The sequence below is a fragment of the Lemur catta genome, chromosome 3, assembly GCF_020740605.2.
Source record: "Lemur catta isolate mLemCat1 chromosome 3, mLemCat1.pri, whole genome shotgun sequence".
In the NCBI taxonomy this organism is placed as follows: Eukaryota; Metazoa; Chordata; class Mammalia; order Primates; family Lemuridae; genus Lemur; species Lemur catta.
The window spans coordinates 124,026,764-124,167,131 of record NC_059130.1 but is presented as its reverse complement, the minus strand read 5'-3'; the positions used below and the strand labels follow the sequence as shown (position 1 = coordinate 124,167,131).

The following is a 140,368-nucleotide window of genomic DNA, read 5'->3' as shown; positions in this document are numbered from 1 at the left end:
GTGAAAGAACTGTCCTGGGAACAAGCAGTTTTCCTGCCCTTCGGAGGACACCTGAGCCGAGGCCCCGCCTGCGCCCAGGCCCCAATGGGAGCCAGGTGTGGCACCGAGGGCAGGGCTGGCAGGTGCAGCGACTCCGCCGGCCGCCCCGAGCCGTCCTTGGTGGACACTTCATCCTGCCTGGAGCCGTCTCTCCACTGTGTTTGTTCCCACACCTATCAGCCTGCCAGGGTTCCAGTTGTTTTCAAAATCTTCTCTTTGAAAGAAAAGGAACTGCGCCCGACAGTGTCACAAAAACCAGTATCAGCTGGCAAAACACAGTTCCTTCCACAGCCGGGGGATGATTTTCCACGTGGCTCCCAGCAGGACCCACCAGACGACACAGGCGCAGACCGCGGGGACCCGTGCCGTGCCGTGAGCAAGGTGCAGGAGTTGCAGCTGCCCGTCTGGTGGCCTTGGCGGGGGGACCGGTGCTAACACACGGGGGAAGGAAACACCTCCCCGTCGAGACCTTTAAAGGGAACACTTTGGTTTCGGTGGCATCTGTGTTCTGACAAACGGCTGGGCTCTGAAGGGGCCAGACCAGTTTGTTTTGCAAATTTTATTTTAAGTAATTGAGTCATCTGAGGACGATTTAGCGAGGGCGTCTCTGTACGTGGCACCCCGCGAGCTGGGCCCTGCCCTCGGGCAGCGCCGGGTGGGGCGCACACACCAGCTGATTCTTCTGCGTGAGATCTTCCAGCTGCAGTGGCCTCGGCAGCACCCTGGGCGCGGGTCAAGCTTTCTCAGACCAGAAGCCGGGCGCGGCCACCCTGGCGCAGCCTCCAGCTCTACACACCCGCGTGGCTCCAGCCGGGCCCGGAGAGGAGAACCTGGCGGCGTCTCTCCCGCCCGGCGGGCTGGGCTCCCTCTTCCCCGCAGCTTCCTTTCAAGGGGCCATTCACTGGGTGTCTGCCTGAGAGCTTAGCATGGCCACACCCCAGTCCCTTACATCCTCAGCTGGTCCCCACGGGCTCCTTCCCTCTCTCGGCCTGACCGGTCACTCCTGCCTCCCAGGACCCCCGTCCTGCCCCGTCCCACCCTCCCGGCTCATCACACCGCCTTGCCCGGGTCTGTAAGTGAAGAATCTTTGGGCTTGTCCCCTGCTGTGTGGTGACGTGACCTTGCACCTCCCATCTGAAGAACACGGGCTGCCCCAGGCTGGGTTTCCTGGGATGCGGGCAGGACACAAGGTCGAGGTCCCAGCGCCAGAGTGACGGTCAGCCAGGCACAAACCGCACAGCGGTCAGGTGAGAGCCGCGGGCGTCTGCCGTGTAAACAATTTCCCACTGAAGGGCCCCAGGCTGGAGTCCGACCAGCCAGGTGTCAGGTTGTCCCCAGGGACAGCAAGTGACCCGAGACAGACGCGCTGTGAGCACGCAGTGCAGCTCCCCTGTGTCCCCCACTCGGGCAGGGCTGCCGGCCGCTCTGGTCCCGGAGCCCCAGCTGAGCTGGGGGCTCTGACGACACCTTCCGCCAGGACGAGGGGAAAGGAAAGCCAGCACCAGCTCTGGGCCTCGAGCCAGACGGGAGTCAGACCCCAGAGGGCGGTTTTGGCAAGGACGTCTCGCCGCCGTGTCCTGCTGTTCTCTGTGCTGCCAAGGAGGGCTGGGAGGGCCGCGCGGGGCCCAGGGAGGACTCGCAACCCGAGGGTCTCGTGTGAGACGTCCAGCCCATGACTTCAGACTTACTGTGCCAGCCAAGGCAGGGGACAGCCTGTGCTCTGTTGGCAGGGTCATAGGGATCTACTTTCCCGATAAGAAGTCCGGGGTGTGGACGTCAGTCTTACAGGTGCAACGAGGGCTCTCATCTGGGGAACGATCCCGTCTTGATGTCATCAGAGGCCCCTGTGAGACCTGGGACATTCCCAGGGGAGCTGCAGCTGGGCACAGACAGGGGCCACCCAGGGCCAGGGACATCTCCCCACATTCCAAGGACCTGTTCAGGGTCAAGTGGGCACCGTCCCCAGAGGGATTTGCTTTCATATTTTCAAAGGTTTAATCAGCTGCTGTAGACAGAAAAATGTCAAAATTTATTGCCCACGTCCGGCTGTGTTTGGGGGGGTGTCCCCTTGACAGCTGTTTGCAAAGATGTTCAGGTTTAGAAGATTCACACAGGAGCACACAAGGCAGCTTTGGGTTGAGGTTAAATATTACACAAGGACATAATTTGGGATCTCTGGCTTTATATGTGGATAATTATAGTGACATAAACGAATATATATGATATTTAGTAATTATATTGATGCAAAGGGTGGAGGAGACTTTGGGCCAAAGCTGGTCTCCTCCTAACCTTCCTGTGATCCCCCCGGAATGTCTCCCCAGGGAGCTTCGGGACTCCGGGCTTTGAGCCTGCGGCGAGCAGACGTGACCTCGTAACACCGCGGATGGGGGGTAACTCCCACCATTGCCACACGTCTGGGGCACCTTCAGGACAGGATGAAACTCTGGAGTGGAAAGCAGGGACTCGCTGGTTATCACAGTTTGTAACGAGCCTCCGCCCCGGCTCCAGAGGCGACTGGCCAAGGGGCAGAAGGAAAGTTCGTTCAGAAGCTCCCGTTGCCCAGAGATGTGTGAGCACCCACGGCCGCTCGGTAAGACGGACGGCGCGAGCCCTTGGAGGAAGCGCTTCTGCGCATTGCGTGTGCCGGTGCTTGCCACAGCCTCCCGGCCATAGGGTCACAAGCGTGACCTAACCACGACTCTGACTAGGCGTGGGGCTGGCACAGCCGACGCTCTGCCAGGCATGGGGACAAGCGGGTCCCAGCAGTTCCTTCCCATTCTCAGCAGCAGAGACCTGCCTGGCACATGGTCAACTCCATCCTCATCGCTAAGACGAAACTTCCCAAGGTCGCCAAGGACTTGCCCGTGGCTGGACCTAAGGGACGCGTCTGTCCTCATCATACTCGACCTTCCACAGACCCTGGCGCAGTGGCTCTGCCTCCCGAGTTGCCACCCTCCCCGGGTCACTTCCCACCTCACCAGCACCCTGCTGGTCCCCTCTGCTTCTCCTCGGCCCTGTCCCGCTCCTGGCCACCTCCCGCCTCTCTCTCCACGTCCAGCGTCCAGCCCACAGCTTCAAATAGGGCCAGTGACTCACTCACCCACCTCCTCCCTGGCTCAAGTCGTAGGCACCCAGCTCCTCTCCAGCTCCCCCACTTGCAGATGCCCCACACGGCTCAGGCTCGACGAGTCCAGACGGTGGCACTGTCTCCTGACGCCCCCGTACCAGCCCTCACTGGTCTGTCACCCTCCTGGGATCATCGCCCAGCTCTGTCCTGCCCTCTTGCTCAGTTACCCCAAAGCCCATGACTTCCTGGCACCTACCCCCACCCCCACCTCAGCTGAGTGAGGTCAGTGCCCTGGGTTCCCACAGCTGCCCCCCCGGGGCCACTTCCCGCGGCTCTTCCTGCCTCAGAGCCTCCTCTCCTGGAGCAGCCAGAGTGGCTTTTGCTTGGCTTGTTTATTTTAATGTAAACCAAATCCATCACTTGCCTCCTTAAAATCTTTCAATGGTTTCCCGAGTCCTTGGAGTAAAATCTTAGCCTGTTAGCAGGGACCAGAAGATCCCTCGGGGACCAGTCCCTGCTCCTCCCCAGCACCCCGGCCCCAGCCTCAGGGGAGGGCCTTGGGCCACACTGAGCCCAGATGCCCGGTTTTCTCTCCTAGTCTCTCAGTAACGGGCTCTTTGCACAGTGGTCGATGGGGTGGAGGCTTACAGCCCCTTGCGGTTTCGATGACATTCTCAGGGCCAGGCCAGTGACGCTCATGCTGGGCACGAGCGTCCTCTGTCACACAGCACTGCAGACGGGGCCTGACACAGCAGGAATGTGTCCCTGCACAGCTCTGGAGGCCAGAAGTCCAAAATCAAGGTGTCAGTGGGGCCACACTCCCACCAGAGCTTCTGGGGCTCCTGGTCTTCTGGGCTTGTGGCCGTGTCACCCTGTCTCTGCCGCCGTCTTCACAGGGCCTCACGCTCTGCGTGTGTCTTGGTCCACTGGAGCTGCTGTAAAGGGACATCCGAGTCTGCATAATTTATAAGCAGAGAGGTCTGCTGGCTCCTGGGGGACCTCAGGGGGCTTCCACGCAGGGCGGAAGGGCAAGGGGAGCTGGGGTGTGCAGAGACAGCTGGAGAGACCAGCTTGGTGTCCCACCCCTCAGGGCCCAGAGGCCCCTCCCTTCCCTCCCAGGCCATCTGGGTCCTGCATGGATTGTCCGCAGCGGAGAAGCCCGGATTAGAGACGTTGAAGATGAGACTCAGCATACCCCGCCCAAGAGCAGAAGGACCAGACCCTTCCCAGCCCAAACCCGTTTCCTTCCTGGGGCTTTGCTCCTCCCAAGGGCCGACAAGGAGAAGCTTGCTTCATTTTTCTTGCTGGAAAAACAAAATGCAAATGAATCTTCCTAGGATTGCAACGAATATTACGATTTTTGTGTAACGTTTTGAACATGCTGGGAACAGCAAGGGGGCGCAGACGATGAGTTGGGAGTTAGTCAGACACGTTCTCGATGTTGTCTTCAGTCTGGCCGCAGACCTTCCTCGTGCTCTTAGGCTGGGCTGTGACACTCTGAGCATCTTTTTCTTTGAAACATGTAGAGCCAAAGTGTGGTGTGGCAGGGAAAAAGCACAAGTTCTAGAACCAAACAGAACCACACTCAAACACTGCCTGGCTGTGTGATCTTGGGAAACATATCTGAGCTCAGGAACTCGAAATAAAGTTAGAGTTAGGGTTAGGGTTCAGGTTCGGGTTAGTTCCTGAGCTCAAATGGGCAGACACATATTTTCCTCATCAGGTTGTTAGGAAAATCCAGAAAGTACCCCTGAAAACGCATAGTCTGAACTCTGGTACGTAAGAACGAAAGTCTGTGTCCTCCTTTCTTGAGAGGAACCAAGGATTACAGGACAGAAGTGAACAGGGAGATCAGCCCCACCCTGCGCTCTTAGCAGGAGGAGCTAAAGACTTTCTTATCTGTCAACAGGAAGTCAGTTTTCATGAATGTTAGTAATTTAAGTGGAATGATATATAGTACCTTAAAATGCTGCTCAGAAATAATATATTTTCCCCCATCAGTCAGGAAGAGTCAATGAAATGTCTTATTTTAAATGTTATCCTCTAAATACAGCCTTCAATGATCAAACCAGCCAGAAAGGGTCAAGCCATCCGTGAATTCCTGCAGTGGCTTCTCTGCAGTGAGCTGCAGTGTGGTTCCGTAGCTGGTGTCTCGCTCTTTCTCCTGCAGCACAGTGAGCTGTCTGAATTCGGGACCTTATTTGGTCATTTGGGCCATGAGGGAGCCCGGGAAGGATCCTGGGACATGCTCACAGAGAGGTCACAGCACACGTTTCTCTGCACAGACATGCACATGCCTTGCTTCTGCCGAGCCAGAAGACTGAGTCAGTTGGGGGTCTACCGGTCACAAATCACCAAGACCCACTTCAACTGGCTGGGGCAAGGCAGGGCATTCAGGAGCCCACCTAGCCCCACAGCCTGGTCCAGGGTGGCAGAGACTCAGCACCCGACAGCTTTGCTAGGCTCTTTGATCAGTTCCCTAAGTGCAGTGACAAAGAACATGAAATTAGGTGGCTTAAAACAACAGATAGTTATTGTCTCACGGTTCTGGAAGCCAGAAGTCTGATATCAAGCTCAGAGGGCCACGCTTCCTCTGGAGGCTTGGGGGGGGGGCAGGGGGATCCTCCAGGCCTCTCTCTCACTTTGTGTGGCTCTTGGCCATCCTTTGTGTCCCGTGGCTCGTGGCTCCATCCCTTCTATCTGCCTCCAGCATCATGTTGCCTTCTCCTCATGTCTGTGTCTATGTCTCTTGTCCTCTTCTTGTGAGGACACCAGTCACCTTGGACGAAGGGCTCACCCTACTCCAGTCTGACCTCATCTCAACTAAGTACATCTGCAGAGTCCCCACATTCTAGGTTCCAGGTGGGCACGAACTTTTGTCCACACAATTTAACCCATGACCACCTCTGAGCCCCGATTCCATGTCATTTCACTGTTTTCCGGTTGCATTCTGGGGCCCATTCTCCTTTCATCATTGCTAACGACTGGGGACCCCGGGCCAGGGCTCCCGGCCCCTCCTGTCGGGGAGGCCGAGATGTGTTTCCATCTTGCACCCCTCCCGGAAGAAGGCGGAAGGTCACTCGATGCGGCCGGCTGAGGCCACACACCCCAGGGAACGGGTCCCTGTGGCTGGGATCCCCCGAGTGACAGAGGTAAACACAGGCGCCCTTCTCTAAAGGAGGAGGGTGGATGGTGCCCACTCCAGAGAGGCAGAGGGACACCCTTAGAAACACCGATGACAGAAGGATGCATTTCACCCGGCTGCCTGCTGCGAGGAGGGGGCCACCCTTGGCTTAATTGCTGCAACATGACAATCCCCCAATCGGATGGTGCTCAGACGCACTGAACTATCTAAATGGCAGTGCTGGGAGCCCTGCCAGTGGAGACAATGGAATGACACTCCAATGCCACCCACTGCCCCTCTCTCGGCCCCACCCACAGTGGCTAATCAGGGACCCGGCTCTGTCTCTCTGCAGGCCGAGGTGGCTCTCTCATTACCTCCTCCGCCCTGCCCCTCATCACAGTCTGAAGTGCTTGGTTTTCAAATAAATAAAACTCGAGGCGGCCCCCTGCCATCTCCCCAGCCTTCGGTTAGAAGGGAAAGTGTGTGTCAGGGGGAAGAGGGGAGGGCAGCCCACTTAGATGCATCCAGGACCCTGGGACCAGCCGAGGTCATTCTCCAGTGAGGACACAGGGAGTGACACACTGTAGAGGTCCCCAGGCCAGCCACCCGTTGGGGCAGTGAGAAGACAGACGTGGCACCCGGGTGGCCGTGGCCGGGGCTGGATGTTCCCCCCACCCCACGTGCAGGTGGGGCTGCCCCTCCCGGCTTCTCCTGCCCCTGTCCTTCCCCTCCTTACTGCCCGCCTGCCTCTCCCCTCGCCGCTAATCTGTCTGTAGCATCGGCACACCATGACAGCTGCCTTGACAACCAAGGTCACAGTCTCCTCTTGTCACAGCCGGGTGTCCCTGGATGTCCCTGGGCCACCGGGGTAGGTGTGCTTTGCAGAAGGACAGCAGAGAGCAGACCCCTGTCCACAGCCCCCCGGAGCTGTCCCTGAGGACGGGAGGGGTCCTGAGCTGGGGTCTGTCCCTTTGCTGAGGATTCAGAACGTCTGTGCAATGAGCCCAACCCGGTGGAGGGGTCGGGGGGCAGACCCCTCGGGCTCCACGGCAGTGACGTGGCCACGCATGATGCCCAGGATGCCAGAGAGCAGCTTTCATTCCTCCCTCGTGGTGCCTTTGTCCTCCAGAAGGCCTGTCGTATCAGCTGAGAGAGCCGATGCGAAGCTCGGCGCCGCGAGGGGGGAGGAACGGCTAAATGGAAACCCACGGTCGCCAGGTGCCCAGGCGGAGGCAGCGCGTTCACAGCTTTGCTGTAAACCAGGTCCACGCTTTGCACTTTACATGTAATTGTGAAATTTCTCTAAAAATAAGTAACCGATAAAATGAATAACGGCCCCTTTGCCTCTCCCACGACTCGGCTTGGCCCAGAGCTGACACACACACTGTCACTCCACACGTGCCATTTGGCAGCGGCAGAGAAAAGGCTTTTATTTCACTACGTGTGGGATCCACTTAAACTGAAGGGTAGTTAGAGTCCAAAGTCAGCCTGGGACTCTCAGAATTCAGGCCCATCTCTAGGCACTGGGGCCGTCGGGTCTTCTTCTGGGCAGTGTCCGTGGTCTCAGGAGACCTCTCTGCCCTTAGAGGCTCTGTCGTTCGGCCGAGGCCTGGCTTGTCCAGTCCCTGCTGTGATGAGCTGTGCTTTGTGTTAAACCTTCCTTGTGCGTGTACCACGTGTTCTTCACCCTGATTGGACCCTGAAGGAGGCACCAAAGTTATCAGGACCCAGAAGAAAAGCCCCCGACCTAAAATCTTACTGGCAGGCTTTGCAAGGCCAAGGCCTCCAGCTTTCCAGAGGGGCCGGTCTCTAGCCCCATCCGTCACAGTCTCGTTCCCTGGCGGTTCTACCCTGGTGTCCTCACGGGGGGGTTGGGGCGCAGCAGAGGCAGGGGTGCTGGCCTTGGGTCTTGGAGTTCCAGTGGCTGTGTAGACGTGGCCTTGTTTCAATCCACTCTCCTTGCGGCCCTGTGGGCTGCCCTGCGGTATCTGGGCTTCCCCTGCGTGGCGGAGCCGGTGGAGGGGGTGAGGACGTACCCTCTGCCTCCAGACATGAGCCGTCCCCCCACCGGCCCCAGGGTCAGGTGCCAAGAACGGGCCACTCCCCCGCCAGCGAGAGCCCTCCCCACCCGCCACACCTGGCTGTGAGGGGCCATTAGGAGGCTGTTTTGATTGGCTCGTTTCAGCGGGGCTCATTAGTTTTACAGGGAACAATTTCCAACAATTTTCCCTGTCACTCAGGGCAGTTGCTACTCGCTGAGGTGCTCAGCTCATTATAAATACGTTATCAGGCACGTTCCACAGCACTTGCAGGTAAAAATAACCCCTCACATTCGCACTGTGGCGCAGACGCAAGGGGGGGCTGACTCGGTGAGAGACGCGGGGGCACCTGTCCCTGTCGTGGGGGGGGGAGTGTGAGCACAGGTTCCCGCCCGCCCCATGGCTGGTACTGCTGAGGTGGGGCCCTGGGGTGCCCAGGGCTGTCAGGGACGCTGGCCTGCCAGGCTGGTGGCCCTGCACCTGCCGTGTCTCAGTCTCCTAGGAACTTTCTAGCAGGCCATACCTGCTGAAACAGGCCCTCCAGAAATGGGGCCGTAGCTTTAGGCCCAGCCGGGGTGGGCCCCAGGCAGGATGTGCAAACCCCCTCCCGTGGGTGGGGCAGGAGGCCAGAGGCCAGAGCCAGCCTCAAAGTCTGGTTCCAGCACCTTCCAGCTGGTGGGGCAGGCTGCTTAACTTTTCTGAGCCTCAGTTTTATCATCTAGACAGTGGGCATAACAAGAATTACCAGGGACGGTTGTCTAACGCTGAGTCTGGGAGACGGCCCTGGCAAGCACCTTGCATCTTCCCTCGTCTGCTAAGTCTTGCTGAGTGTCCACGGCAGAATCCACACGTGAGGTAGAGTAAGTCACACTGAGTCTTTGGGAAGGACAGCAGCTAGGAGACAGCGTGGCAGGAGCGGGTCTACGAGACGGGAAGTCAGGGCATAGAGACCCCGGGGGGCACCCGCACCTGGAGACCAGCTCTGAGTCCTCCCTGCTGTGCACCTCCCCCTCTGAAGCGGCAGAGCGCCGGCTGCATCACCTGGGGGTGGCTGCCCAGGTCTGGGGTCCCTGCTGCACCTGCAGTACATAGAGCCGAACAAAGGGTCGTCCGGGACCGTGTGCGCCTCCTTCCCTGGTCCTGTGCAGACAAGAGACTCAGGTTCCCCCAGTGCAGATCTCAACTGGCAAACGTGGTCTGCGGTGACACCAGCCAGAAGGGCGTTTCCCCAGGGAGCCAGATCGACCGCACAGGGCACAGAAACACTTTCTAGAGAGGCGGAGACGTCCCCTTACGGATCGGCGGTGGTCGCCCGCTGTGCAGGTCAGTCAGAACTCCTCTGGGTTGTGCACCGGGGCCTTTGCACTTCGCTGTGGTCCCAATTATTCCTCAATTAAAAAAAAAAAAGTAGGTCTCAGACCATTTGCATCAGAATAAAATAAACTGCCCTGGAAATTCCAAACTTTGAAAATCTGGACGATGGGTAGGATACTCGTTCACTCTGTCGTCCAAGTGAGGACACTATTTAGAGTGAGGGGCACTGGAAATGAATACGTACATATACACGTGAAAGGATTTTTGACTGATAAGTTGGTTTTAATATATTGGTGAATCTAGTGAAATATTTCTGAAAAGAGGCTTTCGTTTTTTAATAGGGTTTTAACATTTTGAAAATGTTCATAAAATTTCTGTGCCCTTCTTCAAAGTTGCATTTTTTTTTTTTTTTTTTTGGTCAATAAATTGGAAGTCGTTGACACCTTAAACCGACTCTCTCGACTCTCTGTTAGACCGTAACAGTTTTAATTGAGACAATTTTCTCTCTGCAGGTGCAGAGGTACCTGGTAAGCTCAAATCGAATTCTGCTAACGGTTTTTTTTTTTTTTCACAGTGAAATGTGAAAATATTTCACCCAAATGCATTTACAGACGACTCTGGCTTTTCACCTCATTCGGACACCTCGTCAAGAGCAAACCCATCAAATAAGCTGTCTGTGTCGGGCAGTCCCTCTCTCTGTTTCCTTCGAATGTTTCCTGAATTGCAGATCCAGCAAACGTGTAGATCTTTTAATTTTGCTCCATCCTGGTACGGTATATAAATTTGTCTAATTAAAGATATGACTCCATTAAAAGATGGTTTCCACAAGTTAAGATGTTCTGAAGCAAAATTATATAATTTCAAAATTAAATCTTATAAGCTGCTGGAACTCCCCTTTTTAAATTTATTCCACCCTCCTCCGCTTGCGAGGGGTGAATTTACCGTCTTCTGTTTGCAAGCTCTGTCTTCATTAATTACAATTTTCTAGAAGCTTTAAAAGCTGAAGTTTTTGTTGCTGTTTCTCTATGCTGGATTATATGATGCAAGCAAGATGCAGAGGACGTGTTTACGACAGGATGAGATGCCACCGTAGGGCACTCAGGTTCCTCTACCAAGCGGCTCTTTCTAGGTTCAAACATCCCAGGACCTTACTCGTGACGAGCTGCAAAGAGACGGAGCATTCGCTGCCATGTCAAGGTTTTCTTAAATTTCAAAATCAGCTTTGTCACAAACTATTGTAATTCTGTTACTCTAACTGTATGCATACAAATATCTGTAAATGTTGACGACTAAGCCTATATTATTTGATTGCTAGATTATCCCAACTTGTGGGACCCAGTTTTCAATCACGGGGGCCTTGCACCCCATTCCTGGTGCATATTTGCCTGGTAGGTTTCTTCATAGAATAAAAACATCACTTGGACTCTGAAACTTTCACCAAATATGAACACAAATGACGCAACAATGAAACAAGGAATTTTATCCTCAGTGTGGGACCTTTTAAATGGATTTGCACTGGCCTTCGCCAGCGTCTCAGGTGGGTTGAAATTCTGAAAGTTGTGTCTGTAGTTCACAAATGGGATTGAAAAACATGGAACTGTTCCCAGAATTTGATGACTTCCTACATGACGTATCTGACGTCATCGTTTGAAACCGGCTTCCTTGACCAGTTTGCTGAGGCTGCCTTCTCTTAGTGGTGCTGGCATTTTACCAGCTACCTGCTCTGCTTTCCTACATGCATCTGTGGTGAGTGAGCCCGGTTATAAGAACAACATTTGATCTAAATGAAAAATCACGCTCCGACCTTCCCGCACCACACGCGGCAAACCCTCATCTTTGGCAAAGCCTTCTGACAATTGGACTCAACCGTGTTTCTTGCTCATGTCTAGTCTGTCCAGGAGCTGCTGTTCTGGGGTCTCCAGGATACTGTTCCATGGACCAGACCCCTCCAGTGTGTGGTTTCTCCATCCTTAACACGTGTCCCCAAGGCTACTCAGAGGCCTGTCCCCAAACCAGTCACCAGAACAGGAAAGCATGGAGGGACTGGCCATGCCTGGGGAGGAGTCCATCTCTCCGTCACTGTCCTCGGCTGGCAGACCCACGGCCACGTCTAAGGAAGGGGAGGCCGGATGCAGGAGGAACGGACAGGGGTGGTGGGGAGTCCACCGCAGCAACTCTGTCGCTCACATTCTCCCGGTCTGTGATTCCAGTGGGAGAGACCCCAGTTTCCCGCTTTGGTTACCCCTCCCCCCTGCTGCCCAGAGGCCAGCCCAGTGGGCACTGGGGACCAACTTGTCTGAGTCCAGTAAGACCAAATGCCCCCGAACGCAGCAAGTGACACAGGCAGACCTGTTACTCGCAGAGGCAGCAAGGACAGCATAAGGCTGGGGGCCACTGTGAGCCACTCCCCCAAGGCTCAGGGAAGCTGCTCAGGGCAGGGGGAGTCTTGTCTGCCGGACCCCACCTGCACCGCAGCCGAGGGTCTGAAAAGTGGCCCTTCCTGCGTTTATACTCCTGGGAACGTGGCCCACTGGGCTCAGGCACGGATGGACGTCCTGCCTCTGGTGGGGGGGACCAGGACAGAGCCCAGGGTGTTGGCCAGTTTCTCCCTGTCTCAGGAGGCCGCTTTCTGGTATATTCTACGAGGGAGAACTGCAAGTGAGGAGGGCAGAGAACTGGGCTGGCTCAAGGCCACGCAGGGAACTCTCCTGGGCTGGAAGGTGCAGGGGGGCAGCTAAGTGACACTCTCGTGGGGACTGATGGGGGGGAGGCCGTGGCTCCCCAGGGAGGGCTGCTGTACAAAGACTGTACCTGGCTGGCAGGTAACATCCCCCCACACCCACACTGGCTTTTGCAAATTGAAACCCAGGGCCCTCACTAACTTAGCCAAAGTCACACAGCCACTAAGTGCAGGGTGCACGTTGGAACTGGGGTGTGTCTGACTGCAGAGGCCACGTCCAGGTGACTTGCTGACCCCTTGTCCTCCTTTGTGCACTCCCAGGCTGCTCCAGGCCTGGGCTGGGCAGCAGAGCCTCGGGGCTGGGGTCCCTCTGAGCCTTTGCGTCCAGCCCTGGGCCCGCCACAGGGACTGACACGGCCACTCCTCTGTCTCCTGCCTCCCCAGGGATGTCACGAATGTGAGACAAGCCTGGGTGAGGCTCCCTCCGGGCCCTTCCCGCACACAGACGGGGGTGGGGGAGCACTCGCGGAGCACCCAGGGCCACCTGGGGAAGAAGCCACTGCATTTGCAATGTCTCTGCTGCCTCCAGGAGAAGGCCACATCCTCACACCTTCAGAGAGCAGCCACCAACATGGCGTCACTGTCACTTATAACCAAAAGTACATCGATGCTTCCCAAGGCACTTCCCACACAGACGCACACGGAGAGAGGACGCAGGGCAATTTGTCCAAATTATGAACAGGAAGGCTTTCCAGATGGATCCATCGCAACTAATGATGGTGTTTTAATTCCATGAGGTTCTCTGACGGCGGAAAGTGCAAATGGCAACTCCCTGCCCTCGGTGGCTGTGAGTCTATAAACGAACGAATAAACTGAACTGCCTTCAGGAGCCACCCTCGCTCATTCCTGACTGTGCTTTCACCGAGCCCCTGCCACGGCGGGAGGCACTGACACACGCTCACTGTCTCTTGGGCAGCCCAAGTGTGTCTGGGAAGGGGACGGAGGACAGGCCCAAGCCCAGGGAGCCGGGAGCAAACAGCTTCAGGGGTTTTCCTCCAGTGGACTCCTGCTACCCCAAAGCCATCTCGTGGGCTGGGGAGGTCACCGTCCCTTCGCTCAGCAAAGGTTCACGCAGCGCTGCTTCCCGGGGGTCGTCCACTGGGTGCCTGTTCAGAGACACGACTGAGACCTAAGGCTTGGCCACACGTGCAGAGGACAGACAGTGGGTGATTCTAACACACGATGCCAGACTCGCTGAGCCTGGGCAGGACGCAGGATCCTTCTGCGGGCTGGTCAGGGAGGGCTTCCTGAAGAAAGAGAGGGCACACCTGTGCCCAGGGGCCGAGCGGAAACAGCTGTGCTGTGCTGAGGGGGTGGAGAGGACACACCTGTGCTGAGTGAGACAGAGAGGAAACACCTCAGCTGAGGGGACAGAGGGGACGCACCTGTGCTGAGGTGTTTGAGGGTGGGGCAGAATGGGGAGATGGGTGGCAGGTGGCAGTAGAAGATTCTGTGTTGCTGGAGCAGGGAGGAGGAAGAGGAGGAGGAGGGAGGTGGGCGAGGCCGGGGCAGGGGTCTGGGATGGGGGCCCAGCCTGTGTTGCCAAGGTGGGTGCTATTTGCTGAAAGTGCAGAATGTGCCCCGTGGATGCAGAGGAAGGTGGTGAAAACGTGGGCCCTGCCCTCCGGAAGGAAGAATCCAGAAGGGGCCGGACAAACACACACAGCAATTTGGCTCCTAGGTGTGGGCGGCCGGCCGGACGTGCCGTGGTGTGTGGGAGCGGGCGCCGGCAGGCTCACGGGAGCCCATGGCTGGTGTTGGGGAGTTTTTGAGCAGGTTGCTGGGGCCAGGGCTGGTGGCCTAAATCTGCCCTGGTGGGAATGTTCACACCATGGGAATTGAGGGCAAATGTTTCATATCAGAACTTTTTCTTTTTTCCTTCTTTTTTTTTTTTTCCTGCAAGCAGGTTTGCGGCATGCCGAGACAGGGCAGGGCAGGCCAGGTGCGCCGTGCACAGCGGAGGGAGTTGGCTCAGGACATCTGGAGGAGGACAGGGGAGGGGTGAGGGTTGGGCAAGGAGAGGCCGACCTCAACAGCTCCTGCAGGAGAAGCAGCAGCCTCTGCCTCACCTCTGCCGGCAGCCGCAGGTGCAGGGCTGGCGGGGACCCAGGTGCAGCCGAGCTGCAGGCTGCTGCCAGTTCGCAGGGGCTGCTCACTCTGCCGCGATGCGGCTGGGAGCAGCTCCCTCTGGGGCCTCCTCCGTGGGAACAGAAGGTGAGTAACTCCACGGCGGGGTGCATGGCTTCACAGCTGTGCTTGAAGGACAGGTGAGCTCCAAAGTGTGGACACGCTCCAAATGCAAAGACCAGACCTCCTACCACCCACGAGCACGCCGAAAACACTCCGAAACAAACAAACAGAAGCAAACAGAGCAGCTCTGCGTCTCCAGCTGCTAAGCGTGGAACTGGCCGATCGTCCCAAGTCAGGGCTGTTGGCACCCGCACTGCACAAACAGGTGTCGGTGGCTGGGCTTGGTCCACACCCCACGCCAGGGCGGAGGCTGCCTTCCTCGCTGAGCGTGGAGCCCGGGGCTGCCTTCAAGCCTCCTCCACTGAGTCTCGGAACAACGGGGAAGGGTGTTTCTATTGAGTCGCTTTGAATTAAAATCTGTCCGTTTTGTGGAATTGTCAGCTGCTGGAGGGAATGAAACCGTTCATGGGCTTAATCATTTAACTGTGATACTTCAAGATGGGCGGTGACCTGAGAGGAGGAAACGTTGCCCCACTTTCGTGCAGACAGACCCCGGGGTGATCACTCTGCGTAACTCCCTGCCCGATGGTGCAGGGGGCAGGCCTGCCCGCTGAGCAATAGCAGAGGCAGAGAACCAAGGCCACAGGCGTGGGGGCGACTGGAGGTGACGTCTCCGGGAATGGAGCCGTCCCTCTGCAGGCAGCCGAGCCCACCGTGCTGAGTGCGTGCAGTGTGGACGACGTTTGCGGGGACGTCATCCGGTTACCCCCGAGAGCAAGGACCTGTCGTCTCGTCTGACTCATCTGCAGGGGTCGGGTTGGTGCGTGACTCCAGGCTGTCCGGGGCTGCTGCGAGGCCCTATCACTGGTGGGAAAAGCAGAAGGAGAGATGGCCCTGTCCCCAGACAGACAGCAGACCAGAGGACGGGAGCCTGATGTCTGGAATCAGATCTGGACTAATTCTTATTCCTTTGTTTGCTGCCAGCCATGTGGCCCAGGCAGAGCAGCCAAATTTGGCAAATAAATACACGGGGTGCCCAGTTATAGTTGAATTGCAATAAACACAAATACCTTTTAGTATAAGTACAGCCCATGCTATATTGAGATATACTTATGCTATTTTTTTATTCCTTGTTTACCTGAAATTCCAGTGGAACTAGGCATCTTGCAGCCCTAGACCCAGGCAAGTCCCAGCCTCTCTGAGCCTCAGTTTCCTCACCCCTAAAGTGGGAAACAGCGTCCACCCTAGGAGGAGGATGAGCCCAGGTAATGAGCTCTCACCCTCAGGGTAAGTGTGTCTCGTCCTTCCCCAGGTGCACAGGAAACAACCAGAAGCCAGGTCAGGCGACCACCAGGGCTGGGCGCAAGAGGGTGAGGAAGGTGACCACATGCTAACGTGGTGGGGCCAGGCTGGCCAGGAACCTCATTCCCGGGGAGGGGAAGGGCCACATGGAAGCAACATGGCAAAATCGCAAGCTCTGGAAGAAAGTCCAGGGTCGGTCGAGGGAAACTCTGAAGTCCGGGCCTGGACAAGAGAAGCTGATGCCGCCCAGGGTGGCAGTGAGGGAGGCAGGAGGCACCTGGGCTGGCTGTGCTTCGGGACGTGGCGTGGACAGGGAGGGGGAGACCAGGCCCTGGGGGGTGCAGGCAGCGGGAGGGGAGGGCAGCCCAGAGCGGTGCTGGGGGGCCGGGGTGGGCTGCCAGGGCCAAGGGCAGAGACTGTGCCTAAGCAGTCATGGGGCAGTTGCCGGGGCAGCCATGCAGGTTTGAAGGAGGAGCCAGGCCAGAACCCCCAGGTTGCTGAGGAGGGTGTGGGGGCCGCAACGTGGGAAGGAAAACTCCGGGTCACGGAAGGCGGGAACGGGCTGCCTTGCAGGTGCTGTGGCAGGTGGAATTCTCAGGGGCCCCATGGTCATGTCTACCCTTAAACATGGCTGGAGTCTGACTTCCTACAAGTCCACAGACTACGGCAAAGGGGCAGAACGTTTGTAGGGGAAGTCCCTGATCCGTCGATTTTGAGTTCCTCTAAAGAGCTCTAGCCCGGAGGGCCTGGGCCTCCGTGAGTCTAGACTGTTCTGTGGCCTTGAAGGGGGAAGCCACTGCAAGTTCTGCGGTGACAGGGAGCTCGGTTCCACCTGCAGCCTTGGGGGCCTGGAAGAGGACCCAGACTCAGCTGAGCCCCAGCCCCCGCTGATGCCTTGACGCAGCCTGGTGGGACCCCACAGAGGACCCCACAACGGTGAGACGACAGCTGGGCGAGGCCCAAGCTTCTGAACGTGTAGTGGTTTGTTATGCACTGTAGTTGCCCAACACGGATGGGTTCCTTCCCCTGCAGGAGCGCAGGGTGGTCGTCCTACAGGTGCGTGGAGCCGGGACTTCCCGTCTGGGTGGGAGGATGGACTAGACCTGGGAATCTAGAACCCATCCCCCCGAGTCTCTGTCCGGATTAGAAGACGGGGACCCCTCCCTGCCACACACGCGTGCGAGGCGCACAAGCAGAGCACAAGCAGGGCCGGTGCCTGCCTGGAGGAGCCGAGACGCAGGTGAATGTCAGACGTGTCGCACCTGTCACCTCTGTGATGCTGCAGGACTGAGGACTCTGGTTCAGAGGGAGCGGCTGGGAGGGTGTGGCCAAGCCAGGGAGGCGAAGGGCAACTTTCCAGAAAGTCCAGTGTGCTGGGAAACCAGGTCACCTCCTGACACTCTCAAGCATTGTCCCTCGCGGGGATCAAAACTGAGGACCTGGGTCTGGTGTCTGGTGCTTTGGCACAGACAGGGCAGACGTCCACCCGCCCTCCACGCCACCCAGGGTGGGCTGGGGAGAAGCTGGGCTTCTGAGTTCTCCCTCACCTGGGCCAGGTGCGCCTTCACGGTGTGGCCCCCAGGGCCTTCACACTGGCCTCCTCTCATTTCTGCCCCCCGAAGCGGGCGTAGACCCTGCCAAGCACGAGGAGCCTCACTTCAGGCTTGGATGAGGAGAAGGAAGGGAGCAAAGACAGACCTGGGCATGGGGAGGGGTTTGCTCTGCCCTCTAATTCAAGGGGACCTCCTGGTGCTCGGAGGACACGGCCACCCCAGCCGGGCTCCTTTCACGGCTCTCTCGTGCACCTGCTGCTCCCTGTTCCATCTAGTTTGTGCTTTCGTACGACCAACAGTTTTTATTAAATGAATTAATTAGTATGTCAGCTAGTAACCTGCTCATACGAAGAACAAAGACACCCTCTGTGTTTCTGATCTCTGAAGCAGACCCCGGCACACAGCCCTCACCCCACACCTCTGCTTGTTCTCGGCCAGCCAATCCCGCACGCTCGAGGGCCCGGTGTTCAGGAACATTCCTGGGTGTGATGTATTTCCAGGAGGGACCTGCCACTGGCGGCATTACCAGCAATGAAAGGAGCCATCTACTCCCCAGGAGTCTCCTAGAAATTACTCTGTTTCCCATTAATTTGTCAGAGGGTTTCAGGATGACGTAGGCGAGTGAGTCCGCCAGGTGCCCGGGGGCCCCACCTGTAGGACAGAGAGCCTCCAGCCTCAGCCGGGACTCACTGTGCCACCCCTGTGCCCATGACCAGCCGTCACCTTTGCACACACCTGCCCCGCCATCCAGCAAACAGCCACTCAGAGCCTTCAGGGCGCCGGGCGGTGCGGCTCTCATGCTGTCTCTGCTCTGACCCTGGGACGTCCAGTGACAGGGCAGAGCTTCCCGAGAAACGTGGACACTGCCTCTGCCCGCAGACACCGAACTCCGTGCCGTGGCTTGAGCGCCCTTCACGGAGCCGGGGAAGCTCCCCAAGGCAGGACCTGGGCATGTGTGGGGACAGTTACTGAGATGGCCCAGTGCGAGTCCTGCGCTGGAGGAAATGAAGGGCCCATGGGAGAAGCAGCAGGAGAAGGAGACAGAGAAACACACAGAGGAAGAGGAGGAGGAAGGAGAGACACAGAAACAGATGGAGGAGGAGGAGGAGGAGACCCTGCCACAGACTGTGGCCATGGAGGGGCTACATCTAATCCAAACAGGAAGTTGGGGACATTTCCCAGAGGAGGTGACACTGATGTGAGTCTTTATGATTAGGGCAGGTTGGCCGAGGGCCAGGAGAGCACAGAGGAAGAACTTTCCTGGAGGGGCCGCACGGGATGCCCCACGGACGGGCGTGCAGGACAAGGGCGGTGTGGGGAGGGCTGGCCCGTGTGGCGAGACCCCAGGGACAGACGGGCCCAGCCCTGGCCGCCCAGACGCTGTGCTGGGGTCTGTGTCCTACAGAGCAGCAGGGAGCCACTGTCTCATGCCCGGCCAGGAGGGCCTGTGTCACTCACCACGGCCAGCACCTGCACCCCGAGGGCTCACCGCGTGCCAAACACTGCTCCGAGGGCTGAATCCGTGATGACTCCTAGCAGAACCCCCAAGAGGTAGAAACGACGAAACCCATTTTATCAAAGGGGAAACTGAAACACAGAAAGGTTGAGAAACTTTCCCAAGGACACACAGCTGGCATTTCCGACACAAAGCCAGGGTTGGAACCCATGCTGTCTGCAGAGCCGGTGCTTAGCCCTGTCTCTCTGTGGCAACACGGATCTGGTTTGCCCATGACCTTTGACTGATCCGTCAGCTCCTGCAGGAAGAGTGGACGTGAGAGGGGGTGCGGAGAGTGTCAGACGCTTGGACACCCGAGGATCCCGCTTCCTGCAGGGTTTGGAGACCTCTGACCTCAGTGTCTGGACCCCACTCCGCAGACACATGTGTCCTCAGGGAAGTCCTGCCCCGTTCATCACGCCGGGTAGAATCAGAGTTTTTCCCATCAAGGGTCTGAAAGCTCCATTTTCAAAGGATCTTCGCGTCCTACGGATGAGCAGCCGTCTCCTTACAGAGCATCCTGCTTTGAAATTCTGGGATGAAAGGGCCGGGGCGCGGTGATTGGAGTGGCCGTGATAATGGTAACAATAACCAGGCCCTCGTGCTGTTCTGTGCCTCTGTGTTCGAAGTTGGGGGAGGGCTAACTCGGGTTCTCCGACTTCAGGCTCAAACCCCGGGCCCTGCCCTGCCCAGAACGCGCTCGGGCCGGGGAGGCTCTCCCGCAGGAAGGGGCCTCGCGGACGCCCTGCTGTCACCCCGGCTCCCCTCTCCCCTCCCTGGGCCTCGTGAAAACCTGGCAAAAACGTTTTAGTGCCCGGCAGCAGCCCTTGGGACCACCGGGGACCTGAATGTGTTAAAATCCAGGACAGACACTCTGCAGCGTCTCGGGGCCAGGCCACGTGTCTGCCCCGCACTGCAGCCGGGGTGGGGGAGGAGGTGGTGTCTGTTCCGCCCCGAATGCGGGGAATCCCTCACCTTGGACGGTCAGGGAAAGGCTCGGCCTGTCTTGTGCGCATGAGGACTCGGGCAGGTGCCCAGGCTGGCTGCGAGGGAAGGAGGGAAACGGTTTCCACCCCCGCCCCAGGATCCCGCCAGCCGCCGTGCAATGACCTTCGCGTCCGCAGCCGCCCTCCCCCTCTTGCAGAAGGTCATCTTCTACTCCTCGCCGGGAGCGCAGGAAGCTGCCAGGAGGCTGTGCGGGCAGAGAGGTCACAAGATGCTCACATCAGCGGCCGCCCTCGCTGTGCTGCAGAAACACCAGAGTGACCCGCATGGGATAAAGGGAGCAGGGTCCTCTCCCCGCGAACTCCTGCTCGCACGCTCGCCGTGGGGTTCCCTTGACAAGCAGGGCGGGCTGTGTTTCCTTTCTGCATTCCAAAGTTAAGCTGCCCAGACGAAAAGGATGAAAAGACAGTTCTTCAAGAAACCTGGGCAAATCCTGTAATGGGGGCGCGGTCAGGGCCACGCGGGGGGCCGGGGGCGGGGCGTTCACGACTGTCTTGACCCTGGTGGGAGCAGAGAGCTAACAGACTCTGCCTTACTTTCCAGCGACACTGGGCCTCAGCTGAGCCCGGCAACCAGAGGCGGAGGGTGGGCGGGGGAGGCTTAGGGAACTTTCTGATAAATGGAAAATGCTGCAAAGTGTCCATCCGCATTCCTGACCTCACAGAAAACCCCTAAAAATCACCTCATCTATGGCACTGGGAACCTCCGTGTAGGACGAGAAGATGGCAGGTCCCTGGGGTCAGCGCTGCTGGGGGCCAGGAACAGACAGACACAGAGCTGGACCACCCCGGGGGGCTCACTTTTTCCTGCTCTTGTTTGTTTCCTGGTGCTGGCCTCAGGTGCATGGAGTCTGACTGACCCTGTACCTGGAGTTATGACCCACCATCCCTGCAGGGCCCTCACTTATTTTTATTATCATTACCATTATTGTTGTTATTGTTTTCGCTACTTCTTTATTCTTAACAACATTAGGCACTCCCAAGAGTGCACCATCCAAGCCAAGAACCGGAGCAACAACTTACGTGTGGCCGAATGCCTCTCCAGGGCTCTGCGTGCCCCTCCGTCCGTACCAGTGGTGGTTGTAGCTACGTGGAAGCCCAGGAACATGTTATTTATATTACCTAATTTTACTGCCTTTACTTTCGTAAGGAGTATCATGCCGCTATAACCTTCCAGTACTCGCTTTTTTCTAAACTCAGCCTATTCTAATTACTGATGGGGTCGGGCTTTTCTTCAAATGTTTATTGGCCATGTGCATTCTCTCTTCTGTGAAATGTCTATTCCTATATTTTTGCTCATTTGCCCATTGGGATGTTATCTTTGCATTAATGGTGCATGATTTTAAATATATATATATATGTATCATGAATACTAATGTTTTTAAATTATATGTGTTGGAAATACTTTCACCCAGTTTGTAGCTTGTCTTCGTTTTCTTGAAGGAATTTTTAATAAGCAGAATTTCTTAATTTTAGTATAACCAAGGTATCAGTCTTTTCTTTTATGTAAGCGCTTTGTGTGTTTTGTATACGATATCCTGTCCTGCCCTAAGACAGGACTGCAGTTTCTTTACAGCGTTGCACAGTTTGCGTGTGGTTTTCAAGTCTTCAGGCAGCTGGAGAGGACTTGTCATGCAGTGTCAGCAGGGATCCGATTCCCGTGTTCCCTCATGGATCGTAATGTCTCCAGCTTCGACTACGGAGCGGCCCTCCTTTCCTCAGTGCCCAGCAGATGGGACCCTGATCCTTCCGGATGTCTCCAGCCTCTCCGTGGGCATCAGTGTGTGCAGAGCAGTTGCCTAAGGGTCTGTTCGCGAGGCCCTGCTCGGTCGGGGCCCACTTCCCTAGGCCAGAGCCGCCCTGGAGCAGTGCTGGCCCCTTGGTGCCCCTGGCCTCTGTCCCTGTGGCTGTAGAAGGTTCCCAGGTGACCAGCCAGAATCAACATGCAATAGCGATTTTCATTCAGTTGTGCCTTTACATTTCTCAAGGCATATTCACAGCTGCTGCCAAATTTGTAACTTCCTGCTTTATTTGCCCCGTGAAACAGGAGGGTTCCGCGCAGCCAGGGTACGGGAGGGTGGGTGGAACCCCAGAGACACACCCAGACAGACGGGGTTGAGCCCTGACCCTTCCTCTCTGATGAAGTCACACTGACCAGCCCCACAGAAATTGTGTGGGGACAAGTGGCACCTGGACTTAGCTGCTTACTAAGCACACGTGCCCTAGAATCACCCGGGGGGGACTGAGTCGGCCCAGGGGAAACACACGAAGGAAGCCCCTGCCCCGCAGACACGGTCCTGTCCCCTGGCTCCTGTCCCCAGGACTGAGGCCATCGTCACAGTCAGAGGCCACCCAGATCCCCATCAGGGCTCTGCACCTGGGCCTGGGGATGGCGGGGGGGGGGGGGGGGGTCTCTGGGGCAAAGGCTGCGTCCATGGTGTCCCCTCACCTACGTTCAGGCAGCTCATTCCGGGGCTTCCCTCCCGTGCCAGCGCGGGAATGAATGAATGGGAAGGTGGAGACTGAATGGCCGAGTGGCCAGCACTCAGCCACGCTGGGGACGTTATGACCACGGACGCACCCACCCCCCAAGCTCCGGGAGGGGATCTGTGCATTAGCCGTAGCTGTGGGGGGACAGGCCTCTCGCGCAGGTCACCGGCCCGTCTGAAGGCCCGACCCAGGCTCCGGCACCAGACCACACGCTGCAGACCCACCCCGGCTGCCCCCCCGGGCTAATAATATTCTTACTTTACGGGGCTGCTATGAGGGTTAAGTGGCTCAAATTTACAAACCACTTGGCACGCGGTAGCTGGTTCATAAAACTGGCTCGTGTTGACACAGTCATGCCATCCTCACCCAGGCACAGAGCGGTGAGCAGTGACGGTCTGAACCAATGATGCGCAGCCGCGTCCGCTCAGGAACGTTTTGTCACTGAGGCTAGTAACCGCTACCGAGTCTCCCTCTCAAGACTCATTCTTTTTTAAAATTGTTGTTATTGATGTGAACAACATTTTATTAAAAATAACACTTCCAAATTAAAAAGCTGGACTTTCCTATCTGCTTCCTCAATCTGTTGCAACATGTTGTTTTGGTCGAAGACCAGGAAGAAATCCTGGCCTCGCACATACAGGTAGTTGGGAAAGAGATGCATTTTAACAGCCTTTTCATATAATTATGGTTATCTTGTTTGAAAATTTAACAAACGATGGTTTCTTAACCGTGAGTTGCAAGTGGAAATCCATATCCAGGCTTTCTGTGTCCTGTTAGATTAAAGCCCAGCGGCTTATCTTAGTTCGAATGGATCTTTTACCCACCCACGATTTCTTCAATAGCTCTAGCGGGATCCAGTAACATCTCAACGTCACATGCCGTACAACTCAATAGCAGAGACTGCATGCTTCCATCCACTTCAGTGGATTTGAGTTTATCCACAGATACATGCAACCCTCACCAAAGTCAGTTTTAGAACATTTCGTTACCTCAAAAATCAACTGTGTCCTTTAGCCGTGACTCCGTTTCCTCCTCTCACCACCCCTCCCTAAGCAACCGGGTACCTATTCGCCGCCTCTGGATTTTCCTGTTCTGGGCATGTCGTGTCAGCAAACAATGCGACTTCTCACCCTCAGGTAATGTCTCCAAGGTGCATCCGGAGAGCAGCACAAGTCGGTACTCCACTGCGTCACGTGGACAGGTGATGTGCCACTGCGTGGATGGAGTCCAGACTGGGGTCCTTTGAGAGCAAGAGAGGCACGATTCCTCCAGGACAGTGGTTCCAGGCAGACAGAAACATGTGAGTCACCTGCTCGCTGAGACCCTCCCTCTGGGAAGCTCCCTTCCCCTGGACTGTCAGTCATCTTCTCTAATGCCACGCAAATGAGGCCACCTGTCCCTCTCTGCTGTCTCAAGCAAGGGATGATAAGCCTGATGCCCCAGGCACAGAAAGCTTAACAACTTTCCCACCCAGTGTCTGGGGGTTGGATTTGATCAGAGGACTCTGGGTGTGGGGAGAACCCAAGCTCAGCAGTTCCTATCCCAAGTCCAGGTTCCAAAGGGATATTTTTCTGCTCTAGGTTTTCTGGAACTCACTAGAACGAAACAGAAAACAACGTGAGGGCAGAGGCTTCATTTGTCTGATCCAGTCGTCACAGGAGTAAGTTTTGGCTAAATGAATGAATGAATGAATGAATTGAAGAATGACTGAATCTAAACTACTGATTGCTTTATTCAAAGAGAAGTTAACTCAAACGTGTGTGCATCATTGCTTTTCTACTAAGTTTCTTAGAAGACAGCCATCTCTGTGTCCTGCACAGCACTTAGTAGATACTTTGTGTGGTCAGTCTTCATGAAATTCTTGTTGGATAAATTCTCACTCTCATGAACATGTGTGGATGTAGCATAGTAATTGTAATTCTGCTAACTCCCTTCTGGGATCCAGGTGCTATCGTTCCACAGCAATACATAGAACTATTTTGCTCCTACAGGCGAGGAAGGTGAGGAAGGCTGGGAAATGTAGTTTTCAGGTTTCTAGCCCCTGAGCACAGGAGAGAACTTGGCAGGGAAGTGATGGCTGAGTACCATGGATGCTAATCACCCAATGACCTTCAGAGAAGGTTTCCAACTGACAATCATGCATTTATAGGCTACGCATCTGTTTGTCTGAATTCCACTCAGAACTATAAGCCCCATGAGGGTGCTTAACTTACCAAAGTATACTCGGATCACGCACAATAAATGCCTGTTGCATGAAGAATAAGCTAATAGACACTTGATGGCCATCCTTAGGTGCTGATCAATTTCACTGACAGTGGGCCTGTTATTAACAATGGCAACTGTTTAAGGTGCCCAGCATGACAGATTTCACATAACTTGATCCCAGTGGAGTCCCCAGTGTATGCCTCTTCCCCTCCCACGTTCAAGGTGTGCGAGTCGTGGTGAGGGAGGCGAGATAATTGGTCTAGGATCGTGCAGCTGTGACGTGGGAGAGGCCAGAAGAAATGATCTGATTCCTAATAAGAACAAAAACAAAACCAAAAAAACTGTGTTCTTCTGACGACTGTCAGCTTCCTTTTACTTGATACAAAGGTCTGTGCTGATTCTGCGGAAGTGTCCCAGCAGTGTCCCTCCCCCGAACACATCCAGGTTGCTGTCACTGCTTTATCTAGCTTGGGAAAAAGAGATTCCTCACGCTCATTTGGGAACCCTGGGCCTGATTCGGCTTAGAAACCCCCGCCTGGACACCGCAGCTCTGAGCTGCCTTCTCACTGCCTTCTGTTGGTGTCTACACCAGGGGAGACCTCCTGGGTCTCACACACCAAGCCCAGAGCCAGGAGTCAGCCTCTTGCAGACTCTGTGCTGAGCTCTTTGCTCAGTGGCATTTCCAGAAACACACCATTGGAACAAAGGGCTGAGGAAGACCTTAGCTTCCCCACCCCCATCCCAATGCCAAACTCAGCCAGAAGTGTGACTTTGAACTTCAGTGAAATAGGCATAGACCAAAATGTATGGAGGATAGTGTGAAGAATTAACTGGAAACCCACGTGTTATGTTTCTACTTAGCCCTTTGAGTCCACATTTTTCTCAGTCTTCCTCTCTGATGGCAATGTTTAGCAGGAGAGGGTAAAATTCCTCCCTGCAAAAGTTGGAACCTTGAGGAAATGAAGGCCTGTGTCTGAGTTTTTTAACAGCCTCGCAGGTAAGCACCTGCTGCTCTATCAAATCACAATTACATTTGGCAGAAAGTTACAGAAAGTGGAATAAACTGTAGCTTGAACTAGGGAAAGATTCATTTTTCTTGCTTCATGGAAAGTCTGAGGGTAGGTAACTTGAGGTTCATATGGATGTCCGTGAGGCCTCAGGGGCCCAGGCTACTGGACCCTTTCGCTCTGGCATTTCTTGGCATGTAGCTTCCTCCCTCAGACCTGTCACCTCACAGGGACAATATGGCTGCTCTATGTCCTGCATGCCAGCTGCATTCCTGGCAGGACTAAGGACAAGGAAAGGCAAAACGTGTGTGCTAAAGGGTCAGCACTCCTCAAGAGCTTTGCCAGAAGTCCCATCGAGCCATTTCTGCTTTCGTCTTGTTGGCCAGAACTGTGTCACAGGCCACCGTAGGTATGAGGGAGGCTTGAAAATATAAACTTCTGGCCAGGCACATTTATCACACCTACTCCCACCCCTCACCATCACCGCCGGAGTTTGCTAGGAAGGGAGAAGGGGAGAACGGACACTGGGTGGTCGGCCAGCAGCACGTCCCACGCTTAGTAACCAGCCATGTTCCGCACAGGAGGACACGGCAGCGGACACTTCACAAAAGTGTACTGTCAGAGGTGACATTTAGGGCTGGTGCTGCTTACGCAGAGACCAGCACTATTGTGTTGGCTGAGGCAGCAACTGGTTGAGATTGGATTTTGCTGCCTTGAACGCGTGCTGCCTGCCAGGGGTTCTGCTTTTCAACATACCCAGACAAGGGGACGTGCGTGGGCTGACATGTGGCTTTGTGGGGAGTGTCCTCCACGGGGTGCACTAAGGAAGGCCTTGGCACTGGACAGGCCGGGGTCGGGCCACTGAGTCAGCCCTTCCCAGCAGAAGGCTCCTCTTACACACAGGCCTGTGATTGGATGGCCACCGTGATGTCACGACACTGCAATACCTTAATCCCAGTTGGGATGTGGCCTCCGGCCCCGCCCCGAGCTTCCCAGCACCACCCTGGGTTGCTCCGGTTCCTTGGACGGAAGCCCTGGGACCGTCTCTCAGCCCAAGGACCAGCGGGCTGGCCTGGCTCCGTGGCTGTAGACTCCATGGCAGTGTCCACGGGTGTCATGCTTGTTACAGACCACCGACTGACCACCAGGGGCCTGGCGCTTATTATAGACTGGGGTGACTGTTTGGCCACACTGGGGTGAACCAGCTGGGCATCTGTCCTGCATCAGGACATTCAATAAGTGACATGTCTTCCGCCCCCCTCAGCATGTTTCCGAAGCCTCTTCAAGCCCAAGGCTAGCAGCTGAGCCCGGGCACTGCTAGAGGAAGTGGCTTTTCCACTCCATTACTCTGTGCTGCAGATTGGCAGAGAGCAGGGGCTCCTGGAAGGTGGGTGGGTGATTACTGGCCAAGAAGGGGCCGCAGAGGGGGTCAGCTGCTTTCTGGTGTGTAAGGAAAGGCTCCCACGGCAGATCCTGAACTCGAACAGAGCTTTAAAAAATGGTGATGGTGGTGATGGTTTTTTATTGATGCATAATAGTTGTACATAGTTTGGGGAGCGTGTGATATTTTGATACATGCACACAATGTGTAGTGATCAAATTAGGACAATTAAGATATCCATCACCTCACACATTTATCTTCCCTTTGTGTTAGAAACATTCCAGTCCTTTTCTTCTAGCTCTTTTGAAACATACAGTAAACTATTTAGTCACCCTACTGTGTTATTGAACGCTAGAACTTAGTCCTTCTGACTGTATTTTTGTACGCTTTAACCAATTTCTTGGTGACCTTTACTGAGTGATGACACCTCTGCTCTCTAGATAGAAGCACAACTCCCAGCGCCCCCCTCTCCGGCCGTCTTAGGGTCAGAAGGGAACTAGTTTCCCCCAAGGCCACTTGTCATTGACAAGCATCAGGCAGGTGCCACTCCGAGGGTGGGTGCTGAGGTCGACTTCAGAATCCTCCCAGCTTTGAGACTCGAGGAGCTGTGTGTGGAGGTAGAAGGCGGCCTGCAGACTCAACATGCTTGCCAGAAAACACACTTTCTTCCTTCTCACAAATTCTGGCACTACCGAGTTTAGGGGCCCAGAGAAAACGAGATATATTAATACATTATGTTCTTACGTTGTCAGTACTGGTGAGTAGAGGCAGTTGAATGACCATCCAAAGTGTCCCCAGGAGTGGTTTCCTCCCCCCCCACTGGCATTGGCGTGGCCACAGGACTTGCTTTGCCAAGGAAAGGTGACATGTGCTCCTTCCCACGGAAGCCGAGAGGGCCCTGGTGTGGTTCCGCCAGGACTCCTTGTCCTGTGCTGTGTGACGAAGGATGTTGCAGGTAAGAGTGGCCCCTTCATGCTGGGTGGCAGACAGAAGACAGCATGGAGCAGGGGTGATGCCAGCTATCGACGTTCCTGAGCGGGAACAAGAGATTGACCTGTGACCAGTTAAGCCCCTGAGCTCTGGGGGTTGTTTGTGGATGCAGCATAACCCCGTCCGAGCTGACCGACGTGGTTTAGGGCCGGATGTGGAGGAGACATCCGTAGTCTGGGCCCCGAGCTGGTGTCCAGTGCTGCCTTCTCTGCTTGGAGTTGACAGTCTCCTACTGCGTGTGCCACATACCCCACTTTGGGGAGCTTCCCATCGAGCCCCGCTCTCTGTGCCTTGTCCACACCCTCAGGGCTCAGTCAACAAGACGAGCAGATAATCTCACCTCCCCGCAGCCAAATCAGACCTCCGGGTGCCAGTGACAGACTTGTCCACCGGCTCTGTTATTCACCCATGTGACCGCGGGTCTGACCACGTCCTGTCTCCAATTCCCCCTTTTCTTAACACCCAGATAATTTGTCTCGAGCCCCATCCTGAGAACCGTGTGAAGTGGGCATCCTCTTCTGCCCTGATCCAAGGCCCAGAGTCTTCTAGAACATGAGGAAGGAGAGGATTTTCCCTAAGTCTCCTCCCGAGCTGGTCACCACGTCCCGATTCTTCCTCCCCAGCTCCTCTATCCACTGTCATCCTCCCCCAGCCTGCCCCACAGCAGAGACAGCCTTCTGTCACCGCCCCCAGCACACAGGGGGCAGGGCGCCCTGGAGGGCTGTTGGAAGTGGAACAGAACTGCAGACAAGACAGAAGCCCGAGATGTCGGTCCGGCTCACAGTTGCGAGAGAGCAAACGGACTCAACTGGGCAGCATGGGCCCCTCCCTGCATGCTCTGCCCACCCTGTGCCCCTCCCCTCTTCTGACATTATGCCCCCAAACCTCCCAACCCTGCAATGCCAAGAAACTGCTTTTGAATTGAGTCCCTTGATTTTACAATGCAAATTATCCTCTTTCTCTTCCTCCTTTCCCATCTAAACAGAAGAGGCAAAACTATCAACACAGAGAGTCTACCAAAGCCGAGAGATGAGTTTTTCTCCGTCCTGTGTCATGTCAAGATGTCTGGTGGTGACCCTCCTTCTGTCTGCGCTGGCATCTATCACCGACTCAGGGGACTCGGGGCAAGCTGAGGGCTCCCCACTCCTCCCTGGGATGCACAGTATATTTTGACGGGTGGCCGAGACCCGGCGTTGTCTCTGCTGGCCCCAGGCTGTGGTATGATTGTCCTGTGAGTCATGTTGTGCCCTGCACTCCACTGGGGTGTGCAGCTGTGAGCAGCCTCGCCTAGGGAGCAACTCTGATGCCAGGGGGAGCAATACCAGAGTCTGCAGTGTGTCACCTCCCCTGAGAAGGAAAAGTGACATTGAGTCAGCCCCCCACCCCCACGCTGAGCCACACACAAGTTTTACTGGGTGGGGAGAGACGGCAGGGCAGGGGAGGGGGAGAAGCTGTGGAGTGTGAATGCTTTCAAGAAACTTATCATAATTTTAATCAGCATTTTCCCTTCCATTTAAAATCACAAACTTAGCTACTTAATCAAATGTCATGGTTAAGACACATTTACCTCCTTGGGAGAGAAATGAACAATGGCAGCTCAATTTGGCTTTGGATGGGTTTTAAAAATAGTCAAGTCTGTGAAGGCCATTAGATAAATGGCCTAGGAGAGCTTCAAAGAGGCCCCCCTGCGGGGGCTGCCCAGCCTCTGCTGGGAAAGTAGAGAAAGCGACCAGGTGAGGACAGGGCAAGGCCAGGGCTGGTGCCTCTGGTGGTTCCAGGGCCCGGGTTCTCCCAGCAGGGACAATGGGCCAGCATTGGCAAGGGGACCAGAAGAACTTTCCACAGCAGGTGAATCGGAAAAGGTCCCATCTGTACACGCTGAACCTGGCGGGTGTGTGGGGGGTGTGTGTTGGGGGTGACCCACACCTGCCCTCCCAATTCCCAAGGGGAGAAGAATGAGCAGGTCAGAAATGTGAGAGGCACTAAAGTGCAGGAAACCGGTTACATAAATGGCAAAAGATAAGTCGTGGTTTTATTGTTTTACAGTATGCAAAACATGACAATGATTTCTTTCGTCAAGGGATAAAATGAAAACAAACATAAGAAGTGGATGCTCTCCTTGGAGAGAGCTGGACTTGAGCTACCCTAGGCAGAGAAGAAATCAGTGTGCCTGGGCCCAGATCACAATTTCCAGCCTGGGTGGGGTGGAGGTCGGCCTCCCCCGCAGAGACTGAAGCGGCATTGGCTGTGGTCTCTGTGCTCTGACTTCCCCCAGAGATTTCTCCCTCTTGTCTCCACCTCAGCTCTCAGAAAACACTTCCTTTTTCTATCTTGTTAGCCCATGGACCCCCAAGGGACGTGGATAAAATTCAAGGGGTCTTTAAACTTGGGCGAAAAATTGGCATCTTTGTTTTTGCTAGCCCTAACTGAAATTCAGCATCTCCCTTCGTTATAAACGCAGGTAACAGAGCACAGCCGTAGGACGGCACCTGGGACGGTCACACACCACACAGGCACCTTCATCTCGCATTACCATGGCTGCAGGTAGCGCAGAGTATCGCTGCATATCACGACATCAAAAGTGTGGCAATTTGGGGTCTGCAGATTGCTTGCTCAATGCATTATTAAAGAGGAGCATACATTGCTATTTTAGACATTTGTTTTATTACTCTTTTGATAATGCATTTCAACATAATTGGTTTCCTAATAATCCTGTGCTTTGTAGTCTATGCACTTGAAAGTGTTCTGAGAGAGGTCAGCCGGAGTCCAGGAGGCTGCCGAAGTGGTTCCTGGAACAGAAGGGGTGGGGACGCCCCCAGCCCACCTGCCCCCTCCCGCGGGGCTGCTCCAGCGCAGGAAGGCCCTCTCCCGCCGCACTCCCGCTTCTCCTCGCTAGGTGGCAGCAGTGCGGGGCCCTTCCCTGCTGCTACCTGGGCCGCACGTGATTCCAGGACCTCCCTGTCTCACCTCTAGATGGGATGGGCCCTCACTGCAGCCCCCCCCCGCTCCAGGGGAGGATGACCCACCAGTGGCCAGGCGGGCAACATGTTGACCCACCCTGCTGGACCCCCGACCAGCTCACAGACTCTAACAGTTACCTGGGAGCAAGGCCTCATTCCTCACAAAGCCCCTGTGTGGCAGGGACCATGGATGGAACCATCCCATAGACGGGGAAACTGAGGGTCAGAGAGGTTAGTGCGGCCAGGGCCCCACGGGAGTAAGCAGTGGCCCGTTGCCTACCCATGTTGCGCTGGTACTCTTGCAACCATGCTTCACTGCCCCTGCCCCCGCACCTGGGGAAGCAGGTGTCTCCACGCTCCTGCCTGGGCGCAGTGGACCTGCCGCACATGTCCAGGGACGAAAGGCCAGCCATAGTCCCCCGGCTCTGACACCCACCAGCTGCCCCTCACCGGGAGGCCTCACTGTGCTCACCTGCGCTGCTGTGACTCCAGAGCTTACCTGGGTGAAGCACCTGTGCAGGGGGTCATACCCTGTCCCCACCCTCCCTGGACCTGGCTCCCCTGTTCACCCACGAGGCTGCACCAGCGCGACTTCCACGGCCCGGTGCGCCCTGTCCTCAGCTCAGGAGCAGGGCTTTGTCTGGGTTTCTCAGGGAGTCGGCGGCAGAGGATCCTAACCTATGTCACTCTCTCAGTGGAAGGGTCCCCAGCCAGCGCTTTTGCTCCGTTACTCCTGTCTCGGGAATACAGCCTAACCGGGTAGGCAAGGAGTTGTCCTGGTTCGGGGTGGGGGCGGGGACACGCCGGCGGAGAGTCTGGGAGGCCGAGGTGCCTGGAACTTTCCAGTGATTCCGGAGCAAGGGCCAGGCCAGGCAGCAGCTGCGGGCGACCAGGGAGGCTGCTAGCCGCCCAACCACGTACGTACTGTGGTGGACAACCGGGACACAGGACAGCGCTGGGCTCGGGGCAGAAGAGCTGAAGCTCAGGCTGGGGACGCAGCGACTTCACCGGCCAGGGCCGGGGGCAGCGGCCCACGCGGCGGGCAGAGCAGAATCCCCCCGCAGACGACCTCGGACAGACGCTCCGGCGTCGCGCAGCTCCTCTGGGAGGAAACTTTTCGCGCAGACCCCGCTCCATGCGTCCCGGCCCAGTCCTTCCTCGGGAACGTCCCCTCCCCAGACCCGCTCTCCGGGTCCACGGGACGCACCCATAACCGGGTCTGAACCCCGACCTGCTTCGCATGCCAGCTGGTTACCCTGGCAACACCATCCGGCGGTGCCCTGCGGTCCAATCGGAGCCTGCGGCCTCCCTCTAGCCTTTCCCAAGGTGGGGACGGGGACGCGGCCAGGGATGGGGAAGGGGCGGACGGAGCCCCGCCTGCGGTGTCGCCCAGGCCAGGCACAGTCCCTCGCGGCGAGGCGGGGCGGTGAGCGGGAGCCAGGGCCGGGCCAGGGGCTCGGGCTCCGGTTCGAGGGGCGGGGAAGGCGGGTGACGTGAGCCGGGCCGGGCGGGCGGAGTTGGGACCGACTCGGAGAGGCGGGGGCGAGCGCGCGGAGCGGCAGACGCGAGGAGGGAGGCGGCCGAGCAGCGCAGGCGGCTCTGCGGCGGGCGCGGTGGGCGCGGGCGGCGGGGCCCCGGGATCCCCGCGCGCCTCCTCGGCGCGGCGCCGCCGCCGCGCGTCCCCACGCCCCGCGCTCCACGGCGCCCTCGCCCCGCGCGCCTCCCGTGCCCGCCTCCCGCCAGCCTCCGGGCCGCAGCCGTCTGCGGAGCGAGCGCTCAGACGGAGCCCCCGGGCAACTTGAGCTGCGCCGATCGGCGGCAGAGCCCCCGATCCAGCGGCGCGCCGAGGGGACCCGCGTCCGCCCGCGTCGCCGTTGCCCAAAGCCCCAGGCAGCGCCGCCCCCTCGGCGCGGAGCTCCGGCTGGGGGCAAGAGCCGCGCGCCGCGAGACACGCACCGTGCGCGGCGGCGCCGCCGGCCTCCCTCCTCGCCGCCCCGGAGGGCGAAGCCGCGGCTCCTCAGACCCTAGCCGCGCGGCGACAGCGCCGGAATACGCCCCACCTCGCGCCGCCTTCGCTGTGTCGCCCCCGGAGGGGGCCGCGAGCCCCGCGCCCCGGCCGGAGGATGTGCGCCCCCGCGGGCCGCCCCGCCTGAGCCATGCGCCCCAACGGCGGCGGCGCGCCGGCCGGCATGGAGCCCCGCGCGGCCGCGCTCTGACTCGCTGTGCGCCCCGCGGCCGGCGGGCGGCGGGCGGCGGCGGACCGAGAGCCGGAGACCGGCGCCGCGGGACGGAAGCGAGCGGGCGCGGGCGCCGCGCAGATGGCCCGGGCGAGCCAGGTCTGAGGCCCCGCTCCCCGAAACGTGACCATGTGGATTCAACAGCTTTTAGGACTCAGGTGAGCAACCCGGCCAGCGCCGGGGCGTGGGGGTGCGTGGGTGCCGGCTGCGCCGAAGCGGCGCTTTCCTCAGCGTGGCAAATACAGGGCCCCCTCCTCGCTTCCCGGGAGCGGCCAGCGGGGTGCTCCGGGAGCCGGGTCGGGGCGCCCGCCGGGAGCCCGGGGCGCAGAGCGCGGCGGCCTCGCAGGGAGCGGCCGGTTCTCCGGGCTCTGCGCGCCCGGGTCCGGGTAGCGGCGCCCGCCCCAGCAACCCGGGCAGTGGGGCCGGCCGGGCGCGCCCGTAGCTCCAGGCGCCAGCAACGCAGTGTCCTGGCCGGTCGCCCCGGCGCACCTCCTCCCCGGGCCCGGAGCGAGACACGGGCCGCTGGGCGCGGCGGGAGCGGGGGCCGGGGCTGCCGGGGGTAAGCGAGAGCTCTGGGCTCCCAGCGCGAGCTTTGCAGGCGGAGTTAGAGGAAATCAGAACCAAACAGCTACTGGAGCTGCCCGTCCCCTTTCTCGGGCCGGGGCTGGACAGGGGCCTCACAAGCTCCCAGCTGCCAATCCAGCTGTTTGCGGGTGACCTCCTGGCCGGCAGGCGCGCACAGCTGGCGGGCAGCTGGAGCGGGAGGGCCAGGGCTCTAGGGGAGCACGGGCAGGCACCCCCTTCCAAACACACGCACACACACCCGCGGGCGCTCCCCTAGCTTGTTTGTGTCCCGAACTCTAGGGCCAGCTGGAATGGGGGTTTGAGCCCAGAACCCGTGGTGGGGGGTGTCCAGAAAGACCCTTCTCGGCAAACTTTGCCCAGTCGCCGGGGCACTTGGGCTTCTCCAGCCCCTGCCTTGGGTGGGTTGGGCCCACGTGAGCACAGTTGTTCTTTTGAGGGGCAGGCTGCCTTAGAGCCGTCGCCCTCCTGACAGGGGTCTCCCTGGAGCTGGTGCGTTTGGGTCCCGGCTTGGACCCAGAGCCGAGAGGACATAGGTGGAGGCAGAGGAAGCGGCGTGCGGTTCTCGAGTTTGTCCACTGGGATGCACTGCGCTCCCGCGTTGGGGAGCCGGAGGCGCTGGTAGTTGCTAGAGCAAGCTGCCTTGGCCGCCCCCACCCCGAGATAAAGCTGGGGGAGCGAGGCGAAGGGAGGATGAAGGGAGGATGAAGTGCGTGTGTCCTGATTTTGAGAAATCGGAAGGGGACAGAGGATGCCAAGTGTTTGAATTATGAGCTGATGCCGCACCCGGGGTGAATGCCGTTCAGCACATCTAGGGAAAATTGTCAGAGGTTATTACTGGCGTTCCTTCTCCCACCGGCCAGTCTCCTTTGCCGCTGTGGGCTGCAAGAGGTTAACCATGGAGCCCATTGTGTTGGGTGTTGGGTGTTGACTGGGCTGACTGGCTGTGCTTGCCTGGGCTGGGTAAGGTTTGGGCTTGGGGCGTTCTGGGATGTAGGCAAAATGGAGCGAGGACAGCCTTGCCAGGATGACCCGGATCCAGGTCCCTGCGGTTGCTGTCCACCGTTCTGCCTGGACAGCTCTCAGCAAGACCTCCCAGGCCTTGCGTATGAGCAAACGGGCCCCACCCCAGGCAGCGTCTCGCCTTCCGCTCCTAGATGCCTCCTGAGCTGCCATCTGCCACTTGATCCCTGATGGCAACTTTATTTGAACAGACATTATTTTTTTCATCGGTAAGTTGCTAGCTTAGAAGATGAGGACATTTTGATAAAGGAAGAGGAGAGCAAAGATCATGGAAAGCAACCTCTCTTTGGGTTCAAAATTCACTGAAATAGTTCCTCTAAAAGCATCCCTGAGTAAAACCTTGGGATTTTGCTCTAGGGAATAGTTCTGTTGGTGATTTTGAAGGCTGACCTTTGTTTTCTCCCCTCGATATTAGCACAGGGTGTTTTTCTGTAAGTGTGCCTTTAAGGACCAGCTGTCACCTATTTGGGAAGAGCTAGGTATGTCAGTGCTGTCTCCTGGCCAGAAGAAAGAGGACTGTGCCCAGAGGGTCTGGGTGGTTTTGCATCACAATGGGCACTTGGGGACTGAGAGCCCAGGGCTTGCTTGCTCAAGATCTAGAAAACGCACTTTTCCCTTCAAGACAGCTCTTCACCCACCTTTGCTTGCAAGCCACTCCGGAGTTCCCCGATTAGCACTGTCCTTCTTACTGCCAGGCTCAGAGACTGGTCAGGACAGGTGACACTGAGCTTCCAGCCCAGGTGGCAGAAGGCCGCACTTGCTCTGCCAGGGCAGAGGCTCAGTGTAACTCAGTGTAGCTCTGCTCTGGAGACAAAGTCCCACTCGGTTGTTTGCTTCTGCGTTGGAACTGAGTCTTCATTTTAGGAGGGAGAAACAGATTGAGTTTTATTAGCTGCTTTTATGTCTTTTTGGGTGGTTGTACCCAAGCTCCAAAGATAGTCTCCATGAGCCCGGAGAAAGGCAGCCCTTGAAGGAGACCCAGTGGCTGGCCGGCCCTGTCAGAGCTCGCCGTGGAGGGGAGTGCTTACTCAGCCAGCTGCCACGGAGCTCAGGCTTTGGCTGCCTGGTGCGAGTGGCCTCCGAGGTGGCAGACTGCTGAGGCTGTGGCTTGCTCCCGGGCTGGGAGCAGCCACCCAAGGCGTTTTCTAGGCAGTGCGATCCGGATCCCTAGCCCTGGCCCTCAGGGTCATTCCATCTGTTCTCCCACTCTATGGCTCCGCTGTCCCTCTGTCTGGGAGGCCCCGGCTGTGTGTGATGACATGATTCACAGTCCCCCAGCCCTCTGGTGCACGCTGTGCCATGTCTGGGCCTCGCAGCAGGGATGTGTTGGGTTGGCTGCCACCGTCCCACTGTGAAGTCCCCCGGCAGCTGGGGCTGTGAAGCTGAGCTGAGTGGCCGAAGTCAAACGCTCTGTCCACAAACATTGCACTTCCCGTGCATCGGGGCTCGTGCTGATTTCCAGCTGCTGCCACCAACTTGATTGCAATTGGAAGGCATCTAGTGTCAGCGGCGGTGGGACTCACTGGGGAAACAATGTTGGGGTACAGTGCAGATTTAGGAGGCAGCCCAAAGCCTTGGGCAGCACTGGTCCGTCCCCCTCCCATCTGCTCACCCGCCCCCTTGGGGATCCGCTGTCTGAGCAGAGGGTGGGCAGGGGGCAGGCTCCTCCCAGTCTGGCCCTGTTTGTTTATTTTAATCACCTGCTGCCTTTTCTTCTGTGCACTGGAGAGAGGAGCAGGGCAAGGCACCCGAGGGACTGAGATCGCTCTGCACCTCCCTGCGCTCTCTGGTCCCTGGAGACAGAACAGCTCGCTTCCCCCAGCGCAAGCACCTGCATCTTCCTAGCACGGGTCGCTGGAGGGACCGCTGTGCCCCATCCCAGCCTCCTCTGCCCCAGCCCCTCTGACCCGGACACAAACGGCGTTTGGCAGATGTGGCTCCGTGTGCTCCCGGGCACAGCATTTCATGGGCTTTTTGTGGGAAAACCACAGGGTACCGGGAACGTGACCCTGGGTCATGACAAAGTGGGTAAACACAAAACCACGACCCGACCCACAAAGAGCTGAGCCTTCCAGAGCCCAGGGGCTCCTCTCTGGGGTTATGTAAGAGTCATCTGTTTTAAATACGTAGTTGCCAAGTTTGCTTCAAAGGGTTACAAGTCAGTAGAGACCAAACTGATGTAAAGATTAGCTGGGAAAGCCAAATATATCCTTGATCTAGATTTCATGTTTGAAGTCTGGCTTGAGAGGGTTCCTCCTGCCTGAAGCCATCCAGGCCCGGGGAGGAGGCCGGGCCAGAGGCTCTCTCGGGCTGAGCAGACGGTGCAGGTGTGGGGTCGCTGCTCTCCCTTCCTCTGCGACCCCTTCCAGGAATTCACAGGGGCTGGTTAGTCACGAGGCCGTGAGTGGGGAGTGGTGGTTACATAACTCAGATTAACTCTCAGTTAATCTGCCTTGAAGAGAGAGTTAGGCAGGAGTGTGCCCATGCCAGAGCTCCGGGGACCCTTGGGGACGTCCCTGGGTCCCCCAGCCCATCTGCCTCAGGGCTGGGATGGGATGTGGAGCCAGGAGGAAGACTGGCTGCTCCAGGCCCTCACTGGGGCTGCGCTCTGTACCCCGGCAGTTACCCACCAGGAGTGGTGGCATGCTTCCTCCGTGCCGGGTCCCCGAAGCTCTTTCTGGAGGACTGTGGTGAAGACTCCCCTGCTGCTGTTGGGGGCAGCACGGCAGCTTCTCAGCTGTCTCCCAGCAGCCCCCAGACCAGGCCTGAGTTAACTGGGATGCCCAGGAGCAGGGAGGTGGCGTGGCTGTGCTGAGCTCCTGCCTTGAGTCTCTTTGCAAAGGACCCTGGGGATGGCGAGAGGCCAGGACCCCACTGTTTGTCTGTGGGACCTTCGGAGTCGGTAAATATCTCCACGTGACCAAAAGAGACGGGGGGGGGGGGGGGCAGTGTGTCTGAAGTCATGTGTTCGCAAGGAACAGTTTCCTGGGGCTGCACCAGTGGGGACCAGGTGGGTGGGACTTGAGCCTGTATCTGCATTTGCGTCCAGCGTGTGCACTCTGCAAAGTGGTGTTACTTGTTCCCTGAACCAGCCCCTTCCCCCCAAACAAAGGTGGTCGCAGCAACGCTGGGTCACCTGGGCTTCAGGTCACATCCCCTCAGCCTTCCCAGGTCTGCCTGAACTGCACGAGTTCCGCCTGCTCCTTGCCTCCTGCTGATGTGGCCCTTTCTCCCGGGTGCCCACCGCTCTGCCTTCCCGCCTCTGCCAGCCCCTGTGGGCAGTTGCCTGGGCAGTGCCCACCGCTCTGCCTTCCCGCCTCTGCCGGCCCCTGTGGGCAGTTGCCTGGGCAGTGCCCACCGCTCTGCCTTCCCGCCTCTGCCAGCCCCTGTGGGCAGTTGCCTGGGCAGTGCCCACTGCTCTGCCTTCCCGCCTCTGCCAGCCCCTGTGGGCAGTTGCCTGGGCAGTGCCCACCGCTCTGCCTTCCCGCCTCTGCCAGCCCCTGTGGGCAGTTGCCTGGGCAGTGCGGCTCTGGAGGCTTTGCTCCCCGCCCTCCCCGTGGGGGTGGTGTCACACTGCTCCTTAACCCCATCTGCCGGTGACCTCAAGGGCTGCTGAGGAGGGGGCAGCCGGGACTTGTACCTGGTCTCTGAAACTAAGGGGGTGCGCTGGCCAGGGGTGCTCGGGAACATGCCTGCGGGCTCCTGTTTTGCACTGGAGAAGAGCCCTTGGTCTTAGGGTCCCCACAGGCAGGGACTGTGTCTCATTCTTCACCCCCCTTGATGAGAGTGCCTGGTGCATAGTAGATGTTCCGGAAATGTCTGTGGGTGAAAAAACAATCTGCATGGCAGAGTGCCCCTCTTTTATCAGGTCTTGCCTTTGTGCCCACTGCTCCCGAATTCCACACTGAACTCCAGGGAAGGATTTCCAGCCTTAGGCTTAGGCCCTGCCCCAAATAGATACTACTTCTTCAGCCTGGCTTACTGGTGCTTACAATTCCACCATTAGAGATGCATTCCTTTTACTTGAGGACTTTTTCACAATTGGAATGCAGATGTGCTTAGGAAAGACTAGTCCACTGGGCTCTTTTGGTCATCATCAGTTCACTGTAAGGCAGAGTATAAGATTTTTAACATCTGGGAGGAAGGATGGGTGTAGCTGGGAGACCGTGAAGGTGGCACAGTTCTGGCAGTGGAGGCGGGGAGTCAGGTGCCACCAGGGGAACAGGGAGACTTGAGGGCAGGGGTGGGCTTGGCGGCAAAGACAAAGTTCTTGGCTTTGCCATTGGGCTGAGGTCCCCTCTTGCCCTCAGCTTTCTCAGGGACTGGAAGTTTTTTTGCCTACTAGGGAGTGGTTACTTAGAGATAGGGCCAGTTCATATGAAAGAGAAGTTTCGGGTGGGTATGTAAGTCCCTGGGTGGGGGAGGATACTGGGAGAGTTAGTGTAGTGAGCTGTGACAAGTGCACACCCTGTGATACCCCCTGTCCTGTCCCAGACGTGAGCGGCAGAGTTTGTAGGCACCTGGATGAACCTGCAGGTACCTGCTGTCAGCATCCTTTGCAGCGTGGGGAGCAAGCCTCCACCTGTCTTCGCTTGTGTCACAGTTCTTGGGCACCCAGCAGGGGGTGCTGTTGCAGACCCAGGAACGAGCTGGTTTCTGCCCGCAAAGGCTTCGCAGTCCAAGAATGGGGGGCGGGAGGAGGCGGTGCTCAGGGGCAAAAATGCTCTTATTAGGCTGGAGACCAGCACCGTCCAAGAGGAAGATGAAACAGCCACATTTGTATTTTAAAATTTCCAGTAGCCACATATAAAAACAAAAACAGATGAAATTTATTTTTATGATATATTTAGTTTAACCCAGTCTATCCAGAATATTATCATTTCAATAATCAATACAAAATAGCCTTTACCTTGCCACTCTACTAAGCCTTTGCAATCAGGTGTGTAATTTATTCTCAGACCACATCTCAATCTGGACTAGCCACATTTCTGAGTGCTCAATTGCCACGTGCAACTAGTGGCTGTTATACTGGACATTTGCTTGGTGTGAATATTTCCTATTAGAAAGTTGGAAATGAGAAAAGTAATTTCCTTAGAGCCAGGCATGCCCCAAACCCATGTCTGCCTTTAGAACTTCACTGTTGCCCCCTTAGTATGTAGAGGCTCCGAGGCGAGCCTGCCTGGCCCCCGCCCTCCTCGCTCAACTAGCGACATTTGCTGAGCGCCAGCTCTGTGCTTGGGCTGTGCCGTGCCAGGGGTAGGACAGAGATGGGGCAGTGGCTACTTCCTGCAGGTACCCACTGTCTGCAGAGGGGGGTGGCTGTGCAAGCTGGGCGTTTGCACCTGCCGGGTGCCTCTCACACCAGTTTGTAACATAGTGCTTTGAGGACCCAAGGAGGGCAGGTCGGAAGTCTGGTCACTTGTAACCGAGGACCTGAGGCTTTCTGAGGTTAGGGCAGTGGGGTCAGTGGATGAGGGGGTAAGACCAGCGAGTTAAACAGCACTTGTGCTCGCTCGAGTGGAAAGGCCAAAGGAAAAACTAAAATCAGACAATCATATCAATTGATGTAGAAAATGCATTTGATAAAATTCAACATATATTCATGACAAAAACTCTCTCAGTAAGATAGGAATAGAGCAGTACTTTCTCAATTCGATAAAGAACATGTATACAACTAATGTTCATTAGTATTTGTTATTAATTTGCATAATGAATATTAATGGTGAGAAACTGGATATTTTTCTCCTGAGATCAGGAGCAAGTGAAAGATGTTCACTCCTACCACTCTTATGTAACATTGTGGGGGAAGTTCTAGCCAGTACAATACAGGCGGGAAAGGAAATAGAAGGCATACGGAAAGGAAGGAATATAACTGCCCCTATATGCAGATGATACGATTATCTTCATAGAAAATATCATATAAGCTATTTAAAAAAACCTCCTAGAACTTATAAGCAAGTTCATAAGATCACAGAAGATGAGATAAGTACACAAATATCAACTGTATTTTTATCTACTAGCAATGAACATGCAGACACTGACATTAAAAATGTAATACTATTTACAGTCGCTCAAAAAATGAAATATTAGGTATAAAAACATGCTATGTTGACAACTTGTATGCTGAGGATGATACAGTATTGGTGAAAGAAAGCTGAGAAGATATAAATAAATGGAGAGATATACAGTGTTCATGGATGGGGAGACACAGCATTAAAGATTGAAGATCTTTATTAAAGATGTCAATTCTCCTCAAATTGATATAGAAGTTTAATATAATTCTTATCAAACCAGCAAGAGTTTTGTATATATAGATAAGATTATTCTAAAATTTATATGTACCGGCAAAGGAACTAGAATAGTTAGTGACTAGATTTATTATGTAGCTACAGTAACCAAGATTGTATAGTATCGGCAGAGGAATTAATGCAACAGAACAGATAATTCAGAACTAGACTCCCACAAACATGCCCAGCTGATTTTTGACAAAACTGCAAATTCAGTGGAGCAAAGGCGGTCTTTCCATCAGGCAGTGCCGGAGCAGCTAGACATCCACAGCCGAGAAAAGGAAAAAGGAAAAGAACCTCAATCTAAGTCCCACACATTATTAAAAAATTAACTTGAAATGGGCTAGGCAGAGAGATTTTAGGCTTTATGCCAAAAGCACAATCCATAAAAGGAAAAATTAATAAGTTGGACCTCATCAAAATTTAAAGATTTTGTCTCTGAAAGCCTCTCTTAAGGGGTTGAAAAGATCTACAGAGTGGGAGATGATATTTACAAACCATGCGTCTGACAGAAGGTTGATGTCTGGAATATATAAAGAACTCTCAAAAATCAACAGCAGAAACATCAGACAATCCAATTAGAGGATAGGTGGATGGCATGAAGGGACGTTTCACTAAAGAGGATATTTAGATGGGAAGGATGTTCAATGTCAGTGCCCGTTAGAGAAATGCACGTCAAAACCACAATGAGATGTCCCTACCCACCCATCAGAATGGCTGAAATAAAAAAAATATTGACACCACCAAGTGCTGGCACAGACGTGGAGAAACTGGATTGCTCAGACATTGCTGATGGGAAGGTAAAATATTACAGCCACTCCAAAAAGCAGTTTAGCAGCCTCTGAAGAAATTAAACATGCAAGTGCTATACAATTGAGCATTTCACTTGGTATTTATGCCAGAGAAATTAAGACTTATTTTCACACATAAATGATTATAGCGGCTTTATTTATGATAGTCCCAAACTGGAAACAATGGGGACATCCTCAGTGGGTGAGTGGGTGGACACACTAGTTTACCTGTGCCTGGAACAGAACTACCGATGCTCCCAGCACCCTGCGTGCATCGCCAGGGAATTGTGCGGACTGACAAAGAGCCAACTGCAAAGGTTACATACCATGTGATGGTTCCACACGTTGAAATGACAAGTCATAGAAATGGAGAACTGGTGAGCAGTTGCCAGGGTTACCGGGGGCGGGGGCAGAAGGGGAGAGGGCGTGGCTAGAGAAGGGCGGTGTGGGGTCTCCGTGGGGGTGGGGTGTTTCTGTCTTGACGGTCCCCAGGGCAATGTCCCGGTTATGTCGTTGTACTGTAGCTTTGCAAGATGTTACCACTGGGGGAAACTGGTAAGGGGTCGTAGGGTCTGTGTGTATCATATCTTACGGTGCTACAGTTAAAATAAAAAGTTCAATTAAGAAAACAAACTAACATTCCCTACTTGTCTGTCAGAGAGTTGCACCTCACTGATTGTCTATTTGGCGCATGTGCATGTGTGCATTTAGCTTCTTGGGGACGTGTGTTTGTATTTCACGGCAGTCGTAGGTGCTGTGGACACGGCAGAGGGTAAAACATTGCTTTATGAGACTTGCTGTGTGGTGTCTCTGCCACAGTTTGCAGGATGCAGATTCAGCAGCGTAGGAACGTGCAGCGTTGCTGATGTTATATGAGATCCACCGTCAGTGACAGTAATAAATGACCTGCTGCATAATTACTGGATAAGAAGATCTGTCCAGATCCTTACGTAAATTAGGTCAGCGCTGAAAATAGAGCAGCCTTTTTGGGGTCAGCCCCACTTTCCTACCCTGGCTCGTAAGGTGGCTCAAGACCACACTCTGAGGGTTGCAAGTCAAACGCAAACAGTTGGTTTCTTGTTTCTGGATCAGGGGAGCAGGAGCCTCCAGTCTGTGAAGGCAGACGTCAGTGTGTGGCTTCGCTCTTATCACTAGGTTTTGGGCTTTCTGATAAAATTGTTGGTGTGTGGGGGTGCTCAATCTGTGCTTGCTGAGTGGAGTAGGGACACGGTGGAAGGCCTGTCTTGGATCTGGCTGTGAGCTTCTCAGGTCTCACCACCTACACCTCTTACGTCTCCTCTGTCCTTTCACGTCCAGACAGGAAGCCCTGGAACTAATTCTCCTTCTGGGCCTTTCTGTAGCCCAGGGTTTGTGCTAAGTGATCCAACTGTGCTAAACGGTCCAACCAATCTACACGGTCGCAGGGATGGCTGCTCCCATTTTCCACAGGAGGAAGCTGAAGCTCAGAGAGGTTAAGCGATTTGCCCAAGGTCACACAGACAGCTCATGAGACAGCTGGGATTTGAACCTGGGTTTCCTGGACCCCGGGGTCCATCCATGTTCTTCCCACCATCCCCTGCAGCTTTTGGCTTTTATATAAAATCTACTTCCTACTCCTTTTATTAAGTTACATGTTGCCCTTTTGGGAAAAAACAAAACAAAATAAAAAAAATATATAAAACAAGAAGGACCCAGCTGCTGTGATGTCGAGTCAGCACTTTATGGATTTAGCCCTTGTGTTCAGCTGACTCTGAAATCACAAGTCTCTCTGGCACCCACAGTTTTAAGTAAAAGGTTTATGGTCAAAGTGAGAGAGCATTTTGCTGCAAAGAATTAATGAAATGTCATGGGGAGATGAAGACATATCTATGACATAGATACTGCTATTCAATCTATTTAATAATTAAAAATAAATATGTCACCAAATCCAAGGAGGCCCCTTTCGAGAGCTCTGATGAGACTCAAACTGTAGAAATCAATGCATGGTCACGTTGAGGAAGCTGAGTTTGACATCAGGAAATATGGGTAAAAGGGGTTGCCCTCCGTGTTTCTATTTGCGGGTGTGTTTTTTAGTACAATTTGCATAACATTCACCGATTTTAAGTAAACATACAGTGACATTCAGTAAATCAACCCAGTTGTGCAGCGGTCACCACAGTCCAGTTCCCGTCACTTCCCTCCCCCTGGAGTTAACTGCTCACATTCAGTCGCATTCCTACCCTGGCTCAGGCGACCGCTGCTCTGATCTTGTCCCCGTAGGTTTGCCCGTCCCGGCTGTTCCTGTAAGTGGAATCGTGCCGTGTGCAGCCTTTCTCGTCTGGTTCCCTTCACTGTCCACACGCTGGCGCGTTACTGCTACTGCGAACCTTTCTCACTCCCGAGTAGCATTCTGATTTTTGGACGTACCCTCTTTGCTTATCCGCTCACTCGGTGATGCACACGCGGGCTGTTTGCACTTTGGGGCTAACATGAGCCGTGTGGCTCTGCGTGTTTGCACGCGAGTCTTTGTGGGGACGTCGGGTTCCTTTCTCTTGCCAGCCGTTGTGCTCTACAGCCACAGACGTCAGTGCTTTGGGGTCCCAGGAGGCCCCTGCTGTGCCGCTGGCTGGCTGGGAAGTGCACGGGGCCAGCTGTCCCCTGCCCCAGCACTGGCTCTGGATTCACGCCTTCCCTTCCCTCTGCTCGGGGGAGGGGAACCCGCTACACCCGAGCCACTGCCGATCTGCCCATTTCTCATTCTGTAAACGCTTATGGGGTGTCAAGTGAGTTCCGCCGCAGGGCTGCGTCTTGGGGAGATAAAGAGAACAAATTTTCCATTCTGCCTTGGTGCAGAGGTGCGTGAGGGGAACATTTTGGCTCATTGTTAGGATTCCTAGGCGGTTGGATGCCCGCAGGGAAGGGGAGAGAGGGGGAGGATTGGCAGGTGGTCTCTCGAAGGACCCAAACTTCTCCCCCTGCACGTGGGTAGCGGGGACCTCAGGGTGCTTCCAGAGAAGGGAAAGAAGATAGCTGTGCCTCCTTCCAGGGGACAGCAGGGCCACTTGGGGACGTCCACCCTCATGGAGAGTCTTCTAGTAGGGCTGCAGGCCATCGTGTCCTATGAACGAGGCTGCTCCAGGGTCAGAGCCAGGACAGAGTGTGTGGGAAGCATCCGGAAAGCACAGGGTCTTGCTGGCCTGTGGACGCTGTAGCCCATGGAAGGGCCACTCCTCGGCCAGGCGCGTGTGTTCTTCCAAGATGGGACTGTTCGGCTGGGAGCGGGGACTTCGAAGAGCCTGCTTTCATAAAAGGAAAAAATGAAGGGAAGATTTACTGTCCTGGGGGGAAGACAGCTCACCCACCGGCCGTCGGAGTGCCTGAGTTTCGGGCCGAGGGGCATGTGGAGGGTAGACCCCTGGCGTCCTTCAGCTGATGCCAAGACCTAGGGACGGTGAAAAGACCTCTGCTCTGATGACCAACGCAGTTGTTGGCAGTTGCTGCCTCAAGTTCTGGGTTGAGAAGGATTCTGAGTTCTTCCTTGGATTTAGAGAGGGAAAGGTGCCCACGGATTGTCTGGCCTGTCTGCAGTGGACAGGGAACGGGGGAACGGTCACCCTGGTGCCGCAGAGCCCCTTCCTCTCCAGGAGGAACACGTGCCGGGCTCGCTGGCAGTCCTGGGGTGAGTGTGTCACGGAGGCAGGTACACATGTTAGTGAACAGTTGCGTGGCACGGCCTGTGTACTCGGCACTATCCTACGGGCTTGTTATGCCTTAATTTATCCTCACGTCGTGGTGCTGTAGGTCCTTTAGCCGTCTCCTTTGTCCAGAGATGGCACAGAGAGCTTGAGCAACTTGTCTCAGGCCACACAGCGAGGAAATAGCAGAGCCCACACTCAAACCCGGGCACTCGGTTTCTGTCCTCTGAACATGACAGCCCGTTCTTCCTGGTGCAGAAGAGGGCACAATGGATGGAATGTATTCAAGGAACATGCCAGGCTGGGGTCAGCCACCAAGTCTGGGACTTCAGCCTGGCTCCATGCGGAACACACACAGTGTCTGCGATATGGGGGTGAAAAGGTCACCTCCCGAACTTCAAGCATCCTGGGCCTGGTAGGGAGGATGGTGGCATGGAGGACCCATGTGACAACGGAACCCACCCATGGGGTTGGCCCGAGAGAGTCAGGCCTGCCTGGGGGACCAGCCGGCCAGGCCCTTCTGTGTAGGCCGGAGGAGTGAGCACTTCCCGTCAGCTGCGCCCGCCAGGTGCCCAGGGACCTCTGGACACGCCCTCCTGCTGGGGTCAGGAGTGGCCCTGGGGGAGAGCCCGATTTTGGGCTTCTGTGTCCCGGGCCTGGCCTTTGGGCGACCCTCCACTTGGCTCCAATCTGCTTCTACTCGGAGCATCTAAAACCCAGAGCTCACCTTTGCCAGCAAGCCCCGTGACCGCCCTCCCGGATGGGCCACAGCCCTCACCGACAGTAACATCCTCGTGGGTTCGATTCCCCACATGGTTGCAAAGAGCCATCCTGAGCCAGGCGGCAGGCTGTGGACATCGTGGGTGCGCAGCTACAGGTTTTAAAATGATTTCTTTTATTTTACAAAGAGCTGGCTACCAGCTCTGGGTATTGACGAGGGGCCTTTGCGAGCCACCAGACCGGCCCTTGCGGCATGAGCCCGCCCGAAGCCCGTGTCCCGCCAAGGAGGGAGTGCGTTAAGAGGAGGAAAAGCCCCGCCAGGGCGCCAGCCTTCAGTCACTGCCCAGCTCCCCTCTCTGTTTCCAGGAGAAAATTCAAGACTGTACCCAGATGCCGAGAAGAGCTGTGCTGCCTGCTGAGGGACATGGTGGCTTTCAGAACGCAGGATTCTTTAGGGAGCCAATTATGCAAGGCAAGAGTAAGCATGTTTATTTTTATGACACTGCATTTCAAAATCCCAGAAAATGTTGATGGAACGGCCTCGTTAGGCACCGGGTCCCCCTGGACGCTTGGCGTTACACCTCGCAGGTGTCCAGGGGGCATTTTGTGGCTCTCGATGAAGCCCGGGCACTGGGCTAATGCACCATCCATTACTGCCCGGGAGGGTCTCTTTGAGCGCTTGCGGCTCCAGGTTCCTTCTCCGTCAGCGTGTTCCAGGCTAATCTGATCCTCTCCGCAGCAGCCCGAAGCTCTGGGAGAACCTGCGTCTGCCTCTCACTTCTCCCCCGCCCCCCCCCCCCCGTCTGTGGGGAGGTCAGGGCTGTGGTTTCATAGCACCGGCCACCCAGGTGGTCCCTGGAGGGTCTGCTGGCCCCAGGCATGAGCCAGGCAGCCTGGCAGGCAGGACAGCAGCGGGAGTTGTCCCCAGACGGGCTGGCTGTGGGCCTGACATCCTGACGAATCCGTCCAGCAGACACGGATGAGTGCCCACTGCGTGCCGGGCGCTGTGCCGGCGCAGGCAGGAGCGATCCCTCTCCTGGTCTTCCAGGAACTCCTCATGGGCACAACAGAGCTGCAAATGGAATCGTAGGAGCCGAGAGGAAGAAGCAGGTAACTCTACCTGGAGAAGTGGAGGAGGCTTCCTGGAGGAGGTGGCATCTGACTCCCATCACAGAGGACAAGTGGAAGGAGGCCAGGTGGGCCCCAGAAGGAAGGGACATCCAGGTAGCACAGGTGTGAGGACGGGCAGTGCAGGGGCTTTTGGATCACCCCCCAGGAGGGGGCCTGTGGCTGGAGAGGAAGGTGCGTGGGGGGCAGCGGCCAGGAGGAGGTGGGTAGGCCGGCAGGGGGCCAGCACTCCAGCTTTTGTCCTGGAGGCTGGGAGCTGTGGAAGGTCCCAGGGGAAGCGCCACTCTCTCCGCCTGTGGGTGTTCCCGTGGAAAGGGAAAGGCAGCCCCGGGGAGTGGCGGGGTGGGCAGGGGCCAGTGAGAGTCGGCAGCCGGCAGACCCGAGGAGCCCGCGGGGAGGGCCCGGCCATCCTGGCTGGGCAGGTGGTCGTGTGGAGGGAGAGCCCCGGGAGCGGCGAGGGAGGGAGAGCCGCACCGTGGGGCTGTGGCCTCAGAAGGGACCCAGAGGACACCTGGGTGGGAAGGACAGCCTGGCCGAGGCCCCAGAGTTCTTCGGCTCTGATTCCACTCAGGATCCCTCTGAGGGAAACCGCCGGCCAGGACCAAGTGGGACAAAGTCACACTGGCTCTGACCACCCCCTTTCGTTCCCTGACCCCCTGGCGGCATCTTCCCTACTCTGCGAGCCCCACTCCTCCCTGGGGACATCGTCACCTTAGAGAACCGGACCCCTCTCAGGTGCTGCCCCGCCCTGGCTGTGCAGCTGGATCTTGGCAGGAGCCCCCATGGCTGGGAGGCAAGGCGGCGAGACAGCAGTGCCAGTCAGCGTGGGGATTCCGAGAGGAAAGGGCCATTTGGGGGAACTGGAGTCCTCCCCAAAAATGTCATTAGGGTGGTGGCTTCCCTTGTCCCCATGTGTGAAAGTGGCTTAGAGAGAGAAATGCCGTGTGTCTGGGTGTGTGCCTATGTGCACAGGTGTGCATGTGTGTGTGCGGGTCTGCGTGTGGCTGTGGCGTCCACCTGTGTGTGGTGGGCGTGGCTGTGAGGCATCAGTGGGCTTGAGAACCAGCAATTAATACGTCTGCACTTTTCATCCGTCAGCTGCCAAGCAGTCTAAAAACTGCGATGGTCAGAATCTCTCAGCAGTCCTTCAAGGTCAGGAAATAGCATTAGCCTTATTTCACAGATGGGTAAACTGAGGCAGAGGGGTTAAGAGATTTCTCTAAGGTCCTACAAAGTCAGCAAAGTGGCTCCCACGGCCTCCGGCAGGAACTTGCCCTATCTTGGGTGCTGCCGGCTGCTGTCCACTCTCAGTTCTGGGAGGGGGACACCCGGGGAGAGTGAGGCTCATTCAGCTCTGGTTCTGCATGTGGTGTGTGTCTGGGCTGGGAGCCACTGATGGGGAGATGGGTTGTGTCCAGGGCTGATGCCATGGGGTGCAGCCTTCCCCGGCCAGGCTCTCTTGCGGGGCCTGCCTGCCTTTAACTATCCCTCACTTATTTTCAGTGAGAGTCTGAAGTCCATGGCATCTTTGCGATGATGGGAAGGGTGGGCTTCAGGCTTATCCCCTCCATAAGCTCCTTTACCCCTTCCCTTGTTCTAAGACCCCCTCTTATAGAGGCATTCTGGTGTTCTTAGAGAGTCTCAAGTAAGTAGAATTTATGTCAGTAGCCACAGGGCATATTTGAATTTTGTAGGAGGGACCCAGACTCAGCCAAGAGGAGGGACCCAGACTAGGCCAACAGGAGGGACCCAGACTCAGCCAACAAGAGGGACTGAGACTCAGCAGAAGGGACCCAGACTCAGCCAACAGGAAGGACTCAGACTCAGCAGGAAGGAACCAGACTCAGCCACCAGGAAGGACTCCGACTCAGCAGTAGGGACTCAGACTCAGACACAGGAGGGACTCAGACTCAGCCAACATTTCTTTTTTTATTTTTCAAATTGAAGTGAAATTCACATAACAAAAAATTAACCATCTTAAAGTGTACGTTTCAGTGGCGTTCAGTACAATCACAGTGTTGTGTGGCCATCACCACTCTTTCATTCTAAGACCTTTCCGTCACTGCAAAAGGAAACTCCATATCCCTTTAGCAGTCAGTCCCTGTTCCCCTGGCATCCACTTCTCTACTTGCTGTCTCTGTGGTGTGACCTGTTCTGGACATTTCGTATAAATGTGATCCTACAGTATGTGACTTTTTGGTCTGGCTTCTTTGACATTGCATGATGTTTTTGAGGTTTGTCCACACTGTAGCATGATCAGCACGACATCCCTTTTCACAGCCGAATAGTATGCCCCTGTGTGTGGGTACCTCCCACTGCTTCCACCTTCTGGCTGTTGTGAATGGTGCTGCTGTGAACATGTGTTTGATTCTTTGGGGCACATGCCTGGGCTCCAGCACACGTTGGGCCTGGGCTTTATCTGCAGGTGCCTGGGGGGGCACTGCTGCAGGGCTTTTGTGATGAGTGAGCAGCTTTTAACAAAGGGCTTTGTTCTGTGAAGTTTGGATTCGGTCCAGGGGCCACACGTGGCCTTGAGGCCACAAGCTCCCCACCGCTCAGTTTCCTCGTCTGAAAGATGGGGATGTCCCTCAGCTCTGCACAGGGCTAGGAGGACGGTGACGGCCTGGCGTCTGCTTGCCCATGGCTGCTCTGTGACAGAGCCGCTGCGGGCCCCTGCCCCACGGGTCACGGGGAGCAGCGGGCCTCACGGTGCTCGTGCACCTCTGCTGCGGTGCCGGGCTCTGAGCAGCTGCTCAGCCTGTGCTCCTCGCACATCCCCAGGGAGGAGGCTCGGGTGAGAGGCAGCACGTTTTATCAGCTCTGCACTAAAGAGGGATTATGAGCCATTCTGGGAGTGGATTAAAGCAATTGCTCCTGGGATGAATCTTATTCTCCGTGACTTTTCCTTTCCCCTTTCTGGACCTCAGAGCCGAGCCACGTGGTCTATTGAAAACACCTAAGCCGACGTTTATCCTTCCAGTGTGACACCACCCGGCACCCAGGGTGACAGGAACTTGTGACCCAACTGTGTACCGTGAACCTGGAGCTTGCCTGGCGACGACCTGGCTTGTGAGCCTGTCACTTTTCATTTGAGAGCTGCGATCTTGCTGGCTTGGAAGTACGCTGCCCACTCTGCCTCTGGCTCCCTGGAAACCGGCTGGTTCCTCTGCTCCAGCGCTCACATTGTCCAGCAGGGACGAGGTGCAGGTCTTGTTGCCCAGCCTCATTTATCTGCAGTTTCCTGTGTATAAACCCACTGGGCAGCATGTTCAGGAAAATGTGTGAAAGCAAGAACAAACTCAAATGGACTGGAACACAGGATTTTTTTGGGTTGTTGAATGTTCCAGAATGTTCTGGAATGTTCCAGAATATTCTTCCCTCTCCCTTCTGGAGGAGAAAAGGAAAAGCAAATGACAGCAAACTAAGTATTGGAGATTTCAATTTTTGGAAAGTACCTGCTAAGGGATATCCTGGCATGAAATCACTCGGCCCAGGATCCGGTCCCCTGTCAGTTCTCCGTAACGATGGGGCCACAGGAGCACTGGCTGGTCTTTGAGAATTTGCACCACACTTGCCCACGCACTTGTTCCCATTGTCCTTCCCAGCAATGGGTAGACTTGGTGGTTTTTCTCATAGTATAGAAGAAACTGAGGTCCAAGGTGTAACAAAACTGTAACACTGATAATAATATCAACATTATGGTGACACTCTTTGTAATCACAGCCTCTCACTGTCACGGGGATGTCGTGACGTAGTTGCACAGTGCACAGATTGCCTTCCTCAGTCCTCACGCCCACCCAGAGCGTGGGAACGGTGGTCTTTCCGTCTCACAGGTGGGGCCGCGAGCTCGTCACGGTTTGGGTTTCCTGAGTGGTCACCACCGGGAGGTGGGGACAATGGACCTGCCAGGTCCGGCGGGTCTTCCCCGACCACCCCTCCCGGTCCTGTGAGCCGGGCACACCTCCATTCGTCAAAAGGTTTTGGCACGATGGCATGGAAACCTCGTTAGCCTTGCTTGTAATCCAAAAGATACGGGCCCATTATTTTCCCTTCTTTTGTAAATCCAGAGACTGAGCAAAATGGAATCCCTGGGTAACCAGAAAATGTAATTAATGGAAACAAGGCATTTTGCGAGGAAGCTGGTCAGAACCTGCTCGTGTTGTAACGGTCTAACGGGGCCTGGAGACAGACCTCCCTGCCTGCGCTCGGGCCGTGGCGGGAACAGCGTGAAGGTGAGCGCGTGATGCCCACCATTCTCCCCGCTGGGCAGGGCCCTGCCGACCCTCCCCCTCTGCCCTGGGCTCCTGTCCTGGAGCCTCAGGAGCCACCTGTGAATCGTGTTGTGACCCGTGTGCTTCATTTAAGCAGCTGAGCGTCTCCCGGGGGTGCGGATTATTTGGGGGTTACCGCGGCAGGCCCAAGGCTGTGCCTGTGGAAGGTGCAGTCTGGGGGTGCTCGGGCCTTCCACAGCTGCACTGTGTTGCCTCGGCCAGGTGTCCCTGAGGTTGTTGGACCCCAAGTCGCTGCAACATAGAGGAGCTCCAGTCGTATCAGACAAAAATGAAACACCCGCCAGGAGCCTTGCAGGCCACAGACAGACGACCGCGCCGGACGCAATCGACGTGTCAGTCTTGGGAGCGTTACTGTGATGGAGCATTTCGCTTTTGCATAAGCTTTGCCCACATGACGTTGGGATATTTTCTGTGTCTGTCGAAGACCCTGTATTTTGCCTCAGGTGGGAAAGCTCTCAGCCTGGGGATGCCAGGGTCACGCTGTCTGACATCGACTCCGCAGGACGCCCCAGGGCAGAACCTGAGATGGAGGCACGTCCACTGCAAACACGGCTCCGTCCAAAGTCATTTCCCGGGGGTGGGCTGGGTCTGCCGTGCACTGCTGGCTTCCCGGTGTGTGTGTCCATGTTTCGTGACGGATGTGGTGACAGCGCCAACAGAGTCCACTCCTCTTCCCAAAAGCGAGTGTACGATGTGCAACCGCACGCTGCACACATAATCTGACGTGGCAGGAGGGACCTGGCCGAGGTAATTAAGGTTGCTAATCAGTAGATGCTGAGATAGAGAGACTGTCCTGACTCACTCAGGTGGGCCCAGTGTGGCCACATGAGCCCTTAAATGTAGAGGCAGAGGAGGGGAGAGACATGTGGCAGTGGGTGGGGTCGTAGTCAGAGAGACCTGAAACGCAGGAAGGGTTCTGCGCCCCGCTGGGCTGGCAGGGTGCGGAGAGCCTCCAGTCAAGGAGACGGGACCGCAGTCCTGCGGCCACGGGAACCCGGGTGAGCTTAGAAACAGATTCTGCCCCGAGATCTCTGGGAAGAGCCACAGCCTGGCCAGTGCCTTGATGTCCTGACACCCAGTGAGACCCTGAGCGGAGAATCCAACTACCCCACACTGGACTTCCGTCCTGCAGAACCATGAGCTCAGAAATGGGTGGTGTTTGCAACCGCGGTATGCGTGGTAACTGGCTGTGCAGCACTAGACAACTAACATGCTGGATAACTAAGTACACACGCAGGATTAACCAGTGAGGTGCCCACGGCAGTCCGTGTTCCTGCCCTCTCACATTTTCTCTCTCCCCCCCCCTTTCCCTCCCTCCCTCTCTCCCTTCCTCCTTCCCTCTTTCTCACTGTTCTCTTTATTTCTTCTAAGAGAGCCCATGCTTGTTTCCAGAATTATTGCTGGGACAAATGCAAACAAGGGAGGTGTGGATGGGCCTTCTACCCGATCGCACTAAAACTCAGGGGACACTGCGCCAGAGCCCCAAGCTGTGTGGGTCCTTCCACCCTCTCATTCTTCCTGGCAGTTCATGTTTGGGGTTGTGGGGTGGGCCAGGGGTCCCCGGAAAGTGTCTGGGGACAGTCATGAGACTGCTGTGTGCTGGGGGCTGTGGACACGGGGAGCCGAGCAGCCGTCCCGGGATGCGTCCAGCTTCCGGTCTCTGGAGTGGGCAGACTGGGCTGAGTTCTGGCCTGCCTTGTGTCTGGGCGACGGGTCAGTGAATTCCCCATCAGCGTTTGGGGCGGGTGACTCCTCTTGCCCACTCTGACCGAGGCTCTTTCGTAGTTACAGGTTCCGGGAGGCTCCACTCCCGAGCCAGGAACAGTGACCTCGGGATCTCTGTGGGGAACAGAACCACGTCCCCCCAAGACGGGGCTGCCAGATAAAATATATGGGATGCTCGGTTAGGTTTCAATTTCAGACAAAGAGCAAATATGTTTTAGTATAGGTGTGTTCCAAGTTTTGCATGGGATATACTTATATTAAAACCTGTTGTTTCTCTGAAATGCAAGCATAATTATATTTTTATTTGCTAAATCAAGCTGCCTTGTTCCTAAGGGCTGTGAAAGGCGGAGAGGACAGGGCAGTGGCAGGAGCTGGCCCTGGAGGGGAGGCTCCCACTGGCTTTATCGACGCTCTTGTACCTGTTCTCTGGGCGGTGGGAGTGGGGGGCAGCTGCAGCTCGTGGCAGCCTGAACTAGTAGTTGATGTTTATGGGCAAACAGACACGTGTGTTCGTCTGCACGTCATCGTATAAGGACGGAGTTGGCTGAGCCTAAAACATTTGCTGTCTGGGCCTTTTCAGAAACAGATTGCTGACCCCCGCTGTAGGGTCAGAGGTCAACGCCAAAGCAGAAGTGCAGGGGCCTTAGGACTAATGTCAAACACAGAGTGGCCTCTCCAATTGGAAGGGCCCTGAGCCCCGGCAGCCCGGCGCTTGCCAGGAGGGATGGGCCAGGCCCTCAGCCGTGGCCGGGCTTGGGCTCTGGGCCTGGGGGCAGTGAGGCGTCTCAGCGCTGCAGGGCTCCCTCCGAGCGACGCGGCCCGGGACAGAGTGAGCAGGCCGGCCCCTCTCTGCCTCCTCGCCCGCGTTTCGGAATCTCCGGCAGCGAGCTCCATGCAAATGATAGCCTGCTTTCATCTGTGCACGCCTATTTCTGTCTTGCTGCCTGCCTCTGCTCTTCCTTTTTGACATTCAGCGTTTTCAAACAGACTCTCGCAGGGCGTGAGTCACGTTGCCATGTGGCCGTGGAGGAGTCATCTCGGGCACTGGCTCCACCGTCTTCCTACAGGCTTGAGAACGCTGTCCCTCAGCAGTGACACCCGGGGGTTGGAGCCCTCAGGACTGGAGGTGGGGGCAGAGCAGCACCTGTGCCCTCCTGTCCTCCCCGTGCAGCGATGGGAGTGTGCTTGTGCCCAAGGAGAGGGAGTCGTCCCCAGGGCCACCTTCACGTCCCTGCCAGCCATAGCATTCAGGGTCCCGGGACCACTCCCACTTCTGACACCAGGTGCAGTGTCCGAGGGGCCCCTGGACACCCGCAGTCTCTATAATTCCCTAGAGGGACTCGCAGAGCTCACTGAAAGCTGTTTACTCCCAGGAGTGGTTTGTTCAGGGGAAGGATGCAGGTTAAAGTCGGCCGAGGGAGGAGACGCCCAGGGCAGGATCTGGGAGGGCTCCAAACGCAGAGCTTCCAGTCATCCTGTCCCTGTGCGGTCAGGACACGTCACTTTCCTGGCAACAGTGGGTGACAGCGCACAGGGAAGCCCCCCTGGCCTCAATGTCCAGAGGGCTTACGGGGGCCTTTTCTTACAGAGCCGGTTGAGTGTCCGCGTGGCCGAGCTCAGTCTCCAGCCACTTGGGGAGGGAGCAGATACTGTGTGACCCAGAGCTTCCACCCCAAGTCTCGTTGCTAGACTGTCCCATGGCCAAGGCCGCCAGGCAAACGCAGATGTTCTTACCAAGCAGGACATGCCAAGGGCCTGGAGACGCCGTCCAGGAGCCGAGGGCAAAGGCCTGAGTGCTCTTGGGCAAAGTTCAGTGTTTTACAACACGACGTGGCTTACACCAGGGAGCAGGTGCCTTGCGTGATCCTGCAGGTGATAGTGGTGGAGCCCAAGCCACTTAACTCTGCCCTGAAGGGCTTGTTGGCAGAAATTTTAGGAGAGGAGATGGTGCGTGGTTTCTCCATCCACCAGCAAGGCAATCTGCAGCCTGCTGCGGGGTTGCTACAAAGTAGCGGCCTGCAGTCTCCCATTCCCGCAGGGGCGGACACCTGCCTGTGGCTCGTGCGGGGACAGCCACCGCTGTAGGTTGCTGGCTGCTCATCCTCTACTTCCTCCTCCTTCTCCTCCTCAGCTCCTGGACAGGCCATGTGCTTCGGGAGGGGGTCTTGGTGTCACTCACTGCCACAGGGGCTGGTGGGCACTGGCCTTGCCTCCACATGTCATTTTGGGGGCCAGGGTATTAGTCACGCTCCTCTGGTTTCCTCATCTTCTATGCACTTGCTCGTTCTTTATTTTTTTTTTTAACCAGTTCCAAAAAAAGATGATTTGTGTGAAGGGAGCGAAAATTGAGTTTATTTACGACAAATCAGTAGAATCCAAACTTTGGCAAAGGAATCCAGAAGAGGCCGCTGGCTTCTGAAATGCGTCTGGGTGCGTCATCGGGCATGAAGCTTCCTGTCCAGCTGGCTCGAGTGACTCTGGCCCTCGCTCCTGGCCTCCCGGGGCCCAGATGCCGACGTCTGCGCTGTCCCTCCTCGGAAACAGTGAAGCCAAGGCTGCCTGAGGGGCTCCGGGAAGTCAGCTTTCAAGTCACGTGAGACCAGGGAAGAGAAGCTGTTCCTTGGGAAATCCAAGCCACAGAGTAACGACACGACGTGGGGATGGACACGAGGGACATGGAGGATTCTCAGGTGCCCGGCTTGTCTGTTGTCCGGGCTTTGGGGACGGCACATCCTTCGAACAGGTCTTCTCTGTCAGCGTCTGCATCGGGGGGCCAAGCAGGAGAGAATAGCAACTGGATGTTGCAGCTGCTGGATGCCAAACTCAGTGTTGCGTTATTGAATTTGCCAAGAGTAGGACAAATACATGCAATTGTGTTGGCTCCAGAAGTTAAAAAAAATAAAAGCAATTAACCAAAATGCCCCTGATGTGCAGCCATCAATTTTACCTGCGTTGGTTGGTAAGTCCTGGTCGAGTGACGTGTGACAGGGATCTTGCACAAGGGACATCCTAGCAGCCAGTCGGTGTGGGCTGGAATTTCATGCACGTTTCAGATGTGCAGGGCTCCCAAAGGTTGAGGATTCTGACCTCGCACCCCTGGCTTCTACTAATAGAGAGGCTGCCCTGTGTGTGCGGCCGGCCTGCTGAGCATGCTGCTAAGATTAATTGCTTTTATTTGCAGTAAATGAACCCTTCAAATGCAGGAGGGCTTCTGCAGGAGCTGGACAGCAGCTTTCTCTCCTCTTCCCAGAGGGGACTCCGCCCCTCTCTTGGCCCACTCTGTGATGCCACACAGAGGACAGAGAAGGGATTAAGATGGGAAGGAAGGATTAAAGAATCTAACATCTGAAACCAAGGCTTGCCGTGCAGTGGGCACAATGCCGGGGTGAGCAGGAGAAACTCTCTTAAAAGTCAGGCAGCAGACACTCATATGGGGTGGAAGATAGTCCAGCTCATGCTCTGAGTGAACAATGACGTGGCATTCCAGAAAAACAAAACATTGCGTGTGTTCAGGTCATTAGGAGTCAATAGCTAGATATATGCCAGAAATGTTGAAAATGACACACTTTTCTTCTCTGTCCATTGTGGTCCCGGAGCCAACTATTGGTTCCAATCAGACTGCCAATCTGTTAATTTGCATAAGAAATATCAATGCTGGGTGGAGTGGAGTACGTGCCATTTTCAGGAGCAGCACATTTTCTTGGTGGCTCGGTGAGCGTGCATCTGCCCTACTGCAGGCAGGTGATGGGACAGCATCCCCGGGGGGGGTTTAATACACCTCCCCTCACAGTGGGATGGTCCTGCCAGCAAGACAGTAATGGGACATCCCTTTCTCCAGCACTAGGGGCCACATTGAATTACCAGCTCCCTTATGATTCCTTCCTGTGGCCTGAAAGTCACAGGATTCCTTCAGGTACAGTTGAGGAAGAAGGAGTATTTGCAAAGCACTTAGAACGGTGCTGGGTAGCAGTGAGCACTTGAAACTGTATCACAAACATCAGCGAGTCTGGTCCAGGACTGTGAGTTCTCTATTGCTGCCTAACAAAGGACCACAAGGCACATTAACTGTCTCACACGTTCTCTGGGTCAGGAGTCTGGCTGTGGCTTAGTCGGGCCCTGTGCAGGGCTGCACCCAGGATGTTGGCTGGGGCTGTGGTCTCATCTGAGGCTTGGCCAGGGAAGGACATGCTGCCAAACTCTCGTGGTTGTGGGAAGCTTGCAGTTTCTTGAAGGCTGCCTGGTGAAGAGCCCAGTTTCCTTTGACTGTCAGCTTCTCACCCTGTGGCCCTCTCTGAATGGTAGCACATGGCAAGGCACTTTGATTCTTCAAAGCCAGAAAGGGAGAGTCCCTAGGAAGATGGGTGTTACCATCTTATGTAACATTATCACAGAAGTGACATCACCCCCTTTGCTGTTTCCTATTGGTTAGAAGAGAGTCATAGGTCCCACCCACACCGAGGATGTGGACCATCTAAGGCTGAACAGCAGGAGGTAGGGACCCCAGGGGCCTCCTTAGAGTTCGTCTACAGCCGTGGTCAGTTGCTCCATCCGGAGGGTTTTGAATAGTCACTAACACTTACTGACTCAGGACCATGGGACAGGTGTGCCTGACTTGAAACCTCTGACGTAATCCTCATAACCATTCAGTGGGTTCAGTCCTAACTCCCATTTTACAGATAAGCAAACAGTCACAGAGAGGTTCAGTAACTTGTCCAAGGCCACACAGCATGTATTGAAACCATACCATGAGACATGCATGCCCTTAACTGTTCATCCAGGGAGGCTGAGGGCAAGCTGCTGACCGAGACCTGGCCTTGGGGAGGCAGCTCTCTGCCAGCACCCCCAGCTTCCTCAAGTCGTGCAGAGAAGCACCCTATTTCAAACACACCTAACCCTTAGCAACCCACTGCCGGATATCACGATTCCGCTCAGTAGCATGCGGTACCGTCCCACCTGCTGTGTGCTTCACCCGGCAGGCATGCAGTGACCGTCTGGCTGGTGAGTGAATTGATGGCACTTACGTTCAGGGCTCTTTGTTAGGGGCCCCAGACAATAAGTGACTCGGGACCTCGGGGTCTGTCTTAGGTTCCTGCGGCTGCTCTAACAAAGTACTATAAACTGGGTGGCTTAAAATGACAGAGATGTGTCATCTTGTAGTACTGGATGCCAGAAGTCAAACCCAGATGCCTGCAGGGCCACGTTCCTGAAATCCATGGGGAGGACCCTTCCCTGGCACTTCAGCTTCTGGTGGTCGCTGGCAGTCTCTGGTGTCCCTTGGCTTGTGGACACCTCACAGCAATCTCTGCCTCCATCTTCATGTGGCCTGTGTGTGTCTGTTTTCCTCTCTTGTCAAGACACCGGTTGTATTAGTTGCGTTTCTGCAGAGAAACACAAGGTGTGCACGTGCACATGTGTGTAAAGAGACTTACAAAGAATTAGTCACGTGATTACAGAGGCTGTGAAGCCACGAGGTCTGAAGCCAGTGAGCCGTCCCCCAGGAGAGCTGACGGCGTAAGCTCTAGTGCAAGTCTGTAGGCTCGAGGGCCAGGAGGGCGAATGGCCCGGTTGTAGCCCAGAAGCCCCTGGCAAGCTCGAGACTCAGCAAGAGCCAGCGTTGCCGTCTGCGTCTGAGGGCAGGAGAAGGCCAGTGTCCCCGCTCAGGGCAGAGAGCGCGCCCCCCACTCAGCCTTTGCTGCTCAGGCCTCCGCCTGCTGACGAGGCCCCAGGCTGGGGATACCCGTCTGCTGGACTCAGTGCACCGATTTGAACGTCAGCCTCACCCGACGCGGCCTCACGGACACACCCAGAGTGACCTTTGACTAAGCATCCGGCCCCCTGTAGCCCAGTCAAGTTGAGTAAAATTAACCCTCACACTGGCCGTTGGATTTAGGGCCCGCCAAAATCCAGTAGGACCTCGTGGTAAGCTCATTTCAAAGACCTTCTATCCCAATAAGGTCACAGTCTGAGGGTGCTGGTGGACAGGCATTGTGGGGTCACTGTTCCATCCAGCACCCCCTCCTATAGGAGACAGAGGCCACGAAGACAGGGGTGGGTCAGCCGGGCTCCTACACCCTGGCAGTGCTCAGATCCTGCCTCGGTGGAGGTGACGCGGTGACTGTTCCGCAGGCTGCGGGCCCCTGTCTCTGGCCTCCATCCCGGCCACTGATGTCCATTTCTCTCTCTTGCAAAGCCACCCTGGGGTCCGCTACAAACACTGGGCCTGGATGACTTCTTGGATAAAGCGAATGAACAGCTATATTTTCAGGTGTACTTGAGAATTTATATATAAACTTATAAAATGCGTTTCCACCCCAACAAGAATGATGAAGTTCAATGTCGCATTGCTACGCAGGATCTTGGATTCCATCGCAGGCCTCTTTCCGGTGGCATTTTTATACGGACTTTTGGCTGAAGCAGAGTAGGAATGGAGCTTTTCTTGCAGGATTACGTTTTAGTGCCTTATAACCTGGACAATATATGAACTAAATAATAGGCCTTTGGCATTCGAATGCAGGCGGATTTGGAAATATAGCAAAGATAAACTTCCGAGCAAGTTCTGTTTGAAATGGAGTGTTCTCTAGCACCCGTTATTGGTTTAAAATCCTGGGGGGAGAGTTAAATAAATCAAAGAGACAGGTGCAGTTTTTAGATTAAACAGCCAAACTCATACAAAATCCCTTTGTCTAGACTGGACAAACATCAAGTGTTATTTCAGACAGTTTGATGAAATGCCCCACTGTCAGCCCACAGCCTGCTAAATGCCCGCAGTGTTTGGTAAAGCCCTTTGGAAGCCCGTGTTTTCAGCAGCACGGACAGTGTGCAAAATTGCCACAGACTGCGAGGGAGAGGAATGTCAACTGGGCCACACTGCCGGCGTCCCCCTCCGCCAGCCCCAGGCGGAGGGAAGGAGGCTGGGTGCCCGCCAGAGGGAGGCGGGAGTGCCAGCCACACCCGCCTGAGGGCCGCCCTCTGGGAAGACCCATGAGACAGCCAGGGGTTCCGCGGAATGGCCCAGGGTGGCAGTTTTCATGTCTGTGTTGGGGATCCGTGAGCCAGGCCTGCGCAAGGGCTGGGTTCTGTCTGTGTTCAGGGCGTTTCCGCTCATCTCGCCCAGGCAGGTCCAGCTGGGGCAGAGAGCACAGGCTCAGACGGAGGCCACACCTAGGGGCAGAGTAGTTTTCCTTGTCATTCTGACAAAGCCCTGCACCCATCCTGGGCGCTGGGCAATATAAGGCCTCCCTGGATCTGCACGTTGTGTCCCCTCTCTGTCCGCTCTAGGGGACAGGCAGGCTGTGTGCAGGAAGGCCACACGCTTGGCTCACACAGACCGGAGTGGGGCGCAGTGCATAGCTCTGTGATCTCAGGAAGTTTGCACGTGTCCTCTGCCTCAGTCTCTCCACCTGCACATTGAAGAGCATCACGGTACCTGCGGCCTTTCTCAGGCCTGCTAGTTCCAGGCACGGCTCTGAGTTCTTCTGGTCAATCCTCGCAGCAACCCCACGATGGTCCTCATTTTGCAGATGGGGAAATCAGGCAAAGAGACGGGAAGGAGTTGGAAAGGCCACACAGCCGGAAAGTGCTGGGGCTGGGGTCAAGCCAGGGAATCAGCTCAGATCCACTGATGACACCACAGCCTGTGGATGCGGAGGTGCCTTGGACTGGCCACACGTCCCAGTTTGCCGGTTTCAGACGTGGTAAACGTGCAAGCAGCGTGCGTGTTAGAACCCATGCAATGCGGAGGTGCTGGCCTCGCAGGGCTGGGTTCTCCACCGGTGATGCGTGATCATTGCTGATATTGTTGTTGCTAAAATAGTACCTCCCTGCTCTGAAACCTCAGAGATGCTTTGCCCACTCCCAGCTGTGCTTGGCCACTGTCCAGCTTCCACCTTCCTCCGTGTGTCTCCCCCCTCCTAGCCCAGCCCAGGCCCCACCTCCTCCTGTGTCTCCACTCACCATCCCTGGGGTTCGTGGCCCTGTCTGAGCTCTGTGGAACCTGCACAGAGTCTGCCTGGTTTTGTGCTATTCCACAGTGGTGATCTCCAGCCAACCCAACACTGCGTTGTGTGTTTCCTGTATCCTCCCCTCAGCTCCCAAAGGCACCCGGCTGTGCTGAGCACTTTATGGGGTTTTAGATATAAGTGTGATCGTGGTGGTGGTGATGGTGATGGTGGTGATGGTGATGGTGATGCTGGTGGTGATGGTGATGATGATGATGATGGTAGATGGTGATGATGGTGGTGATGGTGATGGTTGTGATGGTGATGATGGTGATGATGATGGTGATGGTGATAATGGTGATGGTAGATGGTGATGATGGTGATGGTGGTGATGATAATGGTGATGATAGTGGTGATGGTGGTGGTGATGATAGTGATGGTAATGATGGTAGATGGTGATGATGGTGGTGATGGTGATAATGGTGATGGTAGATGTGATGATGGTGATGGTGGAGATGATGGTGATGATGATGGTAGGTGGTGAGGATTGTGGTGATGGTGGTGATGATGGTGATGGTGGTGATGATAGATGATGATGATGGTGATGGTGGTGATGGTAGATGGTGATGGTGATGATGGTGGTAATGGTGATGGCAGTGATGGTGATGGTGGTGATGATGGTGATGGTGGTGATGGTAGATGATGACAGTAGGTGGTGATGATTGTGGTGATGGTGATGATGGTAGTGATGATGGTAGATGGTGATGGTCATGATGGTGATGATGATGGTAATGGTGGTGAGGGTGATGGTGGTGGTAATGATGGTGGCCGTGATGATGATGATGATGATGATGGTGATGATGGTAGATGGTGAGGATGGTGGTGATGGTGAAGGTGATGATGATGATGGTGATGATGGTGGTGGTGGTGAGGGTGATGGTGGTGATGATGGTAGATGGTGAGGATGGTGGTGATAGTGGTGATGGTGGTAGATGGAGAAGGTGATGATGATGGTGGTGATGGTGTTGATGGTAGTGATGATGGTGATGGTGGTAGATGGTGATGGTGATGATGATGATGGTGAGGATGGTGATGATGATGGTGATGGTGGTAGATGGTGAAGGTGATGATGATGGTGGTGGTGGTGAGGGTGATGATGGTGATGATGGTAGATGGTGAGGATGGTGGTGATGGTGTTGATGGTGGTGATGATGGTGATGGTGGTGAGGGTGATGATGGTCATGGTGATGATGATTATGATGACAGTGATGATGATAATGGTGGTGGTGATAATTCCATAACGAGTGAGGCTGCACCCTTGTCCATCTCCCTTGTGTCAGCCTAGGTCCTCAGTGCTTCCTCTGCCCCTGGGACTCCAGCTGCACCATGTGTAGGCTCTAATGCTACCCCTTGCCAGAGACCCAATGCTTAGAGTCAGATGGCCAGGGTTCAAGTTTGGACTCTGACCTGCTGTGTGATCTTGGGTGCATTACTCACCCTCTCTGTGCCTCATTCCCTCACCTGTAGATTAGGGTTAATATCAGCATCTGTCCTTTAGGGGCATGGGAGGATTACATTGATTGACGCCACAGTGTGCCTGGCATTGCGCCTGTTGTAGTGCTCAGGGAAGATCAGCCAGTGTTCTTCCTCAGCCCATGGAGCTTGGAATCGGCATGCCCCGGGGTCTTGTTAAAAGGCAGCTTCCTGAGCTGCCCCAGCATTTCAGATTCGGTGGTCTGGGTACAGCCCGAGTGTGTACATTTCCTACCAGTGTCCAGGTGATGCTGGTGCTGTGGTGGGGGGACCCCACTCTGCCCACAGAGCCAGCCCATCTGTTTCATTGGGTCCCCCGGGATATTAGCATGTGGGAAGGCAAACGTGACCTTGTAGACTCAGCAGAGCAGAGAGATGTAAGCATGGCCGTTGCAGTGTTTTAAAGAATGTTGTTTGCTGTGCTGGGTGTCCGAGGTCCTGTTCCCAGGTACCCTTGGAAATATTCTGGACTCAGAGCCTGGGATGTCTCCATGGGACGCACGGGCTGAAAATCAGCACAGCCATTCGAGGGTCTTGCCTGTGTGCCAGCTCCTGGGTGGGGTGGGCAATGGCCACCACTGCCCTCAGAGAGGCCGGGGTGGGACTTGGGCAGGTGCCACGTGAGACGGTCGGAGAGGCTGATGTGCAGGGGCTGGGGCACGGTGCGGAGTGTGCGTGGGGAGGGGCTTCCCAGGCAGCGTTGGATGGGTAGGCATTTGTCAGAGACAGACAGACAGACGGGGTGGGGTGAGGGGGAGAAATGAGAAACAGAGAGGGAGCGGGGAGGAAGCCCAGGGAGCAGCCTGTACCAGGCCTGGAAGGGCCGGCCTCGGATCCGAAAGGGCTGGGTGCGTCCAGGCCCACCCCGTGGTTGCAGGTGGAGCTGGTTTCTGGCCCATCCTCAGAGATGGAGATTGAGAAATGCTGCTGCCGTCTGCGTGTGCGGGACTGGGGTTGTATCCCCAGCTGTTTGGGGGCAGCTGTTAATGAGCTGGTAATTTTCCTCCGTGGGAACCATTTTCGTTCCTTTTGCTCTTGGCTCAGCATGTGCCCAGGTTTAAGAGTTCACAGGGCTGGCGGGAGGAGTAGGCTGCAAGACGCCCCTCGGGCCTGGGTCTGGGAACTGCACGTCCACCTTGACGGGCACCTGCTTTCCCGGCCGTCGGTGTGATGCACCGCAGCAGAGAGAGGTCAGGCCGGGGGCACTGGCTCCATGGCCAGCCTGGCTGGTGGGGAGCACCTTGACTACATTCCCAGGGAGCCCTGGGTTCCAGGAGCTCGTTGTCACTGCTGCTTAGACATTGCCTTTCCTGGGTAGAATCCTGAGATGAGAACATTGTTGCAAGCACCTCTGGCTTCTCACCTGCCTCCAGACAGATCTATGTCTTAATCATTCCAAGCGGACAAGCTTCCCCCCATTTCACAGATGGAGCGCAGGGGCGTGGAGGTGCCCACTCGCCCGAGGGCCGCTCGTACGTGCACAGCAGATGTGACGATGGAGGCTCCATTCAGTGGGATCACACGAGCTATTGAACTCCCCCGCCTCGCACCGGTCTCGTGGCTGTGCCCTGTCCTTCTTCCCCAGAGTTGCCAAAGGGGCCACAAGGCTCCCGGAGGCAAGAGCCGGCGGATTTTGTCCTTTGGACAGCCGGGCCCATAGGCAGCCTCAGAGAGCAGAGTCGCAGACCTGATCCCAAGCTGTTGTCTTTTGCCTTTTGTCGTCCTAAGTCATCATGGTAGCAGAAAAAAGCCAGAACAACAAAGCCAGCCTCCTGCAGCCGGAGTTTCTCTCTTAGCAGGGCTCCTCTGGGGGACCCGAGAACGGCCCCTCTGATCCACCCAGTGTCCAGTGTCGCTGTCACAGCCAGCCTTCCCCGGCACCAAAGGCACAACGTCGTTAGCGTGATTGTGTCCAGACCAGAAGCTAGGAAATGCTCCACGTCCATAAATCATGGAAAACAAGGACGTAACCTTGGTTCTTTCTGCACCGTCAATACATTACCTAATTCAATCATAAAATGGAAGAGCGATTCCATTTGTATAATTCTGTATGAAAAATCAGCAGATCTTTGCATTTTAAATGCTGCCTGCGTCGCTCTCCACGGGGATGAGAGCAGCCTCCCTTTGACGGAACAAGTGTCAGGCAGGAAGGATATAAACAAGCTCCCCGTGCCACCACCTTCCCGAGGATGCTTATTTAGGGGTCTTTTAATGCCTCGCTGAGATGGTTTATTTGCAAAGGGTCTGCAAGCTGCTAACAATTTGTATTTCACAATTTGTTGGAGGCTGGCGGCAGCCATGGCCCCAGCCAGCGGCAGTGACGGATCACCCAGCTCCGTGTCTTGCCTTGTGGCTGCTGCTAGCCGGAGCTCCCTCCTGGGACTGGGGACCAGGACCCCACGCCAGGGGTGCTGCCCAGGCCCAGGCAGCAGACTGACAAGCTCCATGGAGACCACTCCCTGGCACCCTCTTAGTGTGCACGGTGGGGGACCCCTGCTGCTGCCCTGGTGCGCACCCCACATGGGGGCAGGTGTTGTCTGTGGCCTGTGATCAGATCAGCCGTCTGGTCAACCTGGGACTGCGGGGCTGGGGTCTTGGTCATTGCAGTTCCTTGCCAGGATTGGGGATGGCAGGAAGTGTCAGGGGACAGGGGGACCTGAGCAGACACTGAATGCACATCAGACTTGAAAGGACCCTTTTCTTTAGGGCTCGACTTCAGCTTTCTCTGCGTAAACCCAAACTGCAGCCTGAGGGCGGGGCCTTTTCCTCCCCTGTGTTTCCCCTGCGCCAGGCGCGAGGCTGCTGGGCTGAGGGAGTGACTCGGCCTCACCCTGGCTCCGTCCTTGCAGCCTGTAGGGCCCCCATGCAGGGACCGCGTGTCAAGTGATTGCAACCGTGTCGGATTCCTGGGGTGCCTTAACACAACACCACCGTGGGGAGGCTTAGAACAGCCGGAGTTTGTTCCCACCTGGTCTGGCAGCTGGACGTCCAGAAGTGAGGTGGGCTGAGCTGGAGCTCGGCCCAGAACTGCAGGGCCTGGAGGCCCTGCTGCTTCCCGTGGTCTTCCTTCTCCCCAGCCGGAGCTGGGTTCAAGTTCTCTTTCTGTCCTGAGAGCCCGGGCAAGGCCTTTCCTTGCTTCGTGCTCCCAGAATAACCCCGTCTCCCGAAGGGGCACCCCACACTTGCAGGGACTCGGTTTCAATAAGCAGTAAAAGGACAAACCCCACTCTCTGGCCAACTCACCAGTTCTGAGGAGCAGAGAAGCCCACGCCAGGCCTCCACCGAGCCTGTCTCAGCACGAGGCCTTAGGTAGGAATTTCTTTCTCACTGCGATTGTGCTGATATCCATGAATTGAAATGAAAAAGCAGAGCTGCTCACGTGCTCATTCGGCCAGAACCGTCATTCTACAATGTCTGACCTGCTCTTCCTGGTGTGGAAGGGACGCCCACTGCTGCCTCTGGGCGAGGCAGGGCCCGTTGTCCCTGTGTGTCCTCCAGCCTGCAGAAGTCACGGTCCTCCTGGCTCTCGGTGCGGCCCTGGTGGGTGCGAGTGGGCAGATGCAGACGGGCAGCTGGGACCAAAAGAAAGGAAGGAGGTGGGGGGGGTGGAGAGAGAGACTGAAGTCGTCAGGTGAGATGCAGCCTGCGAGAAACTTAAACATCCTGGGCGACATTCAAACATGGTCTTATTTAGTGGAAACATTCAAGGTGCAGCTTCTCACTTAAAAACAAACAAGTGATTAACTTGAAAACAATTCTGGAAAACAAAAGGACCCTGATCTGCTGTTTTTCTCATTGTTTTCCTTGCCATGGAGATTTCCCACACGCTAGAATCATATCAACTCTCGAAGTTCTCGGGAGGTCCCTAAGCACATCATTCCCCTTCTACAGATGGGGAAACTGAGGCACAGAGGCACCTGGCGGGCTGCCCGGCCCTGCCCCCTCAGAGGGTGCCCCGTCAGCATCCGACGTTGGGAACAGCAGCTCTCGTGCGAGTGCCCAGGCCGGGCGGTCTGAGAGCCTCCCCCGCCCGCATCCTGTCCCTGGAGCCCGCGCCCCGCTCGGGTCTGGGCACTCCCCATGCTCCACGGGCCGCTCCCGAGGTCACGCAGAGGGATCTGGGCATCCAGAACATTCCCTAACAGGGAAAAGGGAGGGAGGGAGAAAGGCACCGACATCCTCGCCCCCGAAGAGGTTTCCGAGACAATTACCGATAAATCAGAACAGCGCGCCTGGTGTGAATTCAGCTGATTAAGGCGGTTAAATTGTTTTCCCCTGCCAAAGGGTTGCCCGATTAACAACTGAACAAGCAATTTGTCGCACCTAAAATGCCTATTTTCTGATTTATTGGCAAGGAGAGTGGAGCCTCGCACAGCCCCCCCACGAGCCGGCGAAGGGCTGGAGCACGGGGCGCCCTCGGGAAAGTGGAGGTGAGGGTTCCCTGCTCTCCGACAGAGACGGGCAGCCGGCCCTTCCCTGGAGGCACGGGCAGGGGTGCGGCCAGCGCTGCCCGGGGTGGAAGAGGCCCGAGGGGGCTGTGCCCGTGCGACAGGGGTTCTGGGGCTCTGGAGCAAGACCACGGCCCTCAGCAGGGCCGCTCGCACCTCCCGTCACCGAGCGGCCTCAGGTGCTGGGCTGGGTCTGCAGCGTCCACCTCTGAGGTGTCCACGTCTTTCCGGAGCTTCGGCGACTGGTGCGGCCCCTTGTTTTAAGGACGAGAGTCTCGTGGGGCAGCCGCGGGCAGCCCCCGGGGCTACATCCTCTCTTCCCGGTGGAACCACCGGCAGGAGCTGTCCCCACGGGCCTGGCGGAGTTGGCTGCGACACGGGGGGATGACGTCCGTGCTGCTCTGTCTGCGCCTCTGGCCTGGTGGCTGCGCCGTGCCCGTCCCTGTTAGAGGACATCTGCTGCACCTGGACCTCGGTGGACACTGTCTCACTGAATCCTCATCGAAGTCCAGGAGACAGGCACTGTGGAGCCCATTTCACAGATGGGGACACTGAGAGCTCACACAGCTGCCCCAGGCCACACAGCCGGTCCTCAGGGAGGAACAGAACTCCCTGAGTTCTCTCAACACGACGAGATGTCCTGGGGCCGTTTCTGGTGGGAGAGGAGCCTCCACTGGCCGCTGTGTCCGAGGAAGGTACGTCTTTGCCTGAGTCCACGTGACTTCTTGTTCAAGGAGCAGGGAACTCGGGCTGGCAGTGCGTTCTCCGCCGGCCCAGGCCAGCCCCGTGCACTGGGCTGTTGGCCCGGTCCGGCCCCCGTGTCTCCTGGGCTGGCCCCTCCCGCAGAGGGACAGGCCGCGTCCGCCTGGCCGCTGAGCGCCCGAAGCCAGGGTGCGAGGGCTGAGGCTGGGGCTGGGAGAGCCGGCGGGCGAGACGCCACCCCAGGCTCGGAGCGGAGGTGGGCAGGCTGTGGCATGACCCACGGTGAAGAGCCGTTGTGCTCCTGACGTGAGTCAGCTGGGGGTCCCCGGCCGGACTCCGCTCCTGTTTAGGGAGGCGCACCTGGGGCCACAGCGTCCAGCCGCCCTGGCGCAGTCCTCCCTCCCAGACCAGGCCGGCTGCGGCCGGGGGACAAGTTCCCAGGAGAAGACAGCAGGGCAGGCTTGTGGGGGGACAGGTTCCTCTGCCCCTTGGGTGTCACCACCTGCTGGCCCTGGGTGGGCTGGGCCCAAAGCAGGTGGCAGGGGACTTGCCGGCCCTGCGTCCTGGGCTGGGCCTGGGGGAGAGGGTCTGGGGGAGAGGGTCTGGGGGAGAGGGTCTGGGGGAGAGGGCCTAAGTGCCGGGTCTGATGCTCCGTCAGGACAGCCTGGGCGCTAGAGCAGGATCCTGGTGAACTGTGGCCCAGGACACCCAGGCAGACGTGGGGACTTGTGCTCGGGTGGCACAGACAGGTAACCAGCCAACCCTAGGAGTCAGGGTGGACACGGATGGAGGGATGGGGTCAGAGGACAGGAGGAGAAGGGCACAGGTGCATCTGGGGCACCAGCTCTCTGGGGTCCCATGACTGCAGACCCGCCTGGCCCGTAGGCATCTTGTGGGGAGATCAGCCCGGCCACCCCTCACGCAGGAGCTGCTGAGCGGCTCAGGGGGGCCTGGGGGCCAGAATGGGGCAGGGCAGGTGCTCGGCGGGAGTCTGGAGCAGCCTGGCCCAGGCAGGACGCTGTGGCTGTGCCAACCCCGTGTTCCCGTTGTTGGCAGTGACGGTGGTGGCAGGACTGACTGCCACCACCACAGGTAGCGAGGAGACTTTCGCACAGGGTGATGAGAGCTCCCTGGTCTTGCGGGCTCTGCTGCCTCCGGTCCCGTGGAGAAGGCTGCAGGCGGGCTCCCCGCCCCACGGCCCGGCACTCCCCTGCCTCCTCCTCGAGTCCCCCTTCAGCCCCTCCCCCTGGGCTCTGAACCTACACCAGGGTGATGGCAGCATCTGGAGTGTGTCACAGGGAAGTGACCAAGGTGGGGCCTTCTGAGTGGACCCCACCAATCATGCCTCAGCGTTCCCTCTGCTCTCCCACCCTCCTCTCCGCAGTGAACTCCCACCTAGTATTCAAGACCCATCACCTCCTCCAGGCAGCCTTCCGGGCTTGCCCACACAGAGCTGAATCCACCGCAGGCCTCCCTCTGGGTCTTGTCAGCTAAAATGCCTGTTCCCAATTCATTCATTCATTTATTCATTTGTTCTTCCACCCACGTGCTTCCTGGATGATCATGAAACACATGTTTGTATGAGCCAGGCCCTGTGCCATGTGCTGGGTTTGGAGAGCAAAGGGACAGTGCTCATTTCTAGAACATTCTCAGTGCTTCGTTAAGTGGTTATTGAATAATTGGATGAAGATAAAATTTAATAGCATAGTTAACATTCCTATTACAGCGTAATTAATATTAAAATAAGAATCAAGCTCTTTAAATACTTACCCAGGCTGCACTTCAGTTTTCTGGGAGCTGCCTCCCCCTTGCCACATCCCTGGGAGGTGGCAGGGCTGGTTTCCTCTCCCATTTTATGGGGGGACTGAGAAAGCTCAGAGAAGCCGCCATAAAGGCCCCCCAAGTGGGGAGGTGCCATGAGCAGCTTAGTGACCAGGGCCCTGCGCTGAGCAGAGTTGCAGCCCGTGGCCAGGGGACATCAGGGGCAGGTGCTGATGCAGAGGGACTCTGGGCTTCAGCGAGAGAAACCCATAGAGGGCTTCCTGGAGGTGGTGGTGAGGGCAAGGGACAGGAGGACATGGGGTAGTTGGGGAGGGCTCCCTAGCCAAGACTGGGGGTCCCCGCCTTCCTCGGAGGCACCAGCGCCCAACTCCACCCGCCTGTGAAGTGGCCCTTCCTTCCCAAGTGGGGCCCACCCCACCGCGTTGGGTGTCAAGGGTCTGAGAGTTGCAGTCTCAGGTCGGAAATGATTAGGGCCCGTCGTAGTCCGCTTTGTGCTGTTTCTGCTAGACCAGAATGCCTAGACTGGGCACGTCATAAAGAACAGAGAGTTACTGCTCACAGTTCTGGGGTCGGGAAGTCCCCTGGTTGAGGGGCCGACACTGGGGCCTTCTTGCCACGTCATCTGTGGAGGAAGGCGGGGGGCGAGGGAGACGGGAGGGGGCTGAGCTCAGCCTTTCATCGGGAACCGACTCCCAGACAAGGCATCGGTGCACCCGTGGGGGCCTCAGGCCCTGCTGGCCTCTTAGAGGCCCCGCCTCTCCGCGCTGTCGCCTCGGGGATTACGGCTCTCACACGGGATCTTTGGAGGGCACGGAGGAGATGGAGCCTGGGTCCCCGAGACGGGTGGGGCTGGGCCCAGTGCAGGACAGCGAGAAGCTGCTCTCTGATCTCTAGTTCTGGGGGCTCACCAGGGACCCCACTGCCTGGGGGGACCTTTCTAGATAATCGCGTGAAACCCTCTCCTGAGTGGAGAATTCAGTGTCTGAAGCCCAGCTGCTCTCCGAAATGACCTGCAGGTGATCCGCAGTGGCCCTGCACAGCAGCCGAGCCCGAGGCACGTGTGTTCTGGGCTGGTGGGGGGGACGGGGAGGCCTCCCTGGGCCGGGCGTGCTGCCCTGGTCAGCGAGGGGCCTCGGCCTTCCCAGGACACAGCATTTCTTCTCCTTGGAGTCAGGGCTGCTGCCCAGGCACTCCAGGGCTCCCTGGAAATGGTGTTCGCATTCCAGACATTCCAGGAGAGTTCTTGTGACACCTCCTTCTCAGGAGCAGGTCGGATGGGATGATCTCATCAGAAGAGCTAGAAGTTCCAGCCCCAGGGGAGCTCCTGCTGCTGGGCCGCCTGCTGGCCGGGCTCTGCTGTGCTCCTTTGGGAAGAAACTCCCAACCTACGGCATCTCATCCCCATGCCAGCCAGCAGCCCTCACGGTGGCTTCATGCCAGCAGTGTCTGCCCTGGACGCTTCACTTGGACACCCAGGGGACAACCCGTGCCTGAGGGGGTGGCCAGGGTGGCGAGATTGCATAGCAGGGCCGTGGCGGGGAACGTGGGAGGACTGGGAAAGGCACAGCTGGGGACTAGTGTGTGCACATGCACATGTGTGTGTGCTTGTTCTGTGTGCATGCATCCACGTGCACGTGTGTCTCCGTGTGTGCATGTGCCTTTCTGTGTACACATATGTGTTTCTGCATGTGCATATGTGTATGTGCATGTCCAGGTGCATGTGTGGTGTGCCTGTGTGTGCACCTGTGCTCTGTGTGTGCATATGTGACTGTGCGTGTGCATGTCTGTGTATGCGTGTGCATGTCTGTGTGTGCGTGCATTGGGGCACGTATGACTGAGCATGGGAGTGCAGCACGGGGTCAGATTAGCCGGGTCCCTGTGGTGCAGAGCTGGGTGTGGGGCGGGGGCAGGAGTCCCAGGGAAAGCCGCCCAGGCACTGTGCCGGGTTCACTTTGTGTTCTCTGTCGGTGGGGGGTTCTCCGTTGTGGTTTGTGTTCAGACAGTGGCTGGGAAACCTCTGATGGTGGTTACAGCGGTGACATCTGCCTCAGGACAGCTCCTCCCAGGCCCCTTCTGCCCCCGCGGCCGTGGCCGGCCCCGCTCCGCACCAGCGTGGGGTGTCAGGCGGGAGGAGATCCTGGGGATGGGGTTGCGAGGCACCCGTGACGCAGCCGAGCCTCACTTCTTTTCGTTTCCTCTCTTGATGGGGAAACGGGGACTCTAGCTGGAGATGGGACAGAGTCACAGCCCACGTGCTCTGGCCGCCCAGCTTGTCTCCCACTCACAGTTGTCTTGTTCCCACCGTGGACGTGGGATGTCACATGGCTGCCCAGAGGCTGCAGGACGTGCTGCCCCGACAGCCCCGCCCCCGGCAGCCTCGGATCTGTGCCGCTCTCAGGAGCAGGAGCCGCCAGCCTCACGGTCCTGGGCCCCCTGCGGAGGCCTCGTTTACACTCGGGTGTGAAGGGCTGAGGACCACAGTGGGCTGGAGAAGGCATCTGAGGACTTCGGGCTCTGCCTGCCTGTGACCACGTGAGGGCCGGCCTGTTATCCCTGCGGAAATCCAGTGACCACAGACTCAGAAGGACCTTCCAGGTCCCTGGGCTTTTCCCCACCCATGGTGGGCTGCAGGCCCCTCTTCTGTCACCCGTCCTCTGCATGATGGTCACACCCTCCCCTGCCTCCCAGGTGTCCGGCCGTCCGGTATCCACTGCTCTCACTCCAGCCTCTTCACAACGCCCGTTCCTGGCCGGGCCTGTAACTCCAGATCCCGTCTTCCTCCCCGTGTGCCCCGATATATGGGAACCCACCATGTGTAGCCGCACTGAGCCCTCCCGGCGGTTACCCCAGGAAGGAAGCTCCCGCCCCAGCTTGTCCTAAGGGATGGTCTGAGGGTGTCTCTGGAGGTCACAGGAGCGGCCTGGGCAGGTTTGCGTAGAGCTCAGGGGTCCCAAGACTTGGCCACTGCCCTGCTCCCCCCTGGCGTGCTGGGCACATGGCTGCCCTGGGGGCATCCCCTCCTGTGGGCAGAGCCCGGTGCCACCTCCTCATTGCTAAGCAGCATAGCCGGGCCCTTTACCGAGAGCTCATTGCTAAGCAGTGTAGCCGGGCGCTTTACCGAGAGCCCTGCCGGCATCTCGTCATCGTCACACACACCCAGCGCCCAGGAGAGCAGATGGGCTGGGCCCAGGCCTGTGGTTATTGGGTTCCGTGTGGCGCCTGAGCCCCCCGAACCCGTCTTTTTCCCGTCCGGCTCCGTTCCCGGCCCCACCTCCCACCCCCCATCGGTTCTTTTCCTGTCTCTGCGAATCCTAGAAACCCACGGAGCAGCCTTGTGCGTGTCCCGAGAGGCCACTCCCATCCTCCGTGGCTGGCTGAGAAAGGGCCTGGCATACGTGCCGGGTTTCGCAAATACCAACATAACAATCGCAGCCAAACAGAAATAGATATTTCCTGTGAAGGCAGAGGGGCTGCGGCGACCTGACATTTATTCCCAGTTCCCTTCCCGGGAACCAGACTCTCAGGGACGAGCTGTGGTGCCATCACCAGGAAGCCGTGCTGGTGACACTGGAGTGTTCTCTCTGAGGAGCATGTGCTGCCCGATGTCAGGGACCACGCACAGCCCTGCACACATGACCCTCGCAGGACTCGTCCTTCCTCGAGCGAGCTTCTCCCTGGGGCTGAGTATTTACCTCCCCAAGCATCTCCCTCTCTCGGCTGTATTTTTAAGAGACTTCCTTCCAGAAAAAGACACAGCTACTATTTTTGTGTTTTTCCTTCTTCTGCAAGATGAGAGTAAATGCCAGCTCTTCTCCCAGGGTTGCCGTGAGAACGGCATGAGACAACCGCTGCAGAGCGCAGAGCCTGGCAGGCAGCTCCGGCTCAGTCCAAGCGGGTATTATTTTAGCATCCTGCCGCCTTTGCTGTCCACGCGCTGCCCTCTCCGGGGTGGCGTCCACGGTTAAGTGTGCATTCCTTGTGTCTGTGTGAGCGCTTGGAACTTTCCCCCAGCACCTTCCTGCCTGGCCGCCCCGGCCGAGGGGCTCCAAGTTCTGGAAGGAGCTGCGTCACGTGGCACCAGGGCTGCTGTGTGTTACAGTTGTGTATCTGGCAGGTTCCCCTGTTCCGCCGCCCCCTTTGCTGTTGAAGGGTCGCCTGTCGCTGGGGCTGCCTGTAGTACCCCCCCCCGGCCACCCATCCTGTATCTCCTGTGAGAAATGGATGTAAAGGGAGATTAAACCAGGTCTGAGTGAGGAACAGGGGCGCTCCCAGCCCTGGATGCACCTGGGGGGGCTCCAGGCGCTGCGCCCAGAGATACTGCTGAGCGGGTCTGCGTGGGGCCTGGGTCTCAGCGAGCTGCGAACTCCCTCCTGACCCCACCCCTGGCGTTCTCAGGTGAGGCTGAGCTGAGAACCTCTGCCGGCACGTACAGGATCGACCTTGGCATTCTAGAGCCCTTCTGAGCATCCTTGCTCCGAGCTGACGTCCAGGGGATGCAGGTGCCAGACAGCAGGCTCCAGCGCAGCCCTGATTCACGCCCGGCGTGGCTGAGTCTGCTCCTCTGCTTAGAGGGGTGTGGACAGGCATCAGGGCTTGGCCCCAGGATGGGCCAGCTCATGCTGGGGGCCCCGTCGGGGACCTTTGTCCCCACCTCCAGGGGAAGTGCGGGAGGCAACCCTAGGTACCTGGATGGCAGGCCTGCAGGTGAGCTGGGCAGCTGCTGCTCCCGTCCTGGGCACTGCTCGGAGAGAGCACAGACATGACATGGGGTGTGGGAGGGACAGCACTGGGTCTCGGGGACCTGGGGGCCGTGTGGGCAGCTGCTCCGGGATGGCCTCCCCCATCCCAGAGCGGAATTGCACAGGGAGCCTGGCCGCAGCAGTGGGGGCTCAGCCGCAGACGCAGCGCAGGGCTCCCCACTCCCAGGGACTGAGAACACTGCCACCCCTGTCCTGCCCACCCACTGCTTGTCACCACTTCACTCCTCCGGAATGCTCGCGGGCACGTTGCCCAGGCAACCAGAACGCCAGCGCCGTTGCTATCCTTCAGTCTCCTCCACGTACCTGCAAAGGCTGTCGAGCATCAGCCCCCGGCCCGGAGTTGCTGCAGACTCCCTGCCTCGGGGCTGCTGGGCAGGGTGGACCCCTGGGCTTGACTGACAGCCGGGAATGGAGCAGAAGGGTCCTGGGTGATCCTGCAAGTGCTCACAAAGAGCCAGGCGTAAAACATGCCTTGTGCAGTCCCCAGGACACCCCTGCTGTGGGGGGGCCTTTGTTCACCCAGTTTTACAGGTAGGGAAACTGAGGCATGGGGGGGCATCTGCACTGTGGGAGGTTCCGCAGCATCCCTGGCCCCTATCACTAAATGCCGTAGCAACCCAGAATGGTGACAGTCAAATATGTCTTTAGACATGGCTAAATGTCCCCTGGCAGGGCACAAAATGACCCCAGATAAGACCGGTGACAGACCTGACTGGCCCCCGGGACCACAGAATGCCATGTGTTACGGTCTTCTGCAGGAGGACGAGGCGACCCACCGGGGCCACCGTGCCTCTGGGTGCCACGCGTGTGGGGCAGCACCTGCCGGGTACACAAATGGAGTCACTGCAGTTTCAGGTTTCAGAAATTTTTGCTTTTGAGCTAGTTTTTCTAATATATCCCCGTTCCCACGGGCGTGAGATTGTTGGGACCTAGTACCTGAGCACACGGATCTTAGGTTCCCGGAGTCTAGGACCGGGTGACATGAGGCCAGCACGCTGTGACCCTAGCTGGGCCACTCCACCTGTGGGCTCAGGTCGGCGTTATCGGGGCTGGGGATGGGATTGGGGAAGCTTCCCGGGCCTTGACCTTGGAGCAGGATCGAGCCCCACTGTCCTGGGGGAGGGGCGTCGGGAGCATCCCAGGCCCCCAGCCGTGGGACAGGAGAGTGACCAGAGACTCCGTGCCGGGATTTGGAAAGTCCTCCTGGGGTTGTGGAGGGTTCTGTCCAGGCCAAGCGAGTCACCCCGTCCTGCCGCCTCTCCGCGAGTCCAAGACCGCATGCGCGTCTGGAGTGCTCGGGCCGCTGACGATGAAAACCTTCTAGGCAACCTGGAGCTCCCTTCCTGGAAGGGGGGCTGTTTTTAGTCATATTAAATCAAGGCGTAGAGCACCGAGCGGCTGTGACAGGACAGCACGATGACAGCAGGCTGGGAATGCCATTGAAGTGAATCACGGCTTAATGTGTTTTCATTGCGGAAATTGAACCAGAGCTGCTTTCCAGAAGGAAGCGTGTTTCCTTCCTGAGCCGAGGCTGGGGTCCGAGACTGGGAGATGATTGTGTCCCCTGAGTACGGGAGGTGGTCTCTGCCCTGACTTTCGGGGGGACGTCACCTGCGCCTTCTTGGTGGCGATCGGGGAGACCTGGGTGAGCTCACTCCTGCCAGGGAGCCAGGCCGTTGTGGGAAGAGGAGAGGAAGGGAAGTTGGTCAGCGTTGGGCAATGGCCTTGCTCCCAAGGGCGGAAGTGGTGGGGACCTTGGAGCACGGTGGGATCGGAGGAGACCTGGGGGGTCGTGTGGCCATTTCCGCGCCAGGCACCAAGACCTCGCCTCCCACCCAGCATCACGTTTGTCTTCCTGGTGAAACACGTGTTTTGGCAGAGGGAGATCAGATGGTGAGAAAGGGGCTCAACGTGCTTGCAGTTTGACTTACCCCAAGTCAGGGGTTGGGTGTGGCCGCCAGTGTCCCCACGAGAGGCTGGCCACCGGCTCCGTCGGGCCCCAAGTCTGTGCCCTTTGGTCCCGTGTCTTTGCAAGGGGTGGAATGCGCTGCCTCGTTCCAGGAGAGGGCGGATCTGAACCTGCGTGAGAAAGAGTCTCCAGGGCTCTGCCCAGCTCCCTGGGAGGCATGGGGGGGAGGGGCACAGGCGCTCTGCCTGCAAGGACGGGAGTCCTTCTGGGGCAGGGGACTCAGGCTTCCCCCAGCCCCCGCCGCCAGCCCCCTGTGTGTTTCCCAAAGCCCAGGAGCATTTGGAACATGGACGGTAGGTTCCGAGGAAAAGAAGAGTAGTGACCTTATTCCCAGCAATCTCCGCGGACCAGCCCGTCCCACCTCTCCTGCCCCCTCCCGCTGTCAGATACGGGAGTTCCGAAGGGTAAGAGGAAAAGCGACCCCCGCCCCCCGCCCGGAGAATGCTCTGTGCTTAGCGACCTGCTTCCAAAGATTAGCATGTGGCAAGGGGCCGCGATGACCTACCCGGCGGGGACACCTGGCCAGTGCTCCTCCCCAGCTGAGGTACAGGTGCCCTGGGTAGGAGGCCATGAGAAGGGCGCGTCCCCTCTGGGGTCTTCCTCCAAAACACATAACCCCGGTCAAACCATGAGAAAACATCCAGCTAATCCCCGAAGAGGAGCATTCTGCAGACTCCCTGACCAGTGCTCAGAACCGTTAGGGTCACCAACAGCCAGGGAAGGCTGAGAAACTGTCACAGTCCAGAGAAGCCTAAAGAGACGTGACGGCTAAATGTCATGTGGTGTCCTGGACAGGATCCGGGGACAGAAAAAGGATGTTAAGTGGAAACGGGGAAAATCCCGGCCGAGTGTGTGGTGTAGTGAACAGTAATGCACCGTGACAGCTGTACCAGGTGATGCGAGATGTGACGTCTGGGGAAACCGGGAAGTGAATGTCCAGGAATTCTCTGTGCTCTTTGGCAATTTTGGGGGTGAATCTTAAACTATTCTAAAACAAGGTTTATTGAAGCACCAGCAGAAGTGGGGTGGGAGTCAGGAAGCCTCTGGACGTGGGGTCGTGTGGGGGTGGGGTGGTAGACCCCGCAGAGGCTTCCTGGGTGAGTCCTGGGCCCCCAGTGAAGCAACGTCCACGTCAGGGTTGGGGGGGGGCTTCCACAGAAGAAGATGGACTTGCACGAAGCCACCGTGTCCCAGAACAAATGTATGCGTGTCTGTTCTACCTGCTTCCCTGGAATCATTTCTAGCTGTGCCGTGTGAATTATTGATCACAGAAGCATAGGTTTTCTTAGAAAGGGAGGAGGGGAGGCGGGGACCTCAGGGCCCACCTGCTCCAACCCTCTCATACGAATGACGGAAAAACTGGGGCTTGCAGAGCGGAAGCTACAAGCCCATGCTCGGCCGACCCCACCCATGGCAGCGTCGTTCCCCAGGGCCCCAGAGCCAGGAGCAGACATGGGGAGCGGGGTGTCTCTGTGGCAGGACTGGGGCGGACTGGCCACCTGTGGGACAGCTCCAAGGTCCCATCCCATCCTGCGGATTCTGGGGTGGCTCAGGCTCTGTCCCACCATCTGTCACTCCGGGAAGGCAGCCGCCAACTGCTTCCGGGTCGCAGACACGGCACACGCCCAGCTTGGGGAAGGTGCAACTTCAGGTAGAAGAGATGCCTTTGTTCCCTCAATTGACAGTGATTTTCTTCTTTGAAGAAAATACACAGAAGGTAGAGAATTGAATCTCAATTCACTGAATCTTATTAAACTGTTCTTGGGGGAAAAAGGATTTCAATAAGAATTTAGAAGGAAGAGAAGCAAGAAAGCTGCAAACTAGAAAATACAGTGAGATGCTGCCGCAGGTGCCCGTTCGGAAGCAGCCGGGTGGCGGGTGGCTGAGGAGTTTGTTCCTCCCTTGCTGCCCGGCGAGCGCCGTCCCGCCTGTCCACGCAGGGTGTGCGCGTGGGCCGCGAGGTGCTCCAGCAACCACTGAGTCTCACTCCCAGGGAGTCCCAGTGAGGACGAGCCTGACAAGTCCCCACTGCAGCACACCTGCCGCTCGGAGCGGCCGGCTCTGCCAGGACCGGGGTCCCTGTACCCGCATCGGCCCCCAGTGCCCTGCACTCGCCCCCTCTCCAGCCTGGTCCCTTGGATTTTTATGGAGATATATTTCACACACAAAATTTGCCTTTTGCAAGTGTGCAGTTTAGCGGCTCTAGTATATTCGTAGCGTGGTGCAGCCACTGCCACTGTCCCCAGAGCAACCCACGGCCTTCAGGCAGCAGCTCCCGGGACCCCACAGCCCTCCCAGCCCCTCGTCATCTGGCTGCCTCTGTGGATTTCCTGCTGGGGCGTTTCACAGAAACGGAGCCAGACAATACGCAGCCTTCGCTTTCGCTTCCTGTGATGCTTCCGAGGGCCTCCCCGGTGTGCATCAGCCCGTCTCTCCTTGGCGAGGCTGAGTGACATTCCACTGTGTAGCTGCACAAATTTGGTTTATCCTCCGTCCGCCGGTAGACACTGGGTCGTCTCCGTTTTTGGCAACTGTGAGTGATGCTGCTGTGGATGTTCACGCACAGGGTTTTGCGTGGATGGATATTTGTCCCTGGGAGTGGCAGTGCCAGGTCCATGGTGACCCTGTGTGTCAGGTTCCAGGCAGTTGCCCCGCTGTTTTCCGTTTCACCTTCCCACCCGCGTGCAGGAGGACCCCACCTCCCGCATCCTCGCCGACACGTGGGACGGTCCGTCTTTTTGTGTGTAGCTCTCCTTGTGCACGTGAAGTTGGCAGTATGTTCTTAAGGGGCCTGTGGATACCCCAGAGTTTTGGGGGAGCTGGTGCCCCCTCTGCCCACACCGTGGCCTGGCCCTCCAGTGCGTGTGTTGCATGACAGTCCCGATGGCTTGCGCATCCTCCTGCAGGACCTTCCTCCTGCGGATGGTGGGGTCTCCTGCCGTCTTGGTGAGTGGCTGATGGTACCGCGGATGCCTTCCCAGGGTGAGGCCCTCCCAGAACCTCGTATTCTTGAGATGAGATCAGCCCTGGGGACCCCAGCCCTGTGCTGAGCGGGCCCAGGAGGACAGTGTTCCTGAGTTCCGCCTGGTTTCAGAGCCAGCCCCAGGGATGAGGAGATGGGGCCTGGGTTGCTGCTCTGGGGTCCTTGGAGATGTGGCCGAGTCCTCCTTGTGCCAAGAAGTTGACTGTCTCACCAGGAAGTCCCCAAGAGCATCTCAGGACCATGAGGTTCTGGGGAGCACACACAGGCTAGTGGGCCTGGTATCTCCTGCCCCCGCATTTCCTCTGTCCTGGCTGGTCCACCTGTCCTTTGTCCCCCTCTCTGAACAAATCAATCACTTTAAAAAGGAAGAAGCTGGACTTGAAGAGGAAAAACAGATTGACCTCCCCCTGCCTCTGTTGCAGTTGGTTGGTTTTTCTGCATAACAGCTGGGTGTCTCGGAAATGAAGGGGTTTCTATAGTAACCAATTACAGCCATGATTGGTGAAAAATCACAGAAATATCCTATGTGTGGAGTTATGCTGGGGAGCCAGGCACAGGCCTAGGTGCTGTAATTTTAATTTCCTGGGGCAATATTTCTCCAAGTCCTGATGGCAGGCAAGTTTGCTTGTCATTGCTTTTGATACAGCCTGCCCGGTGGTACCTGCTGGGGCCTGGTGGGGCCTGCTGGGGCCTGCTGGGGCCCGCTGGGGCCCGGTGGTACCTGCTGGGGCCTGGTGGGGCCTGCTGGGATCTGGTAGGGACTGGTGGGGCTTAGCAAGGCTTGGGGGTACCTGGTTGTACCTGCTGGGGCCTGGTGGGGCCTGATAGGGCCTTCTGGGATTTGGTAGTGCCTGGTGGTGCTTGGTGGTACCTGCTGGGATCTGGTAGGAACTTGTGGGGCTTAGCAAGGCTTGGTGGTACCTGGTGGGGCCTGGTGGGGCCTGCTGGGATCTGGTAGGGACTCGTGGGGCTTACTAAGGCTTGGTGGTACCTGGTGGTACCTGGTGGGGCCTGGTGGGGCCTACTGGGATCTGGTTGTACCTGGGGGGCCCTAGTGGTGGTACCTGATTGTATCTGGGGGGCCCTGGTGGGGCCTGGTTGTACCTGTGGGGCTCTGGTGGTAGCTGGCTGTACCTGGCTGTACCTGCTGGGGCCTGCTGTCTGGTGAGGACCTGCACCTGCTCAGAGAAGCATCTCCTCCCCCTGGGCAGCCTTCTGCCCAGATGTGTGGGCCGGGGGGGGGGAAGCAGAGGCCCTAATCCGGTTCCCACCGCACTGGCCACCTGCGGCTGCGGGGGCGAGCCCTCGGTGTGCATAGGGAGCTTCATACTGACCTACTTTCCTCCACGTGGGGACGGCGCCCTGGGCCTGGCTACTTGTGCGGAGAAACTGCACACCGGCAGAAATGCCGCGGAAGCATTAGCTTGATGAGCAGTTCCTAATTTCTGCAGCGAAGCATTTTCATTCTGATTAGGAACTGGGGCCTTTTTATTTGTGGATTGGTCCTTTTTGGTAATTAGTGCTCATTAGCAAGAGTTTCTCTCAGTGTCCTGACGACCCAAGGGACCAACTCATTCCCAAGTTCCGGTGAGAGTCAGGCGGAGTTTCAGGGCTAAAGGAGGAGGGGTGTGCAGGCAGGATGCACATGTACATAAACGCTCTCACACGCGGACCCACAGGCACAGGCGCACCGACACGCGTGGACACGCAGCTGCACTCACTGACACGCACGTGGGCACGCTCCCCACCGGTGCACTCCCACGCTGTCGTGTGCACCCAGGGCACACGGGCGCCTGCTCGCAGACGGCCTCTCATGCTCATGGCACACTCACAGGTGCACCTTCACACCCCACGCACTGACACGCTCACAAACCGACACAGGGTGCACTCACACCTGCACACTCACTGGCACACACGCACACACGGACTCTCACATACTCAGATGGACACAGCCCTGCTGTCTCACACACACACCAACACACTTGCACACTTGTGCATGCCCCATGCACATACTAGCACACGCTTGGGCCCTCCCGTGTGCACATTCACAGTGACACACACGCACTGGTTCATTCCTTTTGAAAGTCACGCGATGCATAGAGAAAAACCACCCCACTTGCCTTCCAGGCCTGGTTCGAGCAGCTTGTCAGGCTGGTGGCTTAGTGCTCGGAACACCCTCCCCCACCCACCCGCGACACTCATTAAAGTTTTTGGATTCATTTTAACTTTCAGACGCGAGGTTGGTGATGAGAAGTGACTTTGAATGACACCGATAATCAGTCCTCAATTATCTGAGCTGGGGGAAGAGGGAACGTGAGCCTGCAGCCTCCGGGCCCTTCCACGTGGCTCCCACTGTGCTCTGGGTTTTCACGTGACAGTCGAGTGTCCCCCGGCCCAGTGACAGCTCCGGGCCCAGCGACAGCACCTCCCTGTGGGACTGGGGCAGCTTCGTCTCCCCTGCAGCCCCACCTCCTTGCCGGGCTCTGCCGGGTTTGCCCCCCACCCTTCCGGGAGGCGGATGAGAGGGCTTCAGAGGGCACCTGCCTGGAGGATGGAAGGGGAGCGGAAACGTCACCAGAACAAACACTCGAGCGTCAGTAAACTTCCAGCTTATCCAGAGCGGATCTCGTTTCCCCGGGTGAGGTCCGGGGAGGCCAGAAATAAGCAGCTTTCCCGTGTACGGCATTTAAAGCGACTCTCCTGCTTTCAGACACGCATGTTCTGCCCGCTGCGTGGGGAGAGGGAAGCCGGTGTCGTCTGCGCCGTGAGCGTGCGTGGCAGGGGTGGGTGCCCAGGAGGTGCCCACGGGTGTGTCCCCGGTGTCGTCTGACAGGTTGGGTCGCACTGAGAGTCTGAGGCCTCTGTGCCTCCCGGGCTGCGGGAGTGTGGACGTGGGGGACGGCGCCTGGCCCTGGGGGCCGAGGTGGGCTGGGTCCCGTCCTGCTGTTGTTCCCCCTTGAGTCCCCCTGGGCCCCCTTTGCGTTATGGACAAGGACGGGGGACAGGCTGGTCTTCTAAAGTCTCCTGTCAAGGCTGACCCTGGGGGTTGGGAGACTCAGTCTGCGTCCCGTGGGACGGGCCGCTGGGTCACCAGCCAGCTCTGTGCGCAGCCTGTTCCTGGGCCCTGGGTGCCAGGAGCCCGCCCCCCGCACACATGCCGCTGGCACCAAGATGCTGCCAGGGAAGCCGCACGTGAGTCAGCCCGCGAAGGCAGCGGGTGGGGTGTTCCGTTTCCCTTTTGCAGTCGGTGCGAGCTCTGTGCACGGTGTCCTCGTGGGGGAGGGTGGAGACATGGCCTGGGCCCAGCGCCCGCCTCGCTCTGACCGTCTTCTCTCCTCCCCGCAGCTCCATGTCCACCCCCTGGCCGGGCTGCTCCCTCGGAAGCCATGCTTGGATACTGATAGCCATGTTCCAGCTCGCCGTGGATTTCCCCCCCTGTGAGGCCCTGGGCCCCGGCCCCGAGTTCCGGCTCCTGCCGCGCCCGTCGCCCCGGCCGCCCCGGTTGTGGAGTTTTAAAAGCGGACAGCCAGCGCGGGTCCCGGCCCCCCTGTGGAGCCCCCGGCCACCCCGCCTGGAGCGGATTCACGGGCAAATGCAGACTCCCCGGGCCAAACGGGCCAACAGGCCCAGGGACCAGGTGTCCGCGCTCGTGCCCAAAGGGGGGCTCTCCAAGCCCCCGGCTGCAGCCAGATCCAGCCCCTCCCTCGCCGCCCCCTCCTCGTCCTCGCCCCCCGTGGCCGGCGGGGCCACGGAACAGCAGGCCCTGCTGAGGAGGGGGCGGAGGAACCTGCAGGGGGATGGTCTCGGCGGCTTTGGCTTCAGAGGCGGCCGGCCCACCACGGAGGCTGAGTTCATCGCCTGGGGGCCCACGGGGGACGAGGAGGGCCTGGAGTCCAACACGTTTCCGGGCGTTTACGGCCCCACCACGGTCTCCATCTTACAAACGCGGAAGACAACTGTGGCCGCCACCACCACCACCACCACGGCCACCCCCACCACGCTGCAGACTAAGGGGTTCACCGAGTCCCTGGATCCCCGGAAACGGATCCCGGTCGGGGTTAGCACAACAGAGCCTTCCACCAGTCCCAGCAGCGACGGGCAAGGCCTCAAGCCCCCGCGGATCCTCGGGGAGACCTCAGGTACGGCCCCCTCTTCTCTGCTTGGGGTCTGCTTGGGGTTGGGGGCGGGGGCTGGGCCGGGGGTGCCGAGATGTCCCAGGGGTGATGCTGCCTATGGAACCGTGGCGAGAGACGGGGCCGTATGTGTGCGTGAAGTTGCACATGCGTGTGTACCGTGTACTGGCAAGCACAGGCTGTGCCCCAGAGTGGGGGAGAGCGTCCCTTAGTGTCCATGTAGAAGTGGACGCTGTACCCACCGTGCCTCGGGTGGGGACCCCACCAGACACAGAGCCACGTCTTTCAGACTGTAGAACTTCGTCTGCCGGGGCGGCCAGGAGTAAGATGTGGGCATGTCCCATGGTGGAAATGAGGGGACACAGGGGGTCACCAAAACCCTCAGGGGTGTGGGCCCTATGGGGGGCTACCTGACAGCTTGGCTTTGGTTCAGGATTAGGAATGGCCTTAAATAGCAGGAAAGACTGAGGCTGGGTAACAGGAGGAACTTCCAGTGGTGTTAACTGAAGCTTCGTACACAATGACTTCCTGGGGCCGGGTTAGGACATGTTTGGAGGCTGGAGAGTCTTCTGCCTCTGCATTCTAGCTGCATGTGGAGAGCGACAGCTCTTTGGCTTTGAAATATCTCTTTCCGTGTAGTTTTGTTTTTCTTTTTCCCCCTATACTATACCTTGTCCTCCAATTGCTTCAAAAGGAGTAGCCCTTAGAGATCTCCCAAGCCAGAGCTTGTCCCTGGGCTGGTCGCCTGCACCGGGGTGGCCCAGGCGTCACCGGAGGCCTGGTGGGAGAGCCCAGCGCCCCAGACCCGGGCCGTTCTCTCCCACCTCTGGCCTCCTCTGCCTCTGTGAGCAGGGCATGGCCTGACCCCAGGGTGACGCGGCAGTTCACGACTCTGAGCTGTGCGTGCACATCCGCGACAAAGTGATCTTTGCTAACTTTGTAAAACAGGAAGCCAAGGCCAGGCACCCACACAGCAGGGGCAGGGACCCCGCCGCCTCCTCATGCCTGTTCTTCCACCCCTCGAGGGTGTGGGCTCCACGGGCCCCACACGGCCTCTTGGGCTGAAGACCTCTGCTCTTCAGGGGTCACCTGCAGCACAGTGGGCGTGGCGTCCCCGGCCCTTCGTGTCCTCGCCGGGGCTCCTCTCACCTTGGGCAGGCAGGCAGAGCTCAGTGGTGGGACAGCTATTCGTGGGTCGGGCAGCTTTTGTCCTTCTCGGGATAGCTGGTGACCTACTTCCTTCCTTCACCTGGATGGGAGAACCTGCAGTTTTTATTCTGAGCTCCTCTTCCCTCGAGAGCAGCCTGTCTATGAAAGCACAGCCGAGCTTCGTGCCGGTGCCCGGCAGGGGGCTGGGAGCTTGGGAGCACCCTGGGGAATGTTCTAGAGGCCCTGCCCAGGCGGCCTCCCCTGCAGCCTGCGTGGGGAATCTGCAGACCCTCAGGCCACGGTTCATCATCCTGTGCAGGCCCCTGTGAGCAGCTTACAAAGCGTCGTTTTTACCTCGGTAAACTCACAGGCCATCCTGTCATCCTCTCACTTAACTGCCACCTCCTCTGTGCACGTCACTGACGCTGTAGACACGGATGAGGAAACAAGTTCCCATTTGTTCCAAATTACATTTGTTATTACTAAAGTTAAACGCTGGGACAGCATTATAAGGCTTAGCAAATGAATTCACAGTACATTGTATGCCGCTAATCCAACTCGACAGATGCTTATCTTGGAAAAGATTTATGGTTCTTCATAATATAATCTGGTGCTGGATTAATTTGTTTAGCAAAACAAATTCAAAAGGAGAAAAATATGTATGTTTGCTTCTAATGCAAAGAAGTGTTAATTCTTGAAAGTGACACTGGGCTGCAGAGGAGGGGAGGAGGCAGTTCACGGTGGCCCTCGCGGGGGCTGGACAGCAGCCCTCAGCCTCCAGGCCAGGCAAGGGGAAGAGAGGAAATGCGAGATGCCTCTACTCACGGGGTCCGTCATAGCCCAGCTGGTACTGCTACAGAAGTGAATGACCCAAGCAGCAGCAATTCAAGTTAGACTCTGGGAAGAACTGGCTACTGATGCAGGAGGTGAGCGATTGCTCAGGCTGCTGAGGACAGGCTGTATGTCCCCTTATGTGGCGCTCCTTCCTAGGTGGAGGGCTTGGGTCGGGCAGGAAAACTGAGCTGGATGGAAAAGGTGGGGGGCAGAGGGCTGGATTCCCCTGAATCCATTTGCCTCAGCCGCCATCAGATATACCCTGGTCCCCAGCTCTTTGTGCAGTGTGGCCACCGCTCACACTTCTCAGACACGTAAGGCAGCGAGAGTGTCTCGGGGATCCCGGAGCTGCAGTCTGGGAAGCCATGCATTGCTGCGGTCTGCAGCACCTGCCTCCAGGCTGAGGACACAGCAGAGAATCTGGACTCTGCCGCACGTCGCTGTGTGACCCTGAGAAAGGTCTCTTGGTTTCCTTTGCTTCACCAGCAACATTCAAGCTCAGAACTATTTCTCTTAAACAGTTGCTGTGAGGATTTGGTGGATCAATCCGGAGCATAAAATAAGGTGCCTGGTGCCTACGAATCCTCCATACACATCAGTTGCTTTTATACCCAGCAAGAGTGGCTCTGGGCAGGGCTGGAAGTGTCAAAGGCAGAACAGGCCGCCGGGGACTTGGGAGTCTCTTCAGCTCAGACACACTCGGCTTTGCCCACTCACTGCTGGGGCCACCCCAGAATTTGGAACTGGAGATTTAGAAAGTGATACAAAGCATTCATTAAATCAGTTCTGCTGTCCAAAGAGGGACCTTTGGAGTCATATTTTGGGATGTGTGAAATTTATTTTTGCTTCTGTAGAGAAATGTTTAGAAGGGACATGCTACGTTTTCCTGTTTGTCCGTAGTACAGACATTGATGGACACAGAAAGGACAGGTGTCTGGTGATTGGGGGCGCTCTGAGATTTCTGACGTTACATGGAGTAGCTGCTGGAAGGGTCAAAGGGGCCTCTCAGGAATCGCCCTGCAGGGGAGGTAGCTGGGAAATCTCCCAGAGTTGTAGGCTGGTGGTTCAGAGTCCCACTGCCTGCCTTCACATTCCCGGCTCTGGCTCGTAATAGCCGTGTGAACACGGCCAACTTGCTTGTCGTCTCTGTGCCTCAGTGGGAATGGTAGAGTTCACCATCTCCTAATGTTGTAAAAAGTAAATGAGACAGTGTGCGAAGTACTCAGTGCCCGGCACGTAGCAGTTTCTCAGTATGTGCTCGCTGCTGTTAATATAAGGATTGTGATGATGATGACGAGGGTGATGATGATTATGATGCTGATGATGTGATGCTGATGATGGGAAATTTGGTGATGGTGATGATGATGGTGGTGATGGTGGTGGTGAATTTGGTGATGATGGTGATGATGATGATGGATGGTGATGATGGTGATGATGGTGATGGTGGTGATGGTGATGGTGAATTTGGTGATGATGGTGATGATGGTGATGATGGTGATGATGATGGTGGTGATGGTGGTGATGGTGACTTTGGTGGTGAGGGTGACTGTGACCATGGTGAAGATGATGACAATAATGATGGCTAACATTGTGCTAATTTGCTGCCACCGGCTTTGCTGCTACTTTGAGGGGTCATTTGATGAGGTCCTGAGACTCGTCCCTGGCCTTTTGCTCTGTGCGGAGGTGTAGGTGGCACTACCCAGGGACTGCTGGGGTGGAAAATCACCTGGCGCAGGCTCACAGAGGCGCTGAGATCCAGCCCCACAGGCGTGCTGGCAGAAGGTGACCGTCCGATGGGTCAGACATTCGCTTGAGGTCGGGAGGGGAGGGCTCCCTCCTGCGTGGCTCCGTCCTCCCGTGACAGCTCTTGCTGGTCAGGTTCTGAATCTGGAATCAGAGTCTCCTGGGAGCAAAACAAAAAGTCATTGAGCTTTTATCTAGAAACTCACAAAGCAAATGTGGCGAATTGAAGCCGACTGAGCCAGGGTGCTGACTATGCCCACTGTGGGATGCCTGGGCGTGGGTGCCAGGCCTGCAGTTGGTGCGCGGCGAGGGGTTCCCGAACTGCACGTTCTTAGACCCTGCCTGCCGGCCCCAGCCCTGCGGCTCCGGCCTGTCAGAGGAAGCTGGCACTTTCCCAGCTGTGCCTGTTCCCTCCCTCAGAAGGCACAGCAGCCAGGAGGGGCCCCAAAGCCCCGTAGGTCCCCACCACCATTCAAGGTTTGTTCCCGTTCAGCCAGTCACGTGTCTGTGACATCCAGCACCTCAAGGATGAGATGGCTCAGATGTCATCCAGGTCCTGCCTGGAAATTTTTACATTGGAATTCACTCATGCATTTCCAAGGATGATTTCCAAGTTGCTTTGTCCTTGTCACCAGTGGGGAGGGGGAAGGGAGGCCTTCAGCGTCCTTTAGGTATGTCCCTCTGTAGGCACAAGGGACAAGCTGGTGTCATTTTCTCTGCAACACGATGGTCAGCTGACCTCAGCAGCCGAGCAGGCCGGCCAACCTCAGAGGCAAGTCTCACAAGGATGAAATATTTTCTAAATACCAGAATCGGAGTGGAAGGAAGGAGAAGCAGATGTAACCGGAGAGACGTGCTCCTTTCCCTTCTGTTTAAAGCCGCGGTGGCGGTTTAAATGTTGAGCCCCTTTTAATTAAGTTGCTGGGTGTTTGCTGCTAGGCAAGTGGATGTGTCCTTAATTTAAAGATATTTGAAGCAAATGACTTCAAAAGTTTTGAGTGGCTTAATTGGGATGGAAGCATCAAAGAGCAAATGAGTGTCTGGTGCTCTGTGAAACGTCCTAAACTCTGTAGACGGCCAGGCTGGGGTTTAGGGTCTTAATTGAGACTTCTGAGTGGAGCTGCGGTTTTCGGTGGTGACCTGCGTCAGGCTGTGCCGCAGCTCTCTGGGCCGTGCACCCTTGAGATCACCCCGCTGCTTTTGCTGAGCACAGTTGTGTTCACACCGAATGGGGAAATGAGCTCTGACTCACTGAAGTCTGGCTGGCGAGGACTGTATCGCAGGCCTCCTCGGATCTGCCTCTCACGTGCTCTGTTTGGTACATCTCTCGCCTCCCTGCTCCCCCAGGGCCCCATTCTTCCGCTAAGAGCCTATTAGGGATGGGGAAGGTTCTTTAATTCCTACAGAACCTCGTGCCTATCCTACGGCACTTTCTACCTGGGAGCTGCTGAGCTCACCTCCCCGGCTGTCTTCCCTCCCAGGCCCCGGAGAGCCACCTGCCTCGCCGGCCTGTGTGGAGTTTGCAGCAGGGGAGGCCTCGGTGGACACCCCAGACCTTTAAGGGGACAGGTGGGGTCACTGACTCTCCACATGCCAGGGAGTTGCACAAAACACGCCGCTGTAGAATCTGTCTTTGCTGACAACACATCTTTCACTACATACGGCATCGATAACAGCCTTGTGTGATGTCCGATGGATTGCATTTATCATTTTCATCCACTCACAGGGGAACGATTCTAGCATTGAGATTAAATATTAGACAAAACACCATTTTTAGAATTTTTAGTTGATTGTGTTAAGAGGACCCATTTTAGGATTTCTGGCTTCTTGGTCAATTCTTCAATGCACCGTCAAGTCTGCACTTAGTTTACACTGAATGTCACACCTGGGCGGGGGAGGGGCGAGGAGCTGGAAGGCCTGGCCCCTCCCCCTCCTTTAAAGGAGTTTAAAAATCTGTTTGGGAAAGCCAGACAGATAAGGACACATCCTTGCACAGGAGAGAAATGACAGGTAAGGACGGTAGAGGAAATGTCACCAAGACAGCTTCAGCAGTAGCCCAATTATTACTCTGGCCACATGGATTCGGGGGCAGGGGTACAGGTGGGCAGGGCCAGGCCAGGTTCTTGGCTGAGTCCTGACAGATGGGGGGCAGCAGCCTGACCTCGGGGGAGGCATGGGTGGGTGGGACGCAGCAGCCTGGGCTGTGGGGGAGCCAGGCTGGGCGGCAGTCCCCCCAGGCTCGGTCTCCCGCCGCTGGAGCAGATGTTGGGTGAGACTTCGCAAGCCGTTGCCTCCAGCTCTGAAATTGCCGTAAGAGTGGGCGAGGCCCCGTGTTCCTTCTGCCAACAGCTGGGACGGTGGCCTTAGAGTCTCCTCCCGCCTTGTCAGCAGAGAGGGAAGAAGGCTCCCTGGTCACAGAGGGCCAGGCAAGGGCTCAGTGGTGTGTGTGCAGGCAGGCTCTGGGGCCACACGGGCAGGTGGCTGTGGGCTGGATTTTAGAGTCACCGCTTGGGGTGACGAGTCTTCCTTTCTCCGGGTTGAACCCTCTCCCCGCACCCTGCCCAGGAGTGGCCTGTCACGGTGCTTAGCTTGACAGGGTCCCATGTGCGTGCTCCTTGCAGAAGCAGCGTCACCCTTGTCTTTGGGGCAGGTAAGTTCTGAGTGACACTTGAGGGCTTCCCAGCTGGCCGCTGGCACCCAGTCCCGGAGACGCAGCCAGACTGTGGGGCAGAGGACGCATGGCCGATGGACGTGAGGACCCGGCTCCGGGTCCAGCTTTCGCTGTGGGTCAGAGACTCTCGAGCCCCTGCCTTGCAGTCTGTTGCAAGGGCGTGATGATCGGTAGGGATGGAGGAATAGAGCTCCCCTTTCCAGAAGTTTCTATCAGCAGCGAGGAAGCCAAGTGTGTTGCTGGAGCGGAGGCTCAGACCTTCCCTCCTGGGACTGGTGGGCAGACATGTTGGGATGGAGCTGCTACCTGTGGGTGGGCCCCGCCCTGGCCGAGATGGGACAGGGCCTTGGCTGCCACTCACCCACCGTGTCCTTAGCTCTCAGTGAAATTGGCAAATTGGGAATCTGTGAAATTGGGAATTAATTTCTCTTTTGAGGCCATTCTGAGACTCGACCGTGTCTGCCCAGGAGGGAAGCCAGCACTACAGGGACCACTCTGGCAACACGGATGGAGTCAGACGGCCCGTGTGACACACGTGAATATGCCTGGCCTGTGGCCGTGCTGGGGAAACTGAGTGCGCGTGTGATGGGAACTGCTACTTGTTTTCTGTCACCTTCTGTCGCCTTTACTATCTGCGCCGGAGTCAACTGGGATGCGGGGCTGCCCGCTCGGCGCTATTCTGTCCCCGGTGTGACCCTTCCCTGCCCTGGAAGGCCGCGGTGCTGACGGTGGCAGTGGTCAGACCTTCCCCAGGACAGCACCAGCCAACGCAGGATGCGCCAGGTCCACGTCCCCCCAGGCGTGGCTTGTGTGAGCGCCACCCGGGGTATGAGGGTGGGGCTGGAGAGGGGGCTGGAGCAGCCAGACCCCACGTCCCGCTTCCCTGCGAGGGGACAGGCTTGCCTTCCTGGCTCCCCTGCACAGCTCAGCTCCCTTTACAGAGCCGGAACCACACTTCCCAGTTTGCAGAGCAGGTGCCGGACTCCTTGTTCTCAGCACCGCCTGGGGGAGGGGGACCCTGCCGGCCACGCCCAGGCGCTTGTCCTCAAGGAGTCAGGAGACTAACAAGGCCCGAGGCCACAGTCTTGGCCTCCTGTGTTAGCTCAGCAGGGGTGAGGGCCGGCCAGTGCCCCAAGGCCGTCGGGGAAACAGACCCAGCCAGGCTTGGCCACACGGCTGCCACTTAATGGGGATCCAGCTTCCATGGGGTGGGCGCCACGTGGGGCAGAGCCAGCAGCAAGGGGAGGCCTCATGTTGCCCAGATCTCCTGAAGGTCCCTGCCCCACTGTCCCCCTGTCCACGTCCCCAGTGATCAGTTCTTCCCATGAGCACTTTAGCCTCTGGGCCTGCCCTGGCCTTTGGTCATCTTTGGGGACATTTATCCCCAAGGGAAGAGACATCTATCCTCCATCCCCCAGGCAGAGAGGCAGCTGTCGGCTCTGGCAGCTGGGGGGAAGGGGAGAGAGAGGGAGAGGGGTCTGGATCCCTCAGGAGCATCCTGGGGGCCGTCCTTTGGCTGCTCCTGTGCTCTTGCCTCACTGAAGTGCTGCCTTAGTTCTACTCTCTGCCCTTGAAACCCCCATCTGTGGGACCCCCAGGTGGCCTGTCTCCCTCTCCTGGCAGTTACGATGACTGCTCTCGTATTGCAAGAAATGCTCAGATGTCCGGGCTGCCCGCCCACCCCCTCGCCAGTACCGATAACAGCAAGTGTCACCTGCCTGCTTGGCACTTTCCAGAGGTGACCACCCAGACTGGGAACTCCTCAGGGGCAGCAAGAAACCTCCTACCCCCAGATCCTGCACCTGCCGCGTCCCTGGCTCCTGGCACTGTGCCCGGCCCACAGCCAGCTCCACGCCCATTTTCTGAACAGTTTTTTTAAAAAATGCAACTGTGGGCTTAGAGATGGCCGCAGGGAATGGGTTCCTAAGCGCTGAAATGCCATGCGAATCTTTAGATCTTTAGGTGACAGAAAGAGGAAATGAAAAGGAGAGCCAGGCTGATAATGTTCTGCAGTTTCACAAGTCCCGACACCCAGACTCTGTGTGCCGTTCTCCCACGAGCATCCTCCGCTCTCGACACAAAGCAGGGCTGGTCTGCCCAGTGCCCACTGCCCGCTCTGGACTTCCCACGCCAGGGGGAGCAAAGGTAGCTGCCCACCACCCTGCAGGTTCAAGGGAGCGGAGAGTGCCAGCAGCTGCCAGCCCAGCCAGCGCCCGGGCTGAGTGGCCCGGGGCAGGGACCCTGACTCAGACGGGGAGGTGTCTTCTGTCGGTGGCGTCCTGGGAAGCCGGAGCAGTAAGGGACCCCCTGCCCAGCCGGCAGGAGAGAGGGCAGCCCCTCCTCCGTGAAGCTGGGCCACAACATCAGTTTCTTCAGTAGAAGTGGGGGACAGCAGGCTGGGTGGGGTGAGGGGCGAGGGGTGAGGTCGGGGGGCCTCTCAGATGCTCGGTGGAGAAGCCGTGCTGTTCTTCCATGTCTCAGGGGGCCCTGTGTCGCTCGCTGGATGGGCTGTGTCCGTCCTGTTCACGGTCCCCTCGTGCCTGGCCAAGGCTAGCCTGTGGCAGACGCCCATGAAGGCCACGTTTAAGGAGCAGGTGCTCTCTCCTTGGGCACCCGCCACCCTTCACAGTGGGCACGAGGCTTGGAAAGAGCTTGGGGCGTTCAGGACCCCTCGTGTGTTAGTGGGTGACCCTGGCTCAGATCCAGGCCACCAGGCCCATGTGCAGGGGCAGGTTCCCCAGTGAGCAGGCCCCGGGGTGTCCTTTCAGTGGGAGCTTCACTTTAAAGCTTTTATGTTACATCAAACGCCTGGGGAGGGCTCCGGTCGACAAAGGTAGACAGGTTTGCTAACACAGGACTCCTGGAGCAAACACTGTGGGAACGCACACCTTATCCTGCCGGCGGTTTAGCATGCATCTTCTTAGAGGGGACTCGACACTGTTTCTCAAACTCATTTGACCACAGAACCCTGAGTGTGCGAAATCTACCAGGATGGTGTTCCGGGGCTCACTCTTTGGGAAGCCACCTTTTCAGTGGCTCTTTGGTCCCAGGCAGCTTCAGAGGTGGACCTCCCTGTCATGAGCTTAGCCAGCACTGATGGGGCATCAGGACTTCACAGGACTCAGAGGCGGGTTGATAAACAATGGCCCCTGGGCCCTCCACTTGCTTTTGTAAATAAAGTTTTATCGGAACACAGCCATGCTGATTCGTTTACAAGGTGCCTGTGGCTTTGGTAAATGCATTTACGCATCAGTGGCAGAGCTGGGTAGTTGCAATACAGACCATATGACCTACAAAGACTAAAATGCTCTCTGGCCTTTGCAGAAAAGGCTTGCTGTCCCCTGGAGTAGAGTCATGCACTAAAGCCACCCCTCCCCAATTAGAAAGGGGGAGGCGCTGGGCTTGTCTGCCGCACCTGTACTCACCTTTGTACTGCAGCTCTGGTGGGGGCAGGCGGGCAGTGGAAGAAAGCCAGGCGCAGGGCAGAGAGGGGCTGCCGCAGGGGTTGGCTGTCAAGCCCTGGTCGGTGCAGAGGGGACGATTGTGCCTGTGTGGCCGAGTGCTCTGAGTGCGGGGAGCCAGCTGTAACTTGGCGCAGTCCCAAGTTAATATGGCCGAGCTGGGCCTCCCGCCTCCCACCTGTCCTTCCCCAAATGGTGACCCTGAGCTTGACTGTGGCAATAATTCCAGGAGTGTGACGACAAACTCTCCTGCCTTCGTGGTGCTTCCAGGCTAGGGCAGAGACTGGCGTCAGGGCAGCATCGCACGAGCCTTTGGGACAGGGAAGCTGGGACAAGTCTGGGACAGACGTGTGTGGGACTGAGTTCCGCGATGGGGCGGGCTGTGGCCGAGGAAGAGAAAAGACCACAGACGGTGGGGGGCGGAGGCCCAGGACATGCCAAGAAGCCCAGGTGGTCCTGCCACAGCCCTCGTGTCCCAGGGAGAAACCCGGACCTCGCTGGCCCCGGCCATGGGGCAGAGCCGCTCACGGTGGCGGCTACAGCTCCTCCCTCGGGCCGCGGGCTTGCTGAGCTGCCGGAACCCAGGCCTCCTGTGTTGGTCTGCTAGGGCCGCACGACAAGCACCCAGGCTGAGCCAGACAGTCAACATTTGTCTTCTCACGGTCCTGGAGGCCCGAAGGCCAAGACCAAGGTGTCAGCGGGGCTGGTTCTCCTGAGCCCTCTCCCTCGGCTTGCAAGCGGCGTCTCCTCCCTGTGTCCTCACGTGGTCGTCCCTCCGTGGCGTCTGTGTCCTGATCCCCTCTTCTTACCAGGACGTGAGTTGGGTTGGATTATGGCCACCCCGTATGACTTCATTTAAACCCAGTTACCTCCTTAAAGGCCCTGTCTCCAAAGCCATTCGCATTAGGGGTCAGGGCTTCGACATATACATTTTGGGGTGCCTGGGGGTGGGGGGACACATTTCAGTCCATAACAGCCCCCCACCTCCAGGGGCCCCAGGCCACCGGGGAGAGCGGCATCCCACTGTGGCCTGCAGTGTTGGGGGGGGGGAAATGGAGCCCCCCCACCGTGACAGAGAGGTGGGCACGGGCAGGCCCTGTTTCTTGGAGGCCTTGAGGGGGGATGTGCTTGTGCAGCGTGTGCTGAGCGCCCCGCCCGGGGGCCGTGCTGGAACCTCGCAGGGGCCGGGATTTGTGTGCCTTCGATATTCCAGCACTGTCCCACGTGCAGGGGGACAACCCTTTACTCAAGGCAGGGAGAAGGGGTCAGGGAGTCTCCACTCACAGAAAGTGGGTTTAGAGCCTTGTAAGCACCCTGTGCCCTCAGCAAGGGTGAGGGATGCCCCTGGGAATTGGCTTAAAATGTGCATTCCTGGTCCCTGCTCTCCAGAAATCCTGATTCAGATGGAGCCTGGGGGTGGCGTTTGGAAACCTGTCCACAGCAAGCACGCGGTCTCCTAGGAGGCAGGGAGATGGCCTGAGAGCCGGAGCCTGCGCCGCAGGGCCAGGGGCTGAGCCACACGGGGTCTGCCCCGTCTGGGAGACAGGACAGGAAATGGGCAAGGAAGAGCTTGCAGAGGTAAAGGCGTGACCGCAGCCGAAGCTCAGGCCGGCTTGCTCCTCGGGGACATGGAGCCCCTGCCTGAGAGGCCCCGGGAGCCCACCCCGCACGGGCCACCCCTCTGCAAGAACCGCCATGGCAGCTGGGTGCAGTTGCTTCGCCTTTGTGTTACATCTGTTCCGCCGTGAGTCATGGCTCGGAGCTGGGCGCGCACGGCTGTCAGCAGGCCAGGTGGCCTCCCCAGGCTCAGGCGGCGGATCGTGAGACAGAGCGCCAGGCACCCCGTGCAGCCTGGCGGGCAGCGTGTCCTCGGCCGCGGCAGGAGAGGCGAGGGGAGAGCCTTGGAATTCAAGAGGGTGCGGGCTCGGGTCCCGCTTCATCCCCTCTGGCGCCCAGAGAGCATTGCAGGCTCCGGTCTCAGCGGCCCCCCGGTTCCAACTCCCACCGCCCTGTCTGCCTGTGTTCCTCCCCTTTGCCTGAAAGCGAGCCCGGCCTTCCCTCAACGGTATTTCTGTATAACTGGGGACCAGGGGTCCTCTGGCCACACGGCCCCGCCCTCGCCTGAAGCACATGGTCGCTCCTGTGCTCGAGCTGAGTGTCTCTCTGCAGCCATGTTCTCACCCCCGGGCAGCAGGGAGGCTGTGCACGTGGACACACGTCCCCATGGCTGACGGGTACCTAGCAGGTGCCAAGCGTCCCCAGGATGCCCACCTGCTGGCACTCTCGCTACTGTGGGATGCCCACCTGGAGTGTCAGTGGGGTAATGACCTGCCCCCAACCCACAGGACGCGTCAGAGCTGACGGAGCCGTCCTGTGTTTCCCTGAGTTGTTTAAGACTCTGTCCTGCTGGCCCTGAGGGGCCACGTGGCAGGGGCCACAGGCCTCGAGGGCAGAAGCTGAGCTTCCAGTCCCCAGCCAGGAGGAGGTGGATTCTTCCAACGCCTGGGATGAACTTGGAAGCGGAACCTTCCCCAGCAGAGCTTCCGCATGAGTGCACAGCCAGCCACGGAGGCATCCGCAGCCTCAGAACAGTGGGGCCCCGGCCCACGCACACCTCGTGGGACCCTGAGCAGAGGACCCCGCTAGGCCACAGCCAGACTCTGGACCCTCAGAAATGGCGATCGCTCACAGGCCCTGTGTGAGGCTGCTAGGTGACTTGTTACTCGGTGTAGGGAACTGATATGCCCGAAACCTGGTGGGGTTGCGTGAGTGAATGCGTGGACACGGGCAAACACGGGCAAATGGAAGCCCGGGGGATGGGCCCAGGTGTGGCCGCCCTTAGTGGACTGATGACGCTGCTGCCTTTGCCAGCTCAGGGAGGTGCACGAGGCCCTGCTGGCCCATGGCGCGGTTTTCTCTGAACTCCCTCGGGCTCACGGCGTGGCCCGTGGCCCTGTAGTCAGAGCGTGAGGGTGCACTCACACGCCACGGCTGCACACCCGCGTGGTCCCAGCTGCCGCAGGGTGGGGGAAATGTCCCAGTGACACCCCCTCCCAGCATCTGCCTGACTCCGAGTAGAGGTGTGAGCAGCCGCCACAGCCTGCTCTTGCTGTCACCGTGGGCCCTGGCCTGTCAGGGGGGTGGGGACAGCAGGGTGCTCAGAGGAAGGGCAGGAGTCAGAACAGGCCTCTGGGCCCGGCTGCAGAGCCCAGGGCTCGATCTGCACTGAAGAGGCCAGTTTGCATGTTGCCAGAAACTTCTGTTTTGGGCCGGAGACGGCTGGGCCTCAGCTTCTGAGATGAGAGCCGTGTTTGCTGTGTCTGGTGGCCACGTGTCCCCTCCACCTTGGGCCTGGGACCCCTTCTGCCCTGGCCACCCTGCTCACGGGCTCTCTGTCATCGAGCCACATTGGAGCCAGTGTCTTGTCGCCCTCGACACGTGGGCTCTCGGAGTGTCCACCAGCCCTTGTCCCCAGCGTGGACGCCACGTCCGTCTCCTCTGTAGCCCCCGAGGCCTGACGGGGCCTGCAGACCCTGAGGACGCTGCTCCTTCCAGCCCGGGCTAGCTCGGAGCTGATTCTTCTGATACATCCTGGGGAAAAAGTCATTGAGATGAATTATACATCAACACCAAGAGACGAATCATTAATTAATAAACTCAGCCGTCTCCACTTCCCACTCTGTGAATGGCAGCTACGGTGAATGAATATAAGCAGGCCGTCCGCGGTGGACCAGGATGTGGGCGGGTTCTCCCCTTCCTGGTGGCAGGTGCGGGTCAGAGCACCTGTGCACGCCCCGCCTCCTGCCCTGCACTAACCTGGGGCCGGCACGGCCAGCAGGCGGCTGCGGACTCAGCTGGGGGCCCAGAGCCTCCACCCGCCGGCTCCCGTGCCTGGGCCCTTCCTGACCAGCTGCGTTCTTGCTGCTCCTGGGCTCCGAGCTGCACCAACGGGATGACCTGCTCGAGCTGCCGGGTCCCACTTGCTGCCAGTCAATCACGGAGGCACGTTGGCTGCACAGTCTGAAGGACGGAAGTCTAAGATCGAGGTGTAGGCAAGGCTGGCTCCTGAGGCTGGATCTAGGGTCTGCCCCAGGCTTCTCCAGCCTCTGGTGACCTCAGGTGGCCCTTGGGCTTGTGGATGCTGTTTTCTCCCTGCGTCTTTGCATCTGTGTATGTCTGTGTCCAGAACTCCCCCTATGAGGACACTCATCACATTGGACCAGGGCCCACCCCAGTGACCTCATTTTAACTTGATTGCCTCTGTAAAGACCCTGCTTCCAAATAAAGTGCCATTCACGGGACTGGGTTAGGACTGCCACATCTTTTGGGGAGACAAAGTTCAAAGCATAAAACTATCTTCCTAGCTGGGTGCAGTGACTCTCGCCTGTAATCTCAGCACTTTGGGAGGCTGAGGCAGGAGGACTGCTTGAGCCCAGGAGTTTGAAACCAGCCTGGGCAATATAGTGAGACCCCATCTCTATAAAACATAAAAAAACTAGCCAGGCTTGGTGGTGCGCACCTGTAGTCCCAGCTATTTGAGAGGCTAAAGCAGGGGGACTGCTTGAGCCCAGGAATTGAAGGTTGCAGTGAGCTATGATGATGCCACTGCACTCCAGCCTGGGTGCCAGAGCCAGACCCTGTCAAAAAAATAAATACATAGAAAATTACCCTCCCTTCATTCCATACCCCATGGCTAAGCAAAAATAGCCCTTCTCAGAGCTATGACCCCCCCCCACGTGGCCCCAGAAGAGCGAAACCTTGACACAAGAGTGTTTGGCAAGAGGCTTACAGAGGCCAGGGGGTTGGCACTGCCTGTGCACCTGGCAGATTCTACACTTCCGAGCACAGAAATTTCCGGAAATATTCCTTGACTACAAGTGGATTATTTAACATCCTATTAGAGGAGGAGATCAGAGCAAACAAGCTTGCTGCTACATTTATAGCAGAGGTGTCTTGTAAACTTAGACTTGATTGTTAACTTTGGCTTTTGGGGAAAAGTTAGCACAGGAGACACTGGGACAGAATTCCAGGCAGAGCAGCTCAGCACAGCTGTCCGGAAGCCGGGATGAATCCGCAGCCTGGGGGCTGGAGAAGCAGGCGCTGGAAAACTGCCTACCTTCCTCTAGATCTCGCTCAGTTTTACGAATTGTCAAGGAAAGCAAAAACACAAGCCGTTGCTTCTGCCCAACTTGTTGGTGCCAATCGATTCTTGGAAGGCGTGCGGTGTCTTCTGTTAACCCGGGTGTCCGGAACCGCTGCGGGGCTGCCCACTCTGCACCTGGAAGCGCCTCCCTCCACCCTGAGGCTGCCTTTCAGGCCAGAAGCCCGTGGGAAGGACGCATGTTCCCCAGGAGGAAGACGCCAGCCGTGTGTGTCCTTCAGAGCTGAGCCGTGCCTGCTTGACCAACGTAGTGGCAGGTCCCCATTCAGACTAGCATTTCTTGCACTTGTCCAGTACAGCGTGGACCTGGGTACCCACAGGGACACAGAAAGAACAGACGCCTGGAGCAACACTCAGATCTGGCCATTCCTATGTCCGGTGCTCGAGATTTCTCATCCCCTGCCCAGCTGGATCAAACTTCGCCTGCAGCCTTCTTTCCTTCCCAATCTTGAAGTACATTGCTGCTCTCTTGGGTATCTCCTCTTAGTCTCACTTATGCACCCAGCTCTCAAACTTAGAAGGAGAGAGCAGATGCTTTTACCATGACAACATTCATTGTTCTTTGGTTTTGTTTTCTTTGTTCTTTCAAGTAACTGAAGAGCTGACATTTGCTCAGACTCCTTCAAGATGTTGTCATCTCTGGGCAGATCGCAGCCCTGTTCTTTGCATAAATAAGTGGCTCCAAAGAGTTAGGAAAGGCTTGGGGAGTCACAGCTGACGGGCAGGCGGGCAGAGGGGCCTGGGGCCTCGACAGCCTTCAGGGCAGAAAGAGTCGTGCCCTCTCAGCGTCACAAAAACAGCCGACGCAGGAGGGAGAGGCAGCTGGTTTCAGGGTCTGTGGCCCAGAAGCTTAGCTGGTGACGTCCCGGGGTGCCGGCAGGGCCAGCTCCTTCCAAACGGGGTGCTCTGTGCGGGGAGCTCCGGAAGGGCCGTGGCCGAGGCTCCCAGCCTGCCTGAGTGAGTGCTGGAGATGCCCACGGCGCGGCGGCTTTTGCCCGGCAGTTTCTGGAGAAAAGTCAGAGCCAGACTGGGCTCCCGGAGTCTGTCCCCAGCCCTTGCCCCCGTCCTGCAGCTCAAGCCAGTCTGAGGGTGGGGGGCTCTCAGCCAGCTCTCCCCATTCCTCGGAGAGGCGCCCGGGGGCACCGGCAGCTCTCTCCCCACGCTGCCCTTCCCTGAGACAACCCCATGCCCACGGCCAGGAGGCTCCCGCCTGACAAAGCCTGGCAGTCTTGGGGACAACTCAGGAGGGCTAAGCCTGCCCCTCCCACGCGGGCAGCTGCAGGATGCGCTCTGGGAGAGTCTGTGTGGGGAGGGCGAGGGGACAGCAGTTCCTGAGGGCTCAGAGTGCAGGGAAAGGGCTCAGCCCTCCTGCTCACAGAGCCCATGATGCTGGGATGGGGCTGGTGGCCACCTGCCCTCCCTCCCCCAGGGGAGCCTGAGAAGGGACAGCTGGCAGTAGGAACCCTCTTGGCTCTGAATGGGCTGTGCAGGTTCTGGAGTCCCTCCTGAGACCTGTCACTGCTGGGCTGTCACTTGGGACCCCCTGGGCAAAGTCACACCTGCGGGGGGACCATTGCAGGTAGGCCCCGGAGGGCTTTCCCCCACGTTTAGCTGCCCTGCCATCCTACTCCCCAGGCCTCCTCCCCTGCGCGGCCCACGGCTGTCCCCTGAGTCCCAGGACCCAGGAAATGATTTGTGCCTTCACGTGGGCTCCCCGGAGAGGCCCCCAGATTGTGCTCTGCATCTGGCTGTCACCGACAGCGTCCCCTGTGCGGCCGGTGAGAGCAGCTTAGCAGGAGCACAGGAGTGAGGGAGCGAGGGTGAGCCCCAGCCCTCAGCAAGACCCAGTCCTGGGCCTCGGTGGCCTCCCCTGCACGCCGGGCCCAGCTCGGCTCTCGAGACGGGGCCTCAGAACGCTCCGTAAGGTACAGTCTGCTCTGAACTGCAGCTGTCTTCCCCGGCGTGCCCAGGAGGCCCTTGGAGAACCTGCTTCTCTAATAGTCCTGCCCCTCCCGGGCTGCTGGTTGCGGCCTTTCCAGTCCAGAGTCCCCACACACCAACGAAAATAGGATTTCTGGACTCTTCTCTGCCCAGCGGGGTATTTCAGAATCTGTTGGCACTGAGAAAAATTAAAAGGCTGTTAAAACACTCATTTTCACCTCAAGGATCTTTGTGGGATTTCCTGCCCCGCCCGTGAGGGCTGCCCCCTCCCCAGTTCCCTTCCTCTCCTCGGGGTGGGGCTGGGCTGGGCAGGGATTCTCACTCTGTGCTCCCTGCAGACGTCCTGCGCCCTGAGACCGAGGCGTCCGGGGCAGCGGGGTCTGTGCCTGCCCAAGGCCAAGGCTGCCCGAGAGCCGCTGTTTCCAAGTCCTGGGTCTGGAACCAACAGAGGCAGGTCACGCGAGGGGGAAGGAAGAGAATCCCACGTGCTTGCTCATGTCTCCGACTGTTCGTTCGCTTACTCAGCCGGCCGGGTGTGTCGTGTGCCCCGCACCGTGCTGGGAGCAGAACAGGCTCAGGCCCCGTCCGCAGGAAGCGCCCGGTCCAGGGGGCCACGTCCCACTGCACAGCTGTCCTCCTGCCCCAGAGCCCCTTTGTCCCCGTTCTAGAAGAACAGGGCGTGGAGAGGGGACCCCACTCCCGCGCACAGGGAGCCCCCACCGGCTTGCCTCGGGGGACTCAGTGAGTCCTGCCCCATCCCTGACACAAGCCAGGAGGCTCCACCCCACTCTCCGTTCCCCGGGGCGCAGGGCCAGGGGAAGGCCACTGTGACTTGTGCTATTTCCCAGAGACCAGAGAAAATTCTGGCATTGTGATCGGCCCACACGCCGTTGTCTGTGTCACAGCCAGAAATAGAACGCCGAAGATTCTTGCTCTGATTTCTGTGCTCACAATTCTAGGGCGAGACGCCCTTATGAGACGCGGATCAAAGGGAAGGGCGGGAGCAGGCCGAGCGGCGCACGCGAGGGTGCGGGTCCAGAGCAGGCCCTGGCCGCGGCGCCAATTAGCGGCTTTTATCAGCAGTCACGTACCGAGTATCGACGGCTCCGCCAGGGAAAGTGAGAGCTGTTTGCAATAAGGCCCCTTCAATCAAGACAATTAAAATCCAGATCCAGACCTGCAAATGCCCTGAGCCTGGCGCACTTGATCTGGGAGAGGAAGGAAGGGAGACACCTGCTCAGACCCGGCGCCTTCCGGATGAGAGCAGGGTGTGGGCTGGATGGGGAGGGCGGCCTGTTTCTAACTCCCACCTCGCCAGCAACGATTAGGGCTGCGCCTGCCGTGAGCCTGGTTTTAGGAGCTGGCTTGAGTCAAGTCTGGAAAGGCACGCAGGAGCCTTGTCCTGGGCAGCGGACATCCTACGTCAGCAGAGGCAGAAGGGAGGCCCAGAGAGGTTAAGTGACTTGCCGAGGCCACACAGCCTGACAGAGGCAGAGTCAGGATTCAAACCCAGGCCCCCAGGATGCTTTGTGACACACGGTACTAACCGGCCTTATCCCTTCAGCTTCTCAACAGCCCCTGGGGGAATATAGTCATTTGAAAGATTATTTTGCGCATTGGGAAACAGAGACAGAGAGGGAGTATGACCACGGTCTGTCCCCAAGTGGGTGTCAGGCTTTGTCACCGCAGGACCTCGGACCACACGGACTCAGTGGGTGACGCTGAGCGCAGTGCGTGCGCCGTCTCTGGGTGTCCTCGGCAGGAAGGAGAAGGGCCGCCCTAGTGGGGGCTGGTGACAGTGGCAGGGCCGCCGTCCTCACCTCCGTCCGGGCAGAGTTTCTAAGGCCCAGGAAGCATCTTCTGCTTCCAGGTCCCCAGAGCGTGGCGTCTCCTCCTCCCCGGGTCCTCAGGTGCCACGTGGCTTTCTGTCCACCGTCACGGATCGCAACGTTTATTCTCGACGTGCCCGTCCGCCGCCTGCTACCTGCTGCCTGAGCCGCCGGGTGCAGCTCAGCTCGCCAGCGGCCTGTCTTCACCCGGCCTCCCCGGGAGCCGCCCTGTGTGGTTCACAAGGAGGGGGCCCCGCGTGTTTGGTGACCCTGGGGGTGACGGTTGAGCAGTTACAGGGGATTCTCCCCTAGACCTGGACGACCAAGGAGACAAGAAAGCATTTTGGGTTCAAAACCCGGCCTCAGCGTGTCTTTCCTTCCACGCCACTCAGGGGCGATGGGGAGATCAGTCCTTCCCGGCATCCCAGCCTCGCGAGCCTGGGAGGGAGGAGGGTGCACGGTCCGTCGCCAGCCTTGGCCACGGCCGGTCACATGGAGGGGAGCAGAGCTCAGAGGACAGGGTTGGCTCCCACGTCCCTCCAGTCCCCAAACAGCTCCACCGCTCGCTGTAGTGGCTGAGACTTTACCTCGCTGGCCTCACTTTCCTTGTCTGTGAAATGGGGGTAATAAAAATGCCCACCTCCTAGGGTAGTTAGGACAAAAAGAGCTAATGCTTATGAAGTGCTCAGATGCACCTGGCACACAGGAAGAGCTATAAAGGTGTCCCCGAGTATGTTTATAAACAGAGTTTTCACACAGCTGTCACATCAGCTTTCCTAAATGACAGCTCTGACATTGCCTCTCCCCTGCTCAAGAATTATCAGTGGCTCCCCACTGCCCACCCACAAAAGCCCAACTCCGTTACCTGGGCTCCCAGCTGTGCTCACCTTTGCACAGGGCCTCCCAGGAGCCCCCACGCCTACTGCTCTGCGGCCAGCCTTCCTCGATCCCAGGGCCCTCCCCTCACCCCAGCCCCACCCGCTCTGCTCCAAAGCTACCGGCCACAAACTCTTCCCCTCCCACAAATCTTCTTCAAACCCTCCGGCCAAAAGTAGTCTCTTCCTTCCTTCAGTGCTCCTGATGCCTTCCTAGTTGTCCTTAGCTATTTAAATAACTGCAAAGTAAGATTAAAAGTGAGGCCCCGACTCCCCCATAAACCTGCAGGCTCCTTCAGGCTGGAGCCTTGGCGTGCTCCTGTGTCCTCTGCTTCCCTGTGTAGCGCCGCCGAGCGATTTGCACACGCAGGGAGTTCAGTATGTAGTTATTAACTAAGAAAATGAAAAGAGAAACATGAAAATAATGTCCCCCCACCCCCATCAGCCCGGGCGCAGGAGGAGCCCTGCGGGGCCCTGCACACTTGGACTGCGCAGCCGGGTGGAGTAGGGGCTTCCGCCTGGGCCCGAGGCCGGGCGCTCAGACGCTGCTCTCTAGGGCCGGCTCCCGGCTGCAGACGGAGGCCTGTGAGGTCTTTCGTGCCAGAGCCTTGCTTAATCCAGCCATGCTGGGAAGAAGGCCGAGGTGACCCGGAGCAATTTCCTGAACATACAGAGCTGGCAGGCGTGCACCGGGTAAAAGGGGAACTATTGCTCATTTTTGCAGCATTCAGAGCGAAGTGGGAGGGTCTGAGTTGGGCCCGTCCCTTCCCTGCCTGCAGTTAGCTGTCGGGGTGTTTGGGTGGTTGGGTGGGCACCCCGGGGCTAGAGCTCGGCTGGGAGGAGGCTGTGGCAGAGACAGTGGGGAGGCCGGGTGGACTCTGAGGCTGCCCCTTGTCCCTGCCCAGGACCGGGGCCAGCCCTGCTCACCACCCGCCCTCCGTGCTCCCCCTTGCGTGGAAATGCTGCAGCCCTGACTGCCTGATGGGGGGGCGCATTATTTTCTCTCTGCCGTGGCTCTCATCACACAAGATGGCTGTCAACTTCGGCATTTCATGTGCAGCGTCAGGGTACAGTGCAAACGCAAGCCAAGCCAGGAGGATCCCAGAAGTCAGCAGTGTCATCATGTTTTTAGGACTGTGCCTAGTCAGGACCAGGATGCCAGGGTCCCGGCTTCCTGAGCCCTGTTTTCATGGGTCTGGGCATAACTAGAGCAATGCCAGCTGCCCGGGTGTGCCCAGGGGCCACACAGGCCGGTCACACCCGAGGAAACGATGCGCTCCCAGGCGGTGGTGCCCGCGGCTCACGGAGACTGCCTGGAGCTCGGCTGCACGAGGGCAGGATAAACTTCACCGTGTACAAGGGGCCTGCCTGGGAGACACGAGGATCTCACAGCCTTGATTTTTCCTGGTACTGACTACACGTTTTACTCACTCATTTTACGTGTCCTTTCCTTAATAATGCATCAGAAGAGCAATGAGACCCAAAGCCTGGGCCCCTCCCTGGGCACGCAGCTGCCAGCCACATGGGCCCTTCTCTCGTGGGACCGGCAGGCCAACAAGGGTGACTCTCTGGAAAGTCGCTCAAATACACAGTCGCAACTATGGTGAGCAAACCTCGTCAACCACAGGGCCACGTAGAGAGTGTTCCCAAGGGGAACGCTGACTTGGTTGGGAAGCTAGTGCTCTTAGGGGCGCTCTCAGAAGGAGGGTGGTTAGGAGTCGGCTGGCCAGGAGTTGAAGGGACAGCGTTCCAGGCAGCAGCGGGGCCAGCCGGGCAGGGGGCTGGGTGCAGGGCCTGAGCGCCGCTGGCAGATGGGTGTGATGGCAGAGTTAGCCCAGAGCGGACAGGAAGAGCGAGGGGAGGCAGTTGGGGGCCCGGGCAGGCCTGGCAGGTGGGCCGTGGCAGCACCACAGGTTTGCAGAGACTAGGAGCAGCCCCTGGATGTCTGAGCAACGAGCTCTGAGCTCTGTTCTCCAAGGTGTCCCTGGCGGCTGGATTTAGGAAGACAGAGGGAGGCAGGGAGGCCTGGGAGGGGTCCCGGTGCCAGGAGACAAGAAGGTGAGGACGTGTGGGCCGGGCCGTGACTTGATGTGGACCAGCCCTGGAGGGAGCCCCCCAGGAGCAGGAGAGGAAGAGAGGGTGACAACGGGCAGATCTGGGGCCGGTTGTCACTCACCAAGGTGCAGGGGGCACAGGGAAGGGGTGGGTCACACTGGGGCTTGGACACCACATTCCCATGGAGAACTGAGGTGTGGGGGAGGCAGGGCCACCTTTCTCCTCTCCCCCAGGAGGTGGGAATTTCCGTGGGCCCCAGTGAGACTCCTGGTCCCTGGAGTTAGTGGTGCAGAGAACGAGCCCAGGTGACAGTCGAGTCACGCCTCCCGTGTAGCCGCAGGTGTGGGCGTCCAGGTTGGCGGAGCTGGCCTGCCGTGCTCAGGCAGCCCCTCCGCGGGCACAAGGGCCAAAGGACAGGCCGGGGAAGCTCGGGGTTGGAAACGCATCTGGGTGAGCCCGCCCCCCCCTCGCCTTGTTAACTGCAGGTCTCCTTGTGGCCTTCTGAGCTTTCTGGGGAAGTAAGTCAAAAAGCTAATTTGATTTTGAACAGATTCTTAAGTCAGTCCCCAAGAGGCAGAGATCAATTTGCATTTCATCTTTTCTTACTTAGTCATCTTGGCTGGTATTTCGCGTGAGTGGCTGGTGTTTTTCATGTTCTCCCACGGCACAGAAATGACCCTCAGAGCATATTTTTAAAAGAAGCCATCTGAAGAGGGGGAGGAGGCGGCGGGCTCTGCTTCGGGTTGTGGATTTTTGGTTTTGTTTTTCTTTTGTGTTTGAGATTTCTGTTCCTCGGCCTGGCGTGGTCAAGGCGGCCGCACCTCTGACGCAAGTCGTGTGCTCGGTTCTTCGTGTGTCTTTACTAGAGAGTCCGGGGTTCCTCCCTGTGCCCTCAGCATCAGAGTGTGCTGAGCTGTAGGGACTCCCAGACCCTCACTGTCCCCAAGGGGCCCCCAGCACAGCTCCCCCCACCCCCCATGGCCTTTCACCCTCCAGCTCCTGCCTCCTCCCCTCTCGAAGGTCAGGAGGACCCGACGGGTGACACCCAGGGACTGAGACCCGGCTCTCGGGGACGTCTGCACACCATGCCCGTGGCAGCATTGTCCACAGTGTCCAGAGGGATGTGCCACCCAAGTGGCCATCCGTGGATGAACGGATGAGCAGGTGTGATTTGTGCCCACGATGGTGCATTATTCAGCCTTCAGGAGGAAGGGGTTCCTGCCCATCCACAGCCTGGGCGAGCCCTGAGGACATGCGTCCAGCGAGCTCAGCACAGCACAGGACAATACTGTGGGACTCCACGTCCCTGAGGTCCCCAGAGGAGTCACAGTCATAGAGACAGACAGAACTGTGGAGTTTCATGGGGGCAGACTTTCAGTTTGAGAAGATGAAAAAGTCCTGGCTATGGAGAGTGGTGACAGTTGCCCAACAGTGTGAACATGTTTAATGTGACTGAGCTGTTCGCTTAAAAATGGCTAAGATGGCAAATTTTATGTAATATGTATTTTATCAAAGCTTAAATTTGTTTTAAAAAAAAGATCTGCCAGAGAGAGCTTCCCGTGGGGCGAGGTCCAGGGGCCAGGCCTTTGTCCTCGGGGGGCGTCAGAGCTGGAGGAACTCGCTGGAGCCCCCAACAGCAGCGGGGCTGCTGGACTCCGCAACTGACAGTCTCCGCTGAAGGCACGGTGGCCGGTGGCCACCCAGGGAGGACAGGCGAGTGGAGGGGCCGGCGGGGCTGAGAGATCAGCTTCCCACGGGACTGCACAGTACATGCACACGGCGGGCCGGTCTCTCACGGGAGAGGGGGGCACAGTACAGGAGGGGGCTGCAATGAGCCCAGTGGACTTAACACAGCAGAAGTGGGTCCTCTCACAGTTCTGGAGGCCAGAAGTCCAAATCGGGGTGTCGGCAGGGCCACTGTCCCGCCGTACACTCTGGGGGGCACTTCCTGCCTCTCTCGGCTGCTGGTGGTGCCGGAGTCCTTTGCTGCCGGCGGCGTCACTCAGACCCCCCCCTCTGTCTTCACCTGGCCTTCTCCTCTCTTAGTCTTGTAAATGTACAGCCCTTGGATTTGGGACCTGCCGTGACCCATATGACCTTATTGCAATACGTCTTTCCAGGCCCTCTTCCAAATAAAGTCACATTCTGGGGTTCTGGGTAGACATGAATTTAGGGGGACACTTTCCAAACCAGCACAGAGCTGTCAGTGTAAACCCGTGGTTCTAAATGGGAATATTCATAAATTTCCTTGCTCTCCAATCAGAGGCCCTGGACGCAGGACCATTGCAGTAGTGACGACTGTACTTAGCGCTCGGTTTCCAGAATTTTCTGTTAAAGGAATCAGGGCTCTTTGGATAAGTGGGCGATTCCAGGACTGGGGCAGGGAAGACTTAAGCCTGGAATGTCTTTTTGCTTCCGACAGTAAGGAAGGGCTGGAGGAACCATGGGCACCTGTGACCAAGACCAGGGGCCAGCCGGCAGGGGCTCCTGCAGCCCCATCCCAGGCAATTTCTGGTAGAAACTTAAACACGGTGGTATAACCTGTTGGATAAACTGGTCATCCCTGCGTGAACCGGAAGTGAGAGAGGAAAGTTCTCCTGTGTGGTAGAATGCCAGCTAATTAATATGTGTAGAAGGAATGATGGAATTAGAGTAGCTGAAACTGTCATAGGTGTAATTAATTCAGGCAAGAAACATCAATGAATTTTAAAGTGTGGGTGAACCTGGGGTGGGGCACGGGCCCTTCCGTCTCCAATTATCTCCCGCAAAATACTGGTTATCACAAAGTGGGGAAGCGCCTTTGCAAGGAGGCCTTGGTGACACGTCTGCTCCCAGGATCCAGGCTGGGGACACGTCCACCTCCTGCAGCTCCCGATGGGACTCACTGGGAGCACGGCACTGTCCCGATGTCCCTCCCAAACTCGTGGCCCGACCTGCTCAAGAGGAGACGTCAGGCACGTCAAAACTGAGGGGCGTTCTACAACACGACTGGTCTGTCATCTTCAGAAGCGCCAAGGTTGTGACATTCTGGGAAGGAAGGGCTGGGAGAGTGTTCCAGACGGAAGGACACTGAGGGGTGCGTGGGGGCCCGGTGGCCGCCCTTTGCCGCAGAGGGCAGGCGCGGGGAAGGGCCCGTGGGCCTCGTTGTCCTGTCCCTGCCCCTTTTCTTGAAGCTTGAAATCCTTTCAAACTACAGAGTAAATAAATCAAACAACTGCACAGAAACACCTGTGGCCTTTTTCACATCCTCTCTTAGGTCGCTCCCTGAATGGGGATACCCACGCGCGTGCACACACACACAGGAACATGCATGCACATGCACACACAGGAACACACATGCACACACGCACACACACACATGCACTGACATGCGCACACACTGACATACACACACGCACACTCCTGCAGAAAGTGTGTCGGCTCCAGGCGGCAGCGAGTGGGGTGCAGTGATGCCCCAAGTTAGGCAGCAGTGCGGGCAGTACTTTTACTCTCCCCAGAGGCCCCGGTATTCAGAGATCGCGGCCACCAAGAATAGGCTTCCTGTTGTTTCTCTTGGTGACTGCACCCCCATGGGGAAAAATGTGTAGTGATGATGGTGACGATGACAAAGATGACTGAGCCACATGCTGGGCCCAAATTCCATGTCCAGTTGCCTGAGAAGGCAGGTGCAGGTGTGCTAGAATGTCCTGGAAAACGCCCCTCGGGTCCCCTGTCTCTGTCAGACAGGCACGGGTTCCATAGCCACCTGCGGCATGTGACCTGGAGATCCTGGAACTTGCCCCATGGTGGCCGCAGTGACATCCACGTCCCAACAGCTACTCTGCAAGGCCCTTGTTAAAACAGAAACGTGTTCTCAGCTGGGGACGCCTCGGGTCATCTTGGCTCTTTGTTGTCGTGTTCTGGGAACTTTGTCAGGTCCCGAGGGAGCCGGACACGGTGCAGAGGCTGCAAAAGCCGAGATCTCTGCGCATGAGGCGCTGCCTGGGTGGGCACCGTTGAGGGGGCAGCGCCGGGCCCTGGAGGAGGCAGAAGCGGGGCCATGAGACAGCGTCTCAGGGTGCGCAAAACCAGGCGGAAGGGGGCTCGCGGTGGGCAGAGAAGCAAACACAGACTTCACAGAAACGGCAGGTGTCCCCTGTGCCTGCTGGCCAGGTGTGTGTGGACACGTGTGTGTGTGTGTGTGTGTGTGTGTGTGCGCGCGCACGTGTGTGTGTCCTGCATTCACCCAGCAGCGGGCTGGCGAGGAAGTGCTGGGCTTTGCCAGGAGCTGAGAGTCGGACGGGCCAGACGGTTTTCTAACCCCCACCCCCCACGAGTGCATCTTTTACGTGTTGACCTGAGCCCTAAGTGCTCTGCGCGGCTGGGGCAGCTTTGCAAAGTGAAGGTCAGGTTGGCTCAACCCCGTCTGCGGGAGGTCTCGCCAGGAACGGTTCCTGCCTTCCCTGCTCGGGATCAATCGGGCATAATTGGCCTCCGACTCCGGCAGTGCTCGCCTGACTCAGCCTCGATGACATAATCACGGCAGGGGCGGGGCCTGGTGCGCCTGTACCACAGTCAGAGCCCGGGGCTGGGCTTGTGGGTCGGGTCGGCCGGGAGGTGAAGTGCTGGGTGTTTTTCCTTGGGGAGAGCCGGGGTGGGCATTAAAGGGGTCTTGGAAGACAGTGGGACAGCGCACGCAGGCACCCCATGCCACCATGACCTCCAGGGACATCTGAGTGTGGCATCAGACCGGCCCGGGTCATTTTGTCAAGGGCAGCGAAGCCAGGCCCGAGCTGCCGGCCGCCCCTGTGAGGGCTGACCCGGAAGGAGCCTCGGCTCCTGAGTGTTGACACCAGCACTTCACGCTTGGCGTGTGCCGCGGTTCCTGCTGCTCGGGAGCTCTGCACAGAAGCCTCCCTTTGCACAGTGCGTTGTGATTTTTTCTTTTGGCAGACGAGTAGGCTGAGAATGTAAGTGATTTGCCCAAGGTCAATGAATCCATCAGCAGAGCAATTATTGAACTCTATTAGAGAGCATGTTGCCGAGTGCCACGGGAGAGGCCCGTGGAGGGGGGCGTGAGCCTGGCCAGGCCCAGCCAGAGGTGGGAGGTCTGGCTGCAGACACACATGAATGCACACACCCCCCCACACCCAGCCATGCTCACACAGCACACGGTCACATGGGCACGGGCACATATGCCCTTGCACATGCCCATGTGCACGCATAGAACATATGCACACATACCCCACACCCAGCCATGCTCACGCAGCACGTGGTCACATGGGCACAGAACATGTGCACACACATGCACACCCCACATCCAGCCACTATCCACATGCACACATGCCCACAGGCAGGCCCAAAACACAGGCACATGCACACGCACACACAGGTGTTGCACACACACCACGTACACACAAAGACGCATGCCAGGATCAGGCTAAGCCCAGTGGTTTGCCCCTGGGTGGTGTCACCATCAAATGTGCCTAGAAAGTGGACAAAGGAGAACCCGCGTAGGTCACGTGGCCTCGGGAGACAGGCAGACCTGGAGGGGCCTGGATGCTGGGCTGGGAAGACCCCAGACCCCACCTGCACCGCCCCCTCTGGGGCCAGTGGTCGTCGCACCGCATCAAGGACAGGAGCCCTCGGACAGTGTCCCCGGAAGGAAGGAATGAGCCCATCGTAGTGGAACTTCCAGCTGTTCTTCCCCTCCACAGCGAGAATTGAAATAATCAAAATAATCGCATGCAATCGTGCTAAATGACAATCTGTGGCAATAAGAGATGGTTGTCGGAGACACCCTCAAAGGCCTGGAGTTGGCAGGAGAGTCTAGGATGACAGTTTCCTAAATGAGTTGTTTCGGGGCCTCCGCCTGCTCTGGGAAGGCGGCCACAGGCCTGTGTGCCCAGGTACGCAGGCTCCATCCTCGGCTCCAGTCTTCTAAGGAGGGACAGGAGTCTGGGGCTCTGCCTTTGCTCCCCATCACCAGCCTTGGCTTCCGCCACACCTTTGGGAGGGATGCTGCGTGCCCCCCAGCCTGGGTGGCAGGCACAGGTCCCTGCTGCTCCGATAAGGAAATAACAAACTCGGTGCAGTGTGAGAAGCAGGGCCTGAGGTTTAAGTTGGCCTCTTGTCCCTCCTCTGCCACTCTCAGTGCCGCCCTCGGAGTGACCGATGCTCAGGAATGAATCATGCACGGCTTGGGTCTCCCAGGGCACCCAGATGGAGCGCAGAGGGTGGGAGGTGCAAGGCCTCCTCCGAGGTGGGAAACGTACCTTGTGTGTCCAGTAGGCAGGTCACCGGGGCGCTGTGGGTGGCATCTGGCCAGAGGAGGCTGCCAGCTCCTGGCCAATGCATCCCCTCCAAAGCCAGAGTCCTGGTGTCCCGCCGTTGCCATTGCCAGGGAGAGCCAGTTGCTTCGGTGTCAGCTGGGGCTCGAGGACATGCAGGGGCAGCATGGGTTTGGAGTCGGGCTCCGCCACTCACCAGACTGCAGGGAACCTGGACAAGTGTCTCGGCCGCTCCAAGCCTCGCTTTCCTCTTTGCGGAATGAAGACAGCGAAGCTGACTGCCTCAGTTTCCCACAGCTTTCGTAACAGCACCACAGACGGGCGGCTTAAATGACAACAGTCTATGCTTTCCCAGTTCTGGGGGCCCGAAGTCTGAAATGAAGGTGTCAGCAGGGCCATGTTCCCTCCAGAGGCTCCCAGGAGGATCCTTCCTGCCTCTTCCAGCTCCTGGTGGCTGCAGGTGCTCCTGGGCTTGTGGCCTCATCACTGTGTGTCTGTGTGCATCTCAAATCTCCCTCCTCTTCCTCTCATAAGGACACCTGTCATTGGATTTAGGGTCCACCCTGAGTCCAGGGTGATTGGGATCCTTAACTACTCACATCTGTGAAGACCCTATTCCCAAATAAAGTCACATTCACAGGTACCTGGAGTCAGGACTTGGACATGGGGCGAGTCCTCCCTTTGGGGAGGGGGCATTGTTCAGCCCCCAACCTACCGTGTAAGATTATTCCTGTGAGAATGAGCAGCAGTGTGTGTGACGGGCCCTGGTGAGCCTTGCATGGACCGAGACCCCTGCAAAGGGCCACCCATTGTCATCTCCCGCGCAAGCACAGAGCCGTGCAACAACTGAGCGCTCCAAGTCCCTTCTAAGGCGAATTTCATACCATGACTGAAAATGCATTTTATGGCTTAGAATGAAAAAATTGTCCTATTTAGTACAAACTACTTCTACTGAATTCCATTCTTTGCAGCTCTGCGGCAGCAGCCTGGGTGCAGTGGGGTGGGGAACGGCTGGTCGGCTTCCTGCTCACCCGGTGCCCTCGGACTGGCCTGAGACATGCTCCCCACCATCGGGCTTTAGTTGACAAGGCAGCCGCTGGCCCTTGGTGTCCCACCTGGAAGTCACGACATTCCGTAGGAGTTCACCTCCCACCGTCTTGGGAAGTGCTGTGTGCCTGTGGCCCCTGGTGGTGGGGGGGGGTGGCCTGCATTCGGGCCAAGGGCGAAGGCACCAGATTCATCTAAAAAGAGACTGTCCCTGTGGTCCAGGCAGGGCAAGACTGCATTCATGTTGGGCCAACCCTTTGGAAGCTGTGCTTTCGCAGCCTCCACGTGGGTGCGAATCCACGTGTGGGCCAGAGCCACAAGGGATGGGCGTGGACTCCAGGGGAGAGAAGGAGGGGAAGGTGCCCTCCTGCAGAGGGCCTGCGATGGCAGCATCCCCAGTGTCTCTGAGGCTTTTCCTGTGTCCCCGTCAGCCTCCCTCCCTCCACACTCCACTGCGTTTGACTTAGGACTTCTGTGCCTCGGAGGAGCGAGGAGCGCAGCCCCTGCCACGTGTGTCTGCGTCGACGGGGAGCTCACGGCGGGGCTGAGTCCAAGTCCAGGATCACTGGGAGGAAATCTCTCCTCCCGCTCCACCCCAGGCCCCTCCCCCTCCCACAGGGTCCCGACCCCAGATTTTATGGATGGATGCGAATACTTGGTCTCTCCTTGTCATCGTGCCCTCGCCCGGCTTTCAGAGCCCCCACCTCTGGCCACATCCGAGCTCCTGCATCCACCCCTGCCTGTCCCTTGGTCAGTCACTCACTCCCCAGTGGATTAGTCCAGCCAGTGTCCACACTCGCCCTAGAAGACCCTCCCTGGTCTTGGTCACACCTTAGCCGCCCCTGCTGTGTTGGGCACATTCACGTGAGGTCTCATTTAACCTGATGGCATGATCAGTGTGTGCGGGCTGTTGTTCACCATGTGGGGGGCGGCTGAGACGTGTGTGTGGCTTTGGCAGCACCTGGGCAGAGGGGGCAGCTCACAGGTATCTGCCTCCGCAGCTGGTAGGTACAGCCTTGGGGTCCTCACCAGTGGACTGGTGTTCTTACAAGCAGGTTTGAGGGTGCCCATCCAGTGTGGGAGGACGCAGCAAGGTGCCATCTTGGGAGCAGACAGCAGCCCTTGCCCAATGCCAAATCCGCCTGTGCCTCGATCTTGCACTTCCCAGCCTCCAGAACCAGGAGAAACCAATCCCCATTGTTTAGAAATTGCACAGTCTACTCTACGGCATTTTGTTAGAGCAGCACAGATGGACCAAGCTAGGCCTTCCGGGCCCTCTCCTGGTGACACAGTCCATCTGCCCTGTGGCCCAGCTCTTAATGTCCCCCGATTACAGTCTTAGGAGTGTTTTATTTCCTGCTGGATTGTAAAGTGTCTTCAACAAGTCTAAACAGCTGGCCCCAGGTCCCGTGGGACCTGCTGTGCCTCTGAGGACAAAGTCACAGCAGCACAACAGGCCTCCCATGGGTGTGGAGCCAGGTACCACCGTCAAGTCGAGTTCTGCTCCAAGGAGCTACATCTGCTTGGAGAAGTCACCTCTTCCCTGGAATTTCAGTCTCCCTATCTGCAAAATCGAGATGTCTGAGTCACCATCTCGTGGGGTTTCTGGCGAAGAGTAAAGACACAAGAAGTCACAACCCCAGGGCTGCGGGTTCCAGGCATGGCTGCAGTGGCGTCCATGCGTTGGCATCTGCCCCTCCCAACTGCAGGGCCCTGGGGACAGACGGACCCAGCCTCCTGCGGACATACGGGGCAGGCGCACGTGTGGAAAGCCCAGAGCTAATCAGAAGAGGGAGGACCAGGGGAAACAAAACCAAGGCGTTTGGTGCGTCCCTGTCATCACCAGGAGCCGCACAGCTGTGCACCCAGAGGGTGTACCCCTTGTGTGCCAGGGGCTGTGCATCTAGGATGGTGTTCCAGGAAGGATGTGTGCGTGTGTTTGTGCCCTGAAGTGTGTGTGTATGTGTGTGCATGTGTGTTTGTGAGTGTGCAGTGCTTGTGTGCTTGTTTGTGTATTTTTGTGTGTGCATCTGTGTGTGCCCACATATGTATGTGTGTGTTCATATCCATGTATTAGTGTGTCTGTGTGGTGCATGTGCGTGTATGTTTGTGTGTGTTTGCTTTTGTGTTCATATATGCTAGTGTGTGTGTGCATGTGTGTGTCCGTCTGTGTGTATGTGTTATATGTGTGTTAACAGGCATGTGTTCGTTCACATCCATGTGTGCATGTGTACATGCATGTGTATGTTTGTGCCCATGTATGCTAGTGTGTGTGGTTGTGGTTGTGTCAGTATATGCTAGTGTATGTGTGTGTATTTGCATGTGTGTCAGTGTGTGTGCACACACGTGCATCTAAGGGGGGGTGATAGAGATGTGAACATGTTTCTTGCTGTCCAGGCAGGAAGCGCCTGGCAGCCTCACTGCCCTGGAGACCTGTGTGCTGGAAAAGGAACGAGTGGAGGGGACCGCAGGGCCCTGCAGCCCACCTGGTCCACATACCTGTTTGGAAAACGGCACTCCAGCCTGACGTGAGCAGTGCACGTGGCAGTGCAGCCTTTGCAGACAGAGCCACCCTCCCTGCCAGGCCAGGACAGGCAGTGTCCCCAGAGCAGAGCTGGAGGTGGGGCGTGCCGTGGGGGCCGGGGGCCAGCAAGGCTCAGAAATCCCCAGTGAAATCCCTTCGTCCTCCGACACTGTTAGAGGACGCAGCTGTCACCTACCAAAGACCAGGTGGCCCGATTTGTTCTGATTGGACTAGAGAGGAAGGGATGTGACCTTCAGAGAGAGAGAGAGGAGGAAGGTGGGCATTCTCGTCTCCAGCATGTCCTTGCTCCCTGAGCACTGTCCCAGGGAGCAGCTACCATATGAGACGGGGCTGCCCGGGAGCAGGGACAAAGCCCGCCTCCCTGACCTGGGCTGGAAGGGCCGGCGGAGAGGAGGTCAGCCTCTGCTGACACCCAGGGTAGGATCCCAGACGCTGAGTCGTCCAATGACTTTTGGCAGGTCACAACTGGAGCTGTCTGGGTGGCTCTAATGCCTGTGCTCCTCCCGTACCCCAAGGGGCTTCCTGTGACACTGATGGACACAGAGCCCACCCTTACTGCACACAGAATGGAGACATCGTGGGGAGCAGGGATGCTGTCCCCCTCGGCTGGTGTTTCCAAGTGCGTACCGTGCTCCTGGACAGAATACCATCCTCCGGTCTGGCCACAGTCCTCTCTGCTCTTGGGATGCACCAGATGGGTCCTAGATAAAGCTGTGGACAAGAAGACCCCGGACAGAACGTGCACAGATGCGCGCAGCCACGAGGATGGTTGTGCCACGCTGTGGGCTCTGAGCTCTGGGAGGAGGCAGGTGCCTCTCTTGCTGCTGGTGCCAGAGCAGCAGCCGTGTGAGAAATACGTGTGAATGAATGGCTGAGTGAGCGAGCGAACCGGCGTGTGGCTTGGTCACAGGTCCCTTCCTTTCCAGCTCTCCCTTTGCTGAAGCACACCTAGCCATGGGCTGCACCCTCTCCCCTGGCTCTTGCGCCCAGCTGAGTCAGGGAGCACTTGCTACCGGGTTTGTCGCATCAGCTGCTCTCCGGAACTGAGCAGAACTGGAATGCTCATCGCTGGTTGCCCCACATGCAAAGGCTTTTCTGGACGAGGCTGTCCAGTGGCCAACGCTGGATGCCCCTCAGGTCACAAAAGCCTCACCAGGTCCAGCAAGATGGTGACAGGGGCTGGGGAGAAACGGATGGTCTGGAGGAGACCCCCACCCCCTCCCCCCACGACAGCCTAATGCAGCAGACCGCCTCTCGTGTGGCACCTGCTGCCTGGCTGCTGGCGATGGTGGTGTTCACAGAAAGGGGTGAGTCAGTCGGCAAGTGGCTGCAAGGCACAGTGCTCGGGGTGTAGGGAGCTCCGTCACAGATAACGAGAAAGGGAAGCTGTAAGGTCACAGCAAGTCAGGAAAGGAGAGAGAGAAGGGAGAGGATGGGGAGGGGAGGAGGGAAAAGAGGAAGCAGAGGAGGAGGAAAAGGGGCAGGGAGAGGGGAGGAAAAAGGGGATGGGAAGGAGGGAAGATGCTGGTGGCTTCCACAGAGGTGGACGGACAGGGAAGGAAACAGATTTGTTTTTGTGATTTGGAGCTTTGAATTCCCGCAGAGGAGATGCCAGTAGACAAGAGAATGCAGGAGGGGAGGGACCTGGGTGAGAGGACATCTCGGCTGATCACTGTGCAGACGGTTGTCGCAGCACCAAGAGCTGATGGGGTTGCCCAGGAAGACTGTGAGCCCCATATTCCCGACTTACGAGCGGTGAGGATGGAGGAGTCCACCGGGCACATGGCAGGTGCTGAACGAATAGTGTTGCTATATTGTGGGTTTAATTAGGTCAGCAGGAGGGAGGCTGGCCCAGCCACCGCACACAGCTCTGATCAGGGTCAGCGTCCTTCCTTCCCTCGCTTCTGAACACCCCCCCCCTCGCACGCACCAGGGCCCAGGACCCACTGGCTTCTCTGCATCTCTTCTGCCATCAAGAAATGATCCTGACCTTCCACACCCATCTCCGCCCCCAATTACACTGTCACCTGAATAATTTATTCTTCCAGGGAGAGTTTGCTTCTCAAAAGGCAACGATTTAATATAAAGCCAGGACCCAAAGGGTAGGATTCAAGGCATGAGACAAAGGGTGGGTCCTCTGGGGAAAGCCCCGAAGACACACCCCTGGTCTTCTCAGGCCCCTCGCGCTCTCTCCAGACTTCCTGCCAGCTCAGGCCTGGGGGCTCCTTGGCCACAGGCATTTGCTGTGGACTATCCAACAGGCCCCCTTCTACGTTCCCCCTTCCGTCAGCCCCATCCCTGCCTCTGACGACGCCAGCTGGAGCTTACCACGGGTCCTCTCCTCCTTCCACGGAACCTTAGGTCATTGCTGTTGGAAAGGCCCTTGTGGGCTAATCAGCCCAGAGATTTTCACATTTCTTTGTAGCTAAACCTTGCATCCCCAATAGGGAAAGCAGATTGAGGAAAGACAGCACTGTGTGGAGAGAGGGTGGGTCCCTTGGAGCTTCCTCTTGAATTCTTCTCTAGCCTTTGCAAGTTACAACCTTAAGGCTCAAGACAACCGCATAAGGGCTACTGATGGCCCAGTTCCCGGGTACACAGGTGGGAAAACCAGCACCTAAAAAGGAAGAAAGAATCGCCCAAGGCTAATTGCACAGGAATTAGCAGGAGTAGACTCCATTTTCTTCAAATATGTTTATATGTATTATTCATATATAAATATGTAAATTATTCATATCCACTATTTATATGTGTCCCAGTTTCTCTCTTGAAATTCTCCATCTTGTAATCTGTTTTCTGTAATATATTAATCACTGTTATTTTAAAGTTGGTATCTGATAACTCCAATACTTAGTTACTTTATGAGACTATTTCTTTGGTCTTTAATTTTTTTCCTCTTGGTTTTTGTTCATTTGGTCTTGTCCCCTAGTGTGCCTGGTAATCTTCGGTTGAATGCTGGGCATTGTGGATGAAAAGCTGTAGAGATAATTCAAGGTCCTAATTCCGAGGCTGGTAAACTACCCATGGGCCAAACCCTGGCCTGTTTTTTGTGTTTGTACAACCCAGGAGCTAAGAATAGTTTTTACATGGTTAGATGGTCAAAAAAAATCAAAAGAATAATGATTCATAACACATGAAAATTTATTGAAATTCCAGTGTCCGTAAGCAAACTCTTATTGGCACACGGGCACACCCATTTGTTTACATTTGTCCGTGGCTACTTCTGAACTGCAAAGGCCGGGGTGAGTGGTTGCCACGGAAACCGTGTGGTCTGCAAAAGCTAAGCCACCCCCTGCCTGGCCCTTTGCAGAAGAAGTTTGCCGACTTCTGCTCTGGACGCTGCTTCCTCCTACAGAGAGGAAGTGCCTGTTCTGGCGAGCAGCTCGGTGCCTTTACCTGGCTGAGGAGGGGGCTTTCCACATTTCTGGGGGCCCATCCTCCTCTGAAGGCTTCACTCCACTTGCCTCCCAGCCCACGATGCCGCCGGGGCTCCAAGTAGCTGTCATTTTGGGGCCCAGAGGACATCTTTTTTGTATTCCAAACTCACAGGGAAACCTCAGCTTCTGACTTGCCAGACTGAACTTGAACGTTGTTTCCATTTGTTTTCTGTGACAGAGTCCCTGTCACATGCTCCGAAAGGCCTTCTAGGACACAGGGGTTAGGATGTTACCGGGACCCGAGAGCAGCCGTTTTCCTGTCTGCTTCCTTCTCCCAATGCGACCGCCCCCTCCTCCCTGCCCTCCCCTCACCCCACCTGGACCTGGTGTCCCGGGGACAGTGCCACAGCCACCACTGCCTGGGCCTTTCCTGCCCTGCCTGGCAGGAGTCTGTGGGCAGCATGCAGGGAGACCAGCCCTGCCTGGCAGGGCCGTCCTGCCAGGTGTCTGCCTGGGGGTTGGGGACACAGTGACTCAGGTCATAGGCCCCTCCTGCAGGCCACCGTGCCATGGATCAATGCCACCGCCTGGCACTGCCATTTCTACCTGGCAGGAAGGAGCATCCAACCGCTGTCCGAGGGCAGCAGGAAGGGATGGCGGATCTGGGGGCCTTTTGAATGAATCTATTTACCTCTTTGTTTCTCATTAAGTGGTTGTTGGTGTCATAACGACAGTGGCTATTATTGAATTTAATGATCTTTCCCCACCAGGAAGCCTTAAAAAGTCCTCAGGGAACCCTGTGGGAAGCTAGTGCGGGGCTGTCACATCTCCCCTTCTCCCCCACCCCCCCTTTGCGTGGCATCTCCCCCGAGCTTCCCGGCTGCACAGAGATTTTAAGGCGACACAAGCTAACCCTCTCCCTGCTGCGGGCGACACTGCCGGTGGCTTTGAAGGCAGAGCTCACGGCCACCTGGCCATGTGGCTCTGTGGCTGTGTTTGTGAGTGCTGGGCCTTGTTCCGGGGAGATGAGGCTGGGCTCTCCCACCTCACCTCTGCACTCGGCCTAACCCTGGAGGAGTGAGTCAGACCTTGCGGAAGGTGTGTCGTTGAGGGTAAAGGAAAAACTGTTCCCTGCCGTCTGTGAAAGCATGGCGAGGTGGACATTGGTCATGACCGTCTGGACGGGCACAGAGCCCACCACGCTGGTCTTGCAGTCAGGGAGAGAGGGTGGGCTGAGCTCCGGACACAGGCAAGGGGGATTCACAGCCACGGGGCAGGATGGGGGTCGATGGATGCAAAATGATCAGGAGGAAACATCCAGGGTGAGGGGAGCAGCCAAACCCCAAACTGGAATCTTGCTGACAGGCCGGGGTGACCAGACCCCCCCTGGGGGAGGAGATCGTTTCAAAGGCGGCCGGATATCAAGGGAGGGGCTTCTGGCTAAGACGACCTAGCAGGGTCTTTGCTAAAACTAGACTTTATGAGGAAGCGCATGGATGGGCCTAGGAGAGGGTCTGGAACCTGACTTAAGGGGGGCCAAGTAGAGAATTTTTGTCACTGGCGGAGTCCAGTGTCCACCCCAGTGAGCAAGTATCTCTCGGCACGGAAATGGGAGTGGGTCCTCTTTCCTGCCACGGGGCCCCGAGCTGGGAGAAGCCAGCCGAGGTAGGGGCTTGGCGCTGCAGAAAGCCGCCCAGGGAGGGCCCAGGGCTGGGTGTCCCTGCACCGCAGAGCCGCTGGCTCAGAGCCCGGGACCAGCACATGGGGTGCTCTGAGCCATGTCTGTGGGGGACTCGCGCAGAGTGGCCGGCCCTTCTCTGACCCAGACTCCAAGGCCAGGGCTTATCCATGCTAAGATTGGGCAACAAGCCACGTCCCCACTGGGTCTGTGTTTCCCACCTGAGTTCTTTCCCTCCACCGCACCGGGGGTCCCGGGGGCCTGAGTTGCCCAGGTGCAGGGCAGCTACGAGCGGAGCCCGAGGCAGGGAGGACACATTTTGCCAGCGGTTCAGTCACTCGGGTTCTGTGGGAGGAGAGTGCAGACATCAGGTTGTTGGGGAGATGCTGAGTTAAACAAACTTGCTGAAATAGGTTTGTTTTCTGCGGATTCTCAACCCTGCGTGTCCCAAATCTCCAGGAGGGAGCCCAGCTCCACGCACGGAAGCCCCCCTCGGATCTGGGCGCAGAGCTCTCGCTTATTTTCCCAGGACACTGAAAGGGGTTTTGGCTTCTTTACCCCCATCTCTGTGTCACAAAGCCCAAGCCCCACGTCCTGGAGCCTGGGTTCCTGCAGTAAGGGCCGACACAGCGGCTCATGTGCAAGGCATGGTTTGGGGAGCCGATGATGTGTCCAGGGGAGGCTGGGGGATCTGGAGTGGCACCTGCACACGGTGGCGCTCTGTCAGTGGAGGCCAGCCCGCCTGTGGTCTCTCTCCTAGTGCGTCCATTAGCTGTGGCCCCCCAAATGCCACAAGCAACACCAGCCCTTGGGTGTGCAGCAGCGTGGGTGTGTTGTCCGGGGCTGCGTCTGTCGGCTGACCTGGGCCGGCTTCAGCGGTGCCCGTGGGCCTCCCGGCCTCCCGCGGGCCCGCCGGGGCGTGTTCAGCACAGCCAGCCCTGATGCCACCACGCTTCCAGCGCTGGCTTGGCGCAGAGGGAACTGCAAGGTGTCACAGGGCGAGTGCGGCTGAGGGGTGGGTGGAGACTTGGGGCCACCGTGGGGGCACATCACACCGGGAGGGGGTCTGTGTTAGGTCCTCCTGGCACCTCTCGTCATCGGAGCCCTCACCCCAGATCCAATCGCACGTGTATCTCTGTGACTGCTCCATGTCTGCAGCCTCAGCCCCAGACCCAAGCCTGCCCTGGGGGGACCCTGCCCACTTCTGTTCCCCTCCTGCAGCCTCTGGGTCTAGCCCAGTGCCTGCACATAGTAGGTCCTCAATACAGAGCCCCTGAGTGAGAAAATAGCACTTTTCCCTCTGGCAGGGACACTGTGGAGATAGGATGTGTCACTCCTCAATAGTGTCTCCTCGAGGAACTGTCAGACCCTGGACAGGGAAGGGAGAGCGGAATCAGGGTGGCAGCTGACATCCGGGGGGCACAGCATGGGGACACGTTCCCACCCGCCTCAGCGAAGGGCTTTGTGCACGCGCCATGCTGCTGCTGCCTGACAGCACAGCCCCGGATGGCAGGTGCGGAGGAGGTGTCCCCGTGAGTGACTGTTGTGGCTGCAGGTGCCAAGGGGCAGCTTCCATCCGAAAGCAGATTCTCAGGGCCGACCTTTTTGTGCATCGTGCAAACAAGGCAGGGAGCTCAAAGCGCAAAGCTCGGCCGGGACGCACGTCCAGTCAGCCCCAGGCTCGGTCAGGTTCATGATAGATTGATCACTGCCTGCCCCACGACCGCTTGTATCTGCGACCACCCACGGTACGGGGCCTTCCCGCTGGTGTCGCACGGCGTGCAGACGGGCGGGCCCCTGTGGCAGCAGGCGGCATCCGGGGATCCCTTGCTCCTTTCTGTGTTGGCTGCGAAGGGCGTGCTCAGACCTGCTCCTCACAGCTGGGGCCGCTGGACGGTGCATCCGTCCTGGACTAGGTTTGACATTGAGACATCACTGGAAATAAGTCGGTGACAGGGGCTGGACCCACAGGGAGGCAGGTGTCCCGTGCTCTGGGGTCCCATCTGTCTAACTCCGATAGGTGTCAGGGAGACGGGCAGTGCCGGGACTTTCTGACTGGCCACAGCATTGGTTCAGTCCACGGAATGCCGTGGGGCTCCCGGCCAGGGGGAGGAGCCACCGTCCTCTGAGCACCTGCTGCATGCAGTGTCCTCACCTGGCGCCTTCCTCCCAGGGCTGCTCTCGGTCCAGCACCCTGGTGTCCCAGGGGCCTGGTCTGCCCAGCGGGGCCCGCGAGGGCCCAGGGCCGGGCCTCGCCCAGGAGGGAGGTACAGCAGGGCCTGTGGAGGGAGAGCCTCACTGTTCACACAGAGGTTTGATCCATTCACCGTTTTATGGGCTAAATACAGCTTCTGTGAGGACTGTGGGTGCTGGTGGCATGGGCGAGTGATCCGAACTTCCTGGCTGACACGTGGGGCCCGGGGCCCCCCTGCCAGGCTCAGGCCCTCAGAGGGCCGGCCTTGGTGGCAGAAGACCCCTCTGCCCATCTGAAGCCTCCCTTGACCACGGGCACCACGTGGGTGTCCCTTCCCAGGCCTCGGCACTGAGCTGGCTCTCCCAGCACGTCCTTTGTGGAAATATCAGAATGACCAGGGAGGTAACTGGAAGAAATGGGTCATTTCCACATCAGCCACTGAGCTCAGAGCTGAGCATTCCCGGCGTCTGTTCTTAGAGATGCGTGGAAGATTCTGCCCGTGTGTCCTGCGTGTGTGAGTGCGCACGCGTGTGTGCTCCTGCTTTGAAAGCTGCCCTGGGGGTTTGGAACGGAACCCTCTCTCTGAGGGGTTTGCATTTCCCCAGGACCCTCCTTTCCGCCCGGGAGAAGGTGCCGCCTGTCCAAGAGCAGACCCGATCCCCCGCGTCTGGGGTACGGGCCAGGAGCCACGTGTCCTCCACCCCAGTTCAGCGTCCTGGTCACCGCTGCCTGCTGGGCCACGGTCTCTGAATGTGAGTCAGAGGGACCAGATGGCCGGGCCTGGCTCCCGTGTGTAACCCAGTTCGCAGCGTTCAGTTCGATTCAGAAATGCGTGTCAAGCCTCCTCTGCTGTCCACGGGGGCGACTGTGCAGGCCCCAGCATCACTGGTGCGTGTGGTCACACGTGTACACATGGGGCAAGGGCTGCCCATCTGGCCTCACGCCGGCCCCACACTGAGGGCCTCCCTGGGGTCCTGGGGTCCTCTGGGACAGCATCACAAGCTTTTTCTTCCAGGGCCGGGTGTAAACCTGTTAGACTTACAGGCCGCGCAGAGTCTGTGCAGAATGTGCCATCAGGATGCTCTGAAGCCAGCTGTTGGGTAGACGGTGATTTTGGAAACTTGGGGTGAGGGCTCTGAGCCCTCTTGTCTCAGTCTAACCAATCCCCCCAGGTGCCCGAGCCTCTGGAAAGCCATCAACGTGGAGGACAACCCCACTGCCAGGGGACAGGTTTCCAAGCTCTCGGCCACCTTGCTGCGCCCCCAGCCGCCCGGGACCCCGGGTCTGAAAGGGCAGCATTTGTCCCCCAGGCGGAGTAGCAGGACAGGCTGAGATCTGGCCGGGGAGGTGGCGCTGAGAAGGGAAAGCAGGTGGCTGCCCCCGCGGCGTTCAGAGCCCGGTGGTGTGGTGCTCTGGGTCCCATCTTGGCACCCTGTGTCCTCAGGTTCTCAGAGAAGGTTCTCCACTTTCTGGTGTGGCCAACCTAGGGGTGACAATGTGGCTGAGCCCAGGCTCAGGGCTGTGAGTGCAACTTCAGGCCCCATCTGGAGCCCATCACCAGCAAGATGCATGTGAGGAGCCCCAAGTCTCTCCAGACCTCGGCGCCAGGCCACTGGCCACCCCGCGTGGAGGACTCCTCTCCCCCTGGGGGCTGTGTGGGAAGCAGCCGGGCTCAGGGCCTGGAGCTGCCACTCGATTTGAATCCTGTGCACGCTGTGTCTCAGCTGTGTGTTCAGTAAAGGGTTAACCCTGCCCAAATGTCCTTTCCCTCAGCTCCTGGGAGGTGACCTCCCAGGCCTTGGAACGTCATGCCTGGTAAGAGGGTCTCTGTGTATCTGGGGGCCTTGGGCCGGGCCCAATAGTCTAACAGGGTGACTTGTGATGGGAACCTTGGGCCACACGTATTGGCTCAGCCTCCAGAAGGGCTGGATACTGAGGTCACCGTGCGGGTGGTCAGCTGTGTGGCAGAGCCCCAGCACAAGCTCTGGACACCGAGGTTCCAGGGAACGTCCGTGTTTGGCAGTGCCTCACGCATGTTGCTGGGGGAAGTTAGTGCCATCCACATGCCTCTGCTGGAAGGTGACGTCAGGGAGCTCACACCTGGTCTCTCCTGGACTCTGTCCCGTGACCTCTCCCGCTGTGATAAATCACAATCATGAGAACAGGAGCTTTCCTGGGCTCTGTGCATCCCCCTAGTGAATTGTTTACCCTGAGGTGGCCTTGGGGACCCCTGAATCACACTGTACAACAATGAAAAAATCCCTTAACCTCCCTCTGGACTTGGGGGGCATCTTGCACCCACCCCATGGGGCTGTAGAGTGAGCTGTGCACACTGATCCACTTAGATCAAGGCTTGGCGCACTTGACCCTTCAAGTTAGGGTCACTTAGCCACGTGGGTCAACTCCACAGAAGCTGCAGGCAGGCGGTCCCTTGCCTTCTCCCCCAGCCCTGGCTTTGTCACTGATGAGGAAAGGACTGGAGGGAGAAGGGGCATGAAGGGGAAAGGACCAGAGATAGAAGCCACTGTGACCCTCTTGCCCAAGGCCTCTTGTCCTCAGCACTGTTGACAGTTGGGCCAGATCATCCCTCCTTATGGGGTTTTCTCGTGCCTTGTAGGATGTTTACCGGCATCTTTGGCTTCCACCTGCTATATGCCAGTAGAACAACCCTCTGCCCCAGTGTGACAATCAAGAACATCTCCAGACAGGGCCAATGACCTAGCTGAGGACCACTGCTCTACTTCCTCTGGTCCTTTGGGGTGATTCCTTGAGGACCCCCTCGCACGGTGGTGTTGTTGTAACGAAGCTGAGGCCTTTGAGATGTCAGCACAGCTGTTTCCTTGGTGGGGGCTCCATTTCTCCAGTGTCTGGTCCTGTCCCCGGGCGGAGGCACTTCTGACGAGAGGAGACCTGATCTCTGCAGAGTCTTGGCTGGAGCCCCTCCCTGGGCTGGGCCAGCACTCACTGTGATGGTTAATTTTATGTGTCGACTTCACTGGGCTAAGAGGTGCCCAGACAGCTGGCAAAACACTATTTCGGGGTGCATTTGTGGGGTGCTTCTGGGAGAGGTTCCACATGAATCAGTAGCCCGAGTAAGGAAGGTCCACCTTCACCCCTGTGTGTGGGCATCTTCTCCTCTCCCGAGGGCCCAAATTGAGCCGAAAGGCAGAAAAAGAGCAAATCCTCTGTCTGACTTTCTCTCCTTGAGCTGGGACATCCCTCTTCTCCTCCCCTTGGCCTTGGGCTGAATTATACCACGGGCTTCCCTGGTTCTCCCGCTTGCAGACGGCGCAGCACACGACTTCTCGGCCTGAGTAATCACGTGAGCCAGTTCCCATAATAAATTTCTTATATGTCTCTCTCTATATTTTATTGATTCTATTTCTCTAGAGAACCCTGACTATACACTCGCCCTGTGGAAGGCTCTGCAGGGTCACTTGGAAAATGGCACACTTCTTTGTGTCCCTGCCATAAAAGCTGGTGGCCTTGTTTTTTTTTTGTGAATATCCCAGTTTTAGAAGGTGCATTTTCTCTTGTGAGCCTGCCCCAGGAGGTGAGCAGCTGCCTCAGAAGGAGCCTAAACCTTGAAGTGGCTCCAACTCAGGCGAGCCAGGCTGGCCTCTCACCTGTCCCCTGGTGGTGCACACCGAGAGCTTCCCCTCCCTCGGGGCGGCACGTTCCTGGAGACTCTTTCTCAAGGACTGCTGTGAAGCTGACATTTTGCAGGTCTTTGTGGGAAAGTAATGGCTTCTTTGTGATGGAATTGGCACTCTGGGTGCCCAGTGTCACCTGTCACCTATTAGACTCATCCCTGCAAGGCAGACATCCTTGTGTCCAGTGATCACGGGTCTTTGCATAATGCAGGCACCCGAGACCCCAGCCTTGTGAAATGAGCTACGATAAGGACAGAAGTGTCACCCTTTGCCTTGGCAAATTCCAGGACCACTGTTCCTGCTCCCACCCGAGTGCGCCAGCCAGCGTGCCCCACCCCCGCCCGTGCTAGAAAGAAAGCCCTGACGGTTATTCTCGCCATGGACAATGGCCCGCGCTCAACGTGGCTTCATTTAATAAGACCTCGCTCAGACTCAGAGATGGATTACCAACTTCCACATCAATCTTCGGGGCCTGATCTTATTACAAACCACCACAAATACAACCATAAAAACCCTATTGATTGATGCGGAGCTTGGTGATCCATCTGTCCCCATCCATTATTCCGGGTATAATTTTTCATTATCTGGGTGGCAGCTGATTCCTAGCACATTAGTATACTGTGGCAATTACCAGGTGCAGAAAGAGCCCCTAAATTAGCAGGAACAATAACACCTGTCAGGAAGGGGAAGCAAGAGTCCCCACACGGCACGCGGCTGCGCCCTGGGACCATGGCGGGATTGCAAAGAGTCTGGAGATGGGATTCAGTACTGACCTTGGAAGTGGAGAGGAGAAAGGTTGTTTTGTTTTTTCCTTTCTTGGGGGTGTAGCATGTATGTTTCCCTCGAGGTGACAAGATTGTCAACCCGGTCACGGCCCGCCTGACAGCTGGTGTGGAGATTGCTCACAGACTGCCTCGCCCAGGGTCAGTGGGGCTGACGGGACAGATGTTCCGCAGCCACCGGGGACTTGGTCAGAGGACTGTTATCAAGGGTGTGAGTGCTGAGCGACAATGGGGAGGAGGAGAGAAGTTGGGGGAATGTCCTCCCAGAATGGTGCTCTTGGCACGGTTTGGGGAAAGCCCTTTCCAGAAACGGAGAAGATATGGTCTCTCTCCACACAGTGATTCCGCGATCTTCACATTCCTATTTTTCACAAGATGCAGTTTCTTTTCAGCTTGGGGAAAATTGAGACAGACACGTGGCTGAGATGTGTCTAAGGGCCCTTGAAGGGATTAGGTTGGTAAGTTTCTCCATGAGTGATGGTCTCCAAAAGTCAAGGATCCTGTCCAGTTGACTTCTCCAGGGGAACCCCCGAGCAAAGAGATCCACTATCCAGGTGCTTCACGTGCAAAATCCCGGCAGGGTGAGGCTGCCTGCTGCTGGGTGCCACGGCCCCAGGGTCAGCGAGAAGCGTGGGTGTCCCTGACACCACCTGCCAGTGGCCAGTGAAAACCCGGCAGTGAGGAAGCCTGTGACGACGGAGTGGCAGGTTCTAGCCTGTCCAGATAAAGGTGGCAGTTTGATTCCCAGCTTTAAGTAATCATTCAAAACAGATAAATACTTTTACTGATTTACAAACTGAGCCACCTTTGGCTATTCATCCAAATCAGGAGTCTGCAAACCATGGTCCATGGGCCAAATATGGCTGCTAATTTGTAAACAAAATGTTCTCAGGACATAGACCATGCTATGGCTGCTTTTGTGCTGTAGTGGCAGAAGTAAGCAGCTGTGACAGAGAACACACCGTCTGCAAGGCCTAAATTATTTCCTCTTCGGTCCTTTAAGAGAACGTTTTCCTACCTGGAACCCACAAGAATACTTAATGGACTCACACAGATGAGGAAACTACTCCTGGCATTTGGAGAGAACTAAATGACAGGACAGATGCTTTCAACACTGCACAACTTCTCACATGTTGTTCTGTTCCTCTAAGTAGGCGACCTTCCAAAGAGAGGAAATGACGAGACATCTTTATGGATTTTCCAGATTTCAACCTGCTTCCTCCAAATACTATTTAGGCCACACGTCCAAAGGCCCAGTCCTCGTTCAACCACCAAGACCCTGTGGTCCGTGGGTTCTGCTTGTAGTCGTGGCTCCTTAGGCAGGAGCCCAGCCACTCGTCAGAACCCATGGGCCAGGCCTGGGAGCACAAGGCTGTCTGCTTTGCAAGAAAAGTAGGTAAATGGCAGTAAAATGTTTACCTAATCAATTTAATATCAGAATATGGCTACCGATATGCTGAAATTGGATTTAGACATTTGATTTTCTCAGGGACTCCAGAGCAGAGAATTGCTTTTTGTCCTGGCTCTGTAAGGTGACCAGGGAAAGGTCATTTTACTTCTCTAGCATGGACTCCTGCTCGGTCGGGCAAGTGTAAAACATGTGGAGTGGGGGTGGATGAAATTGATCACAGTGTGTAGACTTAGCAAGGTGTCAGCATAAAGAGATCATTCCGGAAAGCGTAGCTGCTGCGTTATTGTATGTTGGCCCAGAGCCTCTTAGCTGGTTATTAACCACATATTGCATCCTTCACATTTTAATCTGGAAAGTCTGATGAAGAAAATTCATACAGAAGGCAGAAGGGCCTTCAGAACAAGGCAGATGTAGGAAAGTCAAAATTACTTTTGTTCCTGTTCCCCTGGTTTCTTATTTTCGACTTCTCAGTTTTAAGCTTAATAATACGTCACACAGCTAGGACGCCGTGTCATGCAGGGTGTGAAGGGCGTGGGTATAAAGAGGATGATTTGGTCTCCTTCTTCAGGTGCTCAGAAGCTCACAAGGACCTCAGGCCAAGGGCTGTCCTGCTCCTAGCTGCTCCTAGCGTCATCAGTAAGAGTGTCCCTTGATGCAACCATTGCCCCTGTGGGCCTCATTTCTTTGATCTATCAGAAAAGGAGAATCGATGCTTCCCCATGCTCCCTGCGAATGTGGACAGAAGGGAGTTCACCACCTAAGACACAGCCGGTCATGAAACTCCTCCCTTCCCAGGACTTTGGCCACGGCAAAGATTCCAACCAGTAGGAGAATTCCCGCAGCAATGAGATGAGGCCCTGGGCCTCCTCTGGTCCACAGATGTTTGAGACACAGTGTTCTACTCCTGTAAGGACACTGTGCCCCCAGCTGGGCTTGGCCTCTCAGGTTGAACCCTTCCCCACCGCTGCCTTTGTGGCTCACCCCTGCCCTCTTTGCTCTTTTATGTCACCCACCTATGAAGGTGTTGAGTTCTCCAGCTTTGGCCTAGACAATGGCAGGTGCAGTCCAAGAAGCAAAGATCTAGTCCTCACCATGGGGGTTGGGATGTGACTTGCCAAGAGTGGGCTGAGAGGGTCCTGGTGGGCCCAGAACACTGCTGGGGAAACCTGCCATGGAGGAGGTGTTGGGGCATAGGTGCCTGTGTCTGTGATTGTAGAAGCTCATTCCTTCCCAGGAATGTAGAAGGGAAAGGGACAGCCTCTGCCTGGAAGGAGGGAGGAGGGAGGAGGGAGGCCATCGGGTCAAAGCCAACCCTGTGGTTAACCAAGTCTGAGTTCAGAATAATATGACTGCTGTTGGTATGGGCTATGGAGCCAAGAGATCCCATGTAATCTGAGGAATTTAAACAACCTCACCCAGATAGTTTTCACTTTCGTAAGTGTTGCTGAGAATATCTCCCTCTGAGAGTTGTTATCAGGAATAAATTGAGTAATAACACACATGAAAATTGCTACCACTTGTTGAGTATATCAGTGATAACCATCACCATCACCACCATAACTGTTATCACCATCACTGTTATCATCACCATCATCACCACCATCACTACCATCACCAGCACCATCCTCATCATCACCATCATCACCATCACCATCACCACCATCACCATCAGCATCACCACCATCACCATTGCCACCACCACCATTGCCATCACCATCACCACCATCACTGCCACCACCACCATCACCACCACCACCATCACTGCCACCATCACCACCATCACCATCACCACCACCACCATCACCACCACCACCATCGCCATCACCACCACCACCATCACCACCACCGCCATCACCACCACCGCCATCACCACCACCACCATCACTGCCACCATCACCACCATCACCATCACCACCACCACCATCACCACCACCACCATCGCCATCACCACCACCACCATCACCACCACCGCCATCACCACCACCGCCATCACCACCACCACCATCACTGCCACCATCACCACCATCACCATCACCACCACCACCATCACCACCACCATCATCGCCATCACCACCACCGCCATCACCACCACCGCCATCACCACCACCACCATCACTGCCACCATCACCACCATCACCATCACCACCACCACCATCACCACCACCATCATCGCCATCACCACCACCGCCATCACCACCACCGCCATCACCACCACCACCATCACCACCACCATCACCATCACCACCACCATCACCACCACCACCATCACCACCACCATCACCACCACCACCATCACCACCATCACCACCACCACCATCACCACCATCACCACCACCATCACTACCATCCCCACCACCACCACCACCACCATCACCATCACTATCGTCACCACAACCACCATCACCATCACTATCGTCACCACAACCACCATCACCATCACTATCGTCACCACAACCACCATCACCATCACTATCGTCACCACAACCACCATCACCATCACCACCACACCACCACCATCACCATCACTATCGTCACCACAACCACCACCACCATCACTATCGTCACCACAACCACCATCACCGTTGTAACCATCATCATGACCATCGGCAGCAACAGCCTCCTTATCACAGGAAGCACAGACACAGGGTGAGCACATTCTCTTGGTGACAGCACGGCTGTCTCTTGACTGGGCTGCAGGGAGTGTGTGGGTGGAGAACAAGAGGAGACTGAGGGGCAAACCACCCCCAAGGCTGTCCATCCTTGCCAACCCTTCCTATGGCCACAAGACCTGAGTTGGGTCCCAGGGAACTTGGTGCAGAGGTGGGGCTACTGGGGCTGGTGGGCACTCCGTCGTTGGCGGGGTTGATTGTGGTCCCTGTGGCTAACCTAGCTTTCAACCCCACTGGCCAGCCAGTTTAGCAGTCCTGGAGGAGGGAAACTCACCCAGAGGTTCACAACAGGTGCCACAAATGTGGTGTGTGTGACGTCATTCACCGGAACGAGCAGTGAAGGCTGCAACTTTACAGAACAGGCTCCAGAGCAGCTGTTCCCTGCGGGGCGGCCCCCAGCCGATCTGGTCACCACTGGCACTGAGGGCACACAGTAGGTGCACAAAACACATTCTCGAATCAGCGGATTAAAGAGGGATTCAGGGAGACCCGCTATTTCCCTGATGGTGCTTACCCTGTGGGTTCAGGAGGGGACTCCCTCATGACAAACAGCAGTTGCCCCCAAAGAGGGGGAAATTGGGAGACAAAGCTGGTTTTCTGGTCATGCCAACTTTTAATCATTTATTAACAATCTCCCCACGAGGATGACACTCAGCAGAGAGGTGACATTTTTTTGTGAGACTGTGTCCTTGGGAGACTGCTGGGCAAGTCGTGACACTCTGAAGTCCGCCATGCTGAAAAGGCCCACGCGGTGTTCTTCCCGCAGCGGCCCGCCAGGTGGGTCAGGTGTGATGGGCGGGCCTATGCCAAGTGGACACTAAGATCTGGGACCCGGGAAGACCGGACAGTTGCTCAGACAAGTCCAGTGAAGAGCCCGGGCAGACAGGCAGGTTGGCAGGGCGAGCTGCTGCCACCTGCAGGCCCTGCAAGCTCCCCCGCTGCTCTCCTGCCCCCGCTCCCCAGGTGGGGCTGTCCCTGATAGCAGGACACAGCCAGAGCCGTGCACCTTCCTGGTGGCCCTGACTGTGAAGTCAGCCAGGGGACGCCCCTAGTGCCCGTGTCCCAGGGAAGATGGGACAGACGTGTGGTCAGGATGGATCGCAGCCTGTGGCGAGCCTGCCTTCCCGCCTCTCGCCCCGCGTCTGTGGTTGGTGGCAGATGTCTCAGGAGGGATGGGGACAGAGAGAGGGATGGGAGAGGATTCCCATGTGCAGGGGCTCGCATGCAGCACACGGCCGGGGCTCTGGCTGTCCCGCTCTGACGCACTGGTCCTCCTGTCCCCATCCTGCTAGTTCCAGTGCTGTCCCCGTCCTGCCGGTTCCAGTGCCGTCTCCGTCCTGCTGGTTCCAGTGCCACAGCCCCATTCAGGGGGTGCTCAGGGCAGCAAGGCCGCACCGTCGACTTTCCTTCCTGGACCTTTTATTCCTGGGATCGCATCAGGCAGTGAACTTCTTAGAGAGGACCCTGGAAAGAGGGCGGAGCCCCAGTGATCACTGTGCCCCGGGTCTGCAAGGGTGTCACCCATGTGCTCCTCCTCCCCACGTCCCCAGTAAGTCCTGGGCCATCCTGGCTCCTCCGGGTCAGGCCAGACATTGCTGCCACTCACAGGCCATCACCTCTGGTGCTCACGGCTCCAGCATCAAGGAGCAGAACTTGCCCAGGGTAAAGGAGAGAAGGGACATGGGACAGGTCCTCAGGGAATGTCTCAGCTGGAGCTTAGCTGTCACCAAGTAAAGGCTGCAGGTGAAGGGCTCCGCAGGTACAAGAAAGGACACAGCCGCCCTCGGATCAGGTCACGGCGTGGGGGTGAAGAGGGCGGTGGGGATGGGGGGGCCAGAGCTGGAGCCTCCTTCCCGGACCCCAGGTGGGAACAGCCTCGGTGCCCGTGGCGCCACCATCCTCCTGGCCATGTGTTGGGAAAGAGACCCGAGTGCCTGCCACGTTGTCACAAGACTGCTGTGGATGGGCGCTGGCACCCACAGCCATGTTGGGGGCTGCCCCGCCCTCCCTGGCACCCCGTCCCCGCGAGCCGGTCTCACGCACGCCCTCCCGCTCTCTCCTCCAGGTCTGGCCGTGCATCAGGTCATCACCATCACCGTCTCGCTCATCATGGTCATAGCTGCTCTCATCACAACTCTTGTCTTAAAAAATTGGTAAGGCTCCTCGGCCCTTGTGGCCTGGACATGGGGGGCTGCGGGGGTCCCCGGGGAGGTGCACCCAGAAAGGCCCCTCTTTTCCAAGCCCAGCCTGCTCCGCCGGCTTCCGCCAGGGCAGTGGCCGCCACAGGCTGCTCACGCTCCACACCGGCCCGTGGGCGCTGCCTTCCTGGCGTAGCTTCCCGGGCTGCCTGGTGTCCCTGTTTCCAAAGTCTGTCTCTGGCTCCGAGTGAGCCTTTGGACATTGCCCACCCAGAGCACAATCCCCGCTTCTCATTTCCTCGGGACCTTCCCGGGAGAGGTAGGGACAGCGCCCCCGGCCAGCAGCCCTGCCGGCGGGATCCCACATGGCCCCTGCCGGCTCTGTGGCAGGTCGCTAGGCCAGCCCCATGTGTCACCCCCACGCCAGCCTCCCCCAGCCGCTCTGTCTGCTGAACTAGGTTACTGCTTTGCTGCAGGCGGCCTTTGCCTATTTCCTCCTGGAGACTGGCCTACTTTTAGGCTGGCCTTGCTGGGTGTACACACCTGACACACCCCTGAGAAAATCGGGGACTGCTGGGTAACCTGCTGCTCGAAAGCACCTCGGCGGCCCCACCTGCCCGCAGCCACTCCGCCAGCACCCGCGTCTCCTGTTAGCATCAAAGCTCACACTCCCTCGTAGAGCAGCGGACCACGGATCCCCTGCTGGCTGCAGACAGGGACAGGAAAGCAGGGCTGGAGCCTGGGATAACCGGAACCACACGGCGATGGGGAGAGCCGGGCTCTGGGGGCACAGGAGGCCCCCTCAGGGCAGGCTGTGGGAGGGTGGGGCCAGCATGACCCCAGAACAAACCGCCACCCCTCCCTGACCAGCAAAGTGAGACATCCAGGCTGCCTCCGGCCAGCACACTGGGCACCTTCCTGGGGACAGGCCATGAGGACAGCAGGCTGCTCACGGCAGGGATTGTTAGGAGGGGCCGGCTGGGCAAGGGGCTTCGGACCCCTGGATCGTAGGGACGTAAGAGGACAAATCCCACTGCCCGGCTCCCCGGGGGAGACAGCAGACTCAGTGGCCCATTCTGTGACATGGCCCGGCCTTCATCTTGCTTTTCCCACGCTTTTGAGTTTGTAGCAAACCTTCACGGGCCCCAGGGAGAACCACCCCAAGCGACGGACAGACGGGTTCCGGAACCTGGCCCTGCCCTGCAGGGAGCCTTTTCGGGTGGGGCCGGCTCTGTGTTTTGCATTCACCTGGTCACCTTCACTTGCAGGCCAGGCCTTCTGCTCCTGCACCCAGGGTGGCTCTGCTGGGAAGCCAGGCAGGGAACAGCCCGGTGCACAAGGAGCCCTCGCTGCACATGGCTCTGAGTGGGAAGGAGACGGGTGGGTGCGGGGAGTGTGGTGAGAATGGCACCCGGACAAGGGGAGACGCCACCGCCTGTCCTTCCTGTGGCCTTTTCACCCGAGTGGCATTTGGGCTCCCAGACTGTATCCTCGTCAAATCCCCGGACTGGCAAGGGTGGGCCCGTGGCCAGCCTGCATGGCCTCTGGAAGCCCCCTTGGTCCCGAGGATCTGGGGAATAAGGCAGGAACCAGGGTGCAGGCAGGATAGCCCCTGGGAAGACCCTGCAGGCCTCATTTCCAGCCTGTGAGCGTTCACCTGGGTGGGGCCGGGGACAAGGGCCTCCCAGCTCATCACCTGTCCCCAAAGATTGTTCCACAGGTAACCCATCCTAAAAGGACGGGACGGCTGTCCCCAAAGGCTTCTGCACACACCGGGCCTCACCACACACACACGGACCTAGTGTGGTTCTCCTCCCGCCGGGGCGCGGGAGACTGAATCGGCACCGCGTCTGCCCGACGCCAGGCCCGGCTCTGACACCACACAGCTCCCTCCCTCACCTCAGATGAATTCTCCCTGCTGTAATAGCCACATTTAAAATTCAGATTTTATTTTTAAAAACAGTTGATTGCTTGATTGTGGTTGATCTTTCTGAAGAGGCTGGGAATTACCACTTAATATTAAACGGTGTGTAACCCGGGCCTCGCGGCCAGAGCGGTTCTGGCCCCTGCCTGCCCCCACGCCGCCCCTCTCTTCCAGCTGTGCCCAGAGCGGGAACACACGGAGGAACAGCCACCAGCGGAAGACCAACCAGCAGGAGGAGAGCTGCCAGAACCTGACCGACTTCACCTCGGCCCGCGTGGCCAGCAGCCTGGACATCTTCACGGCCTACAACGAGACCCTCCAGTGTTCGCACGAGTGCGTCAGGGCGTCTGTCCCCGTGTACACCGACGAGACGCTGCGCCCGGCGGGGGAGTACAAGTCCACGTTCAATGGAAACCGGTAAGCTCGGGCGTGGGCCAGACCCCGAAGCCGCGAAGCTCCTGGCGGTCCGGACCCCAGAGCGTGGTGTGGCCGAGCGCTGGCCGTTGCTCTGTATCAGTCGTCCCGCAGACGGCTTTGCGGGGCCCAGCAGATGCAGGCAGCTAGTTTGGCAAAATGAGAGAGGCGGGGAGGTACCAACAGGGCTTTCCATTCTGAGAGACTGAGGCAGCCCAGCCCGACTCCCGTCTGGGCCCCTGTACTGGGCGGCGGGTGGACATGCGGCCACCCCAGCCCTTGCCACCACGCCCTGGGGCCAGACAGTGTGTTCATTCCCTCTGCCCCAGCTCAAAGCCAGCTATGAGGTCATTGGCCTCCTAAGCACCCACAGGTCACAAGTGCCCGGCCCCCAAAGTCAGGGTCTCTGCGCCCTGCCAGTAAAGTCAGCAGCAAACAGCAAAAGCACCAGCATCAACCAGACGCCTGGCCCAGACTTTTCTAGCAAATGTTCTTTCTTATTATTCACGTGCAATCCCTCAAAGAAGACAGACCCCACAGCCCTCTGAGGGAATAGTTAAGAAACCCTTGAGTCAGCTCCTGAAGGTTTTTCCAGAATTAAATTAAAATGTCAATAAGCTTCTTTTAAGTGGGCATACATTACGGTGTCATTTTGTAAATTAAAAAAAAAATGTCCGGCTGGGCTCGGTGGCTCACGCCTGTAATCCCAGCACTCTGGGAGGCTGAGGCGGGTGGATTGTTTGAGCTCAGGAGTTCGAGACCAGCCTGAGCAAGAGCGTGACCCCATCTCTACTAAAAATAGAAAGAAATTATCTGGCCAACTAAAAATATATAAGAAAAAATTAGCCGGGCATGGTGGCACATGCCTGTAGTCCCAGCTACTTGGGAGGCTGAGGCAGGAGGATCGCTTAAGCCCAGGAGTTTGAGGTTGCTGTGAGCTAGGCTGACTCCACGGCACTCACTCTAGCCCGGGCAACAGAGCGAGACTCTGTCTCAAAAAAAAAAAAAAAAAAACGTCCAACAACTGGAAAATCTTAGGAAGAAATGAGTGGGTCCCCAGGTGGCCTCCCAAGGCCCCTGTCAGCAGTAGGACCGGTGGCAGGGGACACTGCCCCAGGTCTCCTGACGCGGGTCCCTCTGAGAAAGGGACGGCTAAATGCTTGCTCCCGTTCAGTTTGCTGATTTGCTCGGGGACGGCAAAGACTGTGGCCCTAGCAGGGGATGGCTGAGGGGCTCGCTGCAGTGTCCAGAGTTAACCTGTCCTTGTCCCGTCAGCGAGAACGAGCAGATGTTCCTTAAATGCCCTCTCAGCTCACTTCTCCGTCTCCACGTCAGACTGGGTGGCATTGTCGGTCTCAGACGCCGTCTTCCCTTCCCGGGCAGGACACGGCACGGGAGGCTCACAGTGTTCTAAATGGCTTTGACTTTACACGCAGACATTCAGGGAGCTCCCTGGTGGCATCTCGGCCTTCCAGAAGGCCAGGTTCACAGAGACTTGGTGAAAGGATTGTCAAGCCACTTCCTTGAATGTGTGCTGGGGCTCAGGGTGGGCACCCTGGCCACCCAGAGCTTGGCCGTGGAGGCGGGGTGGGGTGTGGACTGGTCCTTGTGTTGTTTTGTTCCCCCCATGTCTGTGTCGGGTGGAGGGCCCTGTCCCAGCACAGGGTGGGCACAGCCAGAGCCCCCACACCCTGGCAGGGAACACCGGGCAGAGTGGGCGCTTGCTCTTTGGCCTCAGGTGATGCTCTGCTGGGTTTCACTGGCCTTGGGAAATGGCAGCTTAGTCTCAAGGGTGACAACCTATGGGGGAGACACTTCAGGAGCCAGGTGCTGTCCTTTCTGCCAGCTGCAACAAAGCACGTCCAACCTCTGCTATCAGAGGCAGGGCCCCCAGGCTCTGGGCTCCCCCTGCAGATTGAAAAACTGAAATCTGGAGCCAGCACAACCTCGCGGGATCGATCACCAGCCTCCTGCCTCCACTCCAAAGTCCCCGGTGCCGGATCCCTCAGCCGTGGTGTGTGCTCCAGAGCCCTCCAGGGTAGAAGGGCACGTGAGGCGTGAAGACCTCTCCCCACCGCAGAGAACAGGGTCCCTTCCCGATGAAGGCATTGGGGCCGTGCAGAGCACGATCTCCCCGGATTCCTGTCCGAGGCTGTGCTGTGCGGCTCTCGCCAGCCCGTCTCTCTGTCCCCACAGGCCCTCCTCCTCCGATCGGCATCTCATTCCCGTGGCCTTTGTGTCTGAGAAATGGTTTGAAATCTCCTGCTGACTGGCCGAAGCCTTTTTTACCTCCTGGGGGCAGGGCAGACGCCGCGTGTCTATTCCATGGTAGGTACCATCTTCGTGCCTCGGTTTCCCCTCTCCCCCACCCCCACCAATTCGGGATCACTGGGACCCTGCTGCACGTGGTGGGTGGAATTCCAGCGGCATCACCTTTCGGAATGGGAGCCGGGCGGCCGGGCTCTGCGTCTCCTGCTGCATTTGTTAGCGACGCCCCCACGTCCCCGCAGAGAGTGGCAGACGCTCTCGTGAACCCTGATTCAGTGTCACAACTGTCATCACCAGCGCCCGAGATTCCTCAGGACGGCCACGGCCAGCAAGGCCTGTGTGTTGGGGGGGGAATCATTTCTAGAAACAAGCTATAATCACGGTTCTCGTTTCCCTGGACAGGAAGAGACTGGGGCAGCCGCTAAGCAGGCAGGAATCGCAGCCCGTCACGTGTCTGCATGTGGGGAGCGGGGGCAGAGCAGAATTAAAACACAACTTTGAAATATAAAAATAAGAGATAAGAAAGAAAATGATAAAGAAAGAAAGTGAAGAGTTGAGACATCTACTAATTTGAAGCCAGGAACTGGTACCAAAACAGGATGAATTTTCCACGCTCTGCTAGATAGGAACATTTGGTTTGCTTTCAATGATATTAACTTTAATGCAGACGCTAAATTGCTTTCTCCTGTGCTGAGTCTCCTGCACACGCAGGCGGCTGCGGGGAGAGAGTGCTCCCCCCACCCACCCCCGGCTGCACACTCCACACCTCTGTGTGCACGGTCTGAAGATGCAACCCCAGGTTCCGTTTTTCTTTTACTTTTTCTTTTTGGTGCCAGGCTTTCTAAGGATCCTCATTTTGCTCGTGGACAGAGTCAGGCTTTTCTCCCCCCAGATATTCCTTCTGAACGTGACGTCAGACCCCTTCCCTGAGTAGGGAGCCCTGTTTCTAGGATGGGTGTCGACATTTAAAAATATTTTTTCTTACTCCTTGTTCACCTTCTGACACGGGGTGCTGAGCGGACAATGCCGTTGTCAGGGTGGGGTCGTGGGCCTGGCGATGGGCGTTCTGGGGACACCGCCCGCTGCACACAGCTGGGGGCCGGGAGCCGGCTGCAGTCAGGGAGCTGAGTGGGTCAGTTCCTAATCCTACACTAATGAATAGCACGTTTGCTCCAAATCAAATCTCCAGCCTTTCTCCCTGTCCCGAGCCAACATGTTCCGCCAACTGGCAAAGAAATGTAATTAGATTGGAACGAGAAGCCAGCCGCCCCGCAAAGGCCTTTGCCCAGTCTGCGTGGGCAAGGCAGGTGAGCCAGGCTGTCCCCACCATTCAGTGGCGGGCGCGGGGCCTGGCGCACCCACCAGGAGCATGTGCCTTTGCGTGCCTGCGACGGGCCTCCCCTCTGCAAGGCTCAGACAGAACCTTCTTTGGAGTCCAACCGAGCTAGCAACAGGGAGCTCGCTAGTCACGAGGGGTCCCCGACCCGCCTGGTGAAGCCCCTGCAGGCCCAGGTGGTCGCCAGCATCCCTGTTATGATTTAAACATGCACTAAGGTGTAATTCATTGACCTGGGACGTGCCGGGCCTGCACATGGAAGGGCCTCCACCCCTGCCTCCAAGAGCCACGGCCCGCAGAGCTGGAGGGGTCACCCAGAGGGGATAGTTCCCTCAGGTGGATGTTCACGTGGCACTCTTACTTATTCCATCCTTCCGGCAATCCCACTTACAAGTGTGGAAACTGAGGTTAAATGACACCCAGCCCACCTGTCTGGAGGTCTAAGCCCAGGGACCCCTCTCTCATGGAATCAGGGAGCTGCAGCACTGACTCTAAAAACAAATTAAAATTGACAATAGAAGTGCTTTTACTTGCTGCTCTGCTCCTGAAAACCTGGCTATTCCATCAGCCTGGTTCTCGCCTTCCGGCAACACGGGGCCCTGAAGGCCCCCCCACGGACACTGCTGGTGGGCCGTCCCCGCAGGCCACCCCCGGGGGAGGGTGAGAGGTGCGGGTGCTCCCACGGGGACCCCAGGGGCTCTTTCACCTCTGTTTGGACCGTCTCTGTGTCTAAAGGGCCCACGCCTCCCTGTGGGTCTCAGGTGGGTCCTTTGGGGAGTCCAGAGGGGTCCCCGGGACTTGCCGGGAGCCAGCCGCGCCCAGCCACTGAGTCCGCTCCGCTCCTGGCCGTGTCCTTCCCGGTAGACGAGGACCAGAGGGCTTTGCAAACAGCCTCGTTAGTCCTTTGACAAATGCTTGAAGAGTGCGTGGCTGCGTGGACGGACTGTCTATCACTAGCTGGGACGAAGGCATTCGGATTCCAAGGATCCCCTGATTCCTGCAGTTGATGACTGGACGTGAGCACCAAGCAGGGGACAGCCAGAAAGATCTCTCAGATTTACGAGGGTACTTATTGTCCCTTAAATAAATATCAATTAATACTAAAACATGTAACTAAGGTTTAAGAGCCGGTGGAGATTTTTATCTCTCGCCGAGCTGTCAAGCCTCTCCAAATGCGTCTTTAGCGAGGATACAGCCGTCTGCCATCACACCCGTGTCTTCTCACTCTGCCCCGTGTGCACGCTCGGGCCCCACGCCGTGGCCAAGTCTGCTTCCCCACGGGCGGGTTGTCCGAGATGCCAGCGGCTCCTGTCCCCCTAGATCGGCCTCTGCGATAGA

At 57.4% G+C, this 140,368-nt stretch overlaps 1 protein-coding gene and 2 long non-coding RNA genes across 4 annotated transcripts; 1 reads left to right on the top strand and 2 right to left on the bottom strand.

Annotated features, from left to right (window-relative positions):
- Positions 1 to 32,460: 32,460 nt before the first annotated feature.
- On the top strand, positions 32,461 to 137,755 carry AJAP1 (adherens junctions associated protein 1). Of its 2 annotated transcripts, none has more exons than XM_045548682.1 (5): positions 32,461 to 33,295; positions 82,819 to 83,612; positions 133,016 to 133,103; positions 135,187 to 135,429; positions 137,623 to 137,755. In XM_045548682.1, exons 1-5 carry the CDS (start codon positions 33,267 to 33,269, stop codon positions 137,693 to 137,695), a joined length of 1,227 nt encoding a protein of 408 aa, XP_045404638.1. In that variant the 5' UTR covers positions 32,461 to 33,266; the 3' UTR covers positions 137,696 to 137,755. The 2 variants fall into 2 exon arrangements, with proteins under 2 accessions (XP_045404638.1, XP_045404639.1); XM_045548683.1 differs by lacking the exon at positions 32,461 to 33,295 and adding an exon at positions 82,330 to 82,396 and having other exon boundaries at positions 137,623 to 137,754.
- Positions 100,018 to 102,590, bottom strand: LOC123635972. The gene is made up of 3 exons (XR_006734262.1): positions 102,387 to 102,590; positions 100,889 to 101,001; positions 100,018 to 100,744 (listed from the first exon to the last, which is right to left on the bottom strand). It is a non-coding gene; the product is annotated as an uncharacterized LOC123635972 (long non-coding RNA).
- LOC123635973 lies at positions 101,706 to 102,143 on the bottom strand. The gene is made up of 3 exons (XR_006734263.1): positions 102,114 to 102,143; positions 101,877 to 101,984; positions 101,706 to 101,774 (listed from the first exon to the last, which is right to left on the bottom strand). It is a non-coding gene; the product is annotated as an uncharacterized LOC123635973 (long non-coding RNA).
- Positions 137,756 to 140,368: the final 2,613 nt, after the last annotated feature.

What these genes read in the sequence shown, in the direction of transcription:
- AJAP1 (XM_045548682.1), top strand. Translation starts at nt 33,267, where the DNA reads ATGTGGATTCAACAGCTTTTAGGACTCAG. An exon ending in GATCCTCGGGGAGACCTCAG is followed by an intron (nt 83,613 to 133,015) that starts GTACGGCCCCCT and finishes TCTCTCCTCCAG; the next exon opens with GTCTGGCCGTGCATCAGGTC. An exon ending in TCCACGTTCAATGGAAACCG is followed by an intron (nt 135,430 to 137,622) that starts GTAAGCTCGGGC and finishes CTGTCCCCACAG; the next exon opens with GCCCTCCTCCTCCGATCGGC.